This window comes from Tamandua tetradactyla, chromosome 15 (assembly GCF_023851605.1).
Source record: "Tamandua tetradactyla isolate mTamTet1 chromosome 15, mTamTet1.pri, whole genome shotgun sequence".
NCBI classification, from domain to species: Eukaryota; Metazoa; Chordata; class Mammalia; order Pilosa; family Myrmecophagidae; genus Tamandua; species Tamandua tetradactyla.
In genome coordinates, this window is record NC_135341.1 from 48,943,378 (window position 1) to 49,053,656 (window position 110,279).

The following is a 110,279-nucleotide window of genomic DNA, read 5'->3' on the forward strand; positions in this document are numbered from 1 at the left end:
TTTCAAGTTTTATTTAAGAAATACATTTTGTAAGGCTATAGTTGCCATAGCTAGTGATTTCCCCTAACGGATCTGCACAAAATATATGGAAAACTTTCTGGGAAGGATTCACCATTTTAAGTGCCATTAAGAATATTTTATGATTCATGAAAGAAGGTAAAAATACCAACATTACCAAGAGTTTGGATGAAGCTGATTCCAACCCTCAAGGATGACTTTGTGGGGTTCAAGACTTCCGTGGAAAAATAGCATCATATGTGGTAAAAATAGGAAGAGACCTAGAATTAGAAGCCTAGAAATATGACTAAGTTGCTGCAATCTCATGATAAAATTTGAATAGATGAGGCATTGCTTCTTAGGGGTAAGCAAAGAAAGTAGTTTCTTGAGATGGAATCAACACTTGCTGAAGATGTTGTGAATGCTGTTGAAATGTTTAACAACAAAGGATTCAGACAACAGAAGATTTAGAATATGACATCAAGTTAGTTGACAAAGCAGCTGTAAGGTTTGAAAGAAGTTCAAAGGTTTGACTCTAGTTTTGAAAGAAGTTCCACTGTGGGTAAAATCCTATCAAAACAGGATGAGATGCTACAGAGAAATCTTCCATGAAAGGAGGAGTCGATTGATGTAGCTAACATTGTCTTATTTTAAGAAATTGCCATAGCTACCCCAACCTTCAGCACACACCACCAACTGGTCAACAGCCATTAACATCAAAGCAAAACCCTCCAGCAGCAAAAAGATCATGACTTGCTGAAAGCTAACATAATGGTTAGTGTATTTTAGCTATAGAGTATTTCCCTCTCTCTGTATATATATTTGTACCATGCTGTTTTGACCACTGTAACTTTGTAATGTTTGAAGTCAAGAAATGTGAGCTATCCTACTTTGTTCTTTTTCAAGATGTTTTGGACTATTCAGAGTTCCTTTTCCTTCCAAGAAAGTTTGATGATTGTCTTTTCCATTTTGCCAAAGAATTTTTCACGGGCAGTTTTTTTCTTTCAGCACCTTTAAATTTATCATACCCGTCTCCTCATCTCAATGGTTTCTGATAAATCCCTTGTAAGTGAACCTTTTCTCTTGCTGCTTTCACAATTCTCTTTGTCGTTTGTCATTCTGATTAGTATGTGTTTCAGAGGAAATCTATTAATGTTTATACAATTTGGATTATGTAATTGAGAAATTTTCAGCTATTCCCTCAAATATTCCTTCTGCCCCTTTCCCGTTGTGTTCTTCTGGGATCCCCATAATGCATACTGGTATGCTTCATGCTCCCACTCAAGTCCTTGAGATACTGCTCAATTTAAAAATATATATTTTCTGTTCTTCTGACTGCATGATTTTCATTATGTTTTCTAGTTCACTATTGCTTCTGCCTGTTCAAATCTGCTACATTTGTATACCTGTAGCGCACTTTTATCACCATCACTATGCTTTCATCCACATAATTAAAACAATTTTTTAAACTTCCTAATTCTTCTTTATGGCCACACATTTTCCTTTTATATCCTTTAGCTCCATAACTATCATTAACTTTTTTCTATATGGATTTTCCTTCATCTCCTTGAATTGATGGAATTTGATCTTCTTTGATTAGCTGTTCCTAATTTCGTCTCTGCTGAAGTTTTAATTTGTTCCCTTGGCTAAGCCATATCTTCCTGTTTCTCAGTATGGCTTGCCATTTTTTGCTGATGTCTAAGCATCTGGTTTCCTTGATGTACTAATTCTGAAGGTCCTTTCACCCTCTTTTGCCTATGGTTTCATTGTAGATATCTTAAGGCTCTTCTTTGAGGCTTGGTCCAACTCTTACTAGATCTTTATAGCAGCATATGTTTATTTGGATTTTCACAAGTCGTCTACACCTCAATCTTGCCCTGGATATGCAGTAGAACTTCTAAGGTTGCCCTTTTATGTGCAAATGTTTCACCTCCAGGGGAAAGCTGCATTTCCTCTATTCCTTCTCCAGAAATCCTGGTCTGTTCTGTTAGGTTTTGTGCAGAATCTTTACCCCAGTTCCTCTGATTTGTTTAATTTCTCTCCCTCACTTAGTGCCCCCTTTGTATTATACTTTCCAGTTCTGGGACCAATCATGCCTCACAACAGTTCAACTCTCCCTTTTTTTCCATGAGGCTTTTCTGCCTCTGGTTTCCCCTCTAGGGTATCCTGCTCTGGGAAGTCAGACTGAGTCAATCCAAAAAGGTGTTTTATTGGTTTTTTTTATAGGTGATCCAACAATTAGAGGCTGAACTGCATACATCCACCTCTTGCCAATGATTCTGTCACGGTCTGTTTTATTTCCTAGGGAACTTTTATTATGTGTGCTAATTAGTCACTTGTGTTCCAACCTGGGTTCCTGTGGACTTGGACCCCATGATGGGATATGCATTGAGTTCTAACTTAACTGCTGTGAGTGGCTCCATGGTATGCATCCAGGGCAGAAGGGACCCAGGCTGTGCTGCCTCTGTGTGACTCTTCAGCTGCACAGGACCAAGGAAGAGGGAAGGGTCCACCCTGCTGGGTCTTGGTCATGGATCTCCTACCTTTTATGGGTTTTTTTTTCTTTGTCATCTAGAGGATAGAAATCTGGGATACTGATAAACATCTTCCAGTGGAAAAGCCAGCCCCCACAACAAGGAACTACCCAGTCCCAAATGTCAATAGCTCTGAGATTGACAAACCCTGTTCTAGATCCAATCAAGTTTTCAGCAACTACAGAAGATAGAGAACATGCTAAATGATACAATAGGGATAGAATCAGCAAAATTCAGAATTGGATTTTGGGAAATCCAATTTTGGAATTCTCCCAAATGATCCAGTTCCTTCAAAAGGCAAATAGCAAGGGGGGGGGGGGGGAGAAGAAATGGAGAAGGAAAGAGGAGCCCTGAATTGACTCTCCTGGGTGATGACCCCTCCAAGTCATCTGGTATGAACAGGAGTCAGACAGCCTTTGGGAAGAGCTGAAGGAGGCCTGTCAGGTTTTTCTGGCTGGAGGTGGTGATTATATCAGGTTCTGGTGGGAAGGGAAGAGTGATTAAGGAGGGAAAGAGAACAAATGCTGAAGACAGAGAAGGGTAGGAGCATAAAAGAAGGGTAAGCACAGGTCAGAGAAGAAAGGAAACAGGGAGGGCACTTCAGACAGCTGGAAAGGAGGAAGAAAGATATAGCTGAGAGGGTTTTGCCAATGGTTCTGGGAGAGAAGGGCTGGTGGGGGGTAGGGTTGGAGGAGAGGATGGACAGTGAAGTCAGGATATGGGACAGGAGATGGTTGTGAGTCAGGGTTTGGGGAAGTGGTCAGAGAGTCAGGGTTGAAGAAGGGGACAGGCTGGGGTCCATGTGTGATGGAAAGCTATCACCTCGATTCTGATTTAGGTCCCTGAATTAGCTTTAATTCTGCCTTTGAAAGGGAAAGTCACAATTTTTACTGAACACATCCCACACTCGGCATTATCCTGACTTCTGCAATAAAAGACAGGAAAAGAGAGATGCTTTCCTGTCCTGGGTACAAGGGCACAGGGGCACAAGCAGCCCATCTATTTCCAGGAAGACACCTGAAGCTAGATTTCAAGTGGTCCTAGACAGGGCTGGAGCACTCCAAGGAGTCAACATGGGCAGGCTGAGCCACTCAGAACAGGGAAGACGATCCCTGCCATCCAGAGCCACATCCCCAAGGGGGATCATTGAGTTTGGCCAGGCAGGGGATACAGGGGTGTCTGGGCCTGCAGAATTCACTTCGGAGGTCCCTGGAGCTGGGACAGGACTCTCTGCTCCAGCTTGGCATACTTCAGAAGGAGAGCCTCGTAGACCTGGAAGGGCAGAGAGAGGGATTTAGAATGGAGGTAGGTGGTAGGGGATAAGGCAGAAAGCCTCCTTAGTTCTGGTTGTTACTTGTGATATACAATTTTTATAGCTTAATTACTTGTATTTTTTAAATTTGGTTGGGAAAAAGCCTCAATCCATAAAAACGAAAATGCCAGTTTGATTTAAACGAAAAACCTATAGTTTAAAAGCCCTGCTTTTTTTTTTAATGCAAATTATGACAAGAACCAATTTTTTGTAATCAAGCCTACAAATGTAAAAAAAAAAAAAAATGCTGCTGAGGGTACCTGAATATGGACTGTCTCACTACACAGCTAGTGGGAGTTGGTGGTGCCATCTTTTTGAGAACCAACTTGACTTTATTTCCATATTAAGGTGCTTGAAAATTTCACAGTGTTTGACCCAAACAGTCTACTTCTGCAAAGTGCTACTAAGGAAATACTCCTAAACATATGGTGTCATGCCCACAAGGGGTCTTCTCAGACTCCACTAAAATTCAGGCTCCTTAGACTACAATAGGCCGCACCTTAGAAATCTAGACTCACTTAAACATGATGTCTTATAAACAGTCATTTGGGAGACTGCAGGCATCTGCAGGGGCTGCAGGCATTTCTTTTCAATGGGAGACCATGCAATGGTGCATACAGCAGTTCACACAGTTGTCCAGGAGTGGGTCTCTCTGCCTCCCCTTTATCCTCCCTCTCTCCCCAAGTTATAGATCAAATGCAAGAAGACGAGATTCACATGGTACAGATGCAAGAACCAACATGGCTTTGAAAACTCAAGTCCCACAGGAGCCAATACCTCTTGTAACAACTTCACGAACACTTGCATAAATAGCCATGCTCATTGTGAGTCTGCACTCAGGGAAGCCCTAAGTATGACATCCCAACATGTTTTTCCCAGTCCAGATGCAGTATTCTAATTGGAGGCCATTTTAACTATGCAATGTTACTAGTAATATTGTTAATAACTCCATTTTTATCAAGTGTCCAGGAAAAGAACTAGAAAGTATATCAAAGGTAATATTCTCACTCAGAACAGAAAAGAGTTTATGAACTCTTTATCCACACAGGGTTACTGAAAACTGCTCTAAGATATGGGAAATGATGTTTCATACACCAGATAGCATATTATACAGTCATTAAAAATAATGTGTTGGGTGGACACGGTGGCTCAGCAGGCAGAGTTCTCACCTGCCATGCCAGAGACCCGGGTTCAATTCCCAGTGCCTGCCCATGCAAAAAAAGAAATAAATAAAAATAAATAATGCATTATGTGTGTTTAAAAAGGAAAATACTTTTGTTGAATTTTTTTTAAAGCAAGCTACAAACGGGGGAAAATTCAACTTGAATTTTTGATAGTCTCACAAGCAGGGTGGACAACCAAAGCTATAGGGTGAATCCTCAGTCTTGGGGTTTATTCATATGAAACTTAACCCCACAAAGGATAGGTCAAGCCTACTTAAAATTAGGCCTAAGAGTCACCCCCAAGAGAACCCCTTTTGTTACTCAGATGTGGCCTCTCTCTCCGGCCAACACAACAAGCAAACTCACCACCCTCTCCCTGTCTACGTGGGACATGACTCCCAGAGATGTGGACCTTCCTGGCAATGTGGGACAGAAATCCTAGAATGAGCTGAGACTCAGCATCAAGGGATTGAGAAAAACCCTAGAATGAGCTGAGACTCAGCATCAAGGGATTGAGAAAACCTTCTCGATCAAAAAGGGAGAAGAGTGAAATGAGACAAAATAAAGTGTCAATTGCTGAGAGATTCAAACAGAGTCGAGAGGTTATCCTGGAGGTTATTCTTACACATTAAGTAGATATCACCTTGTTATGCAAGATGTAATGGAGAGGCTGGAGGGAACTGCCTGAAAATGTAGAGCTGTGTTCCAGTAGCCATGTTTCTTGAAGATGACTGTTTAATGATAAAGCTTTCACAATGTGACTGTATGATTGTGAAAACCTTGTGTCTGATGCCTCTTTTATCTACCTTGTCAACAGACGAGTAGAACATATGGAATAAAAATAAACAAAAGGGGAACAAATGTTAAAATAAATTTAGTTTGAAATGCTAGCGATCAGTGAAAGGGAGAGGTAAGGGATAAAGTATGTATAAATCTTTTTTCTGTTTTTGTTTTATTGCTTTTTCTGAGTAGATGCAAATGTTCCAAGAAATGATCATGATGATGAATATGCAACTATGTGATGATATTGTGAATTACTGATTATATATGTAGAATGGAATGATCAAAATAGGAATGTTTGCATTTGCTTTGTGTTTTTTGGTGTTTAAAAAAATAAAATAAAATTTTTTTTAAAAGTTCAGGAGTCAAGTCTTATTAAAAAAAAAAAAAGATGTAATGGAGAGGCTGGAGGGAACTGCCTGAAAATGTAGAGCTGTGTTCCAGTAGCCATGTTTCTTGATGATGATTGTTTAATGATATAGCTTTCACAATGTGACTGTGTGACTGTGAAAACCTTGTGTCTGATGCTCCTTTTATCTACCTTGTCAACAGACGAGTAGAACATATGGAATAAAAATAAATAATAGGGGGAACAAATGTTGAAATAAATTTAGTTTGAAATGCTAGTGATCAGTGAAAGGGAGGGGTAAGGGGTATGGTATGTATATATTTTTTTTCTGTTTTCATTTTATTTCTTTTTCTGAATAGATGCAAATGTTCCAAGAAATGATCATGATGATGAATATGCAACTACATGATGATATTGTGAATTACTGATTATATATGTAGAATGGAATGATCAAAATAGGAATGTTTTTGTTTGTTTGGTGTTTTCTGGCATTTTAAAAAATAAAATTAAAAAAATTAAAAAAAAAAGCTGGCTACAAAATTATAGCGTGTGCATAACAAACCAAAACCAAAAGAAACTAAAAAGAAATGAAAAAGGTCAATCCACAATTCCACATTCTTTCTTTTCCTGTCTCTCTCTCTCTTTTTTTAAAGCAGTTTTTGCCTAATCCTCTGTAAGTCTAGCCTGAGAAATTTAGACCTACTTGAGCATGTTGTCTTATATACAATCCTTAAAACCAAGAAACCCAAATTTTCTTCCCCATCACAGAAATCACAAGTAAACATAACTCATAACAATCTCATTCCTTCTTCTTCTTTTTTCTTTTGGGGTAGTGGTGATGGTGATGCATGGGCTGGGAACAGAACCCAGGTCTCCCACATGGCAGGTGAGAATTCCACCTATGTGCCTGCTCATTTCTTCTTCATGCATCTCAACCCCCAAGGCAAGTACTTCAGTAACTGATTACGCAACTAGAGTCTTATCTTGGTGCAGCTGGGACAGTTGTATTAGTGAAGGCTCAGAAAGGAGTTCGCTAACGGTCAGAGCCAATGAGAAGGACCCTGCTGGCTTCCAAGTCCACAGTCAGTTGGAACTGCAGGGGAGGGCTGAGGGAAATAAAATCCTTTGCCCCTCCCAAAGGGGAGATGACCATTGTTCTGGTTCTGAGACATTCATCTATGACACACTTTAAAATCTTTTGAAAAACAGACCATATGGGTAAAACAAATCAAAGGATAACAGGTGGTACTTTAAAAAGAGACCCCAGGAGAGCCATCTTAAGGCTGCCCTAACCTACTCGAGGATTAAGGAGTCAGAGAACAAAGGTAAAGGGGCTTTGATTTCCTCTCCATGGGGGAACGTCCAACATTCAGCTGTGTCAAGGGAGAAAACATCACTACTGTTTGCTTTTCCATTTGAGCACAAGCACCGCTGCAGCTGCCATTGAGAGAAAACAGAAGATGTGGCCCTACTCTCAAGGAGTTTACAGTTTACAGTCCAGTCCACAAATCCACTCTGCAAATTGTCTCTTGTGCCAAAAATCTAAGACGGGCATTGATGGCTGCCCAGTGTTGAGAAGAATTATGAGATTTCATTTGGGTTTAACGTCATAGCATTACAGGGAGAAGAACAGTTCACACAGAGTGAATAGCAATTCACACGCAGCGTATTTGCTACCTACAATGAGGCAGATGTCATTGTTTGCTACCTGAAGCTTTAAGTTATACTTGCTTCCTGCTGGTGGCCCTATAGAGAGGATGAAACAGTCAAACACATTGCAGCCTTTCATACAAGGAGGGTTGACTGTATAACTAACTAGTGACTAATAGACTAGTATATATAGTATATCTCTTCTTGATAAGCAGCAAGTCTGTTAGAACTCTCAGCCCACTAGCACTCCAATTCCTGTATCCAGTTGTGTGAGAACATGACACTTGGAGCAGCTGAAGACATCCTGTGGCCATCTGGAGAACATCTAGATTTGAATTATCCAGTACAGCAGCCAGAATTCATTTGTGCCTATCGAGCACTGAAACCTGGCTAGTCAAAACTGAGCTGCGTGGTCCAGCCATACCATGGATGACTATTCAGCCACAGAAAGATAAAAACTATTGAGATACACAACTAGGACAGCTCACAAGGGAATTAGCTGAGCAAAAGAAGCAATCCAAAAACGTGCACCCTGTATGATTCCATTTGATAGCATATTCCTGAGTTGACAAAATTACAGAGATGAAGCATAGTTGCCAAAGATTAGGGAGGGAGGGATGTGTTTTTCCAGGGATAATATAAGGGATCCTTGGGGTAATGAATCACTTCGGTGTGTAATGACTGCAAAAAATGGTGCTTACAGGAATCTGCACACATGATAAAATTGCATAGAAGTACACACACACACGTAAAGGAGCACATGTAAAACTGGTGAAATCTAAACAAGATCTACGAATTGTACCACAGTGAATTTCCTGGTTTTAATGTACTGTAGGTATGTAGGATGTTACGGTGGTAAAAAACAGATGAAGGTATATGAGACTTTTCTCTATTTTCTTTTTTTTTTTTTGCAACTTCTATGAATTTATAATTATTTCAAAATTAAAAATTAAAAAATATAATACTAAAAAAAAAAAACAAACACCCGTGATGTGCTGGAAGTGTAAAATACATACTAGATTTCAAAGCCTTCATTAAAAAAAGAACATAAAATATCTCATTAATAATTTTTCATATCAATTACTTGCTGAAATGACAATACTTTTGGTACAGTGGATTAAATAAAATGTATCATTAACATTTATATTATTAAAATGAAAGCAATTAATTTAAAATTAAGTATTAAAATGAAAGAAAATTGTATTTCCATTTATTCATTTTTGTTTTTAAAAAATGATACGAAAAAATTTAAAATAACACATGCGGCTTGCATTATGTTTCCACTGTACACTGCTGATGTGGAGAACTGCAGGGAACATGGCCCAGAGTCCTGATGACACTGCTGAACTCCTGAACTAACACTGGAAACTCTCTTCAGACTTCCAATTACATGAGAACTCTTGTTAAAGCCATCAGTAGTCAAGGATCTTTTTTTGTACATGGCTGAAAGCATTCCTCACTGATACACCTGATCTGGTAAAAGCAGGTGGTGACCCAATACTGACTTGCTGTCACTAGTGTGTACACTGGTTTATTCTTTTTTTGGCATGGGCAGGCACTGGGAAACGAACTTGAGTCTCCAGTAGGGAAGGCGAGAATTCTGCCCCTGAGCCAAACGCACCTACACTAGTTTATAAAGTGCTTTCACTCTCCTCGTCTATTAAAGACTCACAATTAATGGGTTAAAAGAGGGCAGGGCAGTCTTCTCCTCCACCCAAGTAGGATCCTCTTTTCCTTCCTGCTTGTGAGTTGCTGGCTCACAATAGGACAGTAGACTGGAGGGAAGGTGGGGAGGTTCTCACTTAGAGAGGAATTATTTCTTAGATCCCCTCCCGTGTGGCTGCTGGGAGGCATCTACTTGTTAGGAAGAGAGGCTCTCCATTCAGACCACCTCCAAAGCATTATCTTAAGGCCAGTGTGTGCAGTGAGGAGAGAAGAAATGAAAATACTCTGTTTCAGAAGTTGTCTCAAAACAAGTTCTGGCCCAAGTTTGAGTCAACTTCTCTTTTCTGTCCCAGAAGAGAGACAGTAATCGTGCCAAGGGCACTCCTGGCACTCCTCTTTTCTACCACTCCCCCCAAAAGAAGTCTGAAAAAGAAACTGAAAGAACGTGTTTCAACTTAAAGGGCTGTGGGTTTTGGCCTCACTGGATACCAGAGTGAGGAACAAGCCTCTAGCCTTCTTTTTAAGGCACCCTTCACATTTCTTCTTGTGTGTGTTTGTTTTTTTTGTTTGTTTGTTTTTTTCCTGACTTTTCTTTTCTTCAAAGGAGGTAGATCTATTAGGACAAATCACAGTTCTGAACTGTCGACATTCATGTAAATGCCTCATTATTACTATGTTGGCTTTTTCATTGGGGCCCACTCTGCTGGGCTCCTCAGCAGCCAGTGGTCATACTGCACAGAGTAGTTGAAGAGATGAGAAAGATGGCTTCTTAAAGCTCCCTTTTAAATTAAAGCGTGGCATGCGTACAGAAAGCGGTACAGATCCTAAGTGTCCAGGCTGGTGACTTATCACAAAGCAGACACCAGTGTTTATTCACCTCTCTCCCGTCCCCCCTTTCCCCCCACCTCCAGGAGTAGAGGGACTCCCTGACCTGCTCTCCCTAAAGCCTGTGCCCTTCTACTTACTAACCACCCTGCTCCTTGGCTGCAGACACCATAGCTTAGTTTTGCCTTGTTAATGGACTTTAAAAAAACGTGTCACTTAATTGTAGAGGTTGCTGCACTTCTGAGAAGGGAGAACACCAAGTTTGTACTTGTTACCTACAAGTCCAGAGGGAAGTTGGATCAAGCTCTTGAAAATATACAAGGTGAACTAACTGGGCCTTCAGGTGTTGTGAAGAGGTTCTCCCGGCAGACCCCCCCACCTGTGGGCTGCTGCATGCTGAACAAGGCATTTCCTTGCTCCATCTTGGCTGCCTTTTGGACATGTGGGCAGAAACTCTTTCCCCAATTGTTTCCTCTCCAGAAGTTGGGACTGAGCTGTCATTGTTGACTCCTTTTTAAAGCCCTTTTGTAGCATTTATTATCTTTCTCTGGATAGCGAGTAGAAAAATTCCTCAGTGATAAAGGACTTTCTTTCCAAGTGGGGTAATGATTACTGTTTGGAATGAATTGTCTTAGGACATAATGCAAATTTTTACACCTTTTTTTTGGTTGGCACAGAGTGATTTTTAAAATGTGGCATAGCTTTTAAATAATAGAAAAATATTGAATGAAAGAGAATTTAAAAAAAAAAAAAGAGGGCAGGGCAGATATTGAGAAATGAAGAAACAGGTTCAAGATGAGTTTTGCTCAACATGAAGGTCACATACCGAAGGAGAGGCAGAATCAGAATCAGAACTCAGTGTCCTTTATTCCAAAGCAGGACCTTTCTATAATACTGAGCTGCCTTTCAAACATCAGGACACACAACAGAAAATAATCAGCTTGGGAGCACCTATGAGGTATCTGGAAAGCATAAGCTTCTGATTATGTTGGGAGACAATTCATCACGTCTTGTGAAAGCTTTAGTTTCAGAATTTTTCAAGGATGTTTATACAGCAAAAAGTCTTGGGAGAGAGAAACAGTGTCTCCCTCTGGAGGAGAGGGCAGATATGTCTGCTCTCCAGGATAATAAAGATAATTTCTCTTTGGGGGGAAAAGGTGGGGCAGGTTTGCTTGCAACTCCATTATAAGATTGTGGGTTTCCTAAACTCAGGGTCCTTCAGGTGTGACACAGACACACTGAGTGCATAAGCATCTACCTTGGCCCACTTCAATCATGCCCGTGGGACGTAGGATGCAAGAGGAACCAGCATGAGCATGAAGCTCGTGCTGTCTGCTACGCCAAGTAACAGGGTACTTTGTCTGAGACGCAGGAGTCCCAAGTCTTCTGCTACCACTGATGTAAACGTGACAGGCTCACTTTTTAGCTTGCAAGTAGGGAAAATTTTAGATCCTTGGCAGTTCCTAGAAAGGTGCATTTACTCCCAATTCCTGGACTGCAGAACCTTCAGCAAACAGGAACAGAGGTGTGGTAGATGCTGTGGTGTACCACCCAAATTCCTTTATGGAAATGAAGAACTTGTTCTCCCAGTGCTGGGAGTAGTGATGACTGTCAGCCCCCTTTGGGGATTGCTTTGACTACAGAAAGCTTCCCCATCCCATTGATAGGCACTGCACATGAAATGACAGATTAACATGGGGTATTAAGTTTAAGGTCCAGCCCTTTCACCCTAACTGGTTAAAATTCTAAAAGAGAATCTCAGCTTCAGAACTTTCTGTAGGATAGCAAAAGGGGTCCACTGAGACAGCAACACAGTTCACCTTCTCTCTCTACCTAGTCTTGCTTCTACTTTTTTCCTTTCACAGGTGTATATCCCAAATGTGCCTCACAATAAACTAACTACATCTTAACTGACATCTCAGAATTTGCTTTCCAGAGAACCTAACCTGTAGCAAATGGGGTTTGTCTTCAGAGGGATTTCCTGATTTGGGTGACAAGACAACTATTTGGATCCAGCCTTGAGATCTGAGGGCTAGAATTCTAGCACGACTCATGCCTAAGTGGCAGCATCTTTTAGCACCTTCTGTAGTCTGGTAAAATGGGAGTCCACACTGAGGCATATGGGGCAGTGAAGATATGTCCAGAATCTACTGGACCCCTGGGACTGAAAAATTAATAATAACTGTGAATCCAAGCTAACAGCCACACTCCAGTTGTTTAGTTTTCTTAATAATTAAAAAGAAAAAAATTGGATTCTCCCTTTGTTTGATCACATAAAGTTAATCTTCTTGGAAAAAACAAAACTAGCCAGCTTTCACAAAGAAAATGCTCTGACCAAATTCTGATGTTCTCTCACCTGAGCAGCTCCTGGGGCTGGAGTCACAGCCAATCTGGGTTTGGGGGCTAACTTCACAACTTCTGAGAAAGGCACATTTGTCCCAGACACAAGGCCTAGAAGGGAAAGTGCATTTCAGATCAGTGTACATGCATTTACCTCTCTTCTCTCTCAGCAATGTCACCACAATGCAATAAATACATAAAAAAAAAAAAGAGAATAGATTTCAAAAAACAGAAACCCTTATATACTATGGGTGGGAATATAAAATGATCCAGCCACATTATAAAACAGTTGGGGTGTTTCTTAAAAGGTTTTCTAAAAAAAATTAAATAAAAAAATATTTTCTATAATTTTACCACATGACCCAGCAATTTCACTCTAAGATGTCTACTTAAGAGAAATGAAAATATATATTCATTCAAAGACTCACATGTAAATTTTTATAATACTATTATTCATACTAATTAAAGTGTGGAACACAACCCAAATGTTCATCAACTGATGAATGAATAAACAAAATGTGGTATATCTGTACAATGGAATACTATTCAGCTTTAAAAAGGAATGACGTTCTGATACATGCTGCAACACAGATGAACCCTGAAAGTCAGTCACATATTCATTGGTTGCATTAGATGAAATGTCCAGAATAGGAAAATCTATATAGATAGAAAGTAGATTAGGGGTTGCTTGGGGCTGGAGGTAGAAATCGAGACCAACCATAAACAAGCACAAAGGATCACACTGGGATGATGAAACATTCTATAACTGAATTATGGTGGTGGTTGCACAACACAGTGAATTTACCGAAAATCAGTGAATCTGATACTTAAGATGGGTGAATTTCATGGCATATAAATTATACCTCAACAAAGTCATTTAAAAAAATATGTTTCAGGCTCAGGCTTCTGTTTTGCAAGGGCCTAATCTGTTTTCTCACTGTGGTAGCCCCCTTTCTTGGAACAGGCTAGTTAACTCCCATCATATGAGGGACGCCTGCCTCTCCTCCCTCACACTGTGCCCCTCTCCCCAAAGCTCATCAGATTCTAGCCACCCTGGGCTTTATTCAATTTGTTCAGTCTCAGAGACTCTCACTGTGTGGAATATTCTTCTGTCTATTCTTCACGAGCCTATTTCCTTCTCAGACAAGCTGCAGTTAAAACATTACTTGTTTGGGAAGCTCATCCAACCCTTTCAACTCTAAGTACCTTCTATTCTTCCCAGGGCACTTCTCATGATCTGTGGTCACATATTTTTTTGGTTATTATTTGTTTAAGCCCCTCCTTTGCTGAACAGTAAGCCCCCTGAGACCAGGGATTGTGTTTCTCTGGGTCATCGCTATAATTCCAGTGCCAAGCCACTGCCTAGATACAGGAGGCACTCATAAATATGAACAGCAGGAATGAAAAAGAGGGAAGGTGGCATATATGGGCAGAAAACAATGAGTAAATTCTAAGCAATTAGATTGACAGAGAAACTAAAGAGAATTGAGGAACTCATACATTATCATGAGGGAAAGAGGCCGTACTGAAGACAGGAGGAGCAGTTTTCCTAACAGAATACTAGAATTCCAGCTCAGGTGCGTACGATGAGGGAATGGGATCAGCTGTGGGGTGGCCAGCAGAGAAACTCATCAAATGACTCTGGTCATTGTGGTGTTCTGAAGCTGTGTGTAGCCCAAAAATATGTGTCTTTAAATTTAATCCATTCCTGTGGGTATGAACCCACTGTTTGATCAGACTACTTCACTTAAGGTGTGACCCACCTTGACAAGGATGGGTCTAGTATTGGAGTCCTTTATAAGAGAATGAAATTCAGACAGAGAGAACATGCCATAGGAAACAGGAAGGTGAGATGGAACCTGGAAGAGAAGAGACCAGGAGACACTGTCATGTGCTTTGCCATGGACAAAGGAACGAAGGTTCACCAGCATCCAGCTGCAGAATGCCAGATTGTTTTGGGAAAGTATCACCTTGATGATGTCTTGATTTGGACAACCATCGGCAAAGTCATTCTCATTATTTAATCTGATCAATTTCATGATATTTGCTTAAGCAGCCTAATAAATGGGAACACTCTCAATAAATTTAAAAACATGAAATCATAAAATGTATCTCCCCTGACCAAAATGGAATAAAGCTGGAAATCTACAAAAGAAGAAACAGAAAATTTACAAAATGTAGAAATTAAACAGTATATTCTTAAACAACCAATGGGTCAAAGAAATCACAGGGAAATTGAAAAATTATCTTGAGCAATGAAAATGAAAATACAACATATCAGACCTTATGGGAATCAGCAAAGACAGTGCTGAGGGGGTATTTATAGCTCTAAATAGTTTACATAAAAAAAGAAGAATGCTCTCAAATTAGAGACCTAATCAGAGTTCCTCATACCTGGAAGAATAATAAGAGAAAATTAAACCCAAGATGAGCAGAAGGAAGGAAATAACAAAGATTAGAGTGGAGATAAAATAGAGAATAAAAAAACAACAGAGAGAATCAACAAAATCAAAATTTGCTTTGAAAAGGTCAGTAAAACTGACAAACCTTTAGCTGGACTGACAAAGAAAACAAAGAGAGAGATGCAAATAACCAAAATCAGAAATGAAAGGGAAGGCACTATACTGACCCCACAGAAATAAAAAGGATTATAAGAGGATACTTATTAATAATTGTATGCCAACAAATTAGATATCCTAGATGAAATGGACAAATTCCTAGAAACACACAAACTACTACACTGAAACAAAAAAGAAAATAGCAATAGATCAATAACTAGTAAAGAGATTGAACTGATAGTTAAAAATCTCCCAACAGGACAGAGATGCACTTCTTCACTGTCGGTAGGGAAACTGAGAGGTGAAGCCCTTTGGAGGGCAATGTGGTGACTCCACAGAAGGCTCGGGGTGGGGATGCCATATGAAGCTTCAAACCCGTTGAATGGTGTAAACTTGGTGGAACTGAAAGTGGGGACACAATGGACATTTGGAAACTGGTGTTTATGGCGGCATAACAATCTGCAATGGATGGAAGTGGCGGAGGGTATGTCTACAGAGGAATGGAAGGGGGAACTATAGTGTATGTATACAATGGACTAGTGAGGAGCTGCAAGAAAGAATGAAGTTATGAGGCATGCAACTAGGTGAAAGAACCTTGAGGACAGTATGCTGAATGAAATGTCAGAAACAAAAAGACACATACTATCATGCCTCACACATATGGACCAACTATAATAACAAACTCAGAGTACTGAAATCGAGAGGATAGGTGATCAGGTTAAGGCCCACTGTAAAGACTGTAAGCTTTTACAGCAGTCACATCTATTCCAGAGTTGATACTGTAATTCTGAGATACTGAACTATTTGTGTGTGACTTGGTCCTTCCCTAGAACTTCGGGTATTTATGTGACACCTGAGATGCAGAGTCACAGCCCTGAAGTTCTAAAAGTCAGCATGACCCCATACAGTTAAAAAAGTTGAAAAAGTGATCAGACTTCAACTAGAGACATGAACGAAGCTGATTTGGATAGGACTAAGGTAAATCAGAATACAGGTTAAAGGATGACCTCGTCTATATTTTGAAACTTCAACTTCTACATGAGGCCAAAGGGAGAGATGTTTATTGGGTGCAAAATTTATATTTTGGGTAGTACACTATATAATTCAACTTGCATTGTCAGTTTATTCGAACACCATAATTACATGGAATCTTGAATAGAGAGTGAGATCTTGTTGGCTTTAATAAGGTCAGTGTGATGCCCCAATATATTCCAGAATAATTTGGGCAAAGAAAAAAAAGTATTTGTAAAGTCCCCTGAAGGGAATGGGGGAAAAGGAGGAAATATTTAACTTCCCCATATGGGGAATTGCTGATATTCTTGCAAGCCTTGGAACTACCAATTTAATAGGCCGAGCCCTCTATCTTGGGTCCCATTCCTATGAAACTTAGTCCTTTAAAGGAGAAGCTAAGCCTACTTATGATTATGCTTAAAAGTCACCCCCAGAGAACCTGTTTTGCTGCTCAGATGTGGCCTCCCTCTCTCTAAGGCAATTCGGCAAATGAACTCACTGCCATCCCTCTGTGTAGAAGATGACTCCCAGGGGTGTAAGTCTCTCGTAACACGGGACATGACTCCTGGGAATGAGCTGGAACCCATCATCATGAGATTGAGAAAGCCTTCTTGTCCAAAAGGCAGTAGAGAGAAATGAGACAAAGTAAAGTTTCAGTGGCTGAGAGATTTCAGAGTCAAGAGTTTATCCTCGAGGTTACTGTTACTCATTATAACAGATATCCCTTTTTAGTTTATGGTATATTGGAGTGACTAGAGGGAAATACCTGAAACCAGTGAACTACATTCCAGTATCCCTGATTCCTTTTTTAAAAAACGTTTTTATTGAGAAATATCCACACACATACAAGTTCAATTATATTATACAATCAATGGCTCACAATATCATCACATAACTTATTTTTCACTATGATCATTTTTAGAACATTTGCATGTTCTAAACACATCAAACACAATAAAAATAACTTTTATTTCTTTTTCTGAATTAATGCAAATGTTCTAAGAAATGATCATGATGATGAATATACAACTATGTGATGAAGGAAAAAACAGAATGTTCATATTGTATGTTGACTGGTTTTATTAATACAAATTTTAAAAAAATGAGCAAAAGGCTTGAACAGACATTTCCCCAAAGATATACAAATGGCCAAAAAACACATGAAAAGATGCTCAACATCATTAGCCACTAGGGAAATGCAAATCAAAACCACATTGATACCATTTCACAAGCACTAGAATGGCTACCATTAAATTATATATAAAAATAATAAGTGTTGGAGAGAATGTGGAGAAATAGGAACACTCCTTCATTGTTGGTGGGAATGTAAAATGGTACAGCCACAGTGGAAAACAGTTTGGCAGTTCCTCAGAAAGTTAAGTATAGAATACAGAATATATGACCTGGCAGTCCCACTTCTAGTTATCTACCCAAAAGAACTGAAAGCAGCTACTCACACAGCAACCCATACACCAGTATTCAAAGTAGCATTATTCACAATGGCTAAAAGGAGGAAGTAATTCAAGTAGTCATCAACAAAAGAAAAGATAAACAAAATGTAATATATATATAATATGGAATATTATTCAGACATAAAAAGGAGTAGAGTTCTGATGCCTGCTACAACATAGATAGACCCTGAAGATATCACATTGAGTGACATAGCCAGATACAAAAGAACAAATATTAGATAATCTCATTTATATGAAGTAATCAGAACATGCAAATTGATAGAGTAAAAAATTAATATACAAATTATCAGGGACATATGGGGAATGGGAAGTTAATGCCCAATTGGTACAGTTTTGTTTGGAGTGATGAAAAAGTTTTGGTAATGGACGGCGGTGATGGTAGCACAACATTATGAATGTAATTAACACCAACTGAAAGTGGTTAAAATGGGAAATTTTAGGTTGTATATGTTATCAGAAAATTAAAAACAAAACAAAACAAAACATTGAATTGTACAACACAAAGAATGAACCCTAATGTAAACTATGAACTATAGTTTATAATACAATTATAATAATATTTGTTCATAAATTTTAGCAAAGGTACCACACAAATGAAAATGTAATAAGAAAAACTGCATGTGTGAGGGTGTGGATATATATGGGAACTCTATACTTTCTGCATCAATTATCTGTAAATGTACAATTCTAACAAAAAATTAAAAAATAAAACTGGTCCCAACTCCATTCATATTCATAGACTGGTGACAGGTGGGCTGCACACAAGGCAGTTGGTGAGGAGAGATCTCCAAACAAAGTGGCCACCTCTGGAAGGTGGCTGATTTGCTAGATTGCAGGTCAGGTTTTGGTTTGAGGAAAGGGCAGTGAAATACCCTAGGTAACTTCTGGTCACTTACATGGGCTCAGAAAAAGAAAAAGAAAAAAGAAATGCAGCACAGTCCCTATAGGGTAATTACTTTCCCAATTCTGCAGAAGGAGGCATATGAAATGATTCTCAGACTTCTTAATAGAAACAATGAAGGCCAGGAGACAGTGGAACAATGATTTCAAAGTACTTAGGAAAAGTATTTTGAACCTGAAGTCCTTTACACAGCCAAATTAGCATTCTTTGAAAGGGTGAAATAAAGACCTTGTAAAGCCTTAGAAAATTAGCACATACTAAATCACCTCTTAAAGATGTACTTACATTCCAACAAACTAGCAGAGAAACAAAGAAGGACAAAGAAACTTTGGAAAGAAAAAAAATAAAACAGAAAAACTCATAGTTAAGTGAAATTAACCACCAATATAATGTAAACTATAATTAGAAACAACAATCAAGAAATAAGTACCACATGATTTTGATACAGAAGGTGGCACTGGGTCATATAAGATGGATGGGAGAGGGGAGTAGAGGAAGAAAAGAGTACAAGGTTAATTCAGTTATTAAGAGAATAGGTTCACAGATTAGTTCTCAATTTTGATAAAAAGTAAAGGTGTGTTAAAAAGTTAAGAGTAACCATTCAAATGATGGAACCACTAGTGGGAAAGGACAAAGATCTTAGGTATATGGACAACTTGAGGAGCTCCCTGAGCAGGCAGAAGACAAGGCAAATTGACTGAAATTGGAGGAAGATGACTTTGTAGGCATGCTCTGCTCCCCAAGAACTTAGTTAGATGTAGAGGAGATTCATTTACTATCCAAAGGTACAGCAAGGCATCCATCAGAGCAATGGACCTCCGAGGAGCTGTCCAAGGTCCTGGACTGCTTGAGTGTGAAGCATTTTCCTCCTTCTCAACCTCCTGCTCTTGATAAAAAGACCGCTCCTTAGCCCAGCCAGTGCCCCAATCACTTCCAGGGGCAGCTATGTCCCGTCCATTGACCTACCATGAAAAGCTCGATAGGCAGAGCCCACACAGGCAGAGTTGGCAGTGTCTATGACATACACTGGGGCACCAAATACGTCCGCGAGTACCTAGAGAGAACACAGAGGTTCTTACTGTGCCAAGTCGTTCTTCCACAGAAACATGGACATTTTGGGATGCATTTTCCAGACTTTCCATCTAATTCTTTTCCTCCCCTATCTACTGCCATAAAGGCCATGCTGCTGGTTCCACCGCTCTGTTGATAATGGGATGAGGGTGACCTGGGAGAAGTCCGAGTGGAGGGTCACAGCTCTCTGGGCTGTACCTATAGCATTTAAATATTTTATCAAAGTCAAAGCCTAAGAGATAGGAGGTATTCTTAGCAAATGGCACCAACCTAGAGTTGGGGATAGTTGGTTAGCACACTAATATTAACAAGTCTAAACAAACCCAAACTAACAAGGTTGTATTTTATAGGGATAATGATAAAGTTTTCCATTTAGGCCCAAAAAACAAATTGTATGAATTCAGAATGGATGACCTATATACTAAGAGGAACTCACATGACTCGGGAATCTTAGGTGATCGGAGGTATTATGCCCTATTCAGATTCCCTTCCCTGGACCAGCGTGCATCTCTCATCCAACTTCTGTGAGTGCTGGTTACTAATGGTTCATAATGGACCCTCCTCAAGAGAACTGCCCGCAGCTGAACAGAAGCTGCCTCTTACAGGTTATGCTCACTCCACTTCAGGCTATCCAGTTGGTCCCTTGTCCCAAGGTAGAGCTAACTCTGTCATATAATTCAAGCTCCAGAGCTTCCCTTGGTATTAGGCTCAAACATAATCTAACTAAGGCCACATCCTTGCTTATTTTTCTTCCCCAGCCCTATCCTGCATCCTTCACTCCCTTTCTCCTGGTGATACTCTCAAAAAATCACAGAAGCATCCTCATTTCAGGCTTTGCTTCTACGGAATCTTCTCTAAGACAGGTATATTACAAGGCAGCCGTTAATACAGTTACTCAAACAGCTAAGGCTGCCTCAAGTGACATCCAAAAAAAATGTACATTGTCTAAGAGAACCTGGCAGCACCACAATGTGATAGCCTGAATCACATATTTTTGCAAGTTGATGACACTTTTGGTCATTTTTTCTAGCATAACAGAAGACCAGAAGAACAGTGACAAAGTCTAGCAATTATGTACAAGGGGAATGAAAGGAAGAAAAACAGAGGTTTACAGTGGAAGGGAGAAGTCTTGAGAAAGACAAGAATGCTGCCATGAGGAAGGAAGGGCACTTTCCCTACAACTCCAAAGGGGAAGGGCTGGTATCAAAGAGTTAAATTCTACAGAGATACAGATTTCACCTGAATATAAACCAGAATCTGCTCACAGTATGAACTGTAAGGCAATACTGGGCTGGCTTCCAAGAAGAATGTGACCTCCCCATCCCTGCAGGAGTGGGAACAGAGGCAGTCCTTACTGCTGCGTCTCTGGCCACAGTGCACAGCCTACTACCACTACTTACTTGTAAGATGTCTCTGTTGTGAGATGCCCCTCCGGTGGCCAAAATCTTTGTCTTGGGCACTGCAACGAAAAAGGATAAATATAAAATGAAAGTAGCAATTCTCCTAAGGCAAAAGGGACTGTTTTCCAGAGTTCTTCAGCCACAGAGGGCTTGTATTGGGCTGGTGCCTCCTGCTTATCACACAGGATAGAGGAAAAGATCCAAAGCTGGCTTCTGTTCATGCAGGACTGCAACATATAATTTGTCTGGGAAGCTGCTGCAGGGGATCACCACATTTTAATTAATTTTTTAATTAAAATAAAATCAAAACAAACCAATATTAGAAGGGAACTTCCTTAAAGTAATAAAGACCATATATCCAAAACTTACAACAAACATCATTCTCAACAGAAATATTTAGAAGCATTCTCTTTAAGACTGGTATGGCGGTCAGCAACCAAGATGCCCGCCCCCCAAAGGATCCCTGTCTCCTGATAAGCATGTCCCCATGTAGCCGCCTCTCACAATGACAAAGGCTGACTCACGTAACAGGATACTAGGGAAATGATGGTGCATGATTTTCGACACTAGGTCATTAAATAATGGCTTCCATCTTGCTCTCAGGGATCACTCACTCTCGGATCACTCACTTTGGAGAAAGCTAGCTTTCTTGTCATGAGGCCGTTGAGGCAATTCTACAGAGAGGTCTATGGCCAGAACTGAGGCCTTCTGCCAACAGTCATGGGAAAGGTCCATCTTGGAAGTAGACTCTGCAAACCCAGTCAAGTTTTCAAGGACTGCAGCCCCAGCTGACATCTTGACCAGAACCTCAGAAGAGATCCTCAGGCCTAACCACTGAATTAAACTGATCCTAAATTCTTGACCTACAGAAACTGTATTAGATAATAAATGTTCATTTCGTTTTATGCCACTAAATATGACATCTATTTAAATAGGGCACTAAATAGAGTAATTTGGTATATAGTACTACTAGATAACCAAAGCAATGAGAAACAAAGGTTCATGCTATTCAGGGTACTGTTTATTGACTGACAAGTAAAACATACAGATTAAAAATAAATAAACCTTCCTGGGAACGTGGGACAGAAATCCGAGAATGAGCTGGAACTCAGCTTCAAGGGACTGAGAAAAAAGGGGGAAGAGTGAAATGAGACAAAATAAAGTGTCAGTGGCTGAGAGATTTCAAACAGAGTTGCGAGGCTATCCTGGAGGTTATTCTTACGCACTAAATAGATATCACCTTGTTAGTCAAGATGCAATGGAGACGCTGGAGGGAACTGCCTGAAAATGTGGAGCTGTGCTCCAGTGGCTATGTTTCTTGACGATACTTGTATGATGATATGACTGTCGCAGTGTGATTGTGAGAGCCTTTTGTCTACCTTATCGATGGACAAGTAAAACATATGGATTAAAAATGAATAAATAATATGGGGAACAAATGTTAAAATAAATTTAGTAATTGAAATGCTGGTGATTGGTGAAGGAGAGGGGAAAGGGGTATGGTATGTATGAATTTTTTCTTTCTTCTTTTTATCGCTTTTTCTGAATTGATGTAGATATTCTAAGAAATGATCATGATAATAAATATACAACTATGATGTGATGATAGTGTGAGTTATTGATTATATAACAAGAACGGAATGATCATATGATAAGAATGTTTGTGTATGTGGTTATATATCATAAATAAAAAATAAATAAATTTTAAAAAGAAAAAGAAAGGGAGAGGTAAGGGGTATGTATGTATGAATTTTTTTCTGTTGTCTCTTTATTTCTTTTTCTGAATTGATGCAAATATTCTAAGAAATGATCATGATGATGAATATGCATCTATATGATGATATTCTGAATTACTGATTATATGTGTAGAATGGAATGATCATATGTTAAGAATGTTTGTGTTTCTTTGTTGTCATACTTCTTTTAAAAATTTAAAAATTAATAAAAAAAATTTTTAATAAATAAATAATAGGGGGAACAAATGTTAAAATAAACTTAGTAGATTGAAATGCTAGTGATCAATGACGGGTAAGGGGTATGGCATGCATGAATTTTTTTTCTGTTTTCTTTTTATTTCGTTTTCTGAATTGATACAAATGTTCTAAGAAATGATCATGATGATGAATGTACAACCATGTGATGATATTGTAAGTTATTGATTATATATCAAGAATGGAATGATCATATGGTAAGAATGTTAGCATTTGTATGTGATATTTAAAAAAGAAAGAAAGAACTTAAAGAAAAAAAAAGTATCGGCAAAGTCCCTTGAGGAATGTGAGAAAAATTATAGAACTATTAAATGTTACCATTATGGAAACCCTAGATACTGTGTCAAACATTAGGGACACCCAAATCAAAAGGCCAAGCCCTTCATCTGAGGCTTGCTCTTGTGAAGCTTATGTATGTAGCAGAGTTTAGCCTACCTATAGGTGTGACTAAGAGTCACCTTCAGAGATCTCTTTTGTTGCTCAGATGTGGCCTTTCTCTCTCTAAGCCCAACTCTGCAAATGAAACCATTGCTCTCCCAGCTACGTGGGACATGACATCCAGGGATGAAAGTCTCCCTGGCGGCGTGGGAGATGACCCCCAGGGATGAGCCTGGCCCTGGTATCATGATATCAACAATGCTATCCATACAAAAAATGGGAAGAGCAGTTTAAGAAATAAGGTATCAGTGGCTGAGAGAGTTCAAATAGAGTGGAGAGGCTACACTGGAGGTCATCCTTATGCCTGCTTCAGTTAGATATTGATACCCAGCATAACTTGCCAAACCCTGACCCAAACCATTCCTGCCGAACCCAAAGAATACCTAGGGCATTATATAAGATTCTACAAAAGTTCCATGCACTAGGGTAACTTTCCAAAACCTACAACCTCCAGATGCCCCTGGACCAGATAAGTCCTGAAATAAAGAAGGGCCAGCCCTTCCATAATATCAAATAGTTCCATCCCCTTATTCCATATTATCAACAGCCCCTTCGAAGATGAAAACGTTAGAATGGGCATAGCTAAATATCCTAAAGAGTAGGAGAAAGATCAAAGGTGAGGGCGGAATTTAACAGATTAGGTCGGGTTTAACAAACGAGTATGAGTGCTGAGTCACTGTACTGATATTTCTTTTAGGCTTAGAGCAACTAAAAGTAAAAACCTAAAGTTGTGGAATTATAACCCATACCAAACTCTGAAATCTGTTCTATAACTAATTGTTGCAATGTACATTGAAATGTACTGCTTTTATGTATATACGTTATTTAAAGAGAAGGAGGAGTATAACAGAGAAGATAGGATTTAACAAATGAGTATGATTGCTGAATCATTACATTGCTATTTCTGTTGGTCTCCAATGTCTTGGAGCAGCTAGAAGAAAAGAAAAATTGTGGAATTGTAACCCATACCAAACTTCAAAATCTTATTCTATAACTACCTGTTAAAATATACTTGGAAATTTATTGGTTTTTTGTATATAATATTTCACAATAAAAAATTCAAAAAAGACAAAACAAAAAAACTCTGGTTCCCAGTAGAACCCTACATAGCATCCAGGTAAGAACAGGAGGAACAGGCTGGTATTACAGCAATTACCAGTAAATTGCTCTTCCATGGCAGTTTCCACTACCCAGCCCCAACCCTCATGGTAGGCAGCAGTAGGGTCTGGCTGATGGCATAGTTTACTGGTGCAGAAAGGGCCATAAAAATCCGCTTTCCCAAGATCCAGGGTGGGCACAGGCCAACTGGTGATCACTGTTTTTGATTAGTTACTTCAGATCACTGGGAACCTACTTTGAAGGTGGCCAATGTTACAGCCTGCCACGGATAAAGGTGGAAGAGGAGATTTAAAAATAATACATTTCCTGAGAGCTGTGAAAAACATGTGAAGGGCTGCATTTGCTGGGTAGGTCAAGAAAAGGCAGCTTTGGGGAGCCATGAAAGAAGCTTCATGGCTCCTGGTCCCTCTATCATCTCTCCAAGGCAGCACAGAGCTGACCAGCACTTCCTTTGTGGGTCCCTGGCTTTGTTGTCCTGGATTGACTGACTTGTGAAACTCTTCTCCAGCATGCCCCACCTCCCACAATCTGCCCTCCAGGAAAAAGCAGCTTGAGACAGTGAAAGCAGCATAAGAAACAACTGAGATGGTCAGTCTAGTGTTCTAGTTTGCTAGCTGCTGGAATGAGATGTACTAAAAATGAAACAGTTTTTAAAAGGGGGAACTTATTAAGTGGCAAGTTTCATGTTCTAAGGCTGTGAAAATGTCCAAATTAAAGCAAGTCCATAAAAATGTCCAATTTAAGCCATCCAGGGAGATACCTTGGTTCAAGAAGGCCAATTATGTTCAAGGTTTCTCTCTCAACTGGAAAGGCACATGGGAAACATGGCAACATCTGTTAGTTTTCTCTCCAGGCTTCTTGTTTCATAAAACTCCCCAATGAGCATTTTCCTTCTTCATCTCCAAAGGTCTCCAGCTGTGTGGGCTCTCTTGGTTCTGATGCTCTTGGGACTTTCTTGCTCTCTCCAAAATGCTTACTCTTTTAAAGGATTCCAGTAAAATAATCAAGACCCATCTGGAATGGGCAGAGTCACATCTCCATGGATATAAGCTAATCAAAAGATTCCAACCTACCTTATTGAATAGGGATTAGAAGAAATGGCTGCTTCCCCAAGTTTGGATCAGGATTAAAGCATGGCTTTCCTAAAGCACATAATCCTTTCAAACCAGCACACCTGGGGCAAAATCTTACCTATCTGCAGCTCTTCTGGGTATATACCTAGCAGCAAGATTGCTGGATCATATGGCAATTCTATACTTAGCTTCCTGAGGAACCTCCAAACTATATTCCACAGCGGATGCACCATTTTACATTCCCACTAGCAATGAATTAGGGCTCCTCTTTCTCCACATCCTCTCCAACATTTGTAACTTACTGTTTTTTTAATAGTGGCTATTCTAGTGGATATGAAATGTATCTCATCATGGTTTGATTTTCATTTTCTTAATAGCTGGTGATTTTTAGCACCTTTTCATGTGCTTTTGGCCACTTGTATTTCCACTCTGGAAACATGTCTATTCAAGTCCTTTGCCCATTTTTCAACTGGGCTGTTTCGCTTGTTTTTGTTGTTGTTGTTGAGTTGTAGCATTTCTTTATATATTTGCACATTAAATCCTTATTGGGTTTGTGGCTTCCAAATATTTTCTCCCACTGAGTAGGCTGCCTTTTCACTTTGAAGCATGGAACTTTCTTTTTTTACATGGGCAGGCACCAAGAATCAAATTCGGGTCTGCGGCATGGCAGGTGAGAACTCTGCCTGCTGAGCCAGCGTGGGCCACCCAGCAAAGAACGTTATTTTGAGGAGGTTCCATTTCTCTATTTTTAGTTTTGTTGCTTGGCCTTTGGGTGCAAAGCCTAAGAAACCACAAGATCTTGAAGATGCTTCCCCACATCTTCCTCTGGGAGTTTAATGGTCCAGGTTCTTATATTTAGGTCTTTGTTCCATTCTGAGTTAATTTTTGTATAAGATGTGAGGTAGGAGTTCTTTTTCATTCTTTAGATATGGATACCCAGTTCTCCCAGCACCATTCGTTGAACAGACTATTCTGTCTTAGTTGGGTGGACTTGGCAGTCTTGTCAAATATCAATTGGCTATAGATGTGAGGGTCTATTTCTAAATTCTCCATTTGATTCCATTGGTCAGTATTTCTATGTTTATGCCAGTACCACATTGTTTTGACCACTGTAGCTTTTTTTTTTTTTTTTTTTTTTTTTAAAGAGAGAGGGAGGAAGGGAAGGAAAGACAGAGAAGGAAGGAAGGAAGGGAGGAAGAAAGGGAAACATCTTTAAACATTTTCTTGTTTTATTATATTTTATTTGTTTGTTTGTTTTTTACATGGGCTGGGGCCGGGAATCGAACCGAGGTCCTCCGGCACGGCAGGCAAGCACTCTTGCCTCCTGAGCCACCGCGGCCCGCCCCCACTGTAGCTTTTTAAAATGCTTTAAACTCAGGAAGCGTGAGTCCTCCATCCTAGTTTGTTTGTTTTTTTAATTCCCAAGATGTTTCTGGCCATTCAGGGCTCCTTGCCCTCTAAATAAGTTTGATAATTGGCTCTTCCAATTCTGCAAAGTAAGCTGTTGGAATTTTGATCAGGATTGTGATGAATCTGTAAATCAACTTGGGTAGAATGGATATCTTAATGAAAATAGTCTTCTAATCCATGAACACAAAAAGTCGTTTCATTTAATTAGGTCACCTCTGATATCTTTAAACAATGATTTGTAGATTTCTGCATACATTCTTAGTTAACTTCATTCTTAGATAACTTGATTCTTTTATTTGCTATCACAAATGAAAAGCTTTTTTTGATTTCCTCCTCAGATTGCTCATTACTAGTGTATAGAAACACTACTGGTTTTTGCTTGGTGATCTTGTTTTCTGCCACTAATGAATTTATTAGCTTTAGTAGCTTAGCTGTAGATTTTGGGGGGACTTTCTGTATATATAGGATCATGTCACTTGCAAATAGTGAAAGCTTTACTTCTTCCTTTCTAATCTGGATGTCTTTTACTTCTTTTTCTTGCCTGTTTATTTTTTTGCCTAATTGCTTAACTGCTCTTGCTAGTCCTTCTAGCACAACACTGAATACCAGTGGGGAAAATGGGCATCGTTGTCTTGTACCAAATCTTAGAGGGTAAGCTTTCAGTCTTTCACAATTGAGTACAATGTTAGCTGTGGATTGTCCATATATGGCCTTAATCATGTTGAGGAAGCATCCTTCTAATCCTATTGTTTGAAATATTTTTATCAAGAAAGGATGCTGGCTTTTGTCAAATGCCTTTTCTGTGTCAACTGAGATGATCATGTGTTTTTTCTCCTTTGATTTGTTAATGTCATGTATTCTATTAACTGATTTTCTCATGTTGAGCCACTCTTGCATGGCTGGGATAAACCCACTTGATCATGGTGTATGATTCTTTTAATACGTTGTTAGGAATGCACAGGTGGTTCAGTGGCAGAATGTTCATCTTCCATGAGACAGACCCAGGTTTGATTTCCAGACCATGCACCACCACGCCCACCAATACACAGATATATATACATATGTTGCTGGGTTCTATTTACAAGTATTTTGTAGATTTTTGCAACCATGTTCATTAGAGAAATTGGTCTATAATTTTCTTTTCTTGTAGTGTCTTTATCTGGCTTTGATAATAGGGTAATTTTTGCAAAAAAAAAAAAAGACATGGGTAGTATTCCCCTCTCTTCAATTTTCTGGAAAAGTCTGAGCAGGATTGATATTAATGCTTCTTGGAATGATAAGTAGAATTCACCTGTTATACAGGTGAATTCACCTGGGCTTTTCTTTCTTGGAAGGTCTCTGATGACTGATCCAATCTTTTCACTTATAATTGATTTGTTAAAGTCTATTTCTTCTACAGTCAGTGTCAGTTGTTCATGTGTTTCTAGGTCCATTTCACCTAAGCTGCCTTATTATTATTATTATTATTATTATTATTATTATTATTATTATTTTTGGTTTCCTGAAGCTGTGCTTTCCTGGCCTTCCCAGCAGATGGTGCTCTTCGGCAAACTATTCCCTGCAGCTCTAAGGAAGTAGTGTGTTTTCTCAACCTCCACAGGCTCCACCCCTGGTGGGCTGGTACTGAAACAGTATCCATGAGGGAACCCCTCCAGACAGGCTAGAACTGTGATTCAGAGCCTGGACTCAGTGTCCCAAACTCACACATCAGAAGGTATGCTTAGCACTCGATTTTGCCCCACCCGGTCCCAGGGGGGAAGGCCGCTGCGACCCTCTCCATGCACAGTGCACAGCAGCCAGCAACAGACCCTACTGAGGCTTCCTGCCTCTCGGGTGGGGGGTGGGCACCAGCTACTGCTGCAGTGCCATTCACTCAGTGTCTGAACTGCAGCTTTTCATTCTCCCTGTCCTACTCTTCCCTGGATGCTGCACTGTACTCCTTTGGCCTCTGGAGCCTCAGATTCATTGTTTCAGACAGTTTCTGCCTGTTCACCCATTACTTTCCGAGGATAAGTGTATCCTGAAGCTCCCAACACTGGCATCTTTCCTGGAAGTTCTCCCCAGGGCATTGATTTTTTATTTCATAGATTTGTTTTATACAAAATATTTTATAACAAAAAGGCATTCATTTATTATGCAAACATTTTTAAATAAATTAAATGTTTTAAGGCCCTGCTGCTTTCCATTCAGCACCATGGCTCCGTCTGGAAGAGGACATTCAGCCCCCAACCTCTAAGATGATGCAGGCTTTACCCTCGGCCACAAGCAAAGTGCCTGGGCTGGGAGGAGTGAAGGAATGTCAGCCTCCTAAGGAAACGATCCAAGATGTGGAAAGATGCTCGTGTGGGAGTCCATATTTGAAAACAAAAAATGCCTTCAATGCAAAGGATAGAGAAATTGAGAGGTAGCTACTAAGGGTATGGGGGTTTTCTTTTTGCAGTAATAAAAGTGTTGTAAAAATTGATTGTGGTGATGAATGCACATCTCTGAATATACTAAAAGTCACTGTACATTCTGGATGGATTGCATGGTATGTGACTATCTGAATAAAACTGCTCTTTTAAAAATGCTCCCAATGCCCGACAACAGCAAAAGTAAACTGGGTGTGATGTCTGCCAACATGAAGATGGTTTCTGACTAACTTCTGGGTCAAAAAAAGGATACATCAAAAAGAAAAAAAAAAGGATACACCATTGCATGTACAAAGGAAACAGGACTACAGCTATAAAAAAATTATGCTCCTAAAGGAGACTGAAAGAAAATGCTCCCAAATGGTAAAAATGGCTGGGAAGTGAGGGTGGGACAATAAGTAATATTCTTTTATTTATTTTTCAAATATACTATAGCAAGGTTTTATTGCTTTTACAAATCAACCTAAATAAAATGAAATACATAGAAACTTAAGCAAAAAAGGAACCAAGGCTTAGTCCAGCCCAGCTAGACACATATGTCTGATGATGTTTACAAACTTCAAGAGAGCAATCATCTCTTAAATAAAGCATATTTGCTCCAGTAGTTAGGAACGAATTGGACCAGCTTGGTTCAGATCCCACCTTTGCCAACCGTGAACAAGTCAGTTAACACTTTGAGACTCAACTTCCTACTTTGTGACACAGGACAGAACAGCACCTACCTAAGAAGGCTGTTGTTATTAAGGATGAAGTACTGAGGAGCAGGCTGGCACACAGCAGGAGGTCAATAAATGCCAGTAGATGTTATTATCATTATCATCACTCTTACTTAAAGCGCCTTTTTACCCTTCTCAGACGCTATCAAAACTGAACAAGGTCATGAGTGACCTAGGATAAAATGTAAGCTGGCCCATCCACACAGCAACTGGGATAACGATGACTCACATTTGTGCAGCCTTTTTGATTCCAAGCACATTCATATATGTGATCTTGCTGGAGAGGAACCCAGCAGAGCTGGCAAGACAGGTTTGATTCTGCCTTGTAAGCCTGCTGAGAAGCTAAGTAACTTTATGTTGTTCTGCACAAGAAATGTTTCAGAAGCTGGGATAATGATAAAATGACATTAGCCCTGCCTGATCCCAGGAGGGCCTCTTACCCAACACCCTCCCTACACACTGGGCCATCAGAGACTCCTCTCCCCCTGACAGGTGTTCAGCTGCCAACCTCAGCACCATCCTGCTCTGCTCGTCCAGTCACATTTCTCAGGGAACTGTGAAGTCTTTGGAGAACCCTGGAAAATTTATTTTTATACTTGGGATGGTGGGGTGGAGAGGAATGAGGATGGTTATATTGCTTGTTTAATTTACCCCAAAACTTCTAGTGAAGTATAACATGTATCCTGAAAGATGCACAAATCATAAGCATACTGACTGACAAATTTTCACAAACTAAGCATACCCACGTAAGCCATAAAACAGGACACCGCCACGCCCCAGAGGTCCTCTCATGCCACCTGCTGACAGCTAAGTGCTATCCTGACTTCCAACAGCAGCTAACAGTTTTGTGTGAATGCTGTATGTACTTAGTGTTTGGATTCTTTCACGTCGCGTCACATTTGTGAATCATCCGTTTTGTTGTGTTGGAGTTAGTTCATTTTCATTTCTGTATATGATTAAACCAATAATGCATTTATCCTCTACTATTAATGGGCATTGGCTTGTTTCCAGTATGGGGCTATTAAGCACAGTGCCACTATGAACGTTCCCCCGTGTTGTCACTGTTGAACATATATACACATTTCTGTTGGACAATTACCTAGAAGTAAGATTATGGGATAGGTGCATACTTAGCTTTAGTAGACACTAGAGGTTTTCAAAGGGGTTTATCAAGTGCTTATTTTTATACCACACTTTCACTTAGTTACTTCAAAGATGTAAAACAAATACCATGTAGAATTTGCATTGTCCATAAAAGTAGCGTAAGGAGACCCTCAAACAAAGAAGCTTCCAGGTTTTCCTACCTTCTCTAGGGATAGCAGCAACTGCCAAATTCATCTCAGCAACCTGGAGTCTCTTGTCAAGCCATCCATCCTCCTTGCAGACCCCCACCATGCCAACACCATCAGTGATGGGAGCTCACTGACCTCCTTTTTTTTTTTTTTTTTTTTTAATAAAAACATTTATTTTTTACTTTATACCAAACAACCTGAAGTCTGCAACATGACTTGACAATTACCCAAGGGTCTACACTGTGTCCATCTCAACGGTGTGGTTTTGGGCTCTGGGGAGCCATACAAAGGCAGGACATGTGAGGGAGGAAAGGGACACAGCAGGAGCGTATTTCTCCAAAGAAAGGCAAAAGAGCATACTGAGTCACTGAAATCCTGTGCAAATGAGGCTTCTAAAACAAACACTGTACTTGGAGAAGGGATGGGCAAACAGCCTTGTTATATAAGGGGGGTGTTTTCATGTAGCAGGGATGAAGAAGGAGGCTTACTATTTTTAAATACCCAACAGGGACCATGTACAATCTCAAATCATTACTCTGTGGAAAATGAGGTGGCAGGACCCCTGGGGCCAGACCATGAAGATATCATTCTCCAAGCCCCTGCTCTATACCCTGGAGCCTATAAAAAGAAGAAAAATAAAAAGGCTAGAGGGCAGTGGTTTGTTTTCTGTGGAAGTAAAAAGCTGAGTTCACAGCGAGCACTTATAAAGCTAAATGACTGAGAAAGACCACAGGTCAGACAGTGGTTTATACAAACTGCTGAAAAAGGTCTCTACCAGGGACAAGAGAGGGAGGCCCAGAGCATCTTCAGCCTGAGGCAACAGAGGTATAGAAAGGTTGAAAGAAGGTGAGTATTAAAGCAGCGGGGGAAGAGAACACCTCCCAGACCCTAACTTTAATGGGACAATTAAAAAAAAAGAAATAAAATCAAACACTGAGTGCCAGTCCTGACATCTATCCTCTCCTGGTAACATTAAAAAAACGCCAAAGCATGTCCAGCTAACCAAAAAGTCTTGCTGGGAGGCATCTTGTGTGCATGGAGAGGCCAAAGGGGTCTGGTACATGGAATGAGCTGAGACTCAGCATCAAGGGATTGAGAAAACCCCTAGAATGAGCTGAGACTCAGCATCAGGGGATGGAGAAAATCTTCTCAACCAAAAGGGGGAAGAGTGAAATGAGACAAAATAAAGTCAGTGGCTGAGAGATTCCAAACAGACTTGAGAGGTTATCCTGGAGGTTATTCTTACACATTAAATAGATATCACCTTGTTAATCAAGATGTAGTGGAGAGGCTGGAGGGAACTGCCTGAAAATGAGGAGCTGTGTTCCAGTAGCCAAGTTTCTTGAAGATGACTGTATAATGATATAGCTTTCACAGTGTTACTGGGTGAATTTGAAAACCTTGTCTGATGCTCCTTTTATCTACCTTATCAACAGACGAGTAAAACATATGGAATAAAGATGAGTAATAGAGGGAACAAATGTTAAAAAAAATTTAGTGAAATGCTGGTGATTGGTGAGGGGGATGGGTGGGGGTATAGTATTATGAATTTTTTTCTGTTTTCTTTTTATTTCTTTTTCTGAATAGATGCAAATGTTCCAAGAAAATCATGATGATGAATATGCAACTATGTGATGATATTGTGAATTACTGATTACATATGTAGAACGGAATGATCAAAAGTTACGAATGTTTGCATTTGTTTGGTGCTTTTTGGTATTTATTATTATTAAAAGATTAATAATAATAAAAAAGGGGGGGGGTCTTGTACAATGTGAATCCTATGGAAAAGGAAAGAGCAGAGTCCTGGTTTGCTGACCTACTGAGGGCTGGACAGAATAAAAGAACCAAAAGCTCAAAAGTGACTGCAAATTCTCTGTAACCAGCTTTGACCCAGGAAAAATGGGTAGATTCCTACTCTAGAGATGGCAGGGGGTCAAATCTGACCCATATCACATGCATTAGTCCTTGAGCTCCTTTTAAAGTTGCCTATTCCACAGATCAAGTTCTTAGAAATCTCCTTCTCCGCCTTCCCCCAGTCCTGTTTCTAAAGACCTGCTAGATCTCGTCCCCATGCCAGTTCTCTGAGTTTTGACAGTAATACAATATCCTCCATCTCCTCTGCTCCAAACTGAACTGCTCATAACTGTCCCAACAGGCAGCAGGTGGAGCCTGGCCAGGCTAGAAGCCCAAGGTCCGGTATTGGCTCCAAATGAGACCCTTCCCACCTGGGTGGCTACATTTGTGCATGCCTCTGGGTCTAGCGCTCAGGACATTCCATTTGAGGCTTGGACCTTGGAGTTACAGAAAGACTTCTCCCAAGTCCAACAGCTCCTGGCCAGGAGATCAACTACTGGAGGAGGAGCAGGGGGGCAGGACCCACTTGCCGCCTACTCAGTGCCTGTCCAGTCACCTTATCACCGCACCACCAGGGGGCAGGCTCCATCTCCCTCCAGCACAAGGCCCGTGTAACAGCCTGGACAGACAGACAGCACACTGCTAGCCCTGGCCTAAAGGCAGAAAAGGGACTCAAGCACCTCAAGCTGTGAGCTGAGCTGTGACCTCCCACCCCAGAACATATCCAGCTAGCATCTCACTTACTGACTCGATAGCCCAGGCTCTCAGCATGAATCCTCTTAGCCATGAACTGTCCTTCGATCAGGGCTCGAATCTCCACATTCCTGGGGAACGCCAAGACCTGCATCCAGGAGAAGGTAGGCCAAGGTGAAGAACTTTCACTGTTTATTCATGTATGCATTGTCTCTTTAAATGACAGCCCATTTTTGAGTTTTTTAAGGCCCTGACTGCCTGTCTCTCTCATGCACACATATCATAGAGCTCAGTCTCTCTGGTCAGGCAGCCAAGGGTTCAAGTTCTCACTCAGCCGTTCAGCTCTGTGACTCTGAATCAGTTACCAAAATCTTGCTGAACCTCAGCTGCTTTCTTAACAAAATTGACATAATAATGGCATCTGTTTCTTAGGGATGCCATAATGAAATGAAGCAATAGAGCCAGGGGTATGAACTGATGCCCAATTCCCGCTGAGAGCAATCACAGCTGTAGAGAACCTGTCACACGAACACTGGGTGGGTCCACTCTAGGCTTGACCCTGTTTCTCTAAGCACCTGCGACCAACGATGGAACCTGCCACTCCCCTCATCAGCTCAGCTCGAACCTTACTGACCGCCCTTCAGTTCCTCACACTGTTTCCTCTGCCTAGAACCTGGCCCCAGCATCCCATGGTGGGATCCTTCTCATCCTTTGGGCTGCTCCTGCTCACCCACCTAGAGTAAGTCCCCAGCCCACCCACTGCCTTCTCTTGTGGCATTCTGCTCTTTCCCTCTAGCCCCATTACACACTGAAACTGTGCATGTGCCTGTTACCTGTTTATAGTGTGCTCCTAGATGATGGGCTCCATGGATGAAGAAAAACTAACTTCTCCTTAATAAATCTAGGTCAGATTTGTATAAATCTTATTCACCTTATTTCTATGAGCAACAGAAACCAAGATGATCCTCCATGGATCATCTCACCAAAAATGAACTCTCTATACTTCATATAAAGGTTTCCTTTTGCAAACCAACATGGAATGCCATTGTCAGCCATACAATCCAATGTCAACTTTGTCACAGTTGCTGCACTGAAACTCCCCAGATTTTATTTAGGGTCAGAAAGAATTCTCAGGTCCAATCCACAATGTTTCTCACTCAGCAAGTACCAATTGAATTCCTCCTAGGCGAGGTCACGTGGTGGAAGGGGAGAGAAAATGCAGCTTCAAAGCCAGAGAGGACTGGGTTTGAACTCACCTCCACCACCTATGACCTTACCTTGTGATGCTGGGCAAGTTATTTAACCTCTCTGAGCCTCAGTTTGTCCATTTGTAAAGTGGACTACCTTTAAAATGGACATGTGTAAAGTCTGCCTTACAGAGTTGTTTTGAGAAGTAAATGAGAAAGAGAAAACCCACCGACACGATAACTGGAAACAAACAGCACTCAATACATGTCAGTGCCTTTGCCATTCCAGAGGCTCTTTAACTCAGGAGGAAATTCATGATCTCATGGTAGGTGTACAATAAAACTCGCCAAGGAAGCAAGCTCTCCGATACTTGACGATGCTCAGTGTAACCATGTATTAGCTCACGGGAAAACCTTTGGGTTTTCTTCCCTCCCTTTTGAGAGAAAGGACGATCTCTGTCTTTGATCCTGCTGATTCTCACGCAACTAGAATGCACCCCAGCAGATTAATGGATGAGTGAATAAATAAGTCCCTTAAAGTATAATTTGATAGGCAATTATTAAATTTAATACTAAAAAAATGGAGCCAATTCAGCAGTAACACAAATACCTCATGGTTTTCTGCATTAAACCTATGACGTCCGATAATTTCAGGGGTGATCTCCATTACATCGAAATAAAAACCTGAAACAAGACCAAGAGATTAGTGGTAAAAAACAAGACTTGAGCTTCTCAACCAACCTAGGAAAGAGCATAGTTAAAGGACCCCATGTCCCTCTGTCCCCACGTACCTCCTGTTCCCCCAGATCTGGGAATACTGAGAAACAGTTATTTCTCCCAGACAGAACAGAGGAGCCTGGAAAGGCCAAGGCTAGCTTTTCCTAGAGACAGCTCTTCATACTCTCACCTGGCAGTCTAGGCCAGGAAGCAGCTGCCCAACTGCTCTAAAATACCAACACAAGCTTGACTGAAGCAGGCACATATTCTTCACACTCGGTGGTTGCATCTCTGATGGTGTCACCAGGGACTCTGAGGGGAACAGAAGATGCAGCTATGGCCTGATCTTACATTTCGTGCATGGAGAAGCAGCCAAGAGTACGCTCACAGCCTCACCCTTACTCAGAACATGGGTGTAGACAGGCACCCAGGGCTCTCCTTGGCTCGTCCATGGCCCTGCTCTCCCCAAGCTCCCCACATCCACCCCCTCGGCAGGCAGCTGCTACCCCTTCACAGCCCCAGACATCATCAACAGCCTACCCAGATTTCCGCCATTCCCCATCTCTGTGGATCGCAGTGCTTTAGAGAACTCGCTCCAGGAGCAGGAAGCAGACTCATTGCGGATCTTCTCTCTCATAAGGGAGCCATTTTTAAAGCTATAGAAACATACAACAGCTCAGAGGGATGGACACAGTGCTTGCTGCCTGAACCCACATGTTTTGGTGAAGAGACCCAGGCAGAGGGGCTGTAGGTCAGGCTGGACTATAACCCCCACCCTGGCCAGGGCCCAGCAGGTACCCTGAACCTCTTCCTAGGGATCAAGCCCCACACAGGAGACACAGGGAAACAGACCTGACTTGGACCCTGCGTACAGAGGAGACTGCTACATAAGAGGCCAGGAAGAGACACCATACAGGAAGGCGCCCTGTACAATGGGGCAGGCTGGTGAGATTTACAAGACCTACATAGCCTCCAGTGTTTCATGAGACTTAGGGGGCTCAGAGCCCTTCTCCCTCAATTGACTCCTGACAGGTATCCAAAGGTGTGTTGTCAGAGCAGAGTATAACCATTCCATGAGAACTGTTAGGAAGTAGGATGTCTCACTACCACTGAGGGCCTCCCATATGCCAGACATATCACACCACCACTGTGCAGATGCTCTTACTCTCCCCATTTTACCACAAGGAAAGTGTGGCTCACCTGGTAACGGGCTTGCCTGAGGTCCTGCCAGACACTGGCCATGGGGTTAGGACTGGAACCTGGGGGGAATTCTACACCCTGGGCTCTTCTGTACCTAGTTCTGTTGCCAGCAGGGGCCAACAAAACCTCTGAGTCTCAGTGCCCACACAAGCCTGCTTAGTAGAAGAATTTGAGATGCTTGAGATGGTACCAGAAATACCCACGCTTCCTTTATCCTCACCCTGAGAAAGGTGCCCATCAGCACCTAGGCTTACCAAAGGAGTGCCAGGTAGTGTTGGGGGTCAACTGGATTACAGAATATGTGGCCTTCCAGGGCAGGTGTAGGCTCCTGGAGCCAGAGAAATAGGGTGTCGCTGGTGCCTAGGCTGACCTGGAGAGAGACAGGAGACGTGAGTGCTTCGTCCATGTACGCCTCTCCTCACCAGGCATGCTCTCTGCATCCCACTCACCCTGACCCCACTGCATCGCCCCTCATGCTGCAAGCCTCAGATTGAACGCCACTTCCTCAGAGGAACCTCTTCTGACCCCTCCCATACCAGATGAGTCAAAAGTTAACTCCCAAATTATAGGCTGTCACGAATCCTGTATGTTAATTTTCCAATTATCATAACTGCATTGAGATAATGGTTTGGGTGATGACTAGTTCCCCGAATGACTTTCCCACTAGACTAAGGAAGGGATGGGTGCTTTCCGTGCTCATCTGGAGACCTCACAACCCTCTGGTCCAAAGGCTGACCCTTCTGCCACTATGCCCACCAATGTGGGCAGGGGTCCTGTCTACTTGGCAAAGGGCACCCGCTATCTAAGAAAAGAGATGGAGGCAGGTCCTGGGGTCTGGGTCTCCCCATTCTGTCCCTCAATTACCTTGTGGGACCAGTAGGCCCTCTGATAAGCAGCAGAGATAACGCTGAGACCCTGCACCGTAGCCCCCCAATGCAGAGAGAGCTGGCTCTACCTGTTGGTGTGGGGAGAAATCATCTTACCGCAATATCACCTTCCTCCAGCCTCATGCCTGCCAGTGATGCTGAGAACGGAAGGGGAGCTCTGGTTAGCTAGGGCCCCCATGAGAGCTACAAAGCAGACCACAGGCACCCCGGATGGGAGTGCAACCATCACCTCCCACCTCAACCCAGGACAGAGGCAGGAGCAGAATGAGCTGAGGGCTCAGGAGGCCCCAAGAGAAGAGGATCTCAGAAATCGGAGTGGAGTCTCTGTGGTCAGGGTCTTTGACTCAGGCTGGGAAGCCTCTTCCCTAAAAAGGTCCAATCACCCCACCCACTGTCAGGCACTCCCAGGAGCACAGAGAACCAAGGGGGCCAAGACAGGACACCAGGATCCACCTGGCAGAGAGGGCAAAGCTAAGCAGAAGCATGGGGCCTTCCCATAATCTGCAGCATGGGAGTGGAAAGGGCTGAGGTTAGGTTTGCTGTCTGTCCCCTGCTTAGAGCATGAGGCCCACCCAGCAATCTTTATCTGTCTGGTGCACTGATGTGCTCCAGCACCAAGAGAAGGCTTGGAACCTAGTAGGTGCTCACTAAATGTCGAGGGAATGAAGGAAGGAGTGAAAGGAGAAATGTGGGTAGAAAGAGGTGTACTCAAATACTGCTCATGTCAAAAACTCTGGTTCTGGAATCACCACCTCTGAGAACTTATCCTACAGAGACAAAGATGTGCATTGCAGCATTGTTTGCATCATTCAAATACTGGAAGCAATGCAAATCTATAACTGTAAGGGACTGGTGAAATGAATATTGGGACAACTGAGCTCTAGAAAACTATTAAAACAACGTTATAGAAAAGTAGTTAATGGTCTAGGTTGGTTAAAAGAAAATTTGTTTTTTTACGCATACAGAAAAAAAAGTTTGGAATGGCAGATATCAAAATTTTAACTGTTCTGGGTTAAAGGATAATGGATGACTTTTTACTTCCTTCCTTTGGCTTGCCAGTATTTAACTTATTTTTCTACAATGAAGAAGTAATCCTTGTAAGGAAACAGCATGTGCCTTTCTTCGTGTGTTTCTTGTTTATGTGTTACTGTTGTTTTAATGAAGGAACAAGTAATGCACTATCAAAGCAGCAGTAAGCCAAAGGTCGGACTTAGGGAAGGACTGGCTGAGGGCTGCCCACCTGGTGTCACTGACATTCATCCTGAAACTGAAGTCCGGGGGAAGGACTAGAAAAGTGCTTCTCTGTCATTCCCTCTCAAACATGCCCAGATAGCCTCACTTTTGTGTATAAAAAAGCAGTCTCCTTATTCTCCCTACTCTTCTTCCATTTATTATAATGCTTTTAAGAACAAGAATTATTTTCCTAATGAGAGTTGATGACGTTACTTTCATTTTGGGAAAAAAACAAAAAACAAAAAACGTGGCTCACAAAACTTTAAATCTTCCAGAATTGGTGCCTGTACACGGATTGCTCTTTTCTGAGGGAGACCAAAGCCCCTGAATATCAGAGCTTGACAGGAACTGAGGCTGGAGAGAGTGGAGACAGCTCGAGTGCCTTAGGAAGTCTGGGACACTAGGACACACTACAGGCCAGTGCTGCCTCTCAAACGCAGGTGCCCAGGGAAACAGAGGGATGGGCTTTGCCTCCCTGCCCACTGCTGGAATCCAGCAGCCTGGCCACCAGCCTCCATCTTACCTTCACTTCTGGACCAAGTTACACTGGGGATCCCTTCTAGAAAATCCGTTCTTTGGTTGGCTCTATGTTTTGATGATGTGATAAGTCTACAGAAGTTCTCAGAATTAGGGAGGGCCCTTGTCTGGCTCCAGGGGACTTCCTCGAAACGGCAGCTCACCAGAGCAAGGCTGTCTTAGAAGTCATGGCCAGGGAGTGATGCAACACGGGGCTGGTAAGGAAAGCCTAGTTATGCCCCTTCAGCTGTGCCTGTTCGGCAGATGAGCCCAAAGTAAGTGTAGGAGCACCATTATTTGCAGTAGCGGCAAAATGACAGCAGCAGCTAATAAAATTTTTTTTTCCCAGACTGCAAGTCATACACAGTCACTGCAGAAAATGTGGAATATATATATATAATTTTAAATAAATATGTATATTATATATAACATGTTACAGATATATGTGTATATATATACACATACACACATATATATAAAGCAATAATTATAATAAATTTTAACCAAAATCTTCAGCTCAATTTCTAGATATATAACCTCACTCCTAGACATCTGTATCTCTCTTTTATTTCATTTTATTTATTTTATTTTTGGTGTCCATCTCCTTGTCATCTGTACTACCTGTAGGAGGCAAGTACAGGAAGGCTAATGGGCATGAGAACCAGGAGGGTTGAAGTCAGAAAATAAATGATTTTTTTTATAGGAGAGAGAAACAGAAGAGAGACCCATTCTACCTGCCCACAGAGAGAAGTAGGAGTGGTTCTAAGGGAAGTCAGATTCCCTTATGACAGCCAAGTAATCTCTTTCATTTACCCCAGAGCCTCTCTTTTACTACAGAGGAGTGACAGGCCTAGGAATGCATTTTTAGGGTACAGCTCCCCAATAAAACATAAGATATCCAGTTAAACTTGTATTTCAGATAAGTGATATTTGGGACACATGCTAAAACATTTATCTGAAATCCAAATACTACATGGGACATACTTATACCAAAAAAATTATTCATTATTTCTCTGGAATTCAAGTTTAACTGAGTGTTCTATATTTGTGTGTGTGTGTGTGTGTGTGTGTGTGTGTGTGTGTGTGTGTGTTCTATATTTTAATTTACTAATTCTGGCAACCCTAATCTGGTGGCTCATCGGCAAAGGCTGCTTTTGATCCTGGGGTGGGGGGTGAGGCCCACCCTGGCCTGTCTTCAGAGGCCTGTGATGGGCCCTGGAGGAGCCTTAGGAACCCTGAGAGGAGAAGAGAAGAAGAGGAGAGGCTAGAGGAGGCCAGTGGCAGGGATTCCAAAAAAATGTGGATGAGGAACAAGTCAAATCTACATATCAAAGGATGGAACAGAGACTCAAAACTCTGTTATCAGGAAGGCTGAAAGAGCTGAGATGTCAGAACTGAAAAGACTGGTTGGAGGGGAGTGGGCGTGGCTGCCTGCTTTAATCTCCTCGGGAGGGGCAGACTGAGAGACTCCAGCACAGTTAGAGCCAAGGGGGAGGCAGGTACCAGGAATCAGGTTTCAGGACCAAGCCTGGCCATATGGAGAGAGAGAAGTCCCCAGGGTGCTTACCTGGGTTGTCCCCAGTGAAGGCCACCACTTTGCATCCAGAATGAAATCCATACCTCTGGACAAAGTATGAAGAAATGGCTCCCTGGGTTGAAAAAGCAAGCACTAAATCCCCTGCTCAGTTACATCCTGAGGTAAATCCCACCGGGTCAACAGTTGGCACACCCCACTAACATTCACACCTCTGGCCATGGGAAAGCGACAGGCTCCAGGTCACTGGAGCAGAAGGAATCTTTGGTAGAGCCTCCAGTCACAGGAACATTCTCTGTTGCAAGCCAGAGAGGCCCCTCCTGTTCACATAACGCCAGAGGAGCCACGGGCAAATTTGAAATCAGAAACACAAGGCTTGTTACTGCCTCTGTCATCCGATCATCTCAAAGACCATTTGATTTGAAATTTAAGGCAGCTTCTCAAACCAATCCCTAACTTGTATCTGTTTTGTAAGCTCCAAATTCTGCATACAGCATTCAAAACAATAAGAAAACAAAAGGACACCAAGCTAATGCTGCACAAGCACCCTCCATTATCCAGCAACTAGATTAAGGATAATTGGGCAAGCAAGCACGGAGAACAAAGTTCTAAAGTGAAAAAAAAAAAGGTCTAAAGCAAACAAACCGGAGAAAGGCAGAGTGGGGGAGGCAGACTCACCCAGGAACCACACTGCCCTCAGGGCCCTCTGCAACAGAGGCTGCGGACCACAAGGCAGATATGGGGCCCATCCCCAGCCCAGGACAGAGCTATATTCTTTAGAAAGCACAGCTATGAAAAGAAAGCTTTTTTTTTTTTTCCTTTCCTTTCCTTTCCCTGCCTTAACCTTAGTTTCAAAAGTTGAAAATAAGTGATGGGATTTCCTGATGTACAGAAAGAAAATACTGCTTCATCCAGCAAAACTTTGGATTTGTATCAGAATAAACCATCTCTCGGGAAAATAAATGGCCTCGGTTCCCTCAGGAAACAGGAGTGGAGGACTGGGAAGAGTGAAACAGGGAAGGAAGGCCAAGGCAGGGTGCACTATGGAGCCATCACTGCTGCGGGTGACTGGGCCCTGCTGCACTGGGGACCTCTGAGGAACGTGCACAGTGCACCCCAGGATGCTACACCTAGGGAATGGCGAACGGGAGCCCAGTGGTGAAGGCTGCTTGTGGGGTTATCAGAGGGGAAGGCAAGAAAAAATGCAATGCAGCTAAAACAGGTGCTGCTGGGTGACCCCTGCATGATGCCACAGCAGATGGAGTGAAAGGCGGGGCACAAGAAGCATCCTATACAACACATCCCCCAATAGCTTCCTGTGCAAACTGAGAGAAAGTTATCTGGGTGATACCTTCAAAAAAAGTCAACTTGGATTTGCTTGTTCTATCCCATCCGGCAGTGCATATGTTGCAAATGAAAATACATTCTTCAGATTCACTTCTTTCCTGTTCCTCAGAGCTGCTCGTCTGTACTAGCTCCTTCTTGGAAGCACGTACTCTTGGCGTAAAATGAATAAAGCCTGCTGCCATAAGCAAAACATTGCTCTCACCCTCATATCCAGAAAAAAAGCTGTGCATGGAATACTGTAAATTATGTCTCTGAGCCAGTAGGCTGGCTGTTTTCTGTTCACTCTTTCTCTGACTTTCTGATCTGCACCAGGCTGTCAGGGTCCTGAATGGTCAACTTCCACAGGGAGCAACACATTTCCTTAAGCGCTAAGTGCAACCACACTTGGCACACTGACCTCATGGCATGTTGGGCAATGAGGGTTTGGCTTGGAGGTTCTGCCTCTTGGTGTCAAAGGCCGTTTTCAGATGTCAGTGTGAATCTTAGGAGAAAAGCACTCATGTGGCTGAGACTTGGCCCTCAACTCAGATCCCAAGGAGAAGTGTTCATCATAGCTCCATCAGCCACATAACCCATCCTCTTACCTCCGTAACTCTGCCTAGACCTGGGGTGTCCCTTCTCCCTCCTTCACCCCCTCTACTCCGCCCACCCATGCTTTCTGGCTGCTCTGGCTGTGTGCATGTGCTGCCCACCAACAGGTCCTCAAGGCCTCTCTCTACTCCATTCTCCCCATGGGACAGACAAGAACAGGGCCAGCCAACTAGGGCTCACCAGGGCCTTCAACAGCCTATTCTGTCTATTCTGCATGGGTGGTTGCACACTGATTCTTAGTATTTTTCATATTAGCCCTGGGACCAGGTACCATCTTAAGCACTTTAAATGTATTAAGTCATTCGATGTACAAAACAGTCCTACAGGATAGAAGTGCCATTCCAGAGGAGGAAACTGAGGCACAGATTAAGGTCACAGAGCTGGCAAGTGGTATAACCAGGATTCAGTCCCAAGCAATCTGGTTCCAATGTCTGTTCTCTTAACCACAGTACTCTGTCCATTCTGCTGATATTTCTTTTTATTTTCCCCAAGACTGCCTACCTCAAGCTTCAGCGTGGGCCCTAGTCCCAGGTTACACAAATACCAGAATTCAGTTATCATAAATACTAGAACTTCAGTATTCTGTGCATTTTATTCCTTAGGTGTGGAACAACCCAGAAACTATGTCTTCAATATATCTTCCTGCTTTAAAAAATTTCTAATGAAATTCCCCATAGCCCTTCATACTTCCCAGCCAAGAGGCAGGTGTCTATTCAGGTACCTGAATAACTAATAATGTGCAAGGCACTGAGCCAAATACTGTAATTTAACTTAAATCAAATGTCTGTCTTATAAAACTGAAGATCCCAAGTGTGTAAATTCACGAGTATGTGTGTAGACTGCACTGCTTCCCCAGCACCTGCTCACTCTTAAGTGAGCCACATTCGGGTAGGGGACCTACCACAACGGAGCATGATGGTACAGGTGGGCCAAGCTTCTCCTCTAAATGAGGTGCACAGGCAGCAAGGCAAACCTGGGACCAGACTTTGTCACGTATCTGCAACAAATTCATTCCAGAACCTAAGGAAAGAGACAAAAAACAGAAACATCTTGAGAAAGAAATTTTTGTGAAAACGCACAAATCTAGCAGTGAGCAGGTAATTTCCTGACAGCAAAGTTGTACCTGGCACTTTCTCCTAGTGGAATATATGCGATATGCCTGGATCATTACAGAACCAGAGAACCAGAGGCCAGCAGGGCTCTGGGAAACACATGGCACCACTATCTCCTCCCAAAAAACACCAGTTTCTTCTGCTCTAATACCTGCACAGGCAGGGGAGGACTATCGGCAATATGCTGACAGGGAACCTCTTGACAGGTTCCATGTGGTTCAAAGGGTCTACTCAGTGGCAGCCCTGGCACTGCACATGGGTCAGCCCTTGGACATTTCCCAATCACATCTACCTTTTGGAGGAGTGCTCCCAGATCCCTTCAAACTTCCTCATACATCCCTGAGATCAGTTGCCAAGGTCTCTCCTAAGACACTCTACATTCCCAAGGCTTCCCTCAGGATGGGACAGGGGAGAGAACCCAGTGGAGAGGGACAGAGAGGGGCTGGAATGCTGATGGTGCTACATGACTATGTGAGGGAGTTAGACAGCTGGTCTATCACGAGGTGACCTCTTGGGTCAGAGCAAGGGGTGCACTAAAGAACCTGAACCTCTGGGATGCCCACTGGTGCATGTGTCACATGGAGGTATGACCTTCTTCCAGCAGCACTTAACAGCTGTACAGACTATAGGTGGACACTCAGCCTATTCCAAGTTTAGGGTCTGCCAGTCAGAACCGAATGGCATGAATCGCATGGAACTTCGTCTTCTTCAGATTGTGAGTGAAGCTAGGGGACTATACCTCTGTCAACTTACACTCTCTCTCTCTGAAAAAAGAATAATGCCTGACATTCAACAGTATTCAAAATACTTCGAATGAGTTCTTCTGAGGTTCAAAACATTCCTGGACTCCTTCTGAAGTCATTTTTGTTGCTCTGGGTCTAGCCCCATCTAAGATTGCTTTAGCAACTTCATCCCAGCTTTTTCCTATTGATCCCTAACTCCTAGTATTCACCCCCTAGGCTTGTCCCCTCCCACACTGTACCACAGTTGTCTGTGACTAACAGACTTCCAAGACGAGGCTGTGAAAGACCATGGCATCTGCTTGACCGCTCTCTCTCTCACTGCCCACTTGGGAATACAGTTGCAATGTCATTAATGGCCCTATGGAGAAGCACACATGGTGAGGTCCCGAGGCCTCTCACCAACAGTCATATGAGTAACCTGTGAAATGGATTCTCTAGTCCCAGTCAAACCTTTAGATTCCCGCAGCCCTGGCTGACAGCTTGACTGCATTCTCATAAGAGATCCTGAGCCAGAACCACCCAGCTAAGCCACCCGTAGATTCTTGGCCTTCAGAACTATGTCAGATAATAAACATTTGTGATCTTTAGCAGCCAAGTGCTGGGATAATTTGTTATGCAGCAAAAGATAACTAATATACTCCTTTCACAACAAGAGATGGTGGGGCTGGTACCCTACCCCCAGGGTGTATGAGCCCATGCTGCCGGCATGTCCGCATGCATGTACATTAAACAGACACCTACCCAAGACTCTGGAAAGCTTACCATCGCTATAATCAATAGGGGAGTAAGACCCAAGGAACAGGGAAGCAGCAAAGCTACTGACCAAAGAAATTCTCTGTAAGAGAAAGAAACACAGTGAGATATGACACATGATTCATTTCTACATACCCTAAGTAACCATTCTTCTGACACACACAGCAACATGAGAAGAGTTTTAAATTGTGGAAGGAAGTGGAAACTTTGAGCCAAGATGTCCAAGTAATGGTGGTGACTGACTATTCCAGGTAAGAGCAAATACCAAAGCACTGAGTCCTTGGGGAGCACTTCACTCTCTATAAATTTATGACAAGCCGAAAACTTCCGAGATTGATAACACAAAAAGCAAAAGGCCACATGATAAAGCCACACTTAGGGAAGAAGGTTTTCCATCTGGAAACCTTATCCTGAGGAATGTGCTGCCCCGATTTCCTTCCTTCATTTCTGTGGTCTTTATATCTGGCCACAAGGGAAGTGGGACGCATGGACACGATTCAGAACTAACGGACATGCTCTGTGGTTCAGAATAAGTGTTAAGTGGAAGCTTCCCCTCGGAAGCCACAGACTCCAAACACAAGCCAGAGGAATAGAGAATGGATTTTAAATACCAGCCTGAGGGTCTGTGCTTCCATATGGAAATCATGGGCCCTCGGTCCAATGGAGAGAATGTCATGCCTCCCATCCCCCAGCAGGCCCACCTTTACCCCTACACAGAATCTGCAGAGGTTTTTCTTCCCTCACACCCCACCCAGAGCCTACATTAATGGTGAATGGCTAGTGCTACAGAATAATCTGGAATCTTGAATTACATACTAAGCTGCACGTTAATTTCCATGATTAAAAAGGCACTTTGGTTTAAAATGAGCCAATCATTTTCTATCTATTCAGAGAGGAAACTCACTAGCCAGGGTGCCGTGGCTTTTAGCCACTGCGGATACAGGAATGGATCTAGAGTCCTATGACTTTATACATCTCCAAATAAAACATTTACCCCATGATCAGTGTCTGGTGGCCATCCTACAGGAAACTGAGAGCCTAAAAAGCACCCAGAACCCAACACGGGTGGTCCCAGGGAGACACTAGTCCCAGCAGTTCCCACCCACAAAGGCCCCTGATTTCTTTGTGCCACTATTCCATTCTTCCCCTCTTCTTCGGAAATAGCCTCAGACAACAACAAAAAAGCAAATTTTAATGACTTTTTTTTTTTTTGCATGGGCAGGCACTGGGAATCAAATCCTGGTCTCCGGCATGGCAGGCAAGAACTCTGCCACTGAGTCACCGTGGTCTGCCCAAAAAAGCAAATTAAGCATGTCATATTTTAATGTCTATTATTCGATGTTTTTAGACGATGCATGTAAGAAGTATTTAGGCTAAAAGTAAGCATTATAAAAGAAACACAATTGTGACTTTCAATCACATATGAATGTTCAACTAACCTCTGTGTGTGAATAGGCCTCGGGGTTCTGCTGATAAATCTTTGCAATTTGGTTGCCTGTAAAACGCTGGAAAAGGAATAAAAATTCTTAGAAACCCAAATCCCACATGGAACAGATGGCCAACTCCTTAAAATGGGTTTCATGTAGCACACTCTGGGTGCTAGCTGGTGATATAAAAGCTTCTACAAGTCCCCAAATCTGGAAATGCTTTGGGGTCTGCTGAACACCCAAGTCCATGTTATTTTGATCTTTGAATCCTTAAAATGTTCTTGGTAATTCAACACACAGGCAATAAGTCATCGCTCTGCTCGAACAGGCACTGGGATGCGCCCATGACTCCTCAGCCCTCCCGGGAGGACTTCCCACAACCAGTAACTAAGGTCACCAGTGCAAGGGGCTTAGGTATTTTCTCTCCACCCACGTATTATTTCAGGTGGCCCGAGTAGGGCTGGTCCTATCCCCTATACCTCTACACCAGGGACGGATGCAAGAGCCAAGCTGAGCCAATTAACTTTCCAGGGACTGGTGGAAGCCAGCAGGAAAGAGGCACTCTTTTTTAATTTTTATTTTCCCAGGCAGTATACTAAGTAGGTTACATGCATCGACTCCTTTCAGCTTTAAAACGACCCAAAACGTAAGTCCTAATTTTAAACCCCAGTTTACAGATGAAACTGAGGTCCCCTCATCACCCAGTACACAGCACCTTGATGTGAGGAGCACAGCTGTAGTCACACCTCAGCTCTGACCTGGAGGCACAGAGAGGAGGCAGGACAGGCCTGATCAGAACCCAGAGCCAGAGCACGCGCTGGGTTCCGTGGGGTACACACTCAACCTCACATGGCAGCCTGCCCCTGTGTCCTCCCCAGACACCTGGGAGAAGGGACCAGAGCCAGCTGCCAGCCTTCCCTCCCGGACTGGCCCCAGTCCCTGGCCCTCCCAGACACTGCCCACCTCATAGGCTCGGGACCCTGTGAGGCAGCTGAGAGCTTGGGCCCCGCCGACTGCAGCCTCCAACTGGCGGCACTGGGCTGTGGTGCTGGAGTCCATCCATACCGGGCAGTCGACAATGGAGAAACAGGCCTGGAATAAAGAAGCCAAGGTGCCAACTTAAGCTCTACCCACTGGCTCCGGGAGCCCCACTGGGCGGCACACTGCCACCACAGAAGGGCAGGTGCCTCTGCCGTGGTCAGGGCTCGGGAAGACCCTCGGGCATAGCCTTGCTGCCCAAACCAAGGCGACAGAAAAAGTTCTGCTGAGTGAGCTCAAGTGCTGAATACAACGCTAAACATGGACACAGAAGAGCCACAGCTGCAGCAAAGCACGGGCTGTGCAGGGGCACCTGGAGTTCAAGATGATGACAGAGGCCAAATCCCCTGATTTCTCAGCGGCATCACCAGGAGGCACTATGCACTGAAGGGAGACCCCAGCGTCGGGGAGTAACGCAGTGCTGGGCAGGAGGCTCCTGTGATGAGGGTTAGCACAGGACCTTCTATCCAGGCACTAGATATGCTCCACTATAGGGAGGCAAGACTGGGACCACTGCCAAAACCATCTTACACACCTGACAGGGTGTAAAAGCCCCAGACTTCAGGGCCCACAGCGCTAGGGACCCATCGTCCCCTCACCAAAGAAATGTTTCTCTGCAGCAAGTCTTCAAACTCCCAAGACACGGCCCCAGTTACCTCCAGCTGCTGGTGTAATGGGAGATCTGGTGACAGGTTCGTCAGCACCTGGCTGGCCCCCTCCTTCCAGTATACACTTCCATGTTGCTGTGGAGGGAAATCCCAAAACATGTTCACGCAGCTGTCTACTAACCAAGTCTTCAAGAGGAACAGAAAGATCCCCGATTGCATGCCAAAGAACTAGATTCTAAGCCTGCCCCTGCCACTTCTTAATCACAGAGCTCACTGTCTTCATGAGATTCGGTTTTCATTACTATAAAGTGAGGAGGAATACCCATCTGTTTGCCTCAAAACTTGTAGGGAGGATCCAAGGGATAATTATTGGTCTCGATTTGGTGATGTTTGTAAGACTGCATATAAATATACCACCCACAGTATTTCTGAAAGCCATTCATTCAATCACTCACTCATCCATTCATTCATTAACGAACATTTACGAGCCCATCGGCCATGCCAGACCTGGAAAAGAGTAATCTGAGTATTAAGGAAGGAACTGAAATGGGATGGGTGACCCATGTGGAGTAGGCCCACAGGTGAAAGTCTGGCACGTCCAGGGATGGGCTGCACCCTGAGCAGTGAGCCTGGGAATGGGGTGGGAGGGGGTGATGGGGCTCAATGGAGAGATGATGGCCTGAGCATCAAGGGCCTTGAAAATCATGCTCAGGAGGCTGGGTTGATCTTGGAGGTGATAGGAGCCCTGTATTAGCAAGGGAATGACATCGCCTGGGCTGGATGCGTGAAAGGGCTGGTGGGATTCATGGAGAAGACAGGTTGGAGGTGGGAGGCCAGAACAGATGTCCAGAAAAGGGTACTCTGCCTTGGGCAAAAGAGGCAGTGATGGAGAAAAGGTGGTAGATTTAAGAAACACATACAGAACAATGGGATGTGAGGAGCCCCTGGACGTGGGGGTGGGTAAAACGGAGGAGTCAAGGAAGACACTTTGGTTGTGCCCCTGGGTGCACGGGGAGAATTCCCTGACGAAGGGAACCCAAGCAGGAGGAGGTCTCGGGAAGATGCAGGGCTCAGTCTGGAGATGGTAGATTTGAAGTATTTGTGAGGACCAGGGGAATGCATAAGGCCTGGGGCTAAGGTGAAAGAAGCAGGTGAGGCCACCCAGGGGATCTCCATGGTTTCACAGAGACCAGAATAATAAACTGCTGTTGGGTTTCAGGTCAGGAGGAAGGGGATATGTGCCAGTCTGAAAGTACTATGTACCCCAGAAAAGCCACATTTTAATTCTGATTCAATGTTGTGGAGGCAGCTGTTTCTTCTAATCCTGATTCAATGATGTTGTTTGGGATTTTTGATTAGATTATCTCCATAGAGCTATGCGTGCCCAATTGTGGCCGTTAACTTTTGATTAGATCGAGATGTGACTTCACCCATTCTAGGTAGGGCTTGGTTAGTTACTAGAATCCTTTAAAAGAGGAAAACATTTTGGAGTCAGAAATGACAGAAGCTTCAGAGCCGACAGAAACTTCACAGCAGAGCTGACACAGATGCAGACACGTGGAGAACAGAGACACGGATGTTTGGCGATGCTTGGAGCCCAGCAGATGCTGCCATGAGATATTAAGCCAGCCAGAACTTGGAGAGAGCCAAGGGAAGCCAAGAGATGAAAACCAGCCCTGGAGAAATAAATTGAGGAACAGAGGCTGAAACGGAGCCCAGGAGCAAGACACCAGCAAATGCCAGCCATGGGACTACCCCGCCAACAGAGGTGTCCTGACCCATCGGCCTTTCTTGAGTAAAGGTAACCTCTTGTTGGTGCCTTAATTTGAATACTTCTACTTCTTTAGAATTGTAAACTTGTAACTTATTAAATTCTCCTCCTTAAAAGCCATTCCAGTTCTGGTATGTTGCATTCTGGCAGCTTACCAACTAACACAGGATGCATCTTCAGAAATCAGATAAGCACTCTGTAATGAGGACATGAAGCACACAGTGATTTGAACGACAGGACTGGGCTTGGGTCCTGGCTTCCTCTCTTACCAATTATGTGGCCTTGAGCAAGTGACAGCACCTTCTGTGCCTCGGTTTCCCCATGTACATGGCAATAATAAAAACAGCTAAAATGTCAAGAGAATCCATTATGTAGGAGCCACTGTTCTCTGTGCTCAACATGTGCAATGATACCACGTCAGATGAAGATAAGGAGGCGCCAGAAGGCTGGATGCCACATTCCAGGTCACCACTTGCAAACGGGAGAGCTGAGGATCAACTCCAGGCAGTCTGCCCAGAAGCATGGGCTAGCTACGCCACCTCAGAAGATCTTTATAAGGATTAAGTTAAAATAATGTATGTAAAGTACTCAGCATTGTACAAGACATACAGAACATGCTCAGTCAATGTCCTTTCTGTTAGTAATACAATTTCTATCACTAAAACTATTGTCATTATTAGTATAATTTCTTTCTTTGCTTTTACTTCCAGGAAATAGAAAAGCAATTTCAGTGCCCCAAAATGGTTATAATAAATTCATGTTAAATGCTTCCTCCATGCCATTTGAGGACCTCTATTCAGGTGCCCATACCAAGTGTCCTATTCTGTAAAATAAGGTTTAATTGTAAGAACTCTCTCAGATCCTTTCGGAAGGAGGAAAGTTTATACCCCCTACTGGCAAAACAGCCACAGGGAGTTTTACTAATAACCAAATGTATGCAGCAGCTCTCCAGAAGGACCGTCATCCTTCCTGGGTCAGCTGTCACCTTTGCCCAAGTCAACCACCCTCTTGTGGCAGAAGGAGCTGCTATAAACGAACCTGGCCTGCCCCAGACATGGCGAGGACCTGAGAGAAGTTAAAGCCCGAACCCTTCATCTTCTCCAAGATGATATCCAAAGCCTGTGGAAAAGAAAAAAAAAAATTACCATTAACTAAAATAAACCACTGAATTAGGCAACTGCACAAGCCTCAAAATTTAAAAGCAAGCACCTAGTCATTACAGATGAGGAGCAGATGATGAAGTAACTGATGACTTGGGATTTTTTAAGCACTAGAAAGAAATAAATAGGTGTCAATGAAATAAAGAAGTGAACTATACTAAAAATGTTTTAAACAAATGGACTCATAAACTACCGACTCTGTAGTGGACAAAACCCATGGACTCTGTGGTATTTTAAAGACTGTCACTAGCAGGAGTTGCCAGCTGGTGTGGCTCCAGGAGCAAGAAGCCCTTTGTGAAGTCTCTCAGCCCTGGGAGTGCGAGCACCAGCCAAGGCTCAGCCTGGCTCAGGAAACAGGCAGACGTTTTCCCAGAAGGACCCAGTCTGAACAAACACTTCATGAGCTGCCACCACTGGGCTTCCTAGCAAACCACACCTGCCAGGTGAGACAGGTGGAAGGACAAAACAGGGACAGCAATCTCTGTGCTCACCTGGACCCACATGAGGACGGGAGAAGTGACCGACAGCCCATCCTTGTGAACATGTACACCACCTTGAGTCCTGCACGGAGAACAAGAACAAATGGGGGACAGAGGCTTAGAGCAAGATGAGCCTTCCAAAGCTGAAAGGGACACAGAGGCAGCAGAGGTTGGTGCCAAGAACTGAAGGAGAACATCCCTGTACCTTGACAACCTAGAGCGGGAACTCTAGGATTGAGTGGCACAAATGCTGGGCAAAATGGAAAGAAAGTGAAGGCATGGAAATTGCCCAGAGTGACCCGAAGACAGCAGTTCTCAGAAAGCACCAGCAAAACCAAACCTTCTGAAAAATGAGGGGCTCAGCCTGGAAAGCAGGCACTGAGTCTCTTGGTGCAGCAGGTGTGAAGTGAAGGAGTACGAGGTTGGATTTACCTGGTTTAGAGGGGGAGAGGAGGTGTGGCTACAGAAAGGGACCCCAGCAGCTGCAGGAAAAATTTCTTGACTATCAGAGTACACGAAGGAATCCATGGATTGCCGGCCTGAGAAGCTACCTGGAACCCCTTCCCTACCCTCTTCATCTTATAAGACCCTCTTGCAACTAGATGACGTGATAAAATCCTACCCATTCGGGTAAGAGTTTAAATTAAAACAGGGTCAGAAATCATACCAAGCTACTAGTCAATAGCCATGTCATCAGCCTTTCCAGTACTAAGTATATCACCAAGAGAAATGAAAGTACATATCCAGAAAAGGAGTTGTATATCAATGTTCATTGCAGCCTTATTTGTAACAATTAAGAACTGAAATCAACCCAGGTATCCCTAAAGAGGTGACAGATAAATTGTGGGGACAGTGGTACAATGGAATACTATTCAGCAATGAAAAAATAATGAACTCGTATTAGCATGGGTGAATCTCAGAATGATTATGCTGAGAGAAGGAAGCCAAACAAAAAAAGGGTACTCACTATTTGACTCCATTTATATGACATAATAGAAAATGCAAATCCATCTCTGTGAGGAAAGCCAGCCAGTAGTCACCTAAGTCCAGTTGGGAAGGAAGGGACTGTCATGGTCAAGTTCATTTGTCAACTTGGCCAGGTGGTGGTACCCGGTTGTGTGGTCAGGCAAGCACTGGCCTGTCTGCTGCTATGAGGATATTTCATGGACCTAAATCATAATTATATTGGCTGCATCCACAGAAGACTGCATTTGCAGTCAGCTAAGAGGAGTGTCTTCTGCAATAAGTGACACTTAACCTAATCACCAGAAGGTTTTTAAGGAGGATTCAGAAGAGACCATCACTCTTCACTGCTTCGGCCAGCCAACCTCTCCTGAGAGTTCGTCAAGGACCCGCAAGAGTTCTGTGGAGCTGCCAGCTCGCGGCCTGCCCTACAGACCCTGGACTCTCCATCCCCGCAGTTACATGAGACACTTTTATAAATTTTATATTTACAGATATCTCCTGCTGATTCTGTTTCTCTAGAGAACACTAGCTACTATAACTTGGCACCAGAAGTGGTTCTTAAGAAACAGAATCTTAAATATGGGTTTTTACAATTGATTTTCTATTCTGACAAGACTCAAAGGCACTAATGACTCTGTTTCCTGTAATCAGAATAACATTGCCAATCCATGCGGTGAGCTGGCAAAAGAGACAGTCAAAACATTACCATTGAGCACTATAAAAACTTTATAAACTGCCTAGAGCTTGAGCAGTGTGAAGAGCTGAGAATGATCCCCAGACTAACCAAAGCCCATGCCCTGCTGCATCCCCACATCCAGCACCTACATCCCACCGCTGTAGCCACCATGCCCAAGAGAAAGGCTGAAGGGGATGCTTAAGGAGATAAAGCCAAGGTAAAAGACACACAGAGAAAATCTGCAAAGTTATCTGCTAAACCTGCTACTCCAAAGCCAGAATCCAAGACTTTTTAAAAAGGCCCCTGCAAAGAAGGGAGAAAAGGTACCCAAAGGGAAAAAGGAGAAGCTGATCCTGGCAAGGATGGGAATAACCCTGCAGAAAATGGAGATGCCAAAACAAACCACACATAGAAAGCCGAAGGTGCTGGAGATGCCAAGTGAAGTGTGTTCACTTTTGATAACTGTGTACTTCTGGTGACTGTACAGTTTGAAATATTATTTTTAGTTCATCAAGTTTTATAAAAATGCAGAATCTTTTTTTTAAGCTATGTTGCTAGCACACTGAAATACTTCATTGTTGTTTTCTGGGGAAGGGGCAAATGTCACTAATAGAATGTCTCCAAAGCTGGATTAACATGAGAGAAAATACCTTTCTCCTCTAGTTTTAAGAGACTTCATCCTCACTCCCAGGATATTGGATTTCCTGATAGCAAAAGGCACAATGGCCCTGTGTCATGGGAAAATTCATTTTCGTGTCCTCGGGTATTCTTCTCCTTCTCAGCCTTTAGCACAGACTTGACTCCCTAAAATCTGTTGGGGCCTGACCCAAAAAAATTACCAGAATGTCAGGCAATCTGGACTTGCCAGTGATGTCCCTGAGATGGTATCCCGCAAAAGAACAGCACGTCCTTGTTAAGGCTTTGGATCTTCAAACTGATAATGCTGCCATTTTCATTTCATTTCCTGAAAGCCAGGGTTGGCTTGTGAAAAGTTGTCAAACAAGATGCTAAATATGAAATGTCAACTCTCCCTCTAAACTTTCCCTGTTCAGAGCATCAAATGAAGACTTCACTGGGTTTTACAGTGGCTTTCTGACTTTGGTAGTCCATTGAAGAAGGGAGTTTGAAAGTTGTTGCATACTGTTAACAATTGCCTGTCTATGTCCTGCCTGAAACATGATGATTGTTTATGAAAAGTATTCTTAATAAGGCTGGATACAGTTTGAAAATATATATATATACATATATACATATGTATATATATATATATATATCACGACTGAGATAACATCATTAGAGTTCTGTGGAAATAGGAGGTATACAGATGTTGGCTGGCTGTTGTTAGATATGCTATATACATTGATGATGGAAAGGGATGAGCTGAAGCCTTCAAATGAGAAGCTTATGTACTCTATAACAGATGTATAAGTTTCTGTGAGTGCCCTGAAGGAGAATTTTATTTTCTGTAGCTGCAGACTTGAGATCTCTGAAAATCAGACTCAGTCTCATTGTTAGGGTTACCAACTTTACAGCATAAACTGAAATCTCAACCTTGCATGGTATCTGCCCTTAAAGTGAGGGATTGATCGGAAAGGAGTAGAACCCTGAAAAATGGGATGGAGACATGAATAGATAATGATGGCTGTGGAGAGGCTGAAACCCTGAGTCATGCTGAGTCTTCTCAAGCTAACCCTGTAATAGTCTGCCCTGAGGACACAGCTGCCCCACCTCCAGGCTGCCCTGAGAAGTTGGCCACTCAGCCTCCTCCTGAAGGGATTAACCCTGGAGTGATTAATCCTGTTTCACCAAATGAAACTGCAAATGAAGGCCCTGAAGCAAATGGCTCGGAAGATACTTCTAATTCTTTTCATGACCCACCCCAACCACCCTCATTTCTTCCAGACCTATAACTAAAGTCTCAACAGGCCCCAAAAGATGAGGTACAAAGTGTCATCCATGAGGAGGTACGCTATACTTCAAAAGAACTGCATGAGATTTCCAACCTATCTAGACAGAAATCAGGGGAATATGTGTGGCAATGGATTTTAAGAGTGTGGGATAATGGTGGGAGGAATATAAGTCTGGATCAGGCTGAATTTATTGATATGGGCCCACTAAGCGAGAGTCTGCATTCAGTGTTCTAGCTCCAGGGGTTAGGAAAGGCATTAACTGTTTGGATAGGTGGTTGAAACATGGATCAAAAGGTGGCCGACATTACCTGAGGTTGAAATGCCAGAGCTGCCCTGGTATAATGTAGATGAGGGGATCCAAGGGCTTAGGGAGATTGGAATGTTATGGTGGATTTATCATGGAAAGCCTGCTCAGCTACCCCAGAAATGTTCAGAGAATGCAACTTTTAACAGATCTGTGAAACATAAATTTGTGAGACTAGCTCCATCATCCCTGAAGAACTGAGGGTCAAGTGAATAGAAGTCTAATTTGAATTACAAAAACAGGAAGCCCCTTCATCAATATCCAGACTCGAGAGAGTTTACAGACCCAAAGCCCCTTGAATGAGGGGGAGGCCAGTTCTTTTGGGTGGAGGACCCTATTACACTGCCACAAATCTATACTTTAATCTTCCTCCAAGCCTCCCCCAAGGAGATCGATTGCCTTTTTCCAGGGTAACTGTACATTAGGGAAAAGGAAATGATCAGATATTTCGGGGATTATTAGACACTGGTTCAGAAGTGACATTAATTCCAGGGGACGCAATCGTTACTCTGGACCACCAGGCAGAGTGGCAGCTTAGAGGTCAGGTGATTGATGGAGTTTTAGCTCAGGTGCGTCTCACAGTGGGTCCTCAGACCCATTCTGTAGTTATTTCCCCAGTTCCAGAATGCATATTTGGAATAGACATACTGAGCAACTGTTGAATCTCCATATTAGCTCTCTGACTCATGGAGGGGGCTATTATGGTAGGAAAGGCTAAGTGGAAGCTAGTAGAACTGCCCCTACCTAGCAAAATAGTAAATTAGAAGCAACACTGGATTCCTGGAGGAATTGCAGAGATTACTGCCACTCTTAAGGACTTAAAGGACGCAGGGGTGGTGATTCCCACCACATCCCCATTTAACTTTCCTTTTGGCCTGTGCAGTAAACAGATGGGTCTTAGAGGATGAGAGTGGATTATCATAAACTCAGCAAGGTGGTGACTCCAGATGTGGTATCACTGACTGAGCAAATCCATACATCCTCTGGTACCTGGTATGCAGCTATTCATCTGGCAAATGCTTTTTTCTCAACAGCTGTTAGTAAGGACCACCAGAAACAGTTTGCTTTCAGCTGGAAAGGTCAGCAATATACTTTCAATGCCCTACCTCAGAGGTATATCACCTCTCCAGCCCTATATCATAATCTTGTCTGCAGGGTTCTTGATTGTTTCTCCCTCCCACAAGACATCACGTTGGTCCATTATATTTATGATATCATGTTGATTGGACCTAGTGAGCAACTACTCTAGACTTATTGGTAAGGCATTTGTCTGTCAGAGGATGGGAGATAAATCCAACAAAAATACAGGGGCCTTCCAGCTCAGTGAAATTTCTAGATGTTCAGTAGAGTGGGGCATGTTGAGGTATCTCTTATAAGGTGAAGGATAAAGTGCTGCATCTGGCCCCTCCTATGACCAAAAGAGGTACAATGGCCAGTTGGTCTCTTTGGATTTTGGAGATAGCATATTCCTAATTTGGGTGTTCTACTCCAGCCCATCTATCGAGTAACCAGAAAAGCAACTAATTTTGAGTGGGGACCAGAACAAGAGGAGACTCTGTGACAGATCCAGGCTGCTGTACAAGCTGCTCTGCCACTTGGATCATATGATCCAGCAAATCCAATGGTGCTGGAAGTGTCAGTGACAAATGGAGATGCTGTCTGGAGCCTTTGGCAGATCCTTAGGATTAAGGAGCAAAGCCTTACCATCTTCTGCAGATAACTACTCTCCTTTTGAGAGACAGCTTTTAGCCTGCTACTGGGCCTTAGTAGAGACTAAACACTTAACCATGGGCCACAAAGTTACTATGAGACCTGAGTTGCCTATCATGAGCTGGGTATTGTCTGATCGCCAAGCTATAAATTTGGGCATGCGCAGCAGCACCCATCATAAAATGGAAATGGTATATACAAGATAGGGCCAGAGCAGATCTTGAAGGCACAAGCAAGTTACATGAGGAAGTGGCCCAAATGCCCATGGTCTGTAAAAGAGAAATGAGACAAAATAAAGTGTCAGTGGCTGAGAGATTCCAAACAGAGTCGAGGGGTTATCCTGGAGGTTATTCTTATGCATTAAATGGTAACACCTTTCTAGTTTAAGGCTAACAGAGAGGCTGGAAGGAACTGCCTGAAAATGTGGAGCTGTGTTCCAGTAGCCATTTTTCTTGAAGATGATTCTTTTATCTACCTTATGGACAGATGAGTAACATATATGGATTAAAAATAAATAAATAATAGGGGTAACAAATGTCAAAATAAATTTAGAAGATTGAAAAAATAAATAAATTTAGTAAACTGAAATGCTAGTGATCAATAAAAGGGAGTAGTAAGGGGTATAGAAAAAAAATAGGGGAAACAAAGGCTAAAATTTATTGGGTAGATGGAAATACTAGCAGTAAATGAGAGGGAGGGCTAAGGGGTATGGCATGTATGAGTTTTTTTCTTTTTATTGCTTTTTCTGAATTGATGCGAATGTTCTAAGAAATGATCATGGTGATGAATATACAACTATATGATGATATTGTGGGTTATTGATTATATACCGAGAATGGAATGATCATATACAAGAACGTTCGTGTTTGTATGTTATGTTCAAAAAATTTTTTTTAATTAAAAAAAAAAATTCTACCAAACTTTTAAAGAGCAAATATTTCAAACATCATTTAAATTGTTCCAGAATACCTAAAAAGAGGGACAACTTTCCATTTCTTTGCACGAGGTAAATATAAAACCGACATCCAAACCTAATAAATTCTGTACCTAGAACACAGGCAACAAAAGAAAAAACAGATATTGGACTTTATAAAAATTAAACTTGTGTTTCAAAGGATACCATCAAGAAAATGAAAAGATAACTCACAGGATGAGAGAAAATATTTGCAAATCATTTATCTGATAAAGTCTGGTATCTAGAATATATAAAGAACTCATGCAACTTCACAACAAAAAGATAAACGACCCAATTTTTTTAAATGAATGAAAGACTTGAACAGACATTTCTCCAAAGAAGATATACAAATGGCCAAAAATGCTCAAAGCCATTAGTTCATTAGAGAAATGCAAATCAAAATGACAAAAGTGATACCACTTCACACTCACTAGGATGGCTATACTACAGAATCAAAATGACAGACACAACAAATGTTGGTGAAGATGGAGAGAAACTGGAGTCCTCATACATTGCTGGTGGGAAGGTAAAATGGTGCAGCCACTTTGGAAAACAGTCTGGCAGTTCCAAAAAATGTTTAATCATAGTTATCATATGATCCAATTACACCATTCCTGGAAATACAACCAAGAGAACAAAAATGTATGGCCAGGAGAGTGCAAGGGTAGTTCAGTGGTAGAATTTCCGCCAGCCATGCAGGAGACCTGGGTTCGAGTCCTGGTCCATGCACTTCTCTCCCAACAAGCAAACAAAAATTCAACAAATGGTGCTGCAGTAACGGGACACTCACATGGAAAAATAATGAAATGTGACCCTGTTATGCAGCAGTCAAAACAAAAAATGCATGACCATGCAGATCCTGACAAAAAGGGGGGAAAGAAGTGTAATAAATAAGGTATCAGCGGCAGAGAGAGTTCAAACAGTCAAGAGGCTATACTGGAGGTCACTCTTATGCATGCTTTAGTTAGAAACTGCTACCTACCATAACTTGCCAACCCCCAACCAAAACCATTCCTGCCAATCCTAAAGAATACCTAGGACATTATATAAGATTCTACAAAGGTTCCATGCATAGGGTAACTTTCCAAAACCTACAACCTCCAGACAGGTCCCTGGACCAGATAAGTCCTGAAATGCAGAGGCGCTAGCCTCTCCAGAACATCAACTAGTTCCATCCCCCATCCTATATTATCAACAGCCCCTTCCAAAATGAAAAAGTTACAACGGGCATAGCCCAACCACTCTTAAAGAATGAGAGAAAGGTCAAAAGTGAGGGTGGAGTTACACAAAGAAGGTTGGGTTTAACAAATGAGTATGAGTGTCGCATCATTATACTGATATTTCTTTTAGCCTCCAGTACCCTAGAGCAGATAGAAATAAATACCTGTGGAATTGTAACCCATACCAAATTCTAAAATCTGTTCTACAATTGTTGCGATGTACTTTGAAATTTATTGCTTTTGTGTGTATATATTATTTAAAGGAGAAGGAGGAATAGAACAGAGAAGACAGGATTTAACAACAGTATGACTGCTGAATCATTATACTGATATTTCCATTGGTCTCCAGTATCTTGGAGCAGCTAGAAGAAAAAATGAAAAATTGTGGAACTGTAACCCATCCCAAACCTTAAAATCTGTTCTATAGCTACTTGTTAAAATGTACTTGGAAATGTATAGCTTTTTTGTATATATGTTATATTTCACAATTAAAAAACAACAACTGTATTTTTCCCTCTCAACTGTATGCATATACATACAGGACTTGAATATGTCTTGTTTATGTTGGTGTCCCCCAGTATCTCACACATTCTACATGCTTAAAGACAGTTACATATATTATATAGTATTATTTTGTATTGTGAATGAATGGGTCAATCTCAATAGTCCTCTCTGTTTCTTCCTTTTTTTGCTTGGGCAGGTACCGGAAATCAAACCTGGGGCTCCAGCATGGCAGGCGAGAACTATTCCTATTGAGTCTGTCTCTTCTTTGTCACACAATTTAGACTTCTATATTTTAGAAAACGAGTGAGTGCAGTTAAATAACTGGCCAATTTAGTCAACATGTCAAAATTTTTATCACAATAGACCTAAAATAATTTTTTTAATCTTTCAGCCTTTGCTTTAGCACCATTGTAGACAAAAAAATTAAAAAGCCCCATAATCTTTTCCTGATTCTTATTCTTAGAAATAACTTCTTACAATAGTGTGATCCAGCTCTGTCTTCTCCCCCTATGACTTATTTACTCACAGAAACCTACTTTTAACATAGAATGGGGAAGTGTTCATTTACGTCAAATTATTGACTGTTTTATAAAAACAACCTGTAACTGATGGTTTGACTTAGTTGCAAAATTTATGATAATAGTTTGAAAATAAAATTTTTTAAAATAAAAAAAAGAATTATATTAAATTAATAAAGTAATTTAGGGAGAATCAAAAAAAAATATGTATGTACCATGCAAAAACTTGCATATGAATGTTTATAACAACCTTATTCATAAAAGCCAAAAAGTAGAGACAACCCAAATGTCCATCAACTGATGACTGGCTAAACAGAATGTGGTACAGCCATACAACGGAATATTGCTGGGCACTAAAAAGGAATGAAGTACTGACACCTCTTACAACATGGATGAACTTATAAAACATTACACAAAGGGGAAGAAATCTGTCACAAAATACCACATATTATTAATTACTGTATTATGAAATGTCCAGAAATAGGCAAATCCCTACAGATAGAAAGTAGATTGTACTTGCTAGGGGCTGGGGAGAGAGGGAACAGAAAGTAACTGCAAGGAAATGAGGATTTCTTTTTGAGGCAATGAAAATGTTCTAAAAATGGATATAAGTGATGGGTGATGGTTATGAAATTCTGTGAACATACTAAAGACCACTGAATTATACACATTCTTGTTTTCACATGGGCAGGCATCGGGAATTGAACCCAGGTCTCCAGCGTGGCAGGTGAGAACTCTGCCTGCTGAGCCACAGTCGCACTGAATTATACATTTTAAAAGATGAATTTTATGATATATGGCTATCTCAATAGAGCAGTTATTTAAAAAAAAAGATATGGAAGGGAACATCTGTTTTAATGAAGGGAAAACAACATTCCCATGGCTTAACACAGCTGAAGTTTAATTTCTCACTGTGTAAAGTCCAGTCTGCGTGGTGGGGAGCAGGCATAGGGAGTGGGGAACTCTGACCCAAGCCATCACTCTGGGACCCAGGCTGATGGCAGCCTTGTCACCTTCAACATGTGGCTTCCAAGGTTGCCCTGAACATGCACATCCAGCCAGAAAAAGAAAGAAGAGACAGTGGAGGACAGTTTAGGAAGCTTTTATGAACTAAGTTTGATAGCAGCATATCCAGTTTTGCCCATAATCCATTGGTTAGAACTCAGCCACGTGGCTGAAGATAACTGTAAGGAAGGCAAGGAAATGGAGGCCAGAGCTGGGTCCAAGAAAAGGAAATGGGCTTGGGGGATAGCTGGACATTCTCCACTACTAACCCCCATTAATAATAGCAGAAAGATAAAATAGAAATGAGCTTTAAAAATAATTAGGTGCATTCTCTAAGTTTATAACTAAATATTATTTCATGAGATTCTTTGGTATCAGACTTACCCCCCTCAACAGGAAGCTCTGGGAAAGCAAAGTTTTTGTCATGTTACAAACCATTTGAAAACTTAGTGGCCTGAAGCCACTACACTCAGCTCACAATTCTGTTGGTCAGTCATCGGGCCAGGCTTGCCGGGTGGTTATTCTGGTCTCAGCTGGGCTCGCTCATGCATCTAAGGTTAGTTAACTGACAGCAAGGGAGCTCTGCTTTTGGGGGCTGGCTGGCTCTTAGCTGGAGCCCTAGGAAGGACTAAGCTGCATGTCTTTTATTTTCCAGCAGGCTAACCTGAGCGTGCTCATGTGGTGGCTGTGTAGGGTTCCAAGACTGAGAACAGAAGCGACCAAGGCCTCCTGAGGCTTAGAAAGAGCACAATGTCACTCCTCTTACTTTCTATTAAAGCAAGTCACAAAGCCAGCCCAGATTCAAAGAGAAGGAAAATGACTCCATCTCTTGATGGGAGGAGCTTCAAAGCCACATGGCAAAGGATTCAGATACAGGGAGCGGTGGAGAAGTATGGCCATTCTTGTAATCTACCACAAAATACAATAACTATATATCAAATGTTAAAACACATGGAAGAACTCAGAAAAGGACTTCAACAACTGGAAAGACACTCAGTATTATAAAGGTATCAACTCTCTACAGGATAATTTATAAATGTAAAATAACCCCCCCACCCCCCACAATATTAACAATTTTGCTTTCTGGAACCTCAAACGCTGATTCTAAAGTACCTCTCAAAAAAGAACAAGAGATTCTGGAACGGCTGACTGGCTGGGAGAACCCGCTCCGGTGAGATCGCCGAGGGGACGGGCTTCCCTGGGCCGGGGTGGCAGGTGGTCGGAGTCCCTCCCTCCCTCCTTCCCAGCCCGGCTGGGAGAATTGGACAGGCGGTCCCCTCAAGCCGCGGCGGCTGGCGCCCCCGCCCGCACACGCGGCCCCCCGGACCAGATGGGAGAATTGGATTGGAGATCCCCAAGCCGTGGAGAACGGCGACCAGGGTCCCTTCCAAACACGTGGCTTCCTGGTCAGGCTGGGAACGGCGGATAGACACTCCCCCAAGCCGCGGCGGCTGGCGCCCCCCCCGTCACACTTGGCGCCCCGGGCCGGCTGGGAAATTTGGACAGGCGCTCCCCCAAGCCGCAGAGGCCAGCCACCCTCCCCGCGTGCGGATCCCCGGGCCGGCTGGGAGATTCGGATTGGCACTCCCCCAAGCCGCTTCAGCTGGTGACCCCCCCTACAGCGAGAGTTTTCCAAAGTTAAAGGAGCCACAGCATCTTTTACTGGTGGGACCCGCAGACAGATGAGCGTCACGAGCGCCACCTACTGGACAGGATAAGAAAAACAGAGCTCAGAGATTTCACAGAAAAATCTTTCAACCTGCGGGGTCTTACACCCAGGGAAATCTGATTAAATGCCCAGACGCCAGCAGCAGAAGATAACAGATCACGCTCAGAAAATTGAAAATAAGGCCCAGTCAAAGGAACAAACCAATAGTTCAAATGAGATACAGGAGCTGAGACAACTAATGCTGAATATACGAACAGAAATGGGAAACCTCTTCAAAAACGAAATCGATAAATTGAGGGAGGACATGAAGAAGACATGGGCTGAACAAAAAGAAGAAACAGAAAAACTGAAAAAACAAATCACAGAACTTATGGGAGTGAAGGACAAAGTAGAAAAGCTGGAAAAAACAATGGATACCTACAATGGTAGATTTAAAGAAACAGAAGCTAGAATTAGTGAATTGGAGGATGGAACATCTGATTTCCAAAAAAAAAGAGAAACTATAGGGAAAAGAATGGAAAAATTTGAACAGGGTATCAGGGAACTCAAGGACAATATGAAGCGCACAAATATACGTGTTGTGGGTGTCCCAGAAGGAGAAGAGAAGGGAAAAGGAGGAGAAAAACTAATGGAAGAAATTATCACTGAAAATTTCCCAACTCTTATGAAAGACCTAAAATTACAGATCCAAGAAGTGCAGCGCACCCCAAAGAGATTAGACCCAAATAGGCGTTCTCCAAGACACTTACTAGTTAGAATGTCAGAGGTCAAAGAGGAAGAGAAGATCTTGAAAGCAGCGAGAGAGAAGCAATCCATCACATACAAGGGAAACCCAATAAGACTATGTGTAGATTTCTCAGCAGAAACCATGGAAGCTAGAAGACAGTGGGATGATATATTTAAATTACTAAAAGAGAAAAACTGCCAACCAAGACTCCTATATCCAGCAAAATTGTCCTTGAAAAATGAGGGAGAAATTAAAACATTCTCAGACAAAAAGTCATTGAGAGAATTTGTGACCAAGAGACCAGCTCTGCAAGAAATACTAAAGGGAGCACTAGAGTCAGATACGAAAAGACAGAAGAGAGAGGTATGGAGAAGAGTGTAGAAAGAAGGAAAATCAGATATGATATATATAATACAAAAGGCAAAACGGTAGAGGAAAATATTATCCAAACAGTAATAACACTAAATGTTAATGGACTGAATTCCCCAATCAAAAGACATAGACTGGCAGAATGGATTAAAAAACAGGATCCTTCTATATGCTGTCTACAGGAAACACATCTTAGACCCAAAGAAAAACATAGGTTGAAAGTGAAAGGTTGGGAAAAGATATTTCATGCAAATAACAACCAGAAAAGAGCAGGAGACGCTATACTAATATCCAACAAATTAGACTTCAAATGTAAAACAGTTAAAAGAGACAAAGAAGGACACTATCTATTAATAAAAGGAACAATTAAACAAGAAGACATAACAATCATAAATATTTATGCACTGAACCAGAATGCCCCAAAATACGTGAGGAATACACTGCAAACACTGAAAAGGGAAATAGACACATATACCATAATAGTTGGAGACTTCAATTCCCCACTCTCATCAATGGACAGAACATCTAGACAGAGGATCAATAAAGAAACAGAGAATCTCAATATTACTATAAATGAGCTAGACTTAACAGACATTTATAGGACATTACATCCCACAACAGCAGGATACACTTTTTCTCAAGAGTTCATGGATCATTCTCAAAGATAGACCATATGCTGGGTCACAAAGCAAGTCTTAACAAATTTAAAAAGATTGAAATCATACACAACACTTTCTCGGATCATAAAGGAATGAAGTTGAAAATCAATAATAGACGGAGTGCCAGAAAATTCACAAATACGAGGAGGCTCAACAACCCACTCTTAAACAACGAGTGGGTCAAAGAAGAAATTGCAAGAGAAATTAGTAAATACCTCGAGGCGAATGAAAACAAAAACACAACATATCAAAACCTATCGGACACAGCAAAGGCAGTGCTAAGAGGGAAATTTATTGCCCTAAATGCCTATATCAGAAAAGAAGAAAAGGCAAAAATGCAGGAATTAACTGTTCACTTGTAAGAACTGGAGAAAGAACAGCAAACTAACCCCAAAGCAAGCAAAAGGAAAGAAATACAAAGATTAGAGCACAAATAAATGAAATTGAAAACAATAGAGAAAATCAGTAAGACCAGTAGTTGGTTCTATGAGAAAATCAATAAGATTGATGGGCCCTTAGCAAGATCGACAAAAAGAAGAAGAGAGAGGATGCAAATAAGTAAGATCAGAAATGGAAGAGGAGACATAACTACTGACCTCACAGAAATAAAGGAGGTAATAACAGGATACTATGAACAACTTTACGCTAATAAATACAACAATTTAGATGAAATGGACGGGTTCCTGGAAAGACATGAACAACCAACTTTGACTCAAGAAGAAATAGATGACCTCAACAAACCAATCACAAGTAAAGAAATTGAATCAGTCATTCAAAAGCTTCCTAAAAAGAAAAGTCCAGGACCAGATGGCTTCACATGTGAATTCTATCAAACATTCCAGAAAGAATTAGTACCAACTCTTCTCAAACTCTTCAAAATAATCGAAGTGGAGGGAAAACTACCTAATTCATTTTACGAAGCCAACATCACCCTCATACCAAAACCAGGCAAAGATATTACAAAAAAAGAAAACTACAGACCAATCTCTCCAATGAATATAGATGCAAAAATCCTCAATAAAATTCTAGCAAATCGTATCCAACAACACATTAAAAGAATTATACATCAGGACCAAGTAGGATTCATCCCAGGTATGCAAGGATGGTTCAACATAAGAAAATCAATTAACGTAATACACCATATCAACAAATCAAAGCAGAAAAATCACATGATCATCTCAATTGATGCAGAGAAGGCATTTGACAAGATTCAACATCCTTTCCTGTTGAAAACACTTCAAAAGATAGGAATACAAGGGAACTTCCTTAAAATGATAGAGGGAATATATGAAAAACCCACAGCTAATATCATCCTCAATGGGGAAAAATTGAAAACTTTCCCCCTAAGATCAGGAACAAGACAAGGATGTCCACTATCACCACTATTATTCAACATTGTGTTGGAGGTTCTAGCCAGAGCAATTAGACAAGAAAAAGAAATACAAGGCATCAAAATTGGAAAGGAAGAAGTAAAACTATCACTGTTTGCAGACGATATGATACTATACGTCGAAAACCCGGAAAAATCCACAACAAAACTACTAGAGCTAATAAATGAGTACAGCAAAGTAGCAGGTTACAAGATCAACATTCAAAAATCTGTAGCATTTCTATACACTAGCAATGAACAAGCGGAGGGGGAAATCAAGAAACGAATTCCACTTACAATTGCAACTAAAAGAATAAAATACCTAGGAATAAATTTAACTAAACAGACAAAAAAACCTATATAAAGAAAACTACAAAAAACTGTTAAAAGAAATCACAGAAGACCTAAATAGATGGAAGGGCATACCGTGTTCATGGATTGGAAGACTAAATATAGTTAAGATGTCAATCCTACCTAAATTGATTTACAGATTCAATGCAATACCAATCAAAATCCCAACAACTTATTTTTCAGAAATAGAAAAACCAATAAGCAAATTTATCTGGAAGGGCAGATAAACATCTTGAGGAAAAAAAACGAAGCTGGAGGTCTCGCGCTGCCTGACTTTAAGGCATATTATGAAGCCACAGTGGTCAAAATAGCATGGTATTGGCATACAGATAGATATATCGACTAATGGAATCGAATAGAGTGCTCAGATATAGACCCTCTCACCTATGGACATTTGATCTTTTATAAGGCAGTCAAGCCAACTCTCCTGGGACAAAACAGTCTCTTCAATAAATGGTGCCTAGAGAACTGGATATCCATATGCAAAAGAATGAAAGAAGACCCATGTCTCACACCCTATACAAAAGTTAACTCAAAATGGATCAAAGATCTAAACATTAGGTCTAAGACCATAAAATAGTTAGAGGAAAATGTAGGGAGATATCTTATGAATCTTACAATTGGAGGCGGTTTTATGGACCTTAAACCTAAAGCAAGAGCACTGAAGAAGGAAATAAATAAATGGGAGCTCCTCAAAATTAAACACTTTTGTGCATCAAAGAACTTCATCAAGAAAGTAGAAAGACAGCCTACAGAATAGGAGACAGTATTTGGAAACGACATATCAGATAAAGGTCTAGTATCCAGAATTTATAAAGAGATTGTCCAACTCAACAACAAAAAGACAGCCAACCCAATTACAAAATGGGAAAAAGACTTGAACAGACACCTCTCAGAAGAGGAAATACAAATGGCCAAAAGGCACATGAAGAGATGCTCAATGTCCCTGGCCATTAGAGAAATGCAAATCAAAACCACAATGAGATATCATCTCACACCCACCAGAATGGCCATTATCAACAAAACAGAAAAGGACAAGTGCTGGAGAGGATGCGGAGAAAGAGGCACACTTATCCACTGTTGGTGGGAATGTCAAATGGTGCAACCACTGTGGAAGGCAGTTTGGCGGTTCCTCAAAAAACTGAATATAGAATTGCCATACGACCCAGCAATACCATTGCTAGGTATCTACTCAAAGGACTTAAGGGCATAGACACAAACGGACATTTGCACACCAATGTTTATAGCAGCGTTATTTACAATTGCAAAGAGATGGAAACAGCCAAAATGTCCATCAACAGAAGAGTGGCTAAACAAACTGTGGTATATACATACAATGGAATATTATGCAGCTTTAAGACAGAATAAACTTATGAAGCATGTAATAACATGGATGGACCTAGAGAACATTATGCTGAGTGAGTCTAGCCAAAAACTAAAGGACAAATACTGTATGGTCCCACTGATGTGAACCGACATTCGAGAATTAACTTGGAATATGTCATTGGTAACAGAGTCCAGCAGGAGTTAGAAACAGGGTAAGATAATGGGTAATTGGAGCTGAAGGGATACAGACTGTGCAACAGGACTAGATACAAAAACTCAAAAATGGACAGCACAATAATACCTAATTGTAAAGTAATCATGTTAAAACACTGAATGAAGCTGCATCTGAGCTATAGGTTTTTTTTTGTTTGTCTATTTGTTTGTTTGTTTGTGTCTTTTTTTTACTATTATTATTATTTTTATTTTTTTCTCTATATTAACATTCTATATCTTTTTCTGTTGTTTTGCTAGTTCTTTTCCTAAATCGATGCAAATGTACTAAGAAATGATGATCATGTATCTATGTGATGATATTAAGAATTACTGATTGCATATGTAGAATGGAATGATTTCTAAATGTTGCGTTAATTTCTTTTTTTTCTTTAATTAAAAAAAAAAAAGAATAGGGGGAAAAAAACCAAAAAAAAAAAAAGAACAAGAAAGAACAGCCACAGAAACCCTGAAAAAGAAAACAAGCAGAGGGGACCAACAATTCCAGATACTTAAACCCACTGTAAGACTGAATAATTAAAATAATATATTACTGTTATGAACAGAACCACCAATGAAACGAAAGAAAAAGCCCCAAAGTAGACCTAAACGAGCACAGACATTTTGTGTATGATAAAGCTGGGATCTCAAATCAGTGAGGTAAAGATGGACTTCTACAATCACACTGTTGAAATAACTGGATAATCATCTAGAAAAAATTAAAGTTGGATACATATCATAGACCAGATACCTGGATAACACCTGTGCCGGTTTGAATCTGGTGGACCCCAGAAAAGCCACGTCCTTTAATCCTCATTCAATATTGCTGGCTAGGAGCATTTTGACTGTTCCCATGGAGATGTACATGATCTACCCAACTGTGGGTGGTAACTTTTGATCAGATGGCTTCTATGGAGTTGTGACTCCACCCATTAAACCTTTAAAGGAGGAAACAGCTTCACGTGCAGTAATAATAAACTCTTTCTGTCTGTGAAGCCTCAATTTCTCAGGAATTGGTTATCAAGTACAGAAGGCAGATGAATCCACAGCCTTTGCCATTCACCAGTGTGAAGACGAGCCAGAAACCAGAGAGGTTGGAATGTAGTGAAAGATGACTAAATCAGGCAGATGGTTTTTGCCAGATGAATCACTGCCATCTCCTGAACCACAACTCAAGATCATGTGAAAGCAATATTTCTCCTCCAGCTTCACCAAAGACTTTCCCCCATAACTACCCTGATCAGCAGGAAGCAATCAGATACGATGATGTCACCTCATTACCTTCTTATAATCCTCCAGAGTCTGAACTGATGGAACTCACAAACTGACTTAACCTGTTGCAGCTGATTGAACTTCACCCACCCCGGTGAACTCTAGAGCCCCACCTGCCTATTCCTAGAAATCTCCGAAGCATAGCAAATGTTTACCCACAGTAGTGGAACTACAAGACATCATTCTTCTGATTTTTATTTTTCTTGGTTTCAATAAACCCTGCTCTATAAATATGCTTATTTGATGCAAAATTTATATTTTGAGTAGTGCATTTCCTAATATAACTTATGTAGGCAGCTTATTTGAACACCATAAGTACATGGAACCTTGAGTAGGATGTGGGATTTTGTTGGTTTGTCCAGAGTGATGCCCCCAGAAATCGCAGAGTGATTTAATCAGTGAATAAAAAAGTATTTGCAAAGTCTGCTTCAGGGAATGGTGAGAACAGGGGAAAATTCAACCTCCCCAAGTTAAATTCTTGATATTCTCACAAGCAGTGTGGACAACCAAAGCTATAGTCTGAGCCCCCAGTCTTGGGGTTTGTTCAAATGAAACTTAACCCCACAAAGGATAGGTCAAGCCTACTTAACATTAGGCCTAAGAGTCACTCCCAAGAGAACCTCTTTTGTTGCTCAGATGTGGCCTCTTTCTCTCTCAGCCAACACACAAACTCATTGCCTTCCCCCTGTCTATGTGGGCTATGACTCCCAGGGGGTGTGGACCTTCCTAGCAACAGGGGAGAGAAATCCTAGAATGAACTGAGACTCAGCACCAAGGGATTGAGAAAAACCCTAGATAGAGCTGAGACTCAGCAACCAGGGATTGAGAAAACCTTCTCAATCAAAAGGGGGAAGAGTGAAACAAGACAAAGTGTCAATGGCTGAGAGATTCCAAACAGAGTCAAGAGGTTATCCTGGAGATTATTCTTATACATTAAGGAGATGTCAACTTGTTCTCGCCTGCCATGCCACAGACCCAGGTTCGATTCCTGGTGCCTGCCCATGTAAAAAAAAAAAAAAAGACGTAATGGAGAGGCTGGAGGGAACTGTCTGAAAATGTAGAGCTGTGTTCCAGTAGCCATGTTTCTCGGTGATGATTGTATAATGATATAGCTTTCACAATGTGACTGTGTGATTGTGAAAACCTTTTGTCTGATGCTCCTTTTATCTACCATATGAACAGATGAGTAGAACATATGGAATAAAAATAAATAATAGGGGAAATAAATGTTAAAAGAAATTTAGTTGAAATGCTAGTGATCAATGAAAGGGAGGGATAAGGGGTATGGTATGTATAATTTTTTTCTTCTGTTTTTGTTTTAATTCTTTTTCTGAATTGATGCAAATGTTCTAAGAAATGATCATGATGATGAATATGCAAGTATGTGATGATATTGTGAATTACTGATCTTACATTTAGAACAGAATGATCATATGTTAAGAATGTGTTTCTTTCTTGTCATATTTAAAAAAAATTTTAAATTAATAAAAGAAATTTTAAAAATGAAAAAAAAAAAAAAGAGGAAACATTTTGGAGAGAATCCCTTTCGTAGAGCCACAAGAAAGCCAGCAGGTGTCACCAAGTTCGCCGTGTGCCTTTCCAGCTGAGAGAGAAATGCTGAACGTTATCGGCTTTCTTGAACCAAGATATCTTTCCCTGGATGCCTTAGATTGGACGTTTCTATAGACTTATTTAATTGGGACATTTTCTCAGCCTTTGGAAGGTAAACTAGCAACTTACTAAATTCCCCTTTCTAAGAGCCATTCTGTTTCTGGTATATTGCATTCAGGCAGCTAGCAAACTAGAACAACACTCAAAATACTTTAACATAAAAACAAAACCTGGGGCAGGCCACGGTGGCTCAGCAGGCAGGAATGCTTGCCTGCGATGCCAGAGGACCCAGGTTCGATTCCCAGTGCCTGCCCATGTTAAAAAAAAAAAAAAAAAAAAACCTAAATCCTTACAAGAACAAGATGAAAACAAGGGTGAATTCCTTCAAAGTCTTGAAGTGAGAAAGTCCTTTCAAACTATGACTCAAAATCTAGAAGCAAAAGAAGAAGAGATTGATAAATCCAATGACACAAACATCAAAAATCTGTGGCAACAAACCATACACAAGTCAAAAACAAGCAAAAATCTGGGAAACATATTTGCAATTCTCTTAACAGAGAGATAACATCCCCAATATATGAAGAAGTTTTACATATAAGGAATTGATAAGAAATAGACAGATAATCCAACAGAAAAATAGGCAAAGTATATGAAAAACAAATTCACAGAATAATAAATTCACGTAGCTCTTCAACATATGAAAAGATACTCAACGTCATCATCATAAGAGAAACACAAAGCAAATCTATGCAGATATGACCTTTCACCCATCAGATCAGCAAAGAACCAAAACATCTATAATCACATTGTATTGGCAAGGCTGTGGGAACACAGGCAGTCTTACGTATTATTGGTGGGGTGCGAATCAATAATATCCCAATAGGAAGCAATTTGGCCACACCTTTCAAAATTATATAAATATATTTGCTTACTGACCCAATGATCCCACTTCAAAAATTTATCTTATAGATAAACCTGAATGTACTTGCAATTACACCTGAAGCAGTTCACTGCATCATTTTCATAATAGTAATAAATTGCTAACTACTCCAATGTCCATCAACAGGAGACTGATTACACACTCTACAGAACATCTATACAATGGAATACTAGGTATCTATAAAAGAGAACAGAGAAACTCTTATATACTGATATGGAAAGACAGCCAAGTGATTGCTAAGCAATGCAAAATTCAGAATGGTATGTCAGGTATGCTCTTTTTTGTATGTAAAAAGGGGGAAATGAAATTATTTGTCTTTGCTTATATTTCCATATAAAAACACTGGAAGGGGGACTGCAAGGGTAGCTCAGTGTTAGAATTCTCACCTGCCATGTGGGAGACCTGGGTTTGATTCCCAGTTCATGCACTTACCAAAAAAAAAATAAACAATACAAAAAATTCAACAAATGGTGCTGCAATAACACAATCCTCACATGGAAAAATAATGAAATGTGACCTTGTCATAGAGCATACAAAAAAAAAAAACACTGGAAGGACACACAACAAACTACTCATGAGATACAAATTACCAATATCAATATCAGAAGTGAAAGAGGGGCTACTGGTCCCATCATTCAACATATCCTTGAATGACATCAAAGGATAATAAAGGAATATTATAAGCAACTTTATGGCCACAAACTCCCTGAGAGAATTTGTTGAATTCCTTCAAAGACACTAACTACCAAATCTCAAACATATGAAGCTTGTGGTAATATAAAATATGAACGCAAGATGGCGTCCAACCTTGGCTCAAACGGGTCATGTCAACTGGGGACGCAAAGATGATGGGTAGTGAGAAGTGTGCTGAGGGCCAGTAGGGAAGGCTTCAAAGAGAAGGTGACATCTAAACAGACTTGGAAGGACTCTTCTACCAGGAGCTCTCAGAGTCACCTCGAAACCACCAAGTCTGCAATCAAACATATGATCTTTCTCCCCAGTGCCAATTCTCTTTCATAATTCACCATCCCTTCTGAAGGCCAGTCAGAAACCTGTCCCTTACATCTCACATTCAATTCTGCACCAAAATCTGTCAATTTTGCCACCCAGCTCTCTGCCCTCCAACTCACCATAATTTCTCATGCAGGTGACCTGCCAGAACCTCCTCAATGATTTCCCAACATCCACTTTGCAGACCACCACCACCCAGAGAGATGTTTATAAAACATAAATATGCTGAGATTCAGCATCAAGGGATTGAGAAAAGCTGTAGAATGAGCTGAGACCCAGCATCAAGGGATTGAGAAAACCTTGTCAACCAAAAGGGGGAAGAGTGAAATGAGACAAAGTGTCAATGGCTGAGAGATTCCAAACAGAGTCGAGAGGTTATCCTGGAGGCTATTCTTATGCATTAAGTAGAAATCACCTTGTTATCCAAGATGTAATGGAGAGGCTGGAGGGAACCACCTGAAAATGTAGAGCCGTGTTCCAGTAGCCATGTTTCTTGATGATGATTGTATAATGATATAGCTTTCACAATGCGACTGCGTGATTGTGAAAACCTTGTGTCTGATGCTTCTTTTATCTACCTTATCAACAGACAAGTAGAACATATGGAATAAAAATAAATAATAGGGGAAACAAATGTTAAAATAAATTTAGTTTGAAATGCTAGCGATCAATGAAAGGGAGGGGTAAGGGGTATGGTATGTATAATCTTTTTTTTTCTCTGTTATCGTTTTATTTCTTTTTCTGTTGTCTTTTTATTTCTTTTTCTGAATTGATGCAAATGTTCTAAGAAATGATGAATCTGCAACTATGTGATGATACTGAGAATTACTGATTATATATGTAGAACGGAATGATATGTTAATGTTTTTGTTTGTTCTTAATTTTTTAATTAATAAATAAATTAATTTAAAAAACAAAACAAACAAAAAAAGAAATCTCAAATAAATTCACTGGATTCAAATATGAAAAAAAAAACCAAAAAAACACATAAATATGGCTTTGTCACATGACATCCCTACCTCTTAAGTGCTCCAGCAGCTGCCCATGGTTTTTAGAATAAAATAAACTCTGTACCATGGCCTATAGGGCCCATCTCTGTGTCCACCTCCCTCTCTAGACTCTACCTCCTCTGCTCTCCAGCCACAACGGCCTTCTACAGGTCCATGAAAGAACCACACTCTTTCCTGCCTTTGAAAGAACCACATTCTTTCCTGCCTTTGCACATACTCTTCCTTCTGTCCTTCCAGTTAGCTGGCTAATCCACTTAGATCTCAGCTTAGGGACCCTCCCTGACCCCATATCCAAATCTGGATCACATTTCATTTTGTTTTTTGTTCTTTCCATGGGCAGACACCGGGAATCGAACCCAGGTCTCCAGCAAGATAGGCGAGAATTCTGCCACAGAGCCACCGTCACACCACCCTGGATCACATTCTTTTTTAATAAGCACTTGGAGAAGTGAGTTCCTTTCCTTCAGAGGCCTTCTCTAAGTTTATAACTAAACATTATTTCATGAGATTCTTTGATATCAGACTTACCCCCACTCAACGAGAAGCTCTGGGAGAGCAAAGATCAAGTCTCTTTCTTGGTTTGTCATCAAATCCCAGAACCCAAGTGCCTGGCACAAAGTAAATCCCCATCAATATTTGCTGCATATATTTATGAATGAATGATGAATGGATGAATGAATGAATGAATGAAATTGGGAAAGAATAGAGGGAAAGCATTCCAAGCATAGGAAAAAGATTCTTAAAAAGCCAGAACAGTATAATCTCCGAGTGTAGGTTGGAGGAAGACTCTAAATCAAATCGCTACCCCGACCCTACTCCCTGACATGCCCACCAGGTACATACCCAAATGCTACAAGGTCACTGTCAAAATGCACACTGTCCTCATAGAAGACATTCATATCTGCATCAACGGCAATAACTTTCACCTGGAAGACATTAAAAAATACAGAGCATGTAATTTTTTTCAACTTCTATACTGGCCCAAGATGTAGTAACATCACCAGGTAAAACTTAGCACCTCAGTGGTAGCTCAGCCAAGAGATCTCCTTGAAGCGACTAGTGACAACAGAGGCCACATCTGGGGACACTCGAAGATTTAGTAAAGGAAGCTGAGACTAATAGGAACACCAATGTATCTCATGGAAACTAGCCCCCAAACAGCCAAAGTCAAGATCTTCTAGAAGTGGATTTTCACAGAACTACTGGTTCCTGTGCCTGGCAAGGAGGCCCAGAGAAAGTCTAAAAGAAGAAGGAATGAGAGGTCTGAAGATTCTCTGAGGGAACTGGTGGGCCTCGATCATGGTTCAGGGACATGTGACATCCCAATGGAGCAGATTCCCCAGTTCAGGGGTACAATTCCTTTCCAGAACAGATGGAGAAACTGAGTTCCGGCAGAGCAAACCAACTTGTCCAGGGTCCCACGGGATGTTCAGGACTGGCTGAGGCCTACCTCCCACAGCCCATTTGGAAGAGGGGTGGAATGCAGCTGTGCTGGCTGTATCTGCACTTCTCAAGTGAAGAACCACTCAGACACCCACGCAGAATCTGAAGGCTAATTTCATTCTGCTGACCTGTGAGGCCCTGCGAGCAGCACAGCCTTGTTCTCCAGCCAGCAGTATTGGGTCCACTGACCCTGGCATGCTGGTGTCAATCAAGGGCTGTCACAGGGAGGGACAAAGTCCATTTGTACGTTGGATCCATTTCCTTTTTCAAGTGTCCAGGGGATGATGTGGCCCCAGGTCACTGGTTATACATATGCGCGTGTCTACTTGTCTGTTCCCCTGCCTCTGCAGTTGAGCTCTTTCGGGTTTCAGTCACTCGGTGCCCACGATGGGGCAAAAACCCACGGGACCCCGGCGTCTCTGGGCACTTTCCCGCCACGTGCCCGCGGGGTCCCGCCGGGGAGTGCCTGGCGTTTCTGGATGGACCTGGGTGCAGGAGAGGTCTTGGCCCCCTCCTGCGAGGGGGCGGCACTAACCGGCATCCTCCAGACGCGGGCACCGGCGCCCCAGTAGCTATGCGCGGGGCAGGGAGCGCCAGGCTCCGCGGTGAGCCCGAGAGTGAAGCGCGCTCGCGACTCGGCCCAGCGAAGCCCGCGCCCGGATTCCCAGCTCGCCCGCCCCGCGTCGCAGAGGAGGCGGCCCTACCCGCCCGGACTTGGGCTCCCCGCGAGGGTACCTGCTGCGTGCTGAAGTCCCAGCCCAGGCAGCAGCGCTGAGAGGCGGACTCGGCCATGGCCCTGCACAGTGCAGGAGCTCGTCCGTCCCTCACCGCCCAACTACCACGGCGCTCAGAACGCCCTGCGACGCCGGACCCGCCCCTCGCCCCGCCCCGCCCCCCCCCTCCCGGCCGGACTCCTGAACCCGGGTCACGGGGCTGGGCTTGCGCTCTGGCGCCGCCTGCCGGGCTATGGGAGCAGCGACGCGCAGCGAACTCGGTATTCCCTTCTGCGTGGTAGACTGGCGCTCCCAGCGCAGCACGCTCACCTCCCCAACTCCACCCCTCACCCCCTCATTTTTCAAATCTACTCTGTGCACAGGCCTTGCTCTAGGTTCCTTCAAAGGACTTCTGGTTCAGGGGTTTCGACTTTAAGCCGGCGGTCCCGCGGGTGGCCCTGGGTTCAAAGCACCCCGTGACTGCCTCCTGGGTACTGGAGCAGCTGTCCATTCATAGTGGTCACTCAGGTCTCACAGGGAAGTGTGCCCTGGGGATATAGGTCCCGGGCTCTGACCTGTTGCTGAATGGCTCCCAGCTTTGACATGTGCCACATCGCAGTATGTATTTAAAATCAGAGAGTTCCTAGTGAGCCAAGGAGGGATCCATTTGTTCCTGAACTCAACTGATATTGATGGTTTAATGTGTGCCAGGCCTGGTGAAGGAGAATGAGAACTGAAACCAAACCCGCTCACTTTCTTTATAGAACTGAGAACATGAGCTTTTGCCTTGGGTTGGAACCTCTTTCTTTCCCCACATTCTGACCGGCTGACTCCCTTTTGTCCCGAAGTCTGACGTCTTTCCTGAGTCCGCTGCTGGGGAAGTCATGGACACATGCTCAACGACCATTTCTCAGCCCTTGGCCTACCCTGCTTGCTCCATCTCTTTTTCTGTTGTGTGCAATTGTTTAAGTTTCCATTCCACAGGTGAAGGGAAACATTAGGTCTAATGTAAAGGCCCGACCATACCCTGAATCCAGAAGCTCTGAACAAGCAGCCCCAGATGCTTCTTAGGGCAGGAACTCTCAATGGCAGAGCTCCCATCCCCTGGATGGATAAATACTCAACCCTGAAACAGCACAAATCTGTCTCCTCTCCAACCCTAAGTGAGGCGTGCAGAGCTGCCATCCCATCCCTGGTGGGATCATTTGACCTCCCTGGGAGACCCTCTGCAACGGGATCTCTTCCCATGGTCTTTTGGACCCTTTGTGCTATGTAAGTAATAAAGTGGTCTTTGCTAAAACTTTCTGTTGTGCCTGCGCCTGTGTTCCTGTGATGTATAATGTAGCAACTTGCTCCACAACCCTCTTCAAACCCAAATCCTAGGAGCTTTCTGGCCCATCAGAGCCCCTGTCAAATTATTGCCCCTCTGAAGACTTGTCTCTCTCCCCTGCTGAACTGTGAGCTGCTCGGGGCCCAGACAGGGTCCACCTCATTGCTACAGCAAGAAGGTGCCAAAAGTACCTGCCTTCCAATTCGTTCATTGCCTGTTAGGGACACAGCCCACCAGCAATCACAGCGCATGTGATAACACCCACAAACAGTAGGTGCAAGGTGAGGAATAATACTGTGGCCTGCTGAGCACTTTTAATCCTTACGATGATGGTGGAAGGTAGGTACTATTATTATTTCTATTTTTCAAACTTTTACATTGAGGTATAAAACAGTAGATTGTATAAAGTGCGCTAATTCTAATTCCTCAATGACTTTTTAAATATATGTATATGATACTGGACAGAGGTGGTCAGTTCTCACCTGATGGCTCAAATGACCAAATGCCTGAGACGCTGAGGTTTCAAAGAGAGAAAGAGTTTATTGCTAGGCACAAAGCAGGAGATCAGATAGCCTATTGGCCCAAAATCTGTCTCCCCCAGTTTAGGGGGTTCAAGGTTTTTCGGGGGAGATAGAGTTGTGACCATTACGATATCAAGTTTGAACAGAGCTGAGACTAGGCCAGAATAACCATTACAATAGTAGGTATAAGCAAGGGTGAAACTAGTTCAGTTTCAATCATTTCAGGTATTAACATTTTCTATAATATAGAAAGAAAATAAATCTATATAATGATTCAGCAACCATAATTATCCCTTAAATCTTAATTTCTCAGTTACAAACACACCCACATAAAGAGCACTGAGAACATTTCCAGCACCTCAGAAGTTTCCCTCACAATCTTTCCCACCAGAAGTTTTCCTCTTGATCCTTCTCAGCCAATAACCCCCAAGGTATTCACTATTCAGACTTCTATCAATGTAGATTCATTTGAACTTTATACATAAAAACTATCATCTCTATTTCACAGAATGAGAAACTGAGGCATAGAAAATTTTATTAACTTGGCCCAAGGTCCCAAGATCGGTGGCAGAGATGCGTCCAAAGCCAGGAAATTTAACTCCAGAATCCACATGTGTCATCACTAAACCAGACAATTACGATAGAGCAATTCCCTGGACAGCCTTGTGGGAAGGCCCATGGCCTTGTCTGAATGTGTCCTGAAGGCCAAAACCTCTGGCTCCTTCCCAGTTTGCCTCACACGGAGACCTTGTCTTGATCACATATGTCTTTCTCTACCAGCTGTGGCACCTACTCCATTTGGGAGGCTCATCTTTCTTCCTTTTTTAAACATTTTTTATTGTTTAAACATTGGCATCTATGCAAAAAAGCATTAAATTTCAAGGTACATTGTAACAAGTAGTCATAGAACAGATTTCAGAGTTTGGTATGGGTTACAATTCCAGAATTTTAGGTTTCTCTTTCTAGCTGCTCCAATACACTGGAGACTGAAAAAAATATCACTATAAGGATTCATCAGTCATACCATTTGTTAAATCCTATCTTCTCTGTTATAGCTCCTCCTTTTCCTTTGATCCTTTTCCCAATCTTTAGGGGTATTTGTGCTATGCCCATTCTAACTTTTTCGTGTTGGAAAGGGTGTCAATAATATGGGATGGGGGATAGAACTAGTTGATTTTCTTGGTGAGGTTGTTCCCTCTGGATTTCAGGACATATCTGGCCTGGGAACCCATATGGAGGTTGTAGCTTTCTGGAAAGTATTCTTAGTGCATGAAACTTTTGTAGAATCTCAGATAAAGCCCTAGGTGTTCTTTAGGATTGACAAGAATAGTTTTGGTTGGGGTTTGGCAAACCCTGATAATCAGCAATACCTAGCTGAAGCTAGTATAAGAGTAGCCTCCAGAATAGCCTCTTCACTCTATTTGAATTCTCTTAGCCATTGATACCTTATTTTGTTACATTTCTTTTCCCTGTTTTGGTCAGGAAGGCATTGTTGATCCCATTGTGCAAGGGCTAGGCTCATCCCTGGAAGTCATGTCCCACGTTGCGAGGGAAACTTTCACCCCTGGATGTCATGGCCCATGTGTGGGGGGAGGGTAATGATTTTACTTGCAGAGTTGGGCTTAGAGAGAGAGAGAATCCACATCTGAACAACAAAAGAGTTTCTGGAAGTAACTCTTAGGCTTAACTATAGGTAGGCTAAGCTTCTCTGCTACAGAAATAGCCTTCACAAGTGCAAACCTCAAGATCAAGGGCTTGGCTTATTGAATAGAAAGTTCCTAATGTTTGAGATAGTATCAAGGTTTCCCGGGTGGTAAAGCTCAATAGTTCCATATTTTTTGTCCCATCCCTCAAGAGACTTTGCCAATACTTTTAAATTATCTGCTTAACATACTCTGGTATGTATCCAGTATTACATTAAGCGATATAGGATTTTAAGCCCTCATTTCCATCTGGGCTCCATATGTGTGAGTTGTTTAAATGAATTATCCAGACAAGTTGAGTTAAATTATGTGCTACAGAATATTTAAGTTTTGGACAACCTAAACCTCTCTTCCTTTGGTCTCATACAGTAGGTGAAGCTCTAAAATACCAACACCGTCATCCTTACCCCGTATTCTGATGTATCTTAGTCCCAACCAGATCAGCTTCAGTCTTATCTCTAATAGAAGCTTGATCTCTTTTTTCCATATCTTTAATAGTTGTATATAGCAATGAAGAGCTTCAACTCTGAGTCTTAGGCATAACATAGATAGCCAAAGTTCTAGGGAGATACCAGATTATACATCTATAGCTCAGCATCTCAAAATCTAGAAATAATGTTTACAACTCTGGATTACATGTGACTACTATAAAAGCTTACAATTTAGGTCCCAATTTTATAAGTATTTTCTAAAAGATATGTACAATGTTTGTTCTTTTATTTTTTGGGTTTATTTTGTATCATATAATGTCCCCAAGGTTCATTCACCTCATTGCATGCCTCACAACTTCATTCATTCCTTTCTGTAGCTTCACAATATTCCATACCATAGTTTGCCATTCTGCTTCTCAGTCAGTGTGTTCTTCCGCCACCTCCATTGGGCATCATGGATAATGTTCACAGTCAACAATCCACATCTCACTTAGTTATACAATCATCAACACTCACAATTGTAGACAATTTTCATTGCTCCAAAGAGAAGAATAACCAATAAACCCTCCTTTCTTTTGATGTAACAACACCTTTGCTGTGGCCACAGGGAGGACCAGAGGGCTGAGTTCCCATTTGCCTGTAAAGAGATTGCACATCCATGATCCCATCCATTAGGAAGGAATAAAAACAGAATCTTGTGAAATCTTGTTTTCAAGTTGTGGATACCTCTCCTGTGTACTCTCTTCCCCAAAGGGAAAAGGTACATCCAGTAGCAGAAGGTATTCTGGGGAAACCCTGAGACAGTGCTGCCTGGCTGGAATCATTGTGGTTTGAGGATGGTCTTTTGCTTGTCATGTTCTGACCAGGAACCCCTGCACTGGACTTGGGTACAAAGAAGAAACTGCTCTGCAGGTGTCTCTTGACCTAGACCAGGTTGCCCACAGCTTCCATCAAGGCTCCTTCCCTTATCCAGGCTCTGATAACCCAATCTGAGGGCAATCTGTGAACAGCAGTCATGTGATCAGATTTGCATATTAGGAAGATCACTCAGGATGCTGTGTGCAGAATGGGGACAAAAAGGAGGAAGGGAAAATCTGTTAGAATGTGGTTGCAGAAGACCAGCTAAGAGACGATGGTAGTCTGAACTAGGGCAGAGATCTGAGGATGGGAAGAAAATGGATTCAAGAGATATTCAGGATGCTCTGGAGACAAGTGGATTGGGAGAGGGAGGAGTTAAAGTCAATGTTACCAGACAAAGGCTATGGGTTCTTCTGCCTGACGTGCTCAATAACCAATTTCTGAGACACCAGGGTTTCAATGAGAGAAAGAGTTTATTACATTTAACAGGAGAGCAGAAAGCCTAACCCCCCAAAATCTGTCTCCCCAAGTTTTGGGGGTTCAAGGTTTTTAAGGATTTTGACAAGGGGAGATGAGGTCATTTCAGATAGAAAGTTTAAAGTAAAAACAAAAAGGAGACAAAATGTACAAATTTAAAAAAATGTTTTTGCCTGAGGAAGACCAAAGGAATATCGTTACTGCAGGGTGCTGAAAATAGATGGTAATTAATATTGTAAGAATTCGAGAATTCGAGAGTTTTGCCACGCAAAGGAAGACTCCAAGAAACGTTCTCTCATGCAACACGCAAGGGGTTTATTTACCACACATGCGTGGGGCTCACTGAACACGCAGGAACAGAGAGCCCCGAGCCTGGGTTTGGGGAAGCTTTTATGGGGTAGGAGGAGAGGGGTGAGGGTCGAGCATGGGTAACAAACATTTTGCAAGAAGCAGATGACAAACATTTTGCAAGAAGCAGATAACAAACATTTTGCAAGAAGCAGATAACAAACATTTTTCGTGCATGAATCATGGGAGCTGCTTCATGCAAGAAGCAGCTGTCTCATTGTGCAAAACTCCTTTACTCAACCTTCTTAGTTGCATTCTTAGATAAACTTCCTCCGGCAGTTACAACCTTGCATAACCAAGGCAGCAGATAACCTTGCATAACAAAGGTAGCAGATAACCGCCCCTGGGAAGTCCCGGGTTGTTTTTCTTAGCCTGATGGGGCCCATAACTCTTTTCTTTACAATTCTTAACTCACACCAAATGCATAGCAGTGAATATAAAATGACACAAATGCTTTTGCTGGATATTTCTCTCATTCAGAAGCTAAAATATATGTAAATAGCTAAATTAAGCAAGAAAAATTAGCTACTGTTAAGCTTTATGAAATCCTTCTTTACAATATTGTAAAATTTCAACTTATATGTGAGACTAAAGCAAAAAATGTTTATTTGGTACAAATTTATATTTTGACTAGTGCATTTCCTAATATAACTTATGTAGATAGCTTAATTGAACACCATAATTACATGGAACCTTGAGTAGGACATGAGATTATGTGGGTTTGTCCAGAGTGATGCCCCAATAAATCCCAAAGTGATTTGAACAGTGAATAAAAAAGTATTTGCAAAGTCCCCTTTGGGGAATGGTGAGAAAGGGGGAAAATTCAACTTCCCCAAGTTGAATTCTTGATACTTTCACAAGCAGTGTGGACAATCAAAGCAATAGGCTGAGCCCCCAGTCTTGGGTTTGTTCATATGAAACTTAACCCCACAGAGGATAGGTCAAGCCTACTTAAAATTAGGCCTAAGAGTCACCCCCAAGAGAGCCTCTTTTGTTGCTCAGATGTGGCCGCTCTCTCCAGCCAACACAACAAGCAAACTCACCACCCTCCCCCTGTCTACGTGGGACATGACTCCCCGGGGTGTTGACCTTCCTGGCAATGGGGGACAGAAATCCTAGAATGAGCTGAGACTCAGCATCAAAGGATTAAGAAAAACTTCTCGACCAAAAGGGGGAAGAGTGAAATGAGACAAAATAAAGTGTCAATGGCTGAGAGATTCAAACAGATTCGAGAGGTTATCCAGGAGGTTATTCTTACGCATTAAGTAGATATCACCTTGTTAGTCAAGACGTAATGGAGGGGCTGGAGGGAACTGCCTGAAAATGTAGAGCTGTGTTCCAGTAGACATGTTTCTTGAGGATGATTGAATAATGATACAGCTGTCACTGTGTGACTGTGTGATTGTGAAAACCTTGTGTCTGATGCTCCTTTTATCTACCTTGTCAACAAAGGAGTAGAACATATGGAATAAAAATAAATAATGGGAGAACAAATGTTAAAATAAATTTAGTTTGAAATGCTAGTGATCAATGAAAGTGAGGGGTAAGAGGTATGGTATGTAAAAATTTTTTTCTGTTTTTATTTTATTTCTTTTTCTGAATAGACGCAAATGTTCCAGGAAATTATCTTGATGATGAATATGCAACTATGTGATGATATTGTGAATTGCTGATTATATATGTAGAACAGAATCATCAAAAGTTAAGAATGTTTTCATTTGTTTGGTGTTTTTCAGGTATTTAAAAAAATTAAAAATTTAAAAAAAAGAAACACTGAAAAGAAAAAAAGAATCCTAAGGCAGCAAAGGTAAAACATGATTTATGGATTTCTAGTTTTGGGTGTGGAAGTTGGAGGAATAAAACTGATTTTCTTTAACAACAACAACAAAAAGGAGACAAGTGTTATCATTTCAATAGGGGAACATAAACTGAAAGGAGGGAGGCAGAGCTATCAGTTCTGTACTAAAGATGTAAGCCAAAAAGAAGAAGTAGTTAATGGACAACCTCATTAGCATTAAGACCTTTGCTTTACAGGAGAATGACCAGCTCTTACAATCACAAAGGCACAGGGTGAGGGCATTTTACACTCATTTCAGATATCAAGGCAGCTGGATATCAAGGCAGCTGAGATCAGAGATCTCAGATATTTCCCTGTTTACTCCAACATTCCAGAAAGCAAAAAGGAATTTTTATATAATGATTCATTGATCAAAATCATTCTTTAAATCCCGATATCTCGGTTACATTAATGCCTAAATTTCTGGTTTAGGAGGTATTATTGGTTAACTGTCAATACATAACAAAACACCCCTAAACTCAGTGACTAATACAATAATGTATTGTCACTCATAAGTCCACAGATCAGCTGGGGCTAGCTGGTCTAGGCTAGGCTCAGTTGGGGTAGGTCTGCTCCACAAATCTCTCATCCTCCTACTGCAACCAGCAGGGTCCTTCTCAGGAAAGCATTAGGGCCCAGGAAGGAAAACTTCTGAAGGTCTAGGCTTAGAACTGACATTCTGTCCTTCCCCCCTCTAAGCCACTGGCCAGCTCAGAGTCAAGGGGAGGGGATGAGACCCTGGTAAGGACATAGATCCAAGGAAGGATGAATTGGGGACAACAGTGCAGTCTACCAGAGGTGACTGGCTGGAGGGTGATTCCATCCTCTGAGTCAGGAAACATGGGAAAAGAAGCAGGCTTGGGAGGATGATGGTCAACTTACTCCAGACATAGGTTTGAGGTGCCTATGAGGTGTTTGAGTAGAAATACTGATATGTGGTCTCCAGCTCAGAAAAGAGGTCCAGGCTGAAAACAGTGATTTAGAGACTATCTGTTCCTAATTGGGGTGGGTTAGATTATATAGAAAGAGCTTGTAGTGGCAGAGATGGAGACTCAAAAGGGCACTGTAAAGGACAAGCAAAGACTGGAAGAGGCCATGAGGAAGGCATGAGGTGGAAACCAATAGAAGAGCCTTTCTTCTATTGGCAAGGTCATTGATTTTTTAATCATCATTTTTTTTTTTTTTTAGTAAATAGAAAATGTATTGAGAACACATGTAAGAGGACATGCAGGCATTCTCACAAGAAAAGAAAAATGCAGGGCAAGAGGCAAAAGGCAATGTGGGGCCACTGGCTTTTATAGATTAGCTTTACTTATTCCCCCTTCCCCTTCCTTGTTCAGGACTTTTTCTTCTACCTTCCTGTGGTAGTTAAGTTCAGGTATCATCTTGGCCAAGTGATGGTGCCTAGTTCTGTTGCTGTGGACTTGAATCATTAGCATGTGAAAGTCATCTATGGCTGATTACATCTGCAGTTAGCTAAAGGGAGTGCCTTCCACAATGAGTGATGTTTAACTTAATTAGCTGCAGGCTTAAAAGAGAGAGATCAGAAGAGAGCTCAATGCAGCACAGCCCAAGCAGCTCAGCATACTGCAGCCCAGAGCTGAGATGCAAAGAGGAATCGCCCCAGGGAAAGTTGTTGGAACCAAGAAACCTGGAGAGAAGGCCAGCAGACATCGCCCTGTGCCTTACCGTGTAAGAGTGAACCTCAGATGAAAGTTAGTTGCCTTTACACTGAAGAGCTATAAGTTTTTAACTAAATAAATCCCCTTTTATTAAAAGTCAGTTCATCTCTGGTGTGTTGCATTCTGGCAGCTTTGGCAGACTAAAACCCCTCCCTTCTCTCCAGGGCAGTTTCTGGTAGTAGCTAATGCATTTGGGTGGGTCGTTTGATTCCACCCTTTTCCGTAGGTGGTTAGCCCCTGGGCAGGGCGTCTGTGCTGGTCACAGGCCCTCCTGACCTTGACTAATCTGTCCTTGTTCGAGGGCTCCTTCATGGGTTTTTCCCTCTCCCCTCTCTCCCTGTTCTAGCCTGTTTCAAATTTCCCCTCAGAGAGTTCTCAAGGGGTGCTGAGCGATGATTTTTGTTTGGATTTAGGTATTGGTCAACCGGACGATGACATCACAACATAGAAATCAGTGAAAAATCCATCTGAGAGTAAGGACTAGTAGCTAGTTTTTCGAGGTAAGAAAAGTTTATTCATTTAGTAAATATAATAAAAGCTCATTGTAAAATAGAGGGCTGATAAACATAAATTCAATTTTTACACCCTGGTCTCCAATGAAACAACGCAAGCACAGCTCCTGATTCTTCGAAGTTTGCAGCCACATGCAGCATAGGTTTTCTCAAAGTAAATCTTATTCTTTACAAAAATCTCAAAGAACTTATGCTTTCTTCATAAAGATGTATTAGTTTGAAATACCAATGTTTTACTCCGTTACTGTAAAAATAGCAGACTAGTGGTTGCTTTTATCCTCCCCAGCCTAAATCTGCATTCATTGGTATTGATGACTATTGATACCATCCAGACTTTCATAGTTTTTTCTAAATGGGTATTTTTAAAGTGAAAAGTTGAGAGAGCACCGATAGGTTTAATTCCTTCCACTTCCAAGAGAAAGGTAAAAATCACTGACTCAAAAATAATCAGACAAGGAGTTAATAATAGAGTGGCATATGGGGGAAAACCACATCTGTTGCAAACTATGGACTATATAGTTAACAGTAATATCTTTTTTTGAGTATTTTTGTACATTTAATTATTGAAGGTATTTATGTGCTTTCCTTTTTTATCATTCCGTTCTACATATATAATCAGTAATTCGCAATGTCATCACATAGTTGCATATTCATTATCATGATCATTTCTTAGAGCATTTGCATCAATTCAGAAAAAGAAATAAAAAGACAACAGAAAAAAATTCATACATACCATACCCCTTACTGTAAGAATTCGAGAATTCGAGAGTTTTGCCATGCAAAGGAAGACTCCAAGAGACGTTCTCTCATGCAACACGCAAGGGGTTTATTTACCACACATGCGTGGGGCTCACTGAACACGCAGGAACCGAGAGCCCCGAGCCTGGGTTTTGGGAAGCTTTTTGAGGGCCAGGATAAGGGGGTGGGGTTTGAGGGTTGAATATGAGTTACAGGTTCTGCTTTATGCAGGAAGTAGATAACAAACATTTTGCAAGAAGCAGATAACAAACATTTTTCGCACATGAGTTATGGGAGCTGCTTCATGCAAGAAGCAGCTGTCTCATGCAAAACTCCCTTACTCAACCTTCTCAGTTGCATTCTTAGATAAACTTCCTCCGGCAGTTACAACCTTGCATAACCAAGGCAGCAGAAAACCTTGCATAACAAAGGCAGCAGATAACTGCCCCTGGGAAGTCCCGGGTTGTTTTTCTTAACCTGATGGGGCCCCTAACTCTTTTCTTTATAATCCTTCTTTACATAAGAAAAGTTAACTACTGTTAAGTTTTATAAAATCCTTCTTTACATAAGAAAAGTTAGCTACTGTTAAGTTTTATAAAATCCTTCTTTACATTCCCCACTCCTTTTTGTACATATCTCTAATCTTAGAGATTTTCTGGGTTATTTAATACTGAGTACTGTTGTCTGATGAGCATTAATTTGACATTTCCAATCTGCCTTTGTAAAAACTGTATAATTCTATTTAGAATATATGGTCCTATAGTTATTATTAAAAGTAACACAATTAAAGGCCCAGCGAGAGCAGATAATAGCGTTGTCAACCAGGGGGACTTAGTAAACCAAGATTCAAACCACCCCTGTTGCGCCTCTCGTTCTCTTTGTCTTTCACGAAGGCACTCTCTGAGTTTTGTCATGGACTCTTTAACAACACCAGAGTGATCCGCATAGAAACAGCACTGTTCTTTTAAAACTGCACATAGTCCCCCCCTCTTTAAGGAAAAGTAAGTCAAGTCCTCCCCTGCCGCGTCCGGCTCTTGAAGCCGAGTCAGGAGAGGGGCGTCGAGGTTGACTTAAGAAATCAGCACTCAGGAGACAAGTATGGTTCCATCACTCAGGGCTCCCTGCTTCTTGGGAGTCAGACCTTTATTCTGTTTTCTTGCCTCTCCTTTGTATCCTCAGAGCTTCCCTTATCTAGCGGGTCACCACCCCCAGGTCACACCCGCTTCCTCCCTAAACCCTTGACAGGGGGCAATCTTCTCGGAAACTTCTGCATGTGATATTCCAAGAAGTTTTACTCCCTCCAGCCCGAGGGTAAACAACAATTGCAAATCAACTGGAACATTTGTTAGCTGTTTGCTCAGCAGAGCTTGTAAAAGAGCTTATAGAAAGGCTTAACCTCATGAATGCCTGCAACTTCTCAAGACAGGGGAAATAGGGGAATTACTTTATTCCCAGGCACAGATGTCCCTCTGGCCGGGAGGCAACACTCGCCTATTCTGCAGAACTACTTCTGAAAGGGAGGTTAGAGAGTTCTGAAGGGCTGAGACAGATCTTTCTATTTCTTTTAAGTCTTGATCTATCGCGGCCTGTAATTGACTGGTTTGTTGATTGCTACATACAATGGCAGCAGTCCCTGTGCCTATACCGGCAGTGGCGGTTACCCCCATAAGAACTGCCAGGGTTATTGAGATTGGTTCCCTTCTGTATCTGGTTTGGCTTAATAGTATAGTTTCTAATTCTGTCCCTGAATGATAGAGAATTCGGGGGTATATAGAAACCAACACACAATAGTTGACAGAGTTGTTAAAAACCTTTGTAGATACACAAGGGGTAATTCCAGTGTTACATGCCCACTTTAAACCTGGGGGAGGTTGAAGGAATTTATCATTATCTTGGGTTGGATTAATGGTGGCACATAAGATTTTCACTAGAAAAGAAGGCTCCCCTGCTCCCTCCCAAGTTTTTATAGTCTTATGCAGGTTGGAATTGGGTTCCCCTAGGGGAAGGAGGAGAAGGAGTAGTAACCCTACGAACCTGCAGCTTGAGAGAATTGTCAGTCCTTTCCAGTTTCCATTGGGACTCAGAGGGCGAAGGCGCAGGTTTGAGATGACACGCATGGATCCAGGATGCGATGCCATTGACCTTGACTGCGGTGGGGGTGATCAAGAGTACCTGATATGGTTCTTTCCAGTGAGGTTCAAGAGTCTGTACCTGGTGGCGGCGGACGTAGACGAAGTCTCCCACCTGATATTGATGCGGAGTTCTGTTGTCTCCTGGCTGGTAGGAGGTGGAGAGCTGCCGCCACAGGAACCGCTGGGTTTTTTCCAAGGCTTGCAGCCTGTCAAGCAAGGGGATATGGAGGGAACTATTAATCTCTAGAATGGAGGACATGTCTTTGACTGGAGGTGGCACCCCATATAAGATTTCATAAGGGGTTAGATTACACATGAGAGCAGAGGGGGTATTCCGGGCCCTGAACAGGGCATAAGGCAGGAGCATGGTCCAATCTTTCAAGCCAGTCTCTATAGCTAATTTGGTTAGGGTCTCTTTAATTGTCCTGTTCATTCTTTCTACCTGTCCTGAGCTTTGGGGTCTGTATGCGCAATGCAATTTCCAATCAATCCCCAATATCCTGGCCACACCCTGACTTACCTGGGCTACAAATGCGGGTCCGTTATCTGATCCTATTACCTTTGGTAGACCGAACCGGGGAAAAATTTTTCCATAATCTTTTTGACTACGACCTGGGCCGTTTTTCTCTTAGTTGGGTAGGCTTCAACCCATCCTGAAAAGGTGTCTATAAAAACTAGTAAGTATTTAAGTCCATATTTTGCAGGTTTAATTTCAGTAAAGTCAACTTCCCAGAACTGCCCAGGTCAAGTTCCCCTTAGTCTTTTTCCATTAGGAGCTTTTGTGGGGTAGGCGTTTATAATTTGACATGCCTGACATTCTCTGGCTATGCGATCTGCCAGTTCTTTCCTTTTTGAGGCTGCCAGAGGGTACAATTCCCTCTGGTCTTGCAGGAGCTGCTGTAGTTTCCCTGTCCCCAGGTGAGTGAGCTGGTGGACCTGCTGTATGTAAGCTAGGGCTTCCGACTCTCCTTGGGGTGTAACCTCAGATAGTGTCTCAGGGGGTTGCTGGTTTCCTTTGGTTATTAGGACCAAGTTTATAGGGTCCCTTAATACTACCACTTTTGCTTCTTTATCTGCTCGCCTATTACCCATGGTTACTGGGTCCGAGCCTCTTTGGTGGCTAGCACAGTGGACAATGGCTAGTTCTTTGTTTCAGCCCTGGCAGCCATGTTGCATGTTTCTGGCATCGCTGAGGGTGGATTTTATACATGCTATTTTAATTGTCCCCAACATTTCCTCCCTTTGTTTTTTTTAAAAGGATGGAGGAAGAATGCTGATCCAGCATTCTTTTGGCATTAACCTTTGCTGGGGGAAGTAGAGGCCTCATCCCCCAGGTTGTTTGTGGCTCTGTTTTTCTGGGGAGAGGAATTTTTGCAGAGTGAACCTTTATGCAAGATGAGGCATACTTCTCAAGGAGCTCGAAAATGGCCTTTAATTGTTTTGGCCCTCCTTTGCAGTGCTTTGCCTTGCACCCAGCGGTACCAATCATAGCATAAGCTAGAAGCATATTTTCGAGTTGTATGCTGCTCCCGTAGGAGTGGGGATTCTTACCCGAGAGGGTGGGTAGCAGTCAGATATTTTGGTTTCATACCTTGGTTAGTGAGATGAAGCCGGTGATAATGTACTTGAATGGGCCTGCTTAGGGCAGAATTAATTTGGTCCTTAATTAGCTGTATTATTCTTTTTTTTCTCTTACTAATTTTTTCTCTCTCTCTCTTTCTCTCCTTTGTTCTTTTTCCTCCTCTGTTTCTCTCTTATAAAACACCTTTTTTTTAGCTTCTTTGACTAAATCTCACAAGGCTAGGTCCTGCAACCCGTCTAAATGCTGCAGCTTGCGTCTAATGTCTGGAGCTGATTGGCCGATAAAGGCCATGGCCACCGAGGCTCTTTGATCCTCTGATTGAGGGTCAAAGGGAGTATACCTACGGTATGCTTCCATTAGTTTTTCTAAAAAGACTGAGAGCGATTCGTCCGCTCCCTGAATAACCTCTCTTACCTTGGCCAAATTGGTGGGCCGGCGTGCGGCTGCTCGGAGACCCGCTACTAGAGTCTGGCGATAGATGGACAGATGCTCCCTACCTTCAGAGGTGTTCGGGTCCCAATTAGGGTGGCGCAGCGGGAACTGATCGTCGATGACATGCTGCAGTTGGGTGGGTCTCCCGTCTTGTCCAGGAACTTGCTTCCTGGCTTCCAGTAGGATTCGATCTCGCTCCTCCGTGGTGAAGAGAGTCCCCAGGAGTTGTTGACAATCATCCCAAGTGGGCTGGTGAGAGAACATAAGGGATTCCACCAATCCAGTCAGCCTAGTGGGAGCCTCGGAAAAAGGAGGGTTATTATTTTTCCAGTTATATAAGTCAGAGGAGGAAAAGGGCCAGTATTGCAGAGTGGGCATTTCTCCTCCGTGTCTATCATCCACTGGAGGCCCGTACAGTCTGAGGGGGAGAGTGACCGCCACATCAGATGGGCTTTGTGCTCATCTGCTTCGTGTAATATGTGCCGGTCCTGGTTCATCTGGGATCATCTGTTGGTGAACCTGAATGTAAGAGGGCGGAGAGAGAGAACTAGAGGAGGGAGAAGGTGAGCTAAGAGAAAGGGGGCCCTGTACCGGAGCTGAAGGGTAGGGAGGAGGGGAAGAAGGACCTGTGTCGAAGAGGAGTAGATCCGATTGGGATTCTGGTAAGACTGCAGGAGGCAAAGAAGGATAGAGTTTTGGAGCTTGAGAAGGACCCGGCTCCTTGACTGGAAGTACCGAGGGAGAGTCATGTTGACCAAGAGGAGTAAGAAACGGCTTTACCCATGGAGGTGGGTTTTCACACAGGTCCTGCCAAACCGTGATGTAGGGCTGCTGGTCCGGGTGGCCATACGGGTCAGGGCGGAAGATGACTGACTTGACGGCCCAAATCAAGGGTAGATGAAAAGCTCCTTCACGAGGCCATTCCATGTTAAAAGAGGGCCACTCGGCCAAGCAGAAGGTCTGCAATTTACCTTTTTTACAATAAGAGATAGATTCTGACCTCTTTCCCTGACCTCAGACCAGTGTCTTAAGGTCAGAGAAAGTGGAGTCGACATTCCCTGACCCATCTTTGGTAAAACAAAAACAATTCCTAACACACAAATACAGACAGACACACACAGAGCCGGCACACCATGTTTACACAGTTTCAGAGACACAGCTCAGACTGGCCTGATGACTTTGATCAAGTCTCCCCCAGTCAGAAGGGAAACAGAATCAGAGTCGGCCCTGTAGGAAGCCTCCAGGTGTCCCCGGAGGTCCCCCAATCCCGAGGTGTCCCTTGGGAGAGTGACCTGCAACCCCTGGACACGTCTGCCGGTTGCAGTCGGGGAGTGCTCACGCGACTCTCCGACAGTCACTGCCAGTCTGACAGACTAAGCGATCGCACCTCAGACAAAAAGGCCTCACTTACCCCGAGAGAAAGAGCTGTTGGAGCCTCCCCTTACGAAGAGCCAATCTCAGTGGGACCTCCAAATGTAAGAATTCGAGAATTCGAGAGTTTTGCCACGCAAAGGAAGACTCCAAGAGACGTTCTCTCATGCAACACGCAAGGGGTTTATTTACCACACATGCGTGGGGCTCACTGAACACGCAGGAACCGAGAGCCCCGAGCCTGGGTTTTGGGAAGCTTTTTGAGGGCCAGGATAAGGGGGTGGGGTTTGAGGGTTGAACATGAGTTACAGGTTCTGCTTTATGCAGGAAGTAGATAACAAACATTTTGCAAGAAGCAGATAACAAACATTTTGCAAGAAGCAGATAACAAACATTTTTCGCACATGAGTTATGGGAGCTGCTTCATGCAAGAAGCAGCTGTCTCGTGCAAAACTCCCTTACTCAACCTTCTCAGTTGCATTCTTAGATAAACTTCCTCCGGCAGTTACAACCTTGCATAACCAAGGCAGCAGAAAACCTTGCATAACAAAGGCAGCAGATAACCCCTGGGAAGTCCCGGGTTGTTTTTCTTAGCCTGATGGGGCCCCTAACTCTTTTCTTTATAATCCTTCTTTACATAAGAAAAGTTAGCTACTGTTAAGTTTTATAAAATCCTTCTTTACATAAGAAAAGTTAGCTACTGTTAAGTTTTATAAAATCCTTCTTTACATTACCAGTCCCTTTCAGTGATCACTAGCGTTTCAATCTACTTAATTTATTTTAACATTTGTTCCCTATATTATTTATTTTTATGTTGATACGGTAGACAAAAGGAGCATCAGACACAAGGCTTTCACAATCACACAATCACATTAACAGTAATATCTTAATGTTCTTTCATCAACAGTAACGAAAGTACCACACCAATACCAGGGATCAATGATGGCGGGGGTGGGGTGGGGGGGTAGGTAAGGGATATGGGATATTCTGGGTTTTCCCCCTCTCTCTTTTTTTTTTTCTCTGAAATAATGAAAATGTTGGAAAATTGATTGTGGTGATGAATGCGCAACTATGTGACGCGTGCAAGCCATTGATCGTATATTTTCGATGGATTGTATGGTATGTGAATATATCTCAAAATTGCATTTAAAAAGAAGAAAGAGAGAAAAAAAGAGAGCGAGAGCTCTCCGGGGAGCCACCCTGTGTTGCCAGCGCGGCAGTGGGGACTCTGGGCTCCAGGCGGCGGGTCCCGCGACGCCGAGCTGAGGCACCGAGAGGTGAGGCAGGCACTGTCTAAAAGATCAGGCTGAGCAGCGCAGGTCTGAATGAAGTGCGGCGGGTGCCGCAGCCTGGTCACCGCCCCGGAATGTTAACAGCAGCGGGAGGAGCGGCAGAGGCCGGCTCGCGCCGCTGTTCTCGCCCTCAGCGCCGGGTCGCCGTCGCCACCACGCGGTCTCTGGAGGAAGCCCCGCGCTCTCGCAGCTTCTGCAGTCTCAGTGGCGGGAGGCGGTACAAAAGGATTTCCAAGCCCTCGGTTTTGGCCGTTTTCAAGGGTCCAGAGGAGCTGGAGGACGCGGCGCGCTCTGTAGCCTTGCTGGCCCAGCTTAAGCCCTTCTACGATGCGCGGCTGCTCTGCGACGCGACTGCCGAGGTGGTGGCTCCCGGTACCCGCCCCGCACAGGCAGACTCTTCTCATGCAACTGCGCGTGCTGGCTGCCGCGTGCCCCTACTTCAAAAGCATGTTCACCCGTGGCATACACGAGAGCTAGCAGGCAAGCGTGACCTTGCATCATGTGGATGCTGAGTCTTTCGAGGTGATGGTTGACTGCTGTCACACGGCTCGCATGTTGTTGAGCAAGGCCAGTGTGCAGCACCTCTACGCGGCCTCCAACGTGCTCCAGCTGGAGTGGGTGCTGGAGGCCTGCGGCTCCCTAGTAGCCCGCCCCCTGCAACCTAGCCAACTGCACCACTGTCCTCAAGTTGGCCTATGGCTTCCACCATCACAAGCTGGGATCTCAGGCCCAGTCCTTTATAGATCACAACTTTGAGCAGCTCAGCCGGATGGATTCCAATAGGGAGGACACTCAGGCAGATCTGACCCTGCCCAGTCGCTGCCTGTCCTGCGCCTGCATAGTCTGCACGTTGGGAGTAAGTGGACCATGTGCCATGTGGCAGTGAAGTCCTTGGAGGCTGCTCGCCAGAAGTGGGGTCCCAGTGCTGCAGAAGTCTTCCAGGGTGTCCCTTGCACACAAATCACAGAAAAGGACCAGAACTACCTGAAAGGGCTGCTGACCAAGCCCGTTGTGAAGGAACACTGCCTGGATGTTACTGGCAGGGCCCAGCAGCTGTGCTATCGAGACATGATTGTAAGAGTCTCGTGCCAAAGCCAAGCAGTGTCAGCAGCTCTATCATATCCTCAGCAGAAAATCCACCCCAGAGGATGAGTATGTATGCCAAGGAGATGGTGATCTTATTTGGACACCCCAGACATCCCTTTTTGTGGTATGACCCTTACTCAGGGGACATTTACACAATGCCATCACCTTTAACCAGCCTTGTGTGTACTTCAGCAGCTATCTGTGTCTCCCCAGACCATGACATCTATCTAGCGGCTGCCCAGCCCAGCAAAGGCCTCCGGGTGTATAAAGCAACCCAGAGTAGCTGGCCGCAACTTGCAGACCACTTGCTATGCCAGGAGGTCTTGGATGTGGCATACCTTAATGGCCATATTCATATTTTGGATGGGCAAGACCCTGTTACTGGAGTTAAATTGAAAGGAGTGGAATGTGACAGTGTTCAGAGGAACCAGTGGGCACTGGTGGCTCCTGTACTCCATTCTTTCCATTCCTTTAAACTGACAGTGGTTCTGAACTGCCTTTATGCTCCCAACTGTAAGTGTGTGCTCTGCTGTGATCCTGGCCACAATGCACGGTTGAAATGTGCTGCTCTGAGAGGAGGTACTTTCCTGCTAGCTGTGTCTTCAATGCCGTGGTCTGTTACATCTATGACCTCCAGTTCATGAAGGTCTGCAACCCAGGCGGGCAAATAGAGATGGGTTAATAAAATTCCCTTGGTGGCAGACACCCTCAACTCCTGGATTGTCACTTAGGACCAAAAGTTGCTGCACACCACATCAGCCACCATGCAGAGGAAAATGAGCCCGGTAACTGTATTTGAATATATCGGCAGTAAAGACTGGTGGGATAATGGAGGTACTAGACTGGGCCTCTTGCAGTTCCACTCTCAATTTTTTTGCCAGTCTGTCTGTGTCTCTCCTTCCTGTTCTGGACCTGGTTGTGCTTTCGTTACTGAGAAGGACGATGTGTGAGTGTAGTACTGAATGGGACTCTGATGGAGTCAGTGGACTGGATTCTAAGTAGGAAGTTCAAGTTATTTTCCTGATGATGAAGTGTGTGAGTGCCGTTAGAGGCTGGTGTAAAGCATGGGATCAATAGGGTTCCTTGTAAACAGGTTGAAACACTAAGGTGTTTCTACCACAGTGGAAACTACTTGAAAAGATAGCCTTTCCTTTCCCAGAAAAACAAAAAAGTTGATTAAGACTGAAGGTTTAATATATAAACGGTAATGCTTGAAAACTAATAGATGTTACCAAATTTAAACACTCCAAGAACTCAACCTGTTTAATATTTTACTGGGCTGAAAGTCCACAACTGATATGTTTATTTTTTCATTATCTTAATCAAGTCATTAATTTTTATATCCTATTTAGTGCCACCAGCGATGTAACTTAATTTTTGTAACGAAAACTGATTGGAATCGGAATTGCCTAGATAGGATTGAGTGTGTACATTTTCCTTCAGAGCAACTTAGTGGATTTCCCAAGTTTTAAACTAGTTGTTTTTTACTGAATGTATTGTAAGTTAAACATAGTATATTAAGTTTTAGTTTGGATGACTCCTCTTCTGCAACGATAAAAAATGGATGTATGTGCTGAGGTTATGAACACTGATTTCACTTGTGATAATGTGCGGAATGGCCTTCAGCTTAGTGAAAATCAACAGCAAAACAAAAAATCCCAGAAATGGGATTCCATTGTCCAAAAGGGCATTTCAATTTTCATTTTGGAAATGGAATTTATTTAGTTTTTAAATTATATTTGTTTTTTAGAAGAAACTGAATTTTAACAATAACCAATTTTAAATCTTAAAAAATGCTCTTTTTGTAATAGTGTTACCAATCATTTTAAAACCTTTCTAAACCCAATCCAACCAAACAAATGGAAATGGTATTTACCATTTCATTTATATATATATATGTGTGTGTGTGTGTGTGTGTGTGTGTGTATGTATATATACTTGTTACATGGTTCATTGATCAGAGAAACAATCCTTTTCTTCACTGGATACGTGATTGTGTAAAATTTTATCCATTGGTAATACCGTGTGTTATAAAGTTTCTGTTAGGGTCACATAAGGCTCGGAGGCAAACTGCTCACAGGCGAAGGGATTTATTCAGGCGCCAGCATGGTGCAGGTCTGAAGTCAGACTTCAGCCCATTGGGAGGAACAATTAGAGGCTCTTTTATATCTGAGAGACTGGGTGGGGGGATAAGGGACATGTGGTTTTGGTGGGCACCGCAGGTTGGGGAGTTAGCAACTCTTCATTGGCAGGGTTTAAAAGTTAAAGGCTGTTGCAGTCATGCAGGCTTGTAACTGCCAGAGGGCAGATTTTGGGTAGGGGGTCTGTCGCAGGAATGCAGCTGCTGGAGGGCAGGTATAGGATCAATTATGGAACTGCTGTGTGGGAAGATCCATTAAGGGTTAGTCATACCATGAGGCAAAGGGTCTTGCCTAACAGTTCCTATGCTTTTGAAATTAAAAAAAAAAAAAAAGCAATCAGAAATTAGGGAATTAAATAGACAGATCAGTTATAATTCAGATTTGCTAATTTATTGAGTCTGTCTGAAATTGTATAATGCATGTACACATAGAAGATTTCATCTTGGGATATGTTGGAAAGAAAATATTTCTCCTGTCTTTTCTATTTCAGAAGTAGTAGAACATTTTTTGTAATATGGGAAAAAGTGAGAAGCTGTATTGAATTTAATTAGAAAAAAAATATTTTGGACTATAACCCCTGACCTAGCAGGGCAGAGGTCAGACGGCTTTATTTATCCAGGTTTGAGGGTAGCAGTGGGCCCTGCCTCCAGTTAAATAAGTAATTCACGAAGCTGAAGTTAAGGTTTTTTAAAAGCTGATGTTATGGAATATTATGCAGCTTTAAGACAGAATAAACTTATGAAGCATGTAATAACATGGATGGACCTAGAGAACATTATGCTGAGTGAGTCTAGCCCAAAACTAAAGGACAAATACTGTATGGTCCCACTGATGTGAACCGACATTCGAGAATAAACTTGGAATATGACATTGGTAACAGAGCCCAGCAGGAGTTAGAAACAGGGTAAGATAATGGGTAATTGGAGCTGAAGGGATACAGACTGGGCAACAGGACTAGATACAAAAACTCAAAAATGGACAGCACAATAATACCTAATTGTAAAGTAATCATGTTAAAACACTGAATGAAGCTGCATCTGAGCTATAGGTTTTTTTTTTTTTTGTCTCTCTGTTTGTTTGTTTGTCTTTTTTTTTCTTTTTTTTACTATTATTATTATTTTTATTTTTTCTCTATATTAACATTCTATATCTTTTTCTGTTTTACTAGTTCTTTTCCTAAATCGATGCAAATGTACTAAGAAATGATGATCATGCATCTATGTGATGATGTTAAGAATTACTGATTGCATATGTAGAATGGAATGATTTCTAAATGTTGTGTTAATTTCTTTTTTTTCTTTAATTAATAAAGAAAAAAGCTGATGTTATATATATGTCTGGAGAAATGTTTGATGGACTTTGATATTTAAGCAAACAGATTCTAAAGAACTCTGGAGAGAAAAGTATTTATTTTAACCAAAGTATGAATATGCCTGTTCTGTGTTTGTATTCATCTTAGAAACAAGTGTGGTATGGGAAAATGAAATGTTGTGGATACAGTCTGCTGCTCTAATTTTATTGTATTCATTTCTGTGACCCTGTACTTCCAGACTCCATGAACATTTGAGGCAGGTAATTAAGCCAAGTGCTTGTGTATGGTGGAGGACAGGTGTGGAAAGATACACTCCAATTTGTCAGTAACATATCTCTGGGAGTGAGATTTAGAAACAGGTGTTTAGGGGGTGACTTTTGCATTTTGATTTACTCTGTATCGTTGAACTTTTAACTTTTGGGCTAAAAGAATAAAGAAAAAGAAAACAAAAAAGCAATAATTGGGAGGAAGGAGGATCTCAAGCTGCTTAGAACTTAAATAATCAGTGGGTCAAAGAGAAAGTAAAAATGCAACATACTATTTAGAAAGCAGGGAAATAAAAAAAATCCTTATCAGAACTTTTGGCATGTATCAGGGATACATGCATATTCTTAAGCATTTTCATTAAAGGATGAAAATAAATTAACTCACCCCATGATTGAGAAAGTTGGGGGAAAAAAAACATGAGCCTGCAGGAAAAACAAAGAATAATAATTAAAAGAAGACAAAAGTAAGAAGAAAACAGTGAAAGCAGAAAAATATTAAATAATCAAAGAGCAGGACATTGACACTACAGAAGATAACAAACATCTTGGAAAAAATAAGTAAGAAAGAAGGGAGGACTTCTGGGAAGATGGCAGAGCAGAGTAGAGTGATTTCACTCCTGCTTGGTGAAACAAGATACAAGACGGGAGGTCCCTGGGTGTGAGTGAGAAAAGGAGGTGAGCATTGCTGGAATCAGCCAGGGTGACCGGAATCCCCACGGGGCGGGGGAGGGGGGAGGCGGGGAGGGCTGCTGTGCATGGGGGAGGTGTGATAGGAGGGAACTGACTGTCCTTGGCTCCAGCCTGCACAGCTGCTGGCTGGTGAAACCTCCCTGCCAGTTGTAGTGGATGGCATCTGTGGGGAGAACGGAGGCAGGTCAGTTGTCCACCATGGGGCCGGCTTTGGACGGGGAGATTGATCACCGGGCAGGTGAAGGAATAGCTGGCCCCCAGTCGCAGTGTCTGGCAGACCTGCCTGCCCTGCACATCAGCTGATCCTCCAGGCACTGGTCAGCTGCCCAGTCCTCCGACAGAGACCTGTGTAGGCCACCCACCCAGGGCGCAGCAGCTCCCCAGCAGGGCACCTCCAGTGGCTTCTACCAGGAGGGTCAGGTCTGAGGGAGGAGGAGCCTAGGGCGGGTCCTGTGCTGGCCAGACAGTGTGCACAGGTCAGCTAAACGAGACCTAAACGGGAGAGCCTGAGGAAGGAGGAGACTCACAGTCGCCACCTGCTGAGAAGGAGTAAACACAGGCAAACTGATTCCCTATCTGCCTAGGTCTTTATTTTTATTATTTTTTCCTTAATATTCTTTTTTCTTTTCCCCCCTTTAAAGACATATTCTTTTTATACATGCTTATTAGTAATATAATGTTCTTTTCATTTTTAAATTTTTATACATATTTTATATTATTATATTTTTATTCCACATATTTTTTATTACTCCATTTCATTTATTTTTATTATTACTATTATTATTTTTCTCTTAAATTTTATTTCTTTTTGGTGGGCACTAGCTTAACACTCCCAGTATATCCTGGGGTGTCTCCTTTTGATTCTGGGGCATACTACTATTGAGGTGTACTTTATCATTCACTTTATTATTCAGCATTGTATTAGAAATACTAGCCGGAGCAATTAGACAGGAGAAACAAATAAAAGGCATCCTAATAGGAAGGGAAGAAGTAAAACTTTCATTATTTTCAGACAATATGATCTATACTTAGAAAATCCTGAGCAATCTACTCTAAAACTACCTGAGCTAATAAACAAATTCAGCAGAGTGGCAGGATACAAGATAAATATACAAAAGTCAGTAATTTTTCTATACACAACCAATGACCTATCTGAGGTGACAACTAAGGAAAAAATTCCATTCAGAATAGCTACCAGAAGAAATAGGTATATAGCCTAATCAGGCATGTCATGACTTATACATAGAAAATTACAAAAAATCGCTAAAAGAAATTTTAAAATGACCTAAATAGATGGAAAGATATCCTATGCTCATGGATAGGGAGGTTGAATATCGTCAAGATGTCAATCCTACCCAACCTGAGCTACAGATTCAATAAATATCCCAACAACCTACTTTGAAGACTTGGAAAAACTGATTATAGAATTTAAATGGAAGGGAAAGAGACCTCGAATAGGTTAAGATATCCTAAAAAAAAGAAGAGCAAACTGGAAGGTCTATCACTTCCTGACTTTAAAGCTTACTATAAAGCCACAGTGGTCAAAACAGCATGGTACAGGCACAAAGACAGAAGGGCTGACCAGTGGGATAGAATCAAGAGTGCAGAGATTGGTCACCAAATTTATGGACATTTGATCTTTGATAAGGCCCCCAAGTCCACTGAATTGGGACAAAATAGAATTTTCAATAAATGGGCCTGGGTGAAATGGATTTCAATAGCCAGAAGAATGAAAAAGGACCCCTACTTTACACCCTGTACAAAAATTAATTCAAAATGGATCAAAGACCTAAATGTAAGAGCCAGTACCATAAAACTTCTTGAAACAAATGTAGGGAAACATCTTCTAGAACTATTAAAAAGAAGTAGCTTCTTAAATTTTACACCTAAAGCACAAGCTATGAAAGAAAAAATAGACAAATGGGAACTACTTAAGATCCAGAACTTCTCTGCCTCAAAAGACTTTGTTAAAAAGGTGAAGAGGCAGCCAACTCAGTAGAAGAAAATATTTGGAAACCACATATCAGATAAAGGCTTGATATCCTGTGTACATAAAGAAATTATATAGCTCATCAACAAAAGAACAAACAACCCAATTATAAAATGGGCAGAGGAGATGAATAGGCACTTTTCTGTTTGTTTCTTTGTTTTTTATGATAGAAACAACCATTTATTGAACACCCTCCCTGAGCCAGTTTTCACAGTGTTTATCTGCAACCTTTTTTTCCCTCATGCAAAAACATTTTTTAATTTGTACATTTAGTCACTATCATTGTACACTCTAGGCATTCCTAGATTATACTATCTCAGTCTTTATCATCTATCTTTCCTTCTGGTTTCATTTGTGCCCCTAGTCCTCCTCCGTCTATTGTTCTCACATTCAGCTTCATCCTGTATACTAACATTATTGTGCTACAATAAGGAAGTATTGTGCTGTCCATTTCTGAATTTTTACAATCAGCCCTGTTGCACAATCTGCATCCCTTCAGCTCCAATTACCCAATATCTATCATATTTCTATCTCCTGATGTTCTCTGTCTTAACTGAAATTCTCCAAGTTCATTCATTAATGTTCATTCATATCAGTGAGACCATACAGTATTTGTCATTTTGTTTCTGACTAATCACCCTCAGCATAATGTCCTCAAAGACCATCCATGTTGTTACATACTTCATGACTTAGTCTTATAGATGCATAATATTCCATCGTATGTATATACCACAGCTTGTTTAGTCACTCTTCTGTTGATGGACATTTGGGCTAATTCCATCTCTTGGCAATTGTAAATAATGCTGCTATAAACATTGGTGCGCAAATGTCTGTTTGTGTCCTTGCCCTCGTGTCCTCTGAATAGATACCTAGCAATGGTATTGCTGGATCATATGGCAATTCTATACTTAGCTTCCTGAGGAACCACCAAACTACCTTCCACAGCAGTTGTACCATTTGACATTCCCACCAAGAGTGGATAAATGTGCCTCTTTCTCCACATCCTCTCCAGCACTTGTCATTTTATCTTTTATTGATAATGGCCATTCTGGTGGGTGTGAGATGATATTTCATTGAGGATTTGATTTGCATTTCCCTAATACCCAGTGAAGTTGAGCATCTTTTCATATGCCTTTTAGCCATTTGTATTTCCTCTTCTGAGAATTGTCTGTTCATGTCTTTTGCCCATTTTGTAATCGGGTTGTTCGTCTTTTTGTTGTTGAGTTAAACAATCTCTTTATATATTCTTGATACTAGACGCTTATCTGTTATATTGTTTCCAAATATTGTCTCCCATTGTGTAGGCTGTCTTTTTACTTTCTTGACAAAGTTCTTTGATGCACAAAAGTGTTCAATTTTGAGGAGTTCCATTTATCTATTTCTTTCTTCAATGCTTGTGCTTTGGGTGTAAGATCTAGGAAACCTCTTCCTATTATAAGATTTATAGGATATTTCCCTGCATTTTCTTCTAAAAGTTTTCTGGTCTTAGATCTAATGTTTAGGTCTTTGACCCATTTTGAGTTAATTTTTGTATAGGATGTGAGATATGGATCCTCTTTCATTGTTTTGCATGTGGATATCCAGTTCTCCAAGCAGCATTTATTGAAGAGACTGTTCTGTCCCAGGTGAGTTGGCTTGACTGCCTTATCAAAGATCAACTGAAGGGCAGGCCACAGTGGTTCAGCAGGCAAGAATGCTTGCGTGTCATGCCCGAGGAACCGGGTTCGATTCCCGGTGCCTGCCCATGTGAAAGAAAAAAAAAAATCAACTGAAGAGCAAATACAGATGGCTAAAGGGCACATTGGCTATAAGGGAAATACAAATTAAGAGGACAATGAGATATCACCTCACACCTATAAGAATGGCTGCTATTAAACAAACAGGAAATTGTAAATGTTGGAGAGGATGTGGAGAAATTGGAACACTTATTCACTGTTGTGGGAATGTAAAATGGCTCATCCTCTGTGGAAGTCAGTTTGGTGATTCCTCAGAAAACTAAATATTGAGTTGCCCTATGACCCGGCAATATCAATACTCGGTATATACCCAGAAGAGTTGAGGGCAGTGACACGAACAAACATTCCATTCAGAATAGCTACCAGAAGAAATAGATATCTAGCCTAATCAGGCATGCCAAGGACTTATACACAGAAAATTACTAAAAATTGCTAAAAAAAATTTGCACACTGATGTTCATAGTGGCACTATTTACAACTGCCAAGAGATGGAAACAATCCAGGCGCCCATCAATAGACAAGTGGATAAACAAAATGTGGTATATACATACGATGGAATATTATGCAGCATTTAAACAAAATGATGTACCAAAACATATGACAACATGGATGAACTTTGAGGACATAATGCTGAGTGAAATGAGTCAAACACAAAGGACAGATACTGTCTGACTCTGCTGTTACCACTCTGGTAAAGCCACCAGTGTTTTGGAGCAGTTAGAAAGAAAAATCTGAGTTGAGGGCATGTCTTTTCTTTGTTTGTATATATATATTTATATATATTATATTTTCCAACAAAAAATGGTAAAAAAAAAAACCAAACTATAGGCTGCTGTAGTAATATTAGATAGACTAAGTTCCTGAAATAAAAAAATTGAAAATATTTAGTAACATAGTTTAGTTGATATTTGTAATAGCTTTTTATTTGATATTTTGAGAATGCACACAGTTTTGATAGTTAATCAAATGGTATTTAAGATAGTGTTTAATATTTAGAATTTAAGAAACTCTGATGTCTGTATCTATAGATTTTTTTCCTTTCTTGCTTTAATTTTTTTTTTTTGGCATTCATAAAAAGGGATTTATTTAGTTAGACATTTACAGTTCTTGAGAGGAAAGGCAGGTAGCTTTCATCTGAGTGCCTCTGTTATGGGAAGGTACATGGCAATGTCTGCTAGTGTTCCCTCTAGTTTCTTTCTTTCCCTGGGGCAGTTCCTTTCTGCAGTTCCAAATATCTGGGTCTGAGCTGCATTGTGCTGAGTTCCTTGGAGCTGTGCTGAGCTGCTCAGCTGTCTTCTGACTTATCACTTTTTTTTTTATTAATTAAAAAAATTAACTAACACAACATTTAGAAATCATTCCATTCTACATATGCAATCAGTAATTCTTAATATCATCACACAGATGTATGATCATCATTTCTTAGTACATTTGCATCAATTTAGAAAAAGAAATAGCAAGACAACAGAAAAAGAAATAAAATGATAATATAGAGAAAAAATAAAAATAAAAAATAAAAAAATATATATAAAAAACAAACAAACAAACAAAAAAACTATAGCTCAGATGCAGCTTCATTCAGTGTTTTAACATAATTACATTACAATTAGGTAGTATTGTGCTGTCTCTTGCTTTAATTTTAAATTGGTTTATAAAACATATTGTATAAACAGCCTTTATGTGATTACTTAGATTTATTTTTTAAATATGCCTATGGATAAGCTAAGATACCCATTTTAGGTGGTTAAGATTTTCATATGTTAATTGTAAAAATGTTTGTATCTTCATATTTTTCTGAAATCCGGAAATTTTTCAGTAACATAGGTCATTACTATAGAAATGCAGATATTTGTAAGAACTTTCTACTTGATATTTTGAAAACATCCACAGTTTTGACAGCTGATCAAATGGTATTTAAGCTAGTGTTTAACATTTAGAATTGAAGAACTTTGCTATCTGAATTTGTAGATTTTTTTCCTTGTTGCTTTAATTTTAGATTGGTTTATGAAACTTACTGGGCAAACACAGATTTTACAATGATTATATGAATACTTTATTTAAATATGCTATGGTTAAGCTAACTAAGATATCCATTTTTGGTGGTTCTAAGTGTCTTGTTTGTTTTCTTTAATAAAAATGTTTTTTAAAAAGAGAGAGAGAAAGAAAGGAAAAACAAAGAAATAAAGCTACAGTGTTGAACTCTGGCTTGGCCACCTCGGCCCTGCCCTTGCAGTACTCAGGTCTCCTCTCCAGGTGAGTGTGTAAAGGGGACAGAAACAACCACCAGGTTACAGAGTCAAACTGAAAGTATTGCTGACCTCAGGCTTTCAGGACATAGCTCACTGGGCCTTGCTAAGACCCTGCACAGTGGGGCAGCATCCCAAGGATACTCTGAGTCTCCAACAGGACCCTGGGTCCAAGGCCCTGTGGGTGTTTTTCATTCACCTCTTCATCCAGAACACATTTTAAAGCATTCACATAGGGGGCCTGATAATCGCATGTGTGGAAATATGGTTCCTTGGCCTCTTCGTCTCCAGTGGCCTGTGCCTCACCCCATTTCAGACCTCTGTTCCTGGACCTTGTCATCATTGCTGTATCTGAATTGTGAGCTCCCCTGTCCCACTCTGTATCCACTACCTCTCATCTCCCATTCCTACTCCAAGAGTTCTAAGACCTCATCAGAACCACTTAATGTCTCCCCATCTCACCTCCTTTTGGTCCCATATCTTCCTCTAATTGACCCATCACTTTAACCCATTCTCTTGATGTTATATTCAACTCCTGGCATCCTCCATCCAGTGGAAAACCCCCAACCCTGGATCAGTCCACCTGGGTGTCCCTTGTTAAAAACCCAGGGTTCTCAGGAATGCTGAAGAAAATTAGACATCCATGGCCTGGGGCCATGAGGGCAGCTTGCATGCTCCTGGCAAGCTTCTCCCACCCCACAAAGCAGCCCTTTCAAACCTTCACCACCATTCATCACCAACCCAATATACTTTCTCAACGTGCTCAGCAGGAGAATTGCCTTTAACTTCTCAGAAAAAATGGTGGCCATCATATTTCCCACATTCTCACAACAAACCCATGGGCGTCAATACTCACCTGCATTCAGTCATTCAACAAACATTTGAGCAATCTACTGCATGCCAACTGCTGTGCTAGAGGCTGAGTCGGAGTCCCTTCCTCAGAGGGTATGTCATTGACAACCACTGAGCCATTGTCCCTTCCTCAGAGGGTATGTCATTGACAACCACTGAGGACAATAGAAAGCTATTGAAAGACTTGAGCAAGAGAATTACACGGTCAGGTTTTGCTGTTTTCTATTTTTTTTTTTTGGTAACTGGAAATTTATTTTGGAAAGTGAAACAAAAAAGGTAAAATATATCAATTTTACATTACAGCACTATATCATTGCATCCATGTGCTAATTTTTATAATAAATAAATAAAGCATGAATTAAATGTCAATTTTGCTGGTATATATTTTTTGAAAAACTGGTGAAGGAGACCTGCTAAAACAGAAGATTTAAATAAGATCCAGAGTATCATAATACCTAAGACATCTGGATACAATAGAAAATAACTTGTCATTCAATGAATGAGGAACAACTCAACATGAATCAAAAATTACAATCAACAGATGCAACACTGAGATGAAATAGATGTTGGAATTATCTAATGAGGATTTTAAAGCAGCTTTCATAACCGTGCCTCAAAGGGTAATTACAAGCACACATGTAACAATCTTTAAAAATGAAAGGAAAAAAAAAACTCAGCAGAATGGAGAGGGTAGATGAATGAATCAGTAAATATGATGATGAAACAATAGAAATTACCCGATCTGAACAGAAAAGTGAGCAAGAAGTAGCAACTGCTCTAGACTTATTGATAAGGCATTTGTGGGTCAGGGGATGGTAGATGAAAACCAACAAAAATACAGGAGACTTCCACCTCGGTGAAGTTTCTAGGTGTGGGGTATGTCAAGGTATCCTTTCTAAGATGAAGTATAAGCTTTTGCATCTGGCCCCTCCTGCAACAAAAAGAGGCGCAACACCTAGTTGGCCTCTTTGGATTTGGGAGACAACATATCCTTCTTTTGGGGGTGCTACTCCAGAAAAGCTGCTAGTTTTGAGTGGGGACCTGAACAAGAGGAGGCTCTGCAACATGACCAGGCTTCTGTGCAAGCTGCTCTGCCACTTGGGCCATATGATCCAGCAAATCCAATGGTGCTAGAAGTGTTGATGGCAAATAGGGATGCTGTCTGGAGCCTTTGGCAGGCCCCTATAGGAGAATCACAACACAGAGCCTTAGGATTTTGGAGCAAAGCCTTACCATCTGCTGCAAATAACTACTCTCATTTTGAGAAAGAACTTTTAGCCTGCTACTGGGCCTTAGTAGACACATGCTTAACCATGGGCCACCAAGTTACCATGAGACCTGAGTTGTCTGTCATGAGCTGGGTGTTGTATGACCCATTGTACCAGTTTGAAAGGATGTATGTACCCTAGAAAAGCTGTGTTTTAATCCTAATCTCATTTTGTAATGGCAGCCATTTCTCCTAATCCCTAGTCAGTACTGTATATTTGAAACTGCAATTAGATCATCTCCCTGGAGGTGTGACTCATTCAAGAGTGGTTGTTAAGCTGGATTAGGAGGAGACATCTCCACCCATTCAGGTGGGTCTTGATTAGTTTACTGGAATCCTATAAAAAGAGGAAACATTTTGAAGAAAGCAAGAGATTCAGAGACAGCAGAGAAGAATGACATAGCCACGAGAAGCAGAGAGTCTATCAGCCAGTGACCTTTGGAGATGAAGAAGAAAAACACCTCCTGGGGAGCGTCATGAAACTGGAAGCCAGGAGAAGAAGGTAGCAGATGACACCATATTTGCCATTGCCTTTCCAGACGAGAGAGAAACCCTGACTGTGTTTGTTTGCCATGTGCCTTTTCACTTGTGAGAGAAGCCCTGAACTTCATCAGCCTTCTTGAACCAAGGTACCTTTCCCTGCATGCCTTAGATTGGACATTTCTATAGACTTGCTTTAATTAGGACATTTTCTTGGCATTAGAACTGTAAACTAGCAACTTATTAAATTTCCCCTTTTAAAAGCCATTCTATCTCTGGTATATTGCATTCTGGCAGCTAGCAAACTAGAGTACCCTTCAAACCATAAAGTTGGGTGTGCACAGCAGCACTCCATTACAAAATGGAAATGGTATGCAAGAGATAGGGCTCATGCAGGTCATGAAGACACAAGTAAGTTACGAGAAGAAGTGGCCCAAATGCCCATACCTTCTCCTTCCCAGACCAGAGCTATGGCCTCTTGGGGAGTTCCTTACAGTGAATTGACTGAGGAAGAGAAAACTTGGGCCTGGTTTACAGGTGGTTCTGCATAGTATGCAGGGACCACCCAGAAGTAGACAGCTACAGCACTACAACCCCATTCTGGGATGTCCTTAAAGGAGAGTGATGAGAGGAAATCCTCCCAGTGGGTGGAACTATGAGCAGTGCACCTGGTGCTCACTTTGCTTGGAAGAAGAACTTGCCAGAGGTATGTTTGTGAAGTGACTCATGGACTGTCGCTAATGGTTTGGCTGGATGGTCAGGGACTTGGAAGGAGCATGACTGGAAAATTGGGGACAAAGAGGTCTGGGGAAGAGGTATGTGGATAGACTTTTTTGAGTGGACAAATAACTTGAAGATATTTGTGTCCCACGTAAATGTTCGCCAGAGAGTGATTTCAGCAGAGGAAGGTTTTAATAATGAAGTGAATAAGATGACTGTCTTGTGGATGCTGTTCTAGTTTGCTAGCTGCCGGAATGCAACACACCAGAGACGGATTGGCTTTTAATAAAAGGGAATTTATTTTGTTAGTTCTTCAGAGGAAAGGCAGCTAACTTTCCACTGAGGTTCTTTCTTACGTGGGAAGGCACAGGATGGTCTCTGCTGGCCTTCTCTCCAGGCCCCTGGGTTCCAACAACATTCCCCCGGGTGACTTCTTTCTGCATCTCCAAAGGCCTGGGCTGAGCTGCGAGTGCTGAGATGAGGAATGCCAAGCTGCTTAGGCTGTGCTATGTTGTGCTCTCTCATTTAAGCACCAGCCAATTAAGCCAAACGTCACTCATTGCAGCAGACATGCCTCCTGGCCGACTGCAGATATAATTAGCAACAGATGAAGTTCACATACCATTGGCTTATGTCTGCAGCAACAAAACTAGGTATGCTCACCTGGCCAAGTTGACAACTGAATCTAACTAACACAGATGCCAATTATCCTTTTTCCTCAGCCACTTCTGCCATTGCCCAATGGGCTCATGAACAAACTGGGTACGATGGTAGGGATGGAGGTTGTGCATGAGCTCAGCAACATGGACTTCCATTCACCAAGGCCGAACCGACTACAGCCACTGCTGAATGCCCAATCTGCCAGCAGCAGAGACCCACAATCAGTCCCCGAAATGGCACAATTCCCCAATGTGATCAGCTAGCTACAGGTGGCAGGTTGATTACATTAGACCACTTCCATCATGGAAGGGGTAGCATTTTTTTCTAACTGGAATAGACACATACTCCGGATATGGGTTTGCATTCCCTGCATGCAATTCCTCAAAAACTATCATATATGGATTTTCAGAATGCCTTATCCACCATCATGGTATTCCATACAGCATTGCTTCTGATCAAGGGACCCACTTCACAGCAAATGAAGTGGGGGAATGAGCACATACTCAAGGAATTCTCTGGCCTTACCATGTTCCTCATCATCCAGAGGCAGCTTGGCTGATAGAACAGTGGAACGGCCTTTTAAAAACCCAATAATGGTGCCAACTAGGTGGCAATACCTTGCAGCGCTGGAGCAATGTTCTCCAGGAGCCTGTGTATGCTCTGAATCAGCCTCCACTCTATGGTGCTGTTTCTCCTATAGCCAAGATCCTCGAATCCAGGAATCAAGGGGTGGAATTAGGAGTGGCACCACTCACTATCACCCCTAGTGATCAACTAGGAAAATTTTTGCTTCCTGTCCCTGAAATCT

At 42.1% G+C, this 110,279-nt stretch overlaps 1 protein-coding gene and 1 pseudogene across 4 annotated transcripts; one reads left to right on the plus strand and one right to left on the minus strand.

The window, feature by feature from the left end:
* Window positions 1-2,200: 2,200 nt before the first annotated feature.
* XYLB (xylulokinase) lies at window positions 2,201-76,937 on the minus strand. Of its 4 annotated transcripts, XM_077129778.1 has the most exons (19): window positions 76,802-76,935; window positions 75,467-75,549; window positions 52,344-52,413; window positions 51,731-51,811; window positions 48,970-49,056; window positions 48,239-48,367; window positions 47,288-47,353; window positions 45,858-45,930; window positions 44,142-44,260; window positions 41,336-41,417; window positions 38,116-38,156; window positions 37,387-37,502; window positions 36,473-36,588; window positions 35,826-35,899; window positions 34,080-34,176; window positions 21,029-21,087; window positions 19,524-19,611; window positions 12,632-12,726; window positions 3,617-3,803 (listed from the first exon to the last, which is right to left on the minus strand). In XM_077129778.1, exons 1-19 carry the CDS (start codon window positions 76,856-76,858, stop codon window positions 3,726-3,728), a joined length of 1,611 nt encoding a protein of 536 aa, XP_076985893.1. In that variant the 5' UTR covers window positions 76,859-76,935; the 3' UTR covers window positions 3,617-3,725. The 4 variants fall into 4 exon arrangements, 3 of the variants coding, with proteins under 3 accessions (XP_076985892.1, XP_076985893.1, XP_076985894.1); XM_077129777.1 differs by lacking the exon at window positions 19,524-19,611 and having other exon boundaries at window positions 2,201-3,803; window positions 34,084-34,176; window positions 76,802-76,937; XR_013162851.1 differs by lacking the exon at window positions 19,524-19,611 and having other exon boundaries at window positions 3,693-3,803; window positions 76,802-76,937.
* A 17,162-nt stretch (window positions 76,938-94,099) lies between these two features.
* LOC143656817 (kelch repeat and BTB domain-containing protein 7-like) lies at window positions 94,100-96,160 on the plus strand (annotated as a pseudogene).
* The last annotated feature ends 14,119 nt before the right edge of the window (window positions 96,161-110,279 follow it).

What these genes read in the sequence shown, in the direction of transcription:
- XYLB (XM_077129777.1), bottom strand. Translation starts at nt 76,858, where the DNA reads ATGGCCGAGTCCGCCTCTCAGCGCTGCTGCCTGGGCTGGGACTTCAGC. An exon ending in GGGACTTCAGCACGCAGCAG is followed by an intron (nt 75,550 to 76,801) that starts GTACCCTCGCGG and finishes AATGTCTTCCAG; the next exon opens with GTGAAAGTTATTGCCGTTGA. An exon ending in CCATGTCTGGGGCAGGCCAG is followed by an intron (nt 49,057 to 51,730) that starts GTTCGTTTATAG and finishes TTCCCTCCACAG; the next exon opens with CAACATGGAAGTGTATACTG.